Source organism: Oenanthe melanoleuca, chromosome 9 (genome assembly GCF_029582105.1).
Source record: "Oenanthe melanoleuca isolate GR-GAL-2019-014 chromosome 9, OMel1.0, whole genome shotgun sequence".
NCBI lineage: Eukaryota > Metazoa > Chordata > Aves > Passeriformes > Muscicapidae > Oenanthe > Oenanthe melanoleuca.
In genome coordinates this window covers 24,152,415-24,274,310 of record NC_079343.1, presented here as the reverse complement: position 1 = coordinate 24,274,310, position 121,896 = coordinate 24,152,415, and the positions used below count along the sequence as shown (strand labels likewise).

General features: G+C 46.6%; 6 protein-coding genes across 9 annotated transcripts; 5 read left to right on the top strand and 1 right to left on the bottom strand.

The window, feature by feature from the left end:
• The first annotated feature begins 270 nt into the window (after positions 1–270).
• Positions 271–56,867, top strand: ATP13A3 (ATPase 13A3). 4 transcript variants are annotated; one of them, XM_056498475.1, is made up of 34 exons: positions 271–428; positions 1,632–1,685; positions 20,678–20,771; positions 22,500–22,673; positions 23,183–23,353; positions 23,680–23,750; positions 26,719–26,799; positions 27,506–27,575; positions 28,361–28,495; positions 29,297–29,369; positions 30,137–30,268; positions 31,292–31,471; positions 34,181–34,338; positions 35,004–35,192; positions 36,095–36,156; positions 36,727–36,877; positions 36,968–37,084; positions 38,087–38,104; positions 38,191–38,344; positions 38,430–38,550; positions 39,703–39,827; positions 40,689–40,867; positions 41,320–41,442; positions 41,526–41,605; positions 42,285–42,327; positions 42,425–42,534; positions 43,349–43,445; positions 44,340–44,412; positions 45,209–45,386; positions 46,062–46,249; positions 46,681–46,769; positions 46,967–47,047; positions 50,747–50,836; positions 52,305–56,867. In XM_056498475.1, exons 2-34 carry the CDS (start codon positions 1,648–1,650, stop codon positions 52,503–52,505), a joined length of 3,846 nt encoding a protein of 1,281 aa, XP_056354450.1. In that variant the 5' UTR covers positions 271–428; positions 1,632–1,647; the 3' UTR covers positions 52,506–56,867. The 4 variants fall into 4 exon arrangements, with proteins under 4 accessions (XP_056354450.1, XP_056354451.1, XP_056354452.1 ...); XM_056498476.1 differs by having other exon boundaries at positions 271–471; XM_056498477.1 differs by lacking the exon at positions 1,632–1,685.
• Positions 56,868–56,950: 83 nt separating this feature from the next.
• Positions 56,951–63,348, top strand: LOC130256662 (platelet glycoprotein V-like). Its single transcript, XM_056498479.1, has 2 exons — positions 56,951–58,141; positions 60,708–63,348. The coding sequence occupies exon 2, from the start codon at positions 60,734–60,736 to the stop codon at positions 62,660–62,662; it is 1,929 nt and encodes a 642-aa protein (XP_056354454.1). The 5' UTR covers positions 56,951–58,141; positions 60,708–60,733; the 3' UTR covers positions 62,663–63,348.
• A 6,194-nt stretch (positions 63,349–69,542) lies between these two features.
• Positions 69,543–75,152, top strand: LOC130256658 (leucine-rich repeat-containing protein 15-like). The gene is made up of 3 exons (XM_056498473.1): positions 69,543–69,739; positions 70,449–70,493; positions 72,024–75,152. Exon 3 carries the CDS (start codon positions 72,028–72,030, stop codon positions 73,750–73,752), a length of 1,725 nt encoding a protein of 574 aa, XP_056354448.1. The 5' UTR covers positions 69,543–69,739; positions 70,449–70,493; positions 72,024–72,027; the 3' UTR covers positions 73,753–75,152.
• A 984-nt stretch (positions 75,153–76,136) lies between these two features.
• LOC130256659 (carboxypeptidase N subunit 2-like) lies at positions 76,137–78,997 on the top strand. The gene is made up of 2 exons (XM_056498474.1): positions 76,137–76,307; positions 77,171–78,997. Exons 1-2 carry the CDS (start codon positions 76,296–76,298, stop codon positions 78,797–78,799), a joined length of 1,641 nt encoding a protein of 546 aa, XP_056354449.1. The 5' UTR covers positions 76,137–76,295; the 3' UTR covers positions 78,800–78,997.
• Positions 78,998–79,944: 947 nt separating this feature from the next.
• LOC130256657 (platelet glycoprotein Ib alpha chain-like) lies at positions 79,945–85,470 on the top strand. The gene is made up of 2 exons (XM_056498472.1): positions 79,945–80,794; positions 82,280–85,470. The coding sequence occupies exon 2, from the start codon at positions 82,284–82,286 to the stop codon at positions 84,915–84,917; it is 2,634 nt and encodes an 877-aa protein (XP_056354447.1). The 5' UTR covers positions 79,945–80,794; positions 82,280–82,283; the 3' UTR covers positions 84,918–85,470.
• Positions 85,471–113,855: 28,385 nt separating this feature from the next.
• HES1 (hes family bHLH transcription factor 1) lies at positions 113,856–116,512 on the bottom strand. Its single transcript, XM_056498675.1, has 4 exons — positions 116,277–116,512; positions 116,102–116,197; positions 115,932–116,019; positions 113,856–115,189 (listed from the first exon to the last, which is right to left on the bottom strand). The coding sequence occupies exons 1-4, from the start codon at positions 116,382–116,384 to the stop codon at positions 114,705–114,707; spliced, it is 777 nt and encodes a 258-aa protein (XP_056354650.1). The 5' UTR covers positions 116,385–116,512; the 3' UTR covers positions 113,856–114,704.
• Between the last annotated feature and the right edge of the window lie 5,384 nt (positions 116,513–121,896).

The following is a 121,896-nucleotide window of genomic DNA, read 5'->3' as shown; positions in this document are numbered from 1 at the left end:
CTCCCCGCATAGCCATGTGTCCCCCCACAGCCATACTCCACCACAGCCATGTCCCCCCACAGCCATGTCCCCCCATATCCATATCCCCATACCCATATCCCCGCATCCCCGTCCCCTCACAGCCGTGTCCCCACGTGTCCCCGCCCCGCCCCTCCCGCCGAAGCCCCGCCCCCGGTCCCGCCCCCCGCGACACCCCTCTCTTCCGGCGCGGGCGGGTGGGCGCGTGCCGCGCCTTCGTCACTTCCGCTCCCGCCCCGCCCCGCCCCGCCCAGCGCGGCCGGCGCGTGCAGCCGGTTGGCGGCGGATCCGCTCGCGCCTCGCGAGGCAGCCGCAGCCGCGCGCGCGGCGGGCGGGGTGGGGGGGGAGCGCCGGTCCCGCGCCGGTCCCGCGCCCGCCCCGCCGGCGATGGGGCTGCGCTGAGGCCGCCGGTGAGTGGGGCCGCGGGGCCGCGGGCACGGCACGGCCCGGCAGGTGAGGGAGGGTCCGCGGGCCTCCAGCGGCGCTCGCAGACTCCGCCGCGCCGGGCGCGGGGCGGCCGCCCGCCCGCAGCGCCCTTACTCGCGCCGGGCGCTCCCCCGCCAGCAGCACCCCCCGCGGGCGGCCCGGCGCGGGCGCGGGGCTTGTGGCGGGGCCGGTGCGGTGCAGCGGGTCCCGCGGCCGGGGCGGCCTTGCTGCCGGGGAAGGAGTGCGCGTGGCCGGAGCGCGGGCGCCCGGCGTGTGGCGGCCGCCGGTGTCCGGACACGTGCGGCGCCGGCCCAGCCGCCGGGCCGCCCCCCCGCGCTGCCCGGGGGCCACCCTGGGCTACCGGGGCCCCTCGGCAGCTCGGGCAGCTCTCCCGTGCCGCTTCCTCCGTCCGCTCAGCCCGGCCCCCAGCTCTGCCGACGCTCCCGGTTGCCGAACACGGCGTGTTCCGCTGCCTGGGCACACGTCAGCGTGTTCTGCAGTGGCGGGGTCGGTGGGGAATGCTGGTGATCGTGTACGAAAGAGAAACTTTCGCAGCCCAAGATGAGGACTCAGTGCCTCTCATCCTTTTTTCAGCACATGAGTCAGTGCATTCTCCTGCTGCTGACAAAGGTTATGGAGCACTTTTCTATCAGCTGAGCTATGGAGACGGGGATCTCGCACTGCGAGCACCTCTGACAGCCACTGCGTCATCCCTAAGAGGAGGCCTGTTTGTGCCTGTTGAGGGATAAACAGCTACCAGGTGAATTAAACACTGAGAACCTTAACAGAATTGATACTTAAGGCAAAGAAAAACTTGCATATCTACAGTACTGGCTCTGAAAGCTTGCTGCTGCCATGAGTGCTCTGGCTTGCCTGCTGGGATCAGTGTATCCCTGCAGGTGCTGTAGTTGGAAGAGGCTTTTGGAGCCCTTCAAGAAGCTGAGATAGCATAGCCTCCAGCAGTGGGAGATGTTAACTAAACTGTTCTAACATGAGTGCTGATAGTTGTCTGGCCATGCTGTCTGACTGCTTCCTCTTCTGAGGTTGCTGAGTTAGAATTCGTTAATGTGTTTTCTTTGCAGTATGCACTCGCTGGAATTGTATTGTGTTTTCTTAGCAAGGGCAATCAAGATTATGTTTCATTTAGCCAATTTAGTACTCTGACTGGCTTTTTTTTTTTGTTGTAGGTGACTCAGCTGTTGTATGTATGAGATTTGTCCACACACTGGCTCTTCAGACAGGTTAGCAATATTTTTCAGCCATCAGTTCCATCATGTTTGAAAGAAATGCTACTTTTAGCTCTTTTTAAAATTTTGTACAACACTGTTACATCTTGTAGAACATTGATTTTCTTGATCTTTGAGAAACAGCTTTTTTGGCATTTAAATTTACTCTATAGTGTAAGTGTGGTCCTCATAAACTTAATGTCTATGTATCAGTGTCATGAGTGACAGCAGTGTATCTTTATTACACATCTACTGAGGAAACGTTTGTCTTTGTATTTGGCATGACACTGATGGCTATGTACTATTGCTTTTGTTAGCTTGTTGGCTAATTACTAGTGCAATTTAGCAAAGTTTAAAGAAAATACACTGTATAAACTTTGAACTGTATAGTTGACTTGGAAATTTATTGGTACTGATATAACCCTTCTGACTTCTAAGAAGCATATCATTAACATGACTTAGTGAAACAAAAATGTCATCTATTGTTGGTGTAGTCACTTGTGGGAAAGAACACTGGCTTCTGGCTATATCGAGTGTTCCAGTGTGAGCACCTAGGTCAGCTATGAAAAACTGATGTGCTCCAAGGTTATCAGTTTTTAAAGTGCTTCAGAAAATAAGTAAGAAAGAGATTTTTGTTAACTTTAGTGTTTGCCAGGGCTTACTGTCTGTGACACAAGGAGGTGTAAGTAGTGAAAGGGCTCTGAACAGTTCTGCAGACTCCAGCAGAGCTGCTGGACAGCAGCTGCTGCTTTCCCCAGTAACTCTCAGGAGCAGTGGGGCTGTTCCAAGTTCTGCTTGCTGTCTTTCTGAAGTGCTGTCTAGATTTTGAGTTCATTTTACTCTCCCTCCTTAAATTTTCTGTTAGTTGTCTTCTAGGATCAGGCATTTGTTGCTGTATTTCATTTTCATTTCTTTCTAGTGTGTGAAGGACCGAATGGCATTGGTAGGCACTAATTCATCCCTAACCTGGAGAGAGAGGTGAAAGGTCCCAGCTGCCTGGTCAGGAAGCTTGAAGTGCCTGCAAGGGAGTGTGGGGGCTGCCTAGCAGGAAGGGAAGTTGCATCATGATGTCTGAGTGATTGAGAAACTTTGTGATTCAGTCCTCTTCTGCTACCGTGCCATGTGACAGGCACTGTGCATCAGACAAGCTATTTTGCTGTATTCCTAATAAATTATTTTTAAAAGGAAATAAATTTCTGTATTGACATGGGACCCTCAGATTATTTTTTCCCATTTGCCTTGAGGAGGTACTATCCTACTGTGTTCTGTGTGGAATATAGAACAGCCTACAAGACATTGATTTTCTGTGGGATGAAACAAATTCTATTTAATCTGTGGAAGTAAAATACCTTTATATTGTTAAAGCCGGGTCCAAGTGGAGTGTCCAGGTCATAGAGGAAATCAGTAGTAGAACTGGGAACTGACATGGAAAGGTCAGGTTTTCATCAAGCATTTTGACAGTTGCACCCTTGTTCCTTTCTCTGGAAACCTTCAGATAGTTTGCTTTATTTCTGTAAACAACAGAAATCTGCAGCAGAGGATTACTTTGACCTAGCTTGTCCAAGGTCTGTTGTAGAAATTATTACTTCTACTGTGATAAATGTTTCTGTTGAGTGCTGTGCTCAAGCATCTTTAACTGCAGATCAGGAAGCATGGTTGTAGCCTTCCTTATTTAATGTCTGTGTGGCAGAGAGATGATGAGGGTAGCAGCATTATAAAGTCACCCCAGAATCTGATGGTATCTGGAGAGAAGATGTTTCATTCCTTTATTGTCTTGTGAAACAAGGACCTTTAGTTAAATCTTCTAAAACTCTTGAGTTTTGGAAATTAGAAAAAAAGGGTTTCCTTAGATTTAATTTACTCAGTGCCCAAACCTTATCACTGTAACGTGAAAATAAGTGGTTCTGGCTTTTGTGTTCAGGCTCATCTTTTGAATGTCTGCAAGAACTGCCTTGGAAAACAGAGTTTGTATTTAAGTGCAGGGTTTTTTTGGGCAGGGATTACTAGTCTCCACAGCATGACATCTACTGTGGCCAAACCTGCTTTGGGTCTGGAATCATGTTGTTGTGCAGATAAGTAGGTTTTTGGACTTTCAGTGAAAAAACTCCCAACATTCTGACTAATGCTTGGATTTGGTTATGATTAGCATTAGAAAGTTCAAGAGAAATCCTAGGTCAAAAGGCCTAATTTCACATTGAAACATTTTTTCAATGTTTTAAGTAACAGTAATGCTAAAATGTTTCCCTTTCACTGTTACACAATGAGCTAAAAATAGTTTTCATTCATAAAAAAAGCTGCTTCCTTTGTTAAATAATCTGTATCGCAGAGAACAAAAGTTAATTTTGCAGTAAACTGTAGCTGTATTACAGCTCCAAGTCTGACACCTTTATTCCTGATTGAAGTAAGACTGTAAACTTTAATTTTTGGTAGCTGAAAAGCAGACTTAAATAAAAAAGGATGGGTGATTCACAGTTTCTGTTAAGGAATTATGGATGTGATTGGCACAAAAAGCTGAAGTTCTGTGTCTTGCTGCTCCTTTTCTAAAATGTATAATTTCTACACCATGTTCGTGGAGTGCTGTGCACAGTTTGGGACTGGGAAGGGGTCTCCCTGGCCATGGAATCTTACTGATTGCTCTGAAGTGGTGCAGTGTCAATCACATTCATAATTCTATTCAATTTACGAGAATTAGTTGCATTTGCATTCATTCTGAATTTTCACTTTTTCATTGTGTGTTTTTCATTTGAAAGAATTTTACCTTTTTCTTTATGGTTCTGCTTTATGAGAATTGTGGCATTGCATTGTTCATCTTAAAACAGCTCTTTGGAAGAGGATGTGGTAGTAGAACTGGTAGCAAGTCCATTTACTTTTTAGTTGGATTGAGATTTTTTTATGTGGTATTTAAGACTAAAAGATCATCCTTCAAAATCAAAATACCCAACTCTTTCTTTTTTGACCTTTAGCAGAGTTGTATGGCAGTGATATTTTCAGTTTAAAGGGTCCATGCAGTAACAAAAATGGCAGCTCCTTCAGATTTTATTCTAGGTAGAAGATGTCAAAATGAAAGGTGATAAATGGCAATGGTTGGGGAAATCCCAGCTGATTCTTTTAAATGGTAGGAGAACAGTGTAATGAGAAGGTTTTTGAGAAACAGTATTAAGCACCTTAACTGACTTGGGATGCGAGAACAAAATATATGTAGAGTGTAAAACTGAGTCACATTGTGAAGAATATATGTAAGAGACGAGTAGGGGCAAATATCACAAAAGCTACGGTGCAAATGGAATGGCAAGCAGCATGAGACATCAAAGTCAGCTACCTGTAAAAGTATGTTAGTAGTAGGAGGAGGATTGGGAAATGCCTCACTTGATTTGGTGGGGAACACACGTGTCTGCAGAAGGTGCAGAACATCTGAAGGGCTTAGTGCCTGTTTTGCTTGTCTTTCACACAGTGTCACACAGGTGCTTAATCTTATGAATATTTGTGACAAGGTGGTATTTTACACTACAGTGTACTTCTACTAGATGTTTCTGTGTCAACTGGCCCTGATAAGTTTCACTGTACAATTCTCAAAACAGCTCAAAAATATTACCTAGAACTACTCAGAAGTACTAGAAGACTGCAAAGGATGAGTCTTCAGACAGTTACAAAGGAAGAGAGCTGAAGAATAGAGTTACACTCTGACAGTTCAGTTTGTCTCAGTTTTTTCCATTGGTTGAGATTAATAAGCAAACATTCTATTTTCAAGTGCTTGGAAGATACAGCAGCATGAACTGATTTGTAGGAAAAGTAATTGTGTCTGAAGTCTTGATACGTTTTTACTGCAGAGCAGAAAGCTCGGTGGCTATAGCAGAAGCAGTGGAGGTTTAGTCTCCTGAAGTAATTGCTTGATTTAAAAAGGTTTTCCTCGTTTTAATGGCCTCATAAGTAAATGGAGGCATGATCTGGGGGTAGATGATCCTATCTGGAGAACAGTAATTAACAGTTCACTGTTAAAATGAGAAGTTACGTTGAAGGATTTTGTCCTGGGTATGGTTGCCTTTAATGAGAATATTAGTCAACTGGCTGATTAAATGTGCTTATTAAATTCTTAGGGACTGTGTGTTGGAGGACATGATGGGAGTTCAAAATAACCTGAAAAATAGCATGACATTCAATAGGGACAAATGCAGAGTACTGCACTTAGGCAGGAATTGCCAGCTGCGGAAATGCAGGGTGAGGAGTAACTGGTTTGCTACTAGAAAAAGGAGCTGGGGGTGTACTGGATCACAAGTTAAATATGAGTCAGTGTCATGCTGTTTTGCAGAAAAGGCAAATATCTCACTAGGATGTTTAAACAGGAGTATTGTCTGAGAGACGTAAAGTTTAAATCCGTTGGCTTTGTTTGCTGTTGATGTACAGTCTGTGCAGACAGCATCTGTTTTGGGTGCCAAGATTCAAGAGGAATTTGGACCACTTGGAAGGAGTTGAGAGTAGAGAAATGCGAGTGATCAGAGTTCGAGGAAACAACTTCATAAATGTGGAAGAAAATCCAAGTTATTTTGGCAAGAGATGAGGAGTTTAGGGGGAATGTAAGAGATTTCAAGTATTTAAAAGATTTGTAAGAAGGAAATGCTATTTTCAGTGGCCATGATGTGCAGGTTGAAGTAGGATTAAGTTTCATCATGGAAAACACCAATTAAGTTTTTAACATTTCTCACAGTTAAAGCAGTACTTAAGGAAGTCTTTACATATGGCCATGAAGAACAAGTTTGTATGTTTAGAAAGAATGGTGTATGGTTTATGTTGCAGAATAGACTAAGCTCACTATTCATGTCCCTTTCATCTCATTTCATAAAATTCTAGTTTAAGTTAATGTCAAGTTTGAGCCAATGAGGAAGAAATCTACAGTATTCTTTTTGTCAATCTCTTGGTTGTATCGTGTGAGTTTAGATCTTGTACATATTTGAATGGTTGGAACTGTGGTGCTTGTATTTGTTTGGAAACATATGGTGTTCTGGATTACTTTCTTCTCTTGGATTCTGCCTCCTGCAAATGGAGTGAGTTTTCTTGTGCTCAGGATGTTCTAAACCTCCATGGTGTTAGCAATGTCTGTGTGAGTTAAGCCTAGCAGAGCACTGATGAATTTCTATTCATTTGAGTAGCCTTAGTAGCTTTCAGATTATTGCTTTAGATTCAGGTGATAATCCTATAATGTTTCTCATTCATTACAAAGGTCCACATTTGGCTTTGAGGATCTCTTTGCAGTTCCCATGCTGTGGTATATTCACCACTACAGGGAGCCTAAGTGAGGATGGACCCACTGCAAAGTGGAAAGTCCAAGTAGCCATGCTATTTTATGTATCATTGTTTTATGCACTGTTATAATTGCTTTTGCTTGTCTGCAGTAGATTGCATGGCAAAACAAAGGATCCAGCTAATCCTTCTAGTTCAGCAATTGATTTGTAATGTAACTGGAATGTGTGAAAACTCTTCAATTAACCCTATGCATTTTGCTGCCATATCATATCTCCAAGTCATTGAAGAAAAGTATAGTTACCCTTATGAACTCTGCCCTTAAGATCTGCTATGGTGTTTTACATCAACAAAGCAAGAGCTTATTTTCTGGAGGCTACATTTAATGCAGCAGTAGATAGCAGGAGCTGAAAGGTCAGTGACAGGGATAATGGTTGGCCTCCAATGGGGAGATTGTACAGTTAAGTTGTATTACCTGCTTTACTTTACCTTTACCCCATAATAATATTTATTGAACTGTATGACTTTTGGGTACAGGTTAATTTCCTGTAAAGTCCTATTACTGTTGGCTAGAGATTTTTTTTCTCTGAGCTGAGGGATAATTTGTCTTATCTCTGTTTCTCAAACAGGGGATCTATTTTTATCTTAGAGGCATGGAGGGTTCTTGACATATCTGCTGTTGTCACTGAGTTGTGAAGGCTTGATCCAAAGCCCAGTGAATTCAAAAGGTTGTTCCACTGGCTTGAGCAGTCTTTGGCTGAGGATGCTCTGTATGAAAGTGGTGCTTCTGTCACTAGAGCAGTACTTCAGATCTGACAAGCCAGCAAAAAGTTCTTTTCAGACCAACTGGTAATTCAAATGGAAACATAAAAGGGCTGTCAAATGTGCAGTCTTGTAGAGTGCTTTTTTTACATTATCCCTGTCTTTAGTTGCTCCATTTGGTGAGGACCTCAAAACCTTAAACAGTGCTTTGAGAGAGGGTCCTGACATTACTTCTTCTGCATCATAGCCATGCTTTATTGCTAGAGACAGCCTACTGAGCCTTAATACTGGCAATATCAAAGACTTGTGTTGTGGTGTTGAGTCCAGTTTGGACAGCCAGACTTTAAATCAACAGTGTATGGATGAAAAACAGCTTCTGCTATGTTACAGTTGTATTTCTGTGATGACTTTCTACTGCTTGGGTGAGATCAGCCTCTAGTGAAGGGCATGTGTCTGGAGCAGAGGCAGATTTAATGTGTCTGAGTGAACTGAAGCACTTGGAAAACTATTGTTGTACAGTCTAAGTTGGTTGAAAGTCTACTTGTGCTCCTGACTTCTTAATTTTCCTTAGCTAATCTACAAATTTCAATTTTTATTAGCAACATAATTTGCATTTTTTTATGAACTTGTCTTCTCCAGGAGCAGTAATTTTAGTAAAGAGCAGGTGAAAATACAGGGACACACAAATTTCACCACACATATTGCATGCCTTTTGTAGGGTGAGAGCACAATAAAAAATAACTTACAGAATTGTCAGCCTGACAGAGTTGTTACTCAGTAGTGTGCAGATGGGGTAGTCCTCATAGCACTCTTCCTTCTGCCACCCTTGCCAATATCCAGCAAAATCCCTTCCCCAGAGTGACACAAGTTTTTTCAGTAGGGAGACTGTTGGCATAATTGCATTTTGAGCATGTATTATGGAGGATTTTTATGCCTTAAGCTGGTACTGGTATGCTGGTAGCATTTGTAACTCCAGTTCTTAGCCTGTGGTCATTTCAGTAGTGACTGTCTGGTGTGTTAAATAGCAGCTGACTCTGCTGGAGATGCTGTTCCACAAAAGTCCATTGCTGGGACAGGTCATGGAAGCCTTTGACTTTGGTTTCAGAGCAAAGTATTTTGAATTAGTGTAGTGTGCACCTTGCATTTGGAACAAATGTATAGTCTGAGTTTCCTGCTTGCTGTGATCCTCTGCTGGTGTAAATGTCTGTGAAGAAATAGTATCTCAAATGCCAGAATTGTCTATGTAGCTGAAGTCTGATAACAGACATTATGTGACATTGATGGGTGTGGTAGCAGAACTTAAGCAGCCTTATAGTCAAGACAGCTGTGCTGGTTGATGAGGTAGTGTCAGCAGAAGAATGTAGGTTGGTGTGCACTCTCAGAAAATTTGGTTAGCCTAGCTTAATGAAATTAGCTCACCTTTTGTTAATCTCACTTTTTTGGGAGGCTGTAATTTTTGTTAGTGCAGACATTGAGCTATATACCCAGTTGAGTTTGCTAAATTTGTGGAGCAGCATTTTATGGTGAATCATCTGTGTAGTGTTTTGCTCTATCCTCCCCTCCTATCTTTATTGGATTCCTGAAGAGTGTGTTTTATATCTGTGTGTCCCTCTATCAGAAAATATCCTTGTTCTTTGGATACTAATTTTGATTTTGCTAGGTTAGTGTTTTTTAATTTTGAAAGTGTGGTAGTATGTACAGCTATGAGAAAGAGCTTGGTACCTATAACGTCAGCCTGAAAGATAGTAAAAACATAGTAAATGGTGGATGATTTCTTTTTTAAGGTCCCACAGAATTAGGGTAATGTTTAGAGCTTCAGTATTTTTCAAAATATTTTTGATTATTTTGCTTATATTCAGTAGTAAGTAGTTTGGCAATTTCCTTTTCTGAATGCTGTAGCCAAGGAGAAACCGAATTGCATGTTCATAAAGCTAATAGATTGAGGGTCAAAATAAGGGCAAAATGAATCCTTCTCTGTGAATTCAGGAGTTCTTTGCAGGATGTTGGCAAGCTTAAAATGTGCCACAAAATAATTTTAAAAACCTCAGGAAAAATCCACTTAGTAATAAAATGCTAGGGTATTTGGCTCATGAAACCCTTGAACTACAAGTCCCTGGGACTGGAGATTGTGCGCTGGGGAGCATCATTATGTGACTGTCTCTGTGCTGTCTCCTTTGCTGCAAGGGAAATGCACGTTTGATCTGACCTTTCTGGCCCTTTGTTTTGTTGCTCTATTAGCCTTCAGCCCGGCTTTCTGTTCTTCCATGGCACTGATACAAAGGGTATGGAGTTAAAGCTACTTGGGCATTTAATATAAGTGAAATTGTGACAGTCCTCAGTGGTGCTTTAGGAAGCTGACCTCTGTTTTCACCTAACATTTATGAAAAAGCAAGGCTGAAGGGGGAAAGTTGGGTCAAGCATCTGGACTGGAGCTATCTGGGAAGAGGCTAATTCTGAGTATTTCGCTCGACAGTGGTGGTATTTCAGTTTATGAGGTCAATGCTTGAGGAAAAAGTGCACCTTGATACACTTCACATACTTGAAATGTTTCAGTCTTGCTTTTAAGGAAACTTTCCTATTCACAGCAGAGAAGATGGATACAATTACACCTCTTAATACTGTTATAAAATTTTATAGGCTACAAAAGGAAGTAAAAAGGTATTTCAAACAGAGATAAAATGTTGCTCTAGACAAGATATGTTAAGGCAGAATTTTCCTTTAAGGTAGGTGCAGGATAAAAGCTGACTATAAATGGACTAATCAGCAAAAGCTGTTACTTATAGGAGAAGCAATACTGAAGATGTTTGCTGATGATCATTAGGACTGAGAAGATTGCAGCAGTTGAAGGGATATCCCTTGTCAGATTTTTGCAGTCTATTTCCATTATACAGGAGATGTCTCCCACTGCTGATGCTGTGGAAGTCATTCCCAAGGAGCACAGAAGCACTGAACAGTGTCATTTAAACTGAGCTGTTTAAGACAATTATGAAATGTATTGTAGTGGGGAAATGGAGTAAGATGTGGGGAGTTAATTTAATTTCATGGACTGTAGAAGTCCTTCTCTGAAATACAACTGTTTACTAAATCTCTGAAGCTCTTCTGGGTTTGTAGGACTGTTCTGAATGACTGGGACATAGTAGCTAGATGGAATTGGGCCAAGGTTTACATTGGAGGCATGGAGTTAAATGTTACAGTCCTGTAGGTCTGTTCTCTTCTTGTCTTTGTCAGTCCTCTTTTCATGGAAACAGAGAGTGCAACTTTTCCCCGTTGATTTTTTCATCTTGCCTCATATGGTAGTTCTGAGGGTAAATTAATCATTTTCAGGAGCTAAGCTGTTATGTCCTATAAATTCCTGTGCATGAAAAATTGTCCTGTACAGAGCTCAATCTTGGAATGGAACTTGTTTGCAGATTTTTCTGTTAATTATTTCATTTATTGTAATTTGAGATCAAAACAAATAAATTGTCATATGTGACATCTTAAATTGAATTAAGTTCTTTTATACAGTCTTTTAGCATTTATATTTAGTGTCATTATATGATATTTAGAGTTTTAACAGTTTCTGTCATGCATAGTATTTCTATTGATTGACAAGTTGTTTGCACACAAGAGCTTTTTCATTGAAATGTTTCTGATCTAAGTTAAGTGAATGTGCCACATACTTCAGACTTTGTGTCAATTTATTATGACTATTTTCAAAAATTGTGGTTTCAGTAAACATTAGAAACCTGTGGCTTAACGTATAGATTTTCTTACAGAATACATTTTTAGAATTTAGTACAATTTGGTGCTGTATCTGTTATTATGTAATATACTCTTGTGTACTTTTAGCAGTTCATAGTTGAACTTTAGAATATCTAAGTTTTACATTTTGACTTCAGGAAACTGAAGAAATACTGCTGCTTTGTCTGAGAATGCTTGGCTGAAAGCAGTGAAAGGTAGTAAGTCATAATTAGGATGGGAAAGGAAGACGTGAAAGCCAGTTGCTTGCTTGTAATGAATGTGACTGCTGTAGTCATAGCTGTATGCCACTATGTGTACTTCTGAGGAAACAAAAGTTAAATGTCTAAACTTTGGAGGAAAGTTCATCTCTTTTGTGATTAGTCTAGTTGTGCTTGATGATCTCCTTGCAGACGAAGAGAAATTTGATACAAATGTTCTTATGTTAACCTCAAAAATATTTTCCAAGAATTTAAGAGGAAGAGGAAAAAAAGTCATTACCTCCTTTTATTGAGCATCCATACCACAAAAGCAAATATATCCCAGGAAGCAGATACTCTACATTGCACAATAAGGCGGCAGCCACACAGGAAAGGTTGGGCTCTTGGCACAGCCCCTAAGGGGAAATGCTTCCTTGAAAGGACCCATTGTTGCTGGGTCTGGGTCTTCAGACTCCCAAGTCTCCTCTAGAATGGCTGCTGGTCTCTTGGTGCTGGGATGGGGCATCTTTGCCATCCCCATTATCTATCCATAATAGTCTTGGTTATTTAATCACATAGAAGGGCTGAGTAAAGTAGAAAGGAACGTTTCTTTGGAAACAGCCTCTGTGCTCTGCTATTGAGAGCTCAGCTGGGTGTAATGGCGCCATGCCTTGCCCAAGGTATTTGGAACAGTTTGACTTTCTCTTCCAAGAACAAATAAAACACAGTCTGTGAATTCTAACCCAAATGTCTGGTATACTCTTCCAAGAGACAAGAGAACTAATAAGCATCCAAAATAAATGTATGCTTTGTTGGATTCCCTGACTGTGTGACAGGTCTTCTTTCCCTCATGGCAGTTAGGTAAGAGATTCAGAAATCTGAAATGACATGGATAAAGATTCTATTTCTGTGAGCCTTAGAGTGGGAACAAGCTTTGGGTTTGTGATTTTTGGTGCTTGGTTTTTCAGTTTAAAATTTTCGTTAATGTGAATAGCTGCTGCATGAGGTAAGATAAATGAGATGCTGGGAAGGTTAGGTGGTAAAATGCTTGACTAATTGTCCTTGAGATGACCAACAGCTTTCCTAAATTCTCTTCCAACATATCTTCAACTTCTTCATTGCTGCTATATTTAATAACAAATTTCTAAGTGGTCTGAAAATAACAATCTGAAGACCAGTTAGAAAGTAAGTTTTGAGTCTGGTATTGGCTGTAGTACTTCGTTATCATGATGAATTGACATAGTGAGTTTATTGTTAGATGTAGAATTATCTTTCCTTAATGTGGCCTGTACTCTACTATAAACATTGCAATTGCTATTACAGCCTGCAAAAAGTATACTTTACAAAGAATACACTCCACAAATGTAAATACAGTTTTGGTTTGGTGATTGTTGGATACAATGGTCTTCCTTAAGCCTAAACACAGAAACAAAAGCTTGTATTATAACAGAAGGCCTAAGATGGGAAGTGATAAAATAGGTATTGAGTGGAGGGCTTTGTTAAAATTTAGCTCGTGTACTTGTAAAATTTCCATGTATTCATTAAACTATTATGTCATTCTTATTGTTAGAGCTTGGTTAGTTGACTAAAGTGTTAAGCTTTGTTTGTAGTACAAATTATAACCTTAATTCCTTTCAAAATGCAGTTGAAGGATTTTTGATCTTCCATAGTTATTTTAGTTTGTATGTCTTACCCGAGCGTCTGTTGTACATTATGTGGATAATTTAGTATTTAAGCTGCGAGTTACTGGAGATCTCTAAACTGCATCAACTGCCATTTTTGTCAGGTGCATTTCTTAGGGTGAGGTTGCCTCTCAAGTGGAGTATCTCTTGTGTTTGTAAACCACATGCTTCTAAAAATACAGATATGTTCAAATAATACTGAAAGCTTTACAAGTGTATTCCATGTGTAAGCTCATGGTAATAAACATTGAAGTAAAAGTCATTACCTTTTGGTTCTTACGGTCACAAAAGTGTGATATTCCCAGGCCTTTGAGTTTCAGGGTGGTCTTTGAGTGACATGGGTTTTATGTTTTGGGGACAGGCAGAGAGACTCTCACGTAATGTGGGGTTTGCCTGGTGGTGTGAGATGTCTCTGGCATTGTGCTGCTGCTCAGACATGGATCTTTCCAAGTCCAGGGCGTAGCAAAATCCATCTGGCACACACCATGGCTGTGGTCTGGGTACCTGCAACAGTGAAACAGAATCTGAGAAGCTGAAATGTGGAGTGCAGGCATATCTGTGTACAGAAGCTCCTTAGAGACTGAGAATCCAAAAAGAGCAGCTAAGAAACTCTTTCCTTTAAGGAGGTACAGAGACTAATGATGAATCCTGATTATTGACTGTTTGGCGACAAGAAGTCGTAAGGTGCATTTTAGTAGAACTTTCTTATAGCTGCTTAAGTAAATTTCAAGATTCGTAATTGCAAGTGTATTAAAATGGTCCTTGTTTTATTCTCAGTGGCTGCAGATTGTGCCCATCTTGTTTCAAAAGCTGCCAGTGGAGAAATTTTAGGAAATAATACACTATTTTTGTAGATGCTAAAGTCGAATATCTTAAGTTAAAGAGAAGGACTGAAAAGTAACTACAGAACTTACATCCAAGACATAATGTGGGCAGAAATTTTGATTCCATTCCTTGCAAGCTGGAAATGTTTGGTCCAAATTTGCTTTTTTGGTGATTGATTTTTAGTATGTGCAGTATATTATGAAATATATTTTAAGAAGAATGTGCTTGTGAGTATTTTATAATATTTTTTTTCTAATCCTTATATTTTCTTAGCCTTGTGTAAAAGAAAATATTTCATTGTGTCAAGGAAAAGATTTATTTCATTGTGTCAAGGAAAATGAACTGCCATCCTTTTCTGCTAATGATCAACTATTGACCAGGCTGAGTTTCCATCTTTCCTAAGAAGTCAAGTGTATTTCAGATGGAATATTTTCTTAGAAGGCATTCATTCCTCTTCCTGGCCTGTTATGACTCTTCCAGTTTGAGTATTTCTTCAGTTTTAATTTCATTACTGCCAGTATGGCAGAGATTGAGCTGGTGTTTTGTGTATGTGTAACAATTCTTTTACCTCCATTTCAGGCCCATTGCATGAATCCCAAAAATTTAACTATAATGTTTGGAAAAAATGGACTGTTTGGTAACTGATTTCAGTGTGTGGGAATCTCATGGTACTGTAACGAGAATAAGCCCTAGGGATAAACATTGCCTTTGTAAGGTCTGTTCCCTTCTAGGGTTGATTTCTTGTTGGTGTAAATTGTTGAATGTATGGCTCTAAAGTGCAGAAATTTTGAATTTGAGTGACTAAATAATGTTTGGCTTCCAAGTTGCAAAAAAACCCCCTTTTTTTTCCCTTGTGTTTTGGCAGCTAGCTGGGATACAGTTGAAGATGATGACTTCCAAGGTGTTTTTTATTCAAAAATATCAAAGGTTTTTCATGACATTGAGCTATTTAGAAACTTAATTTTTAACAACACAGTTGTAAGGTGCCTCTTACTGGAGGATGTACTTGTTGTAAATAAGTTCTGAAAAAGAAGATTTTGTCCTTTAGTAGCCTGTTTGGACCCAGGAGAGCCAGGCGAGTCACTTGCTAGGACAATAACTCAAATGTCAGGAATAGGAATTGTGTTTGATTGTTTTCTAGGCAGGTCAGTCAGGTTTTTTCTGTTCTTAATTTTCTTCCTGTATTAGTTTACTTTGTTTGATTTATTTATTGAGAGTGATTACGTAGGGTGCTGAGGAAGATTTACTTGTATTAATCTTGGCACAGAGGTGAATTTGAAATTTGGCCTCACTTGTGTGTCTCTTGCTTTTTCTGTCTGCCTTGCTACATCTCTTGGTTTGCTTTTTTGTGTTCTTACCAAAGCAGAGCTGATTGAGTCTTGTCTTGTACAGAAAAGCACCTTGTTTCTGTATTTTCAGGTAGTGACAAAGTTCACTTTCTTAGCTTTGTAGCACTCAGTGTCTGAAGATTGTCTGATCTGCTGTGTGTGATTGCTTCATTATGCTCTGTGATAAACTGCAAAATGCTGAGAGTGAGGAATGTGTGCATTTCTGACCTGCTGCCTTTAGCTCCTCAAAATGAATGTTGTTGTCTTCACTCACAACCGCTGTAAATACAAGGAAGGGTTTGGTCAGAAGCATAGATGCTTGTAGCGGGGCAGATAGTATCAGGGCTTGTGCATAGCCCTGCAAGTGTCTGCAGGCTCCTGGGGAGCATTTGTTGTTTGAATAGAAGGAGCTGGACCGGGCTGCTGATGCCTGGAAGTGCAGCCTCTGCGCCAGCCCGGCCACAGTCTTGCAATTGTTCGGCCACACTGGAGGGAAGAGGGAAAAAAAAAAAAAAAGGCATTCCAAGCAGTGCCAAATTTTCTTTGATATGTTAATCTTTTGATAACAGTTTGAAAAGCCCTTGGAGACTTTTTTTAGATTTTAGACAAAATAGTTCATTTGTCAGGACTTCCCTTGTAGATAGGGTCTCAGTTATTAAGAACTGCCTCACTAGCTCATGGTAACAAAAGCAAGTGCAGAGGACAGCTGCTGGACTGCTTGTTGGTAAGGGAAACTATTAGTTATCATAGGACTTTTTACAGAAATCTGAAAAGAATAAAGTAGGGAGTGTTTAAGATACAAATGTGTAAGTTTACTCACGTATTTTAAGCAGACAGATGATAAAAGCATAAGCAAAAGTAATAACTCAATGATTTTTATGTATAGCAATACATGGATTTTATTAAAGACTTCAGCTTTAAAAATTGCATTTTAATCTGAGAAATCTGGGATTTAAATTACCTAGTGATTATAAGAGATATCATAACTTTCTTCTTTTGGAGCTGTAATTTGTCCAGACTTTAAAAATTTTCTCTTGAAGATATGAAACTTCCACTTATATTGAAAAACTGGAAGAATGAACAGATGGGAAGCAATGTGTGTATTATTTCCTTTTTAAGGATTGTGGAATTGGGACTAACTTTGAGGGCAACAGAGGGAAGATTGTCTTTGCTTCCCACCCCAAAAATAGAACTCGAAGGGTAAAATTTGCACTGAAGTAGTTTACTGATTGTGTCAGCTTTTAGAAAACAGGTTTGAGGTAAGCCAGTAGTCCCCAAAAGTGTGGCTTGCAGAACTGTTCAGGTGTACTGATAGAGACTTACTCTGGTGCTTTTAGAACAGTTTCCTTAATAAATATGCCATGACTTCACTTGCACCTTTTCTACTGTTGCTAAAACTGTTTATTACTTACAAATATTTTGGTACAATTGCTGGGTATCCTGGTTGTTTAGTCAGAATAGATGAACAAATATGGAGTGGTATAGTAATTGAGAAAAAGTGCAGCATTTTCTTCATTGTGGGGGATGCATACAGTTTTAAGCTCTGTACACTGCTGTAATTTCTTCAGTGATCCAATTAATTTTAGCTTCAAAATAGTACCAACTTAAGTCTGATGCTGCAGGTGCTGTCCTGCTCACAGCTGCACACTCTTCAGGACAGTAACAAATTGGAAATGCTGTTCAACTTACTTTTGGTATACTGTGTTTTGCAAAGTTGCAGATTTACTGTTTAAGCTTGTGACTCAAATGTATGCTCTTAAAAGTACTTACAGTTCAGATGCTGTTCAGCTGATCTCTAGACCATTTGTTAAATTTATACCTACATTGTTACAAAATGTTGCAAGTGATTTCATTCTCTTAATCTCAGTGGCAAACAACATTTTTTAATAGACTTTTTTGATATTCTTACTACTCTGACTCTAGGATATTCTTATCTATACAATAACAACTCAATAAGTAAAAAATGTCAGTGGAGTGATATTAACTTTCACCATTTTCATTGGTTATAAGTTTTCTTTCTTTAAAAGGTTGCTATTTTCAATTTGTTAAAAGGGGGAGAGGATTTCTCTTGGCTATTTGCTCCGGGGCTGAAAAGAAGCTGAGTGGCAGCCTGTAATGTGCTTCAGAGGCACATTTTATTTGGATATTCCCATGTTTATATTATTGCAGGTGGATTTCCACCTCACTTCAATTTGAGTGCTAGTAAAATGTCATACTCTCTTATGGTCTGAAAAGTTCAAGGATTATATTTAAAGCTTTACTTAAAGGTTTAAAGTAGTGAAATGTTTAATTCCCCATCATATTATAGGAGGAAGGAAGTAGAACTCAAATGCAGATTGGTAAGGTTTTTTCAGTTTGACCCAGCAGCCTGAAGTCACCCAAGGAGGCAGCCCTGGGCAGTCCATGGTGGTGTTCAACCCCAGCTTTCAGCAGGGCAGTGGGAAATAAACCAGAGAACTTACCTATTTGAACTCTTGATGACATGCTTGGGCTGATGGTGTGCCAGAAGGGATATGATAGGAGGAAGAATGCAGTACTTTGTTGTGGAATAGGAATTATTTTCATGACCCATGAACAAAGAAAATGTATCTGTAATGCTTTTTAAACTTAGAGATTTGAATTGGAGTTTAATATGGAAAATTACCAGCAGTATGTGCCATGTTGAGAATGTGTGTTAGTTGAAGGTTGTTCAGTAAATGAGTCTGTTTAAAATAATGCAGATGGAGCTAATGATGTGAGTCAGAAATAGCCTCCTAATTCTGCTCGTGTATTCCCTGTCTGATTCTGCCCAGCTGTTGAAAGAGCTTGTGGAACTGCAGGAATTATTGCTAGTGCTGAGGTTTCCTTTCATATTCTTCAGACCTACAACTTGATATTCCTTCCCAGCAGTGGAACAACCCTAAATCAAGGCAGTTGCGCTTTTCTCATATTGCCATGATGTCCCATAAGGTCCCTGTGCTGACATATTGGCGATATGGAAATCTCAGTTGAGATCCACTGATTTGGAAGCTATTTGCATTTATTTTTCTGCCTGGTGCTTTCCTGTATCAAGTTCCTTGATATGTCCATCAAGGTTGGAGAGTTGCCTGCAGGCACCCTTTTTGATGTTACTGTATGTTATAGTGGGGAAGTGTGTGTTTGTTTAAGAGCAGACTAGTTCAAGTATGATTAACCTAATAATTCTTTCCTGGAGCTCTGAACTCTATTAGAAGTATAATTCTGTAAATACAGAACTTTTTCTGGCTGCATGACTTCTGGATTGAAAATGTGATTTGTGTGGTGTACATAAAGTTGTTTGATGTGATTAACTCAAATATTGTCCTCAGGAGCTTTCTTAGCAGTCCTGTGTAGATTTAGGACAGATTTTTAACTGGGTTTATGTATTATCTTTGTCTTTCCCAGGACAGAAAGCTCCTTAGTTAAGAAAAGTGGCAATTTAAACTAAAGTGTGTTTTAGAACTTCAATGACTTGTGTGGCTTAATTTCCAAATAAATCTGCAGAAAATTATAGTATAGCAATAGAAAATTTTCAGCTTAACAAGGCAAGGGAAGTGTGAGCTGATGTTCCAATCAAAGGAGGCAGTTATTGTCAAGTTAACTTCCTTCCATTCAGAGCAAAATGCCAACTGTATCAAGCACTCAATTTATGAAGTACTGAGCTTCTTCTCACCTGAGACTCAGCTTTGTGCTGTAATGCAATTTTCTCTTTTGAGTGTGTGTTTCTTCTACTAGGACCTTATTCAGCAGTAGGAATAGATTTCTGAGGACATCCAGTTTTGGGTAGCAAAAGAAACCTTTCCTGTTGGGTTCCTGCTTCATTTATTGGGTTAACTGGGAAGGAGGTGGTAGGTTGCAGAAAACACGTGTGGATGTGATGCTGTTGATAAGCTGCTGGAGATGGGAGGAGGGACCTTTAGAAGCTGGCATTGCTGGTGAATGTAAGTGCATGGATCCAGGGGCTGGCTTTGAGAGGAGCTGCCTTGGAGCTGGTGATTTGGTTTGTGAAAATGCTAGGGAGCTAATGACAGAGAAATTGGTAGTGATTGTACTTATTGTGCTACCTAATACTAATAACTGCCTGAAAAAGGACTATTTGAGTAGCTGCTTCTGCTGTGACTTAATACTTGAGGACTGGTTATAAGCTGTGGTAGTAAGTGCTGCCTCCTGAGAGATTTACGTATGTAAATAAATATTTATGCAGTAAATAAAATTGAAGGCTGTATCATGTCAGTGCAGAGAATTATAGTTAATATATGTCTTGACAGGTGAGCACTGGCTATTTAGTTATTTTAATTATGGTAGTTGTTTGTTCCTGTGCATTAATTATAAACTGTATACAATTAACATGTACAGGAGTGCCCAAATGAAGGTTAGATGCAGTTTTAATTTCAAAAATTTGGCTTTTTGACGTGGTGCTTATGATTTTACTTGCTTTTGTGGTGAGAGATATTCTGATAAGCCTCACAGTGTGTTCTAGCCTTTGTTTGTAGCTCTCCCCTTTTGGAGTATGGATCTGTGTGCACTCCGTTCATCCCGTAGACAGTGCCAGATTTTTTCCATGCCTTTTCTTATTGATGAAAATTGTGATCATAATCTGTCCTCAAAGCACCCCTCAAGATTAGCAACTGTGAGAGATTTTGATGCAAATTAAATAGTAGAGGAATTGGAAAGAAGGGGAAAGACTGGCCAAAAAGCATGTCGTGATTTAGAAATAGTAAACTGGGGACTAAAAGTTTTTAAGCATGTATTTATTCTTCTGCTCAGATGAGAAGTGTAGATCCCAGGAGTGCTGTGCCTTTCCTCTTTAAGGATAGCCTGACTTCTGAAGGCATCTCATTGGAGCTGTTACATATAGAGTGATACAAATGTGTAATATTGACCTACTTTTAAGCTTTTTTTTTTTTTTTTTAACAGGATTAATTTACATGTCCATCATGAAGCTTGTAGAATGTACCAAAAACTGCTTGCTGCATATAGAATGCAGCCAAGTTAAATTGCTCCAAGCTTCTTCCCTCTCTTTTAAAGCCTGGTTTCTACAGTATTTCACTTGTATTCATCTGATGTTCAATCATGAAGCTTTATAGACCTGCTTGGATAGTTACTTCTAGAAACTAGTGCAAATAGAAGATAAATATTAATATTTTGTCAGTGTAGTCTTGTATGTATGCACTTACCAAAAGTAACTTGAAATGACCTAGAACTTAGGTGTGAAATCAGTAATGTTGCTTCAATTTTTAATTCTTGTCTTGTTGAAGGTCTTCCATATCTCAAGTCGAGAAATTCCATATCATACTAAACATGGAGAAAGAAGAGAAGAAATATGTCAATAAAGCAGAGGAAGATGAGATGGTAATGAATTCTGTTAATCTATTTTTATACAATGACAGCAGCACATTTTTAGGGTTTTCTGTTTAAAGGGACATATTAGATCAGGAAGTGGATTGTCTCAGTTTAAATCAATTTAGCAATTCTATAAGGTTATCTTTGGCAATATTTTTTGGTATTAAGAAATTAGTCTTGGGATAGGAAAGGTTTTTGTTAGGTAGTCCAACAGATAACACATTTTTGTGCTTAACATTTTTACTTACACATGAAGATGGAAACAAAGTGGGTTGTGTTTTGGTTTTTTTTATTATTACTATTATTTTGTGTTTTCTTTGGTTAGTTGGTGTTTCTTCTCTCCACATCCTGGAGATTTTTTTGTTGTATTTTAAAACAGTTTAATGCTTCATTATATAAAAAAGCAGTAAGCTTTGATAGGAGAATACTGGCAGCTAATATTTCAATTTCTTGCCCACTTGGGGTTCATAGGGATTTTTCTAGTAGATTTGGTGTATATATAGGGATTTTTGTTTCAAAAAAATGATAGGTTTCTGTGACTTAAAGTTCTTGTTCTGTCCTTGTGCACATTACTAGGAAAAGTAGTTCTTCACTAGACAGCTCTAATACAGAAAGTAAGCAAATGCATCTTAGAACAGAGATGCTTATGGCCTGATCACTAAAATTAATTTTTTTTGAGGAAATAAATTTATTTTGTCCTAAAAAGAAGTATTGACTTCTCTCACTGTCTTTTGTTCTTATTTTTATTGCTAAAATAAATAGTGTTTTGGAGGTAAGAGAGAATGGACTTTATTTCTGCTTTTTGTCATCAGCAAAGGTGGCAAAACAAACTTTTGAAAAGCCTTTTCTTAGGCAAGAAGTTTAAACAATTTCTAACTCTGTTTAATGAAAAGTAAAAAAAAAAAAAAATCTACAAAGCTCATGTCAATATGAACAATGGGTGGGACTCAATGGGAAACTTCATTGCCCTTTTACAGCAGGAAATATAATCTAATGATGTAATGTGAAACTCAGGAATGTACCACAGTGTCCAGTGAATCACTAAATTATTTTCTGTTCCTGGCTGTCATCAAGTTAAGTTGGTGCTTGCACACTGAATACTTGGGGTTTTTTTCATGGGAAAAGGGTTTTTCTGACTGACACAAGTTACAAAACCTTTAACTGTGTCTTGGAGTTTATAAAGTAGCATTTCTTGTTAAATGGCAAGCAAAATAAGCAAAATTCTTTACTAAGAAGTGATGTTTGATATATTTTAGGGCTTTTTTAGAATGTATAAAATTCAGCCTGCAGTAATTCAAAACTGTGAATGCTAGCTAATCAAATGCTGTGTCATAAAATCAGCATTTGACAAAACCACATGCTTTTGCTCTTAAATGTTGAGCTGACTTGTGCTGTGTCATAGTCAAAAATGTTGTTCACTGGGAGTTAAGGCATTCCTTAGGGAGCAGTGCAGAGAGGACACAGTCTTGCTATGAAATGCTTTACACAGTGTGGAGGATCTGCCTGTCAGGCTTTTATTGATATATATATTTCTGACTAAGCAAAACAGTGTTCCTTTTAGCTTCCACTCCGTCATGTATTAAACGTTAATCTTTCCTTCCCCTAAAAAAGAAAAAAGAGGAAATGGCTTTGAAATTTTGTTTGCTTTAAATACTGCACGTTATGAAAAATTATTGTTGGCATCCTGAGCCACAGTAATGAAGAGAGTCATCATAACTTGTTTCTGCTTCCACACAGGAGATCTATGGCTACGATCTGTGTCGCTGGAAGTTGGTGCTAGTTGCTGTAGGAGTGATCTGTTCTGGTGGCTTTCTCCTCCTCCTGCTCTACTGGATGCCCCAGTGGCGTGTGAAAGCGACGTGCAAAAGGACTACGCTTAAAGACTGTGGGGTGGTTCTGCTGAGAACAACTGTAAGTGTACAGGGGATATGCTTCTCCCTGTTTGCAGTTCCTTCTGCTTGCTAGAATACACCAATCTTTGCCTTGCAGAATAGACATGACTGTGTTCTACAGCAGTGCTCCTGTGTAGCTTTGCTCTCTCTGGGAAGACTGGCAGCTGTTTGCAGTGGGCATAGTGAATAGTCTGTCTTTCAGTTTGAAGAATCAAACGCATGAGTGTTGTTGTCATCAACAGTTACAGAACAAATACCATTTTCATATAAGCTGAAACATGGTATCCCTTCCCTTGCTCAGCAAAGATAGATTTGTTGAAGTAAGGTGAAACTGCTGACCCAAGTGCAAAAATATGCTTTTAGAATTGTGAAAATCAATTTATTCTTAAGGTAGCTGATATTTATTTGGAGATATGTTCTGTAATTCTGTATTCTGCTAATCTATGAGCTGTGATTTTCCTACCGTTGTTGTACTAAAATGCTGTTTAAATGTTCTTTCAGCTAACTCATTTTCCCCCTCTTTTAAAGGATGAGTTCAAGATATGGTTTTGTGCAAAGGTTCGCATTATGCCTTCCTTGGGAGCCAGTCCTTTTCAGAATCCTAACCCTATCGTACACAAGGTTTCAAATGGCCATGCTGTTCATTTCTCTGAATCTGCTGCAGAAGAGAATAAAAACGATTCGAAAAAATATTTGCCTGTAAGTAAACTTGCAATACTATGCTGGCAATACTATAATTCTCGAGTATTTCAAGTACTATTGAGAATAAACACACACAGTATAGAATATGTGAGCTGCTGCTTTTGTTTGAAAGGCTAGCTCGTTTCTTGGGTGGAAAAGAAATCTCTTCAATAACCTGTTACTGGAAATTGTGGGAAGCTTGAAAGATTGTGTTGAAAGAAAAGTATTCATTTTTCAGTGAAGCTTTTCTAAATTCACTTTCTGTCACCTCTCAGAATAAGGCCAGTCAGAAGAGAGGTGTTAAGTGGTACCAGCTTAACATCTATGTGTTGTTGCCCTTACAGATTCGTTATTTCACGCATCACAGTGTGAAGTATTTTTGGAATGATTCAGTTCAAAGTTTTGATGTTGTACGGTAAGAATACTTTTTTTTTTATGTGTTGTACTTCAAACTGCATTTAAAAAAAAGTAAAATACCAGGCCTAAGAACATGCTGAAAATTAGTGTTATTTTCTGTCCAGCTGTTTGAGCTCACTGAGTCTTTGTTTGAACCAAACAGTGAATGCTGATTTAAGTTTAAAAGAGATCATATTTCTGATCTGAATTTATTATTTTAATGGGCAATTGCCAAAAATGGAGAAGCCTGTGCTCATTTAACTTGTGGCACTATGAGAAGGCCTTATCACAGAAAGAAAAACTTTCTTCTTCAACTCTTAACATCATGCAACAGGGCTGCTGGATAAAAGAAAATACAGTGCATCACAAGCTAGTGCTGCCCACTAAAAGACACTTTTTATCAGTGCAATAGACCAGTTTTTGTTACTGAAGAGTAAAAAAGGACAGATCAGATCCAGCTGAACTGCACCAAAATCTACACAAAGATGAGCAAAGAAGGCATTTGGTGAACTGCTCTTCTTCCTAGATACTCCTTTAGAGTCTAGCTCGGGAACAAAAAAAAAAAAAGAGGTTCCCACAGATGAGATTAAGAAACTATACTTGTATGTTAGGAACAGGTATTGGAAAAAAATCATATGACTCCATGTGTTTAGAAAAAAATGTTGTTCCTTAGCATTAAAGCAGTGACTTGAAACTTGGCATTTGTGGCTTTTAGACTGCCTTTTGATGTTCTTGTGATAACTCATGCAATTTATAAGCCCTGGAAAAATCTCAGATATGCCTGTGAAGTTATGTGAGCATTTATTCAATCACATTCTTGCTGATAAGCCAGACTTTCATTTGTTTAATGTATTAGCCATGACTGAGCCTGGCCACTTGTTTAGTCAGGTACAGTAGTTGAGCTGGACATTGTTATTTAGCTATTGAATAATAAAGAGGAGAAAGAACTGGATCTGAGACATATTGGATACTGTTAGAGTACTAAGTCAGTTTTCCTCAAGGTCAGATAAAAATGCCAGTTTGTTATAATTTTTCTCTAAAGTGTATGGTCGTGTAGTGAAGTACTAGATACTATGTGCAAAATAATATCTGAGATTGTGGATGATAAATATTCTGAAGTCTTGACAAATTTGTCCTTCTCCAAGATACATTTTCTTATTCAGCTCTTCAGTTTATATGTGTAAATCAAAAATTGATATTACCTAATAACATGGTAGAGAATCAAGTTAATATTTGCAGAGACAGTGTTTGAGACAGAGGTCTTTATAGTAAAACCCTTAAAGCAGGCAGCATGCTTGTAGTTGTGATCTAAGCACAGCACTGCATCGTGAAGAGCATTCACTTCGGGCTGCCGGTTACGCAAGTACTCAGGGACAGAACAGTTGGATCACATAAGGAAAGGCTTTGCACAACACAGAAGAGGGGCAAATTAAGATTTCTTGGGCGACTAATTGAGTTATGAGAGCTTGAGTTTCATATCCTTGTTCTTTTTATATTACCATAATATTAAGATCACTGTTTTAAACACAGGAAATGCAAGTGTAATTGTTCTTGGACTAAGTCAGACTTGGTCACATAGCCAAAGAGGATGCAACTCTGACCTTGGATGTCTCTTTTGTTTTAGCTACTGTCAACTGAATTTCTGAGCGGGTTGATGAGTGCTTTATATAATAAACTCTGCACACAGGGATTTTTTTTTAAATGCCATGGGAATTCAGTCTGTTGCAGTAGTGTAGAAAGCAGAGAATGTTGTGCTAGAAGCTCTGGGTTTGCATGGACATTGCACACATAGGTATGCATATTTGCATATAGAGCACTTAAATTTAGGGACCCTCCTTAGATCCACTGTTACATTTCTTTTCCTACAGGAAAAGAAAAATTACTCATGACAAAAGTGGGAGAAAAAACACAACTATTAACAGAGTTTTGCGTATTTTTAAATCTAAAATAGTATTTTTAAAATCCTTGAACTTAAAAAGGTTTAGAGAAACCTTGTAAACCTAGGGCTAGGTTAACACATAATTTTCATCTTCTGTTCTTGTACAAGCAGTTGGTGGAAACGTGATCCTAGGCTTTGCAGTAGTGAGGATATTTAAAGCTTTCCCTGTGTTCTAGAGAATGGAAGTAATTGTTACTAAATAAGCACAATAAAGAGTTGGGTTTTTTTCTTTTTTTCCACTGGGACAACTCTGAATCCTTTTTTATAGATAACTTAATAGATATCCAGTATAAAAAAACATTTGTGTGGAATGATGCTGGTTTTGTTGTGGCATCTGTGAAAGCCTTTTGGAAGGTGATATTTTCCTGTGCATCCAAAGTATATCCACAAGAAAATGCCTGGCTGTTGGGCAGCATACATCTGATTTACTGAGCAATCCCATAGCTGTAAACATAAACATGTTTTAGGTGTTTCTGCTGATCTCCTAAAGCCAGCATGTGCTTTCACAATATGAAAGGTCCTGTGAAAGTGGGTCTTCTGGTGATAAGAAAGAACTGAAAATGTAGAATGTCTTTTTCTAGTAATGGATGACATTTTGATAGTAAGATGATGTAAAATAGCTGTGGTATAGATTTATTTAATAAATTGATAAAGAATAATTTATAAAATACTTCCGTTTCTACTTAGACTCAAGAGACATAATTTGAAGAAATGTTAATCCACATTGATTTAATGTAATGTTTTATAAAACTTACTCACTTTTTAGAGGCCTTTGAATAATAGTTATGCTAGTATTCTACTTCATTTTTTAAGTGTCTCCATTTTGATTAGAATAGCTATGACTATCCTACAGAGTAAGATATTTCAACAAGGAGATTGCTTTTAATGTGGTTGTGATAAAACCAGCTAAGAGCACATTAATCCATAGATTTTGTTGTTTTAGAAAACGGTGTATGCCTCTTGGCAATGACCTAGCTCTTTTGAGTTTGAAGACTAAATTTTAAGTATCATTTTTCTTAAATAACTCATTGACTTTTCCTTTATTTAGAGGTCTTGATGAATCTACCTTCTGCTCTGCAATTCATAACGAACACAGCACAGGACTGACCAAGGGAATGCATGATTACAGGTAATGTTGCAGTAGTACCTGAGGGAAGAATTGTTGGTGCTTAGGGTGTTAAAAATCCCAGAAGACAATTAAGTAATCAGTGTGTAATTATTTTGAAAATGATACCTTCATGCAGGTTAAAATATGGGAGCATCTGCTTGCCTATCGATTAATCTTCTGGCATTTCATGTCTTTTTTTGAAATAAGAGCCTTTCTCCTCAGATCATTTTAAGGGCTTTTTCATGTCACTGTCATTTAACCAGCTCTGATCCCATCAGAGTTTGGTTACTTCCTCCCTCTTTCATGATTTGCCTTTCTTAGTTCTAAGAATAAAACTAAGATACAGGATCTTGAAAGCAGTGTCATACTGCAGGGTAAGAGTTAACACTTGTTTAAGCTTAATGTAATGACGATCACATACTGGCTTTCAGAATGACATATTTAATAACATTGGACCCATACACAGTTTATAGAGAAATCTAGTTATGAAAGAATCTAAAAAATAAGGTACAGTTTAAATTGAAGTATAAAATAATTATCTTTGTATTGGAACAGCTCACTAGGTAAATGTTTTCTGAAAAGCACTTTTTGAAACTATGATAAATTAGAAGAGAGTCACAGATTTAGGAACATGTTACACTTTATCCGATTAGTGGAATTACTTTGACATCAATAAGACTCTTAATAAAAATTTAACTTTTTTTTGTATTTTTCTTTTTTAATGCAGAAAAGCATTCTATGGAGTAAATGAAATTGCTGTGAAAGTGCCTTCCATTTTTAAGCTTCTAGTTAAGGAGGTAAAATCTTTTCTTTAACAAATTAAAAAAGGTGTATCATTGAAAGTTGTTTCAAGTGCAATGACTATTGACTGTTGGAAACCTTCCCCTAGAGCTCAGCATTGTAAAACAAAATCACATGGACAATTTTTTGAGCTATCCAGCTCTCCTTAGAGCTAAAGATCAAAGAGGCCTCAGCTATAAGCTCTCCAGAGTTCACAGCCTGGTGCATTAGTAAGGACATTAGAAAACATGTCAGAATTCTTTGAAATGGTCAGCATCTTATTTATTTTTTGTAGTTAATTTAAAACATAAATGACTTGTGTTCTCCGTGAGAATTTGTTCCATTTTCCTTGTATCAGGTGGATTTGAATAACTAGTTTGTTGTCTTGTGCTATAATAATCTGCAGTAGAACTTTTGAACAAAGAAACTCTCCAACCTGATCTAACAGAGTAAGAACTTAAGGCATCAGGGAATTTATTAAGAACAATTGAAAAGTAACATCCCATTTGGTTTAAGAATTATCACTTAAGGTACATCAGATATTCCCACTACCTTGTTCTGAGGTGTAGGGGAAAATGTATGCAGTCTTCAAAGTCTGTATTTGTATATTATTTGAGTGAGAACTGTGCTTCTGAGGGGCTGAGCAGGTAATGATAAATAGGATCATTTTGGCAAACCAAACAAAAATTATGTCTAAAGAACTGAAACTGTCTTCTCCCTGGAGGAGGATAATTTCAGCTTTGTTCTGATGGAGAACCTATTTGACCTTTTGGTGTAACTTGAATTTCTGTCACTCTTCTAGGTTCTCAACCCTTTTTACATTTTCCAGTTGTTCAGTGTAATATTGTGGATCACTGATGAATATCACTACTATGCATTAGCAATTGTGATTATGTCTGTAATATCCATTGTTAGCTCACTCTACACCATTAGAAAGGTAAGTTCAAAGAAAATGGATGCATCTTTTTGGCTTTTTACTGATTGCCTTATTTTGTTGTGAAATTGCCTACAAATCTTTAAGAATTTTTACAAGAGTAAAAATAAGAGTTATACAGGTAGAATATTGTATTTCCCCTCTTCGAGCTGAAAGAATTTGGATTTATAATTTTCTTTGAGACCTTTGTAGACTTTCCACACTAATGAATCAATAGATTGGCCTCTGATAACAGGAACACTACTTTGCTTAAATAAAACCTGGACAAAAATTTATGTACCAAGATTTATTGACAACAGTGATATTATCTTGGATTGTTTCCTTGTTTGAAAAAGCCCTACAGAACTGAGCACCAGTGAAACATATGGATTGTTAAACTAGTGATTCAGTTTTCTCTGTAGACTTAGCTGATGGAAATCACAGTGGTACTTATCCTTAAATTGCAATCTCTGAATTCAGACCAGAGATAACAAAAAACACCAAACAACTTCTACTCTAATTAAAGTTCATACCACTACTGCAGCTTTTACTTTGGTATGTTAATGATCAAATGATTTTATAATATTTTGTATGACAGTGTATGCTTGCTTCCAGAATGCTGTTAAAAATGAGCCTGTACAGGTTGATGCACTCAAACTTTACTTGCCCATAAGTTTTCTAAAGTATGTTCAAGAGAATGTTTTGAGAAGTGTTTTGTTTTTAAAGAATGTTAGTAGAGAATCTTTTCACTTCATCACTGTAGAATGTGCATTTAGAAGAAGACAAGCTGTACTTTTGAATAATGAACTTTTCTCCCCTTTGCAGCAATATGTTATGTTACATGACATGGTAGCAGCTCACAGCATTGTAAGGGTTTCTGTCTGCAGAGGAAACCAAGGTAAATTTCACAGGTGGCCTGGAAGGTTGAATTTGAATTGCTCATGAAGTGTGAGTGTAAAGTGGGTCTACATCTGTTCTTTCTTTGATCAGCTTGAAATGCTTGCATTCCTTAGCAAAATTGCATGGGAAAAAAGTTCAAAGAGGAATTTAGATTGTGTAATATGTTCAGGGTTAACCTTCTAGATGGTATTTTCAGTGAATATCAGGTTTGTTCTAGATTAGGTGCTTGTCCTATTGCTGTTCCTCATTCTCTAGCATTCCACTTATGTAATTGTCATTCTAGTTTCTTTTCTGACATAAAGATGCACATGTGTTGGGTCTCCATTACAATTTATTACTCAACAAAGGCTGCAACACGATATCTGAACTTCCCCTCATTTGGATGCCACAGCAGTTAAAGGTGTGGTATCCAAAAGGCTGTGATGCATGATTTTGAGACATACATTTGTGTTGGACTCTTGTCTTTATGCTGAAGTTATGCTGTAGCTAATCAATAATATCTTTTGTATACGCTTGATTCCTTTTATTTGTCAGAGGCACTCTATCCATGTGCTCTGGATTTTAATCTCTGGTGGAATTGGGGTTTATCAATGGCTTTTTCTGTATATTTTTAAAGTCTCTTCATGCCATTTATAAAAATTATAAAAAATTAAAATTATTAGTAGCTGTTACTTGTCACCACCTGGATCTTCATGTGAGGATCTTTATCACGTTTTGTAGATGGTGGCTATTTTCAAGTAAACCTGTTTGTGTTCCGTTATTCAGAAATAGAAGAAATCCTTTCCACTGACCTCGTGCCTGGAGATACCATGTTGATTCCATCCAATGGGACAATTATGCCATGTGATGCAGTACTGCTCAGTGGTACTTGCATTGTAAATGAAAGTATGCTAACAGGTAAGGTGAACTTGATACAGTGCTGCATGACTGAAAGTATTAGTTTATACCTGTGTGCATGCTTACTTGCAGTATGTTTTAGCAGAAGTGCATATGTTTGCATTGTTTGAAATGTGTATGTTCTTACAATTAGACATATTCTGAAGTACTTATGTACTTGTGTCCTGCTTATTTGCAACAGTTACCTGATAGTGCTTGGAAACTCCAAAAATGAGTGATGGTTTCTTGTTGGAAAGATTTCCTCTTGATAGTTTGTCTTCATGCCTCTTGGCTTGGTGTTCTCAGTGCAGATGGAGTACTGAAGCCTGCTTCTTTAGAAAATTTTTGCTCAAACTTTTTAGTTTCTTCCAAAAATGAAGGTAGTGAGTAGAATGTTTTACTGTATTTAAAACAACAAATTATCTCAAGTTGTGCCTGCATATGCTGAAACCAGGGATCCAATGTATTTAAAGGACAGCTTTAGTGACTAGGATGGACTTACTGTTATTCCTACGATAATTCCTACTGTCCAAATTGACAGTCTTTAGAAAACTGCAGTTTAGAGATTGTGTTCTATCATGTTCAGTTTTTCTGAATATGCTTGATCTTCTTGATGCTACTAGCAACTGATAAAATTGATTGTAGCACTAGCTTGAGTGCACTTGGTCACCAAAGGAGCTGAGAATAATTTTCTTCAGCTTCTAGTTTTTCTGGAGATGATGCTTTTCAGCAAGAGAAGGAAGCTTGTCCTGTTTTTTTGTTTTTTTAAATGAACCGTATTTTATCTCTATGAGATTGGAATTAAAGGGCACAGAAGCTCTATAAGGAGTAGAGTTAAATAGCATTTGGGTAAGGAATCTGCTGAGCTGAGGCTAATAGGTGAGAGGCTAATGAGAGACTACCTAATTACATGCTGAAAGGAAGATTACTTCCATAAGTCTACTGGTGTGCTGGTAAAGTGAGCTTATATTATTCTACTTGTAGTTGTGAATGAAAAAAATCTCTTCTTCTCTGATCTTGCTTAGAGTCTTTCTTTCCTTAAAGGTGAAAGTGTTCCTGTCACAAAGATTAATCTGCCAAATCCTTCGGAATATCCAAAAGCGGTGGGAGATGAGATCTACAGTCCTGAAGTGCACAAGCGGCACACGCTGTTCTGTGGAACCAATGTCATTCAGACCCGGTTCTACACTGGAGAGCTGGTCAAAGCTCTGGTAGTGAGAACAGGTACTGATTGCTAAGGTTATCCCTTGTTCATGTACTGCTCCTTTTTTGTAGCCATGTATCAACTGGCTGATACTGCTAAGCTTAGCTAAAGGAGTACACCCCAAATTGCTTGGTAACAGTCTTAATAATAAAACTAGATATTGGTCTGAAAATTAATAGTTGGCAAACAAGAAAGTGAATCAGTCTTCAGCATTAACTTAAAACTTACTTGAATATGTTTTTATGTCCTTTAGAGGTTTTTTGGTAATGTGTTGGCTGAACTGCATGTGCCTCTTAGAAAAGTTTTGGGTGGATAGTAGAGAACAGCTGATTTTAGCAGAGTCATTCACAATGCCAAATGTTTTTCTTTACCTGTAGTTGAGTTTGATCTATCTACAGAAATGCTAATTCTTATGTTAGAGATCTGGTGATAAATGATACAGGTAGTCTATGAAAACCGATTGCACAAACTAGTACAATTGTGGGACTCTGCTTTACAAAGATCTTCCTAAGAAAATTACCACAAAATAAATTAATGCAAGCTATAATCCAAGCTACAATAGAATTAGATAGAAGAAATTGGACTGCTTTGACTAGACTGCTACTTAAAGCAAGTTTTCCAACAAATAACTTCATCCTAATTAGCTCCTTCTTACTCTGGTGTATTCTTTTTACCATCTGTTAGTCTGCTTTAGCAGTAAAAGTTCTGGTTTTTTTTTGTTTTATTCTCTTTCTTGAGGTTTTTATTAGTCTTTTCTTTCAAAGAGATATTTGCCTTCCCTTAGACACATCTGCCCTTTGATAATATCCATCTCAACTTGTTTTGATTCTTAAATAAATTTTATGTGCCCTATTGGTGTGCAGGGTGAGCCAAGTAGTAACAGGAATGAACTGGTCAAGGCACGTTACTTCTGCTCTGCAGGAAGGACAGTACTTTTTGTTTTGAAGTGAGATACCATGGTCTGTAACTCTTACAAGGAGCATTGCAGTTGCTCCCAATGCGCTGAATCTTGCTGCCCTGACACTGGAAGTTGTGTTTAAAAATTTTTTTACCCATGACAGGTCTGAGTTAGATCCTGTTGTAAACAGGATGAATTCAGCTTTATGGGTTTAATTCAGGTTTTTGTATGGACAAATGTGGTTTTCTTGCTATGGTTATGTATAGAGAGAAGCAAAGTGATGCAAAATTATCTGTTCTCCTGTTGGTTCACAGGAACAGAGAGAATTTCGCTCTCCATAGAACAGGATAGATATCACAGCACTCTCAGCTTCTTGCTCCTAAGATGTTTGATAGTAAGAACTAAAGTAATTCTCACACAGTGAGATAAAAGTAAAAATCCCCTTATAGAAGGGAGAGAAATTCCACAAAATTGAAGGTACTTAAAAAGATGTAGAAGAACAGAACTCAATATGGTTGTATGCAAAGGCATGTAGTCCTAATCTTGTCATAAACCAGGATATAAGATTGATCTGCTGGGACTATACTCAAAGTACTCTTCAATTTAAACCTTTAACATGTTTGATGTTACAGCTGAAATACACATAAAATGTATTCCTTTCTTTCTTCCTAAAACTCAGGTAATGGATGTCATTGTGGCTCCTATTTGTAATTGAAAAGAATTCAAAACTGGTTATTTTGCTTTAGAGAACAGAATTGTCCACTAAAGTTATCTGTATATCCACTGTATTCTAGGGACACCCCATGAGGTTTTAATTTATTGTTTTGTGTAAAACCATGAAAAAAAAAGTAGAACGTAGTTCTGATTTTTTTTTGACCACTACATTGAATTACAAATCATTCCTTGCTAAATACTCAAGTACATACAGACATGGTGAACTTCTTTGAACAGGCTCATAGTTTGTCTTCTGCAGTAGCAAATTCAAAGCCTGGAGGCTTCATGGCTTTTCATCTTGTGATGAGCTCATCTGCTTTGAGTGATTCCATAGTTGCTCTGTTTTGGTAGAATCCTATATGCCAAATGTCAGAGTGGAGGTCTCAGCCTTTGCTGTGGTGGTGTGCAGATTGAGAAGCTGTCAGGGAGCTGTCACTAATGCCAGAGGACCTGACATTGATTTTGAGGCTGTAGTAATAGACTTTGAAGTCTAAGCAGATAGAAAATGTTTTGGGCACACAGAATTGGGCAGACAAAAGTTCAAGGAGGACCTTGGGATATCTGTTGGTTGTTCAACTGTAAGACCTTTAGAAGGATAGTCTCCTAGTTGTCAAAATGCCATCAGGAGGTGCCTTTCTCCAGAAGATGACACTCTGCACTGCAGTTTTTTTCTGCATCTTTCATTCTGGCTCTCAAGGGAACTTATGGAGACTTGCTATTTAAGTATTTAATGTTGGATTCTGAATATCTTCATCTTCTATTTTGCAAGGACTGGCTTTATTAGACAATAAATATACCCACTAGCTCTGCACTGCAAGGGACAAAATGCAGTACAACAAACTCTGCCAGGCCAAACCATGTGAGGATTTGCTGCTGCTGCAGAGGAGGGGTTTATTTGTATCACCTGCATGTCCTTGGCGTAGGAGAGAAGCCCTTAGTATGATGTGCACATATATTTTTAAAGCACCTTAATTACAGTGTTGCAAAACATATGCTATGGATATTAAGAAACAGTTGTAATGAAATTAGTAGCTTAACGGTTTTATTAAGATTTTTAATATATTTTAATAGCTTTGCTTTTGTTTGTATTTTTAATAACTTATTCCTTTACTTCTAGGCTTTAGTACTGCTAAAGGACAGCTTGTTCGTTCCATACTGTATCCAAAGCCAACTGATTTTAAGCTCTACAGAGATGCTTATTTGTTTCTCCTGTCTCTGGTGGTCGTGGCAGGCATTGGGTTTCTTTACACAATTGTCCATAGCATCTTAAATGAGGTATGTTTTAATTTCTAGTCCAGAACTGCCTTATTTTAGAAAAGGGGTGACCATGACTTCTGTTGCACTTCAGATGGTGTGAAATTATTTGATATAAAATGAAAAACCTTTTGCTCTATTTTGTGTCATTGAAATGAGACAAGGTTACTGAGAATAAAAAAATTCAGCGCAGAAGCAGAATTTAAATATCTTACAGAGAAATTTGAGTTTACTGTGGTTTCTCTTGACCCAATTACTAGATTTTTATCTTTGTTATATATAAGATTGCCATCTGACTTATATACAGTTGGAAGAAACAGGATGCAGCACATCTAAAACATGCTGCAGGCAAAAAAATCCTTATCCAGGAATAACCTGGTAACTGTTCAGTTTTTTTGTTTGGCTTTTTTTTCTCTCAAAAAATTTTGCATTATTCAGCTAATGTTTTAAAGTACTATATTTCCAGGGGGAAAAGTACAATTTTGAAGTTATGGGTTGTGGATAATTTAGGACTGTATTATTATGGTTGCTGATGGTGGGTGAAGATGGTGCTAAATTTCTGGGCAATCCAGAACACACTGTACTGGGGAAAACAATGTGTGGGTTTTGCTCTTGGTAACACATTAGTGGAATAGTGAATCTGTAAGCAGTGAGTTCTTGTTCATTAACTCTGACCTCTGTTGCAGGTTCCAGCTCGTACCATCATCATCGAGTCTCTTGACATCATCACTATCACGGTGCCTCCAGCACTCCCTGCTGCTATGACTGCTGGCATCGTTTATGCACAAAGAAGATTGAAAAAAATTGGCATCTTCTGCATCAGCCCACAAAGGATAAATATTTGTGGCCAGCTGAATCTTGTGTGTTTTGATAAGGTTAGGTGAATTTTGAAAGCTTGCTACCTGAGGGGTGTTTTTTCAGAAAAGTGAGGTTGTATAGACAAGAAGAAAAAAACTCATTATTTTTCATGTAAGCTAGCTCATTTATGGTCTGTTAGCTTCCAGTATTCAGTGTTTACCATCTGTTAACTCTCTTAATTTAATCTTCTCTAAAAAGTTGTTGTAATTGAGCTGCTTTCTTATCTCAAGACTCCCAAGTCCCAGCTTACTACTGGCACCTCAGAAATGTGAGAGTTGAGGCTTACTAAGAACTTTATTTAGCACACAAGCTGCTGAAAAACTCAAGTGTGAAGTCAGACTTTTTCTAATTTTCATTTGCTTCAATGAAAAGCTGAGTGAGAGTATTTTATTAATTGTTTACCAGACATGACTGAAAGACAGTGATGCTTCTAGCCAGAATTCTTTGCTGTTGCCTATTTCCTAGATAAAAATTATTTTCCTCCTTAGATTTTATCTCAAATAATAATAACTGTATTATTTCAACTGTAAGTATATTTCAGCTACTGTTTTAACTATGTAAGATAGTACTAATAGTTTAGTACTCATTTTCCATTATCCCCAGTCCCTGAATATTAAGATGATGTGCTATCATCTTTGGATTTTAAAGGTCTGTTTCATTTGTCCTGTCTCCAGTGAAGAGCATGACTGCTTTGAATGTTTTTCAAAGTTATTTAACAGATTTGGAACTTAATTACTACCAAAAAGCAAGAGAAATACTGTATTTTCTGTCCTGAAGTCTTGATTTGTATGTGAAAACAAAAGAAAATATATTGTTCAAATGTAATTTGCTTAAATAGCTGTTAATTTTTGCTTTGCCAGAAGATAATTAGTTTCTGAAGGCCTTTTCTTCATGCCATGCCCCTTGGTCTCTTTTGTAGACTGGCACGCTTACTGAGGATGGCTTGGATCTTTGGGGAATTCAGCGAGTGGAAAATGCTCGGTAAGGATGAGCTCAGAGCTGATGGCAAATATGATACTCAGCTTCAGCAGAATAGAACAGAAAATTGAGTGTGAGCTCATATATGTTTACATTTTTGTGATGTGCTATAGGAGTGCCACTTAAACTGTGGTTTAGGTATAGTTGAAGTTACAACTTCACAGGGAAGCTGAGGTATTTGTTAGAGTCTGAGACCTCATCACTGTCATACTGCAGAACTGTTGCAGATACTGTTTCATGTTTCTTTAATCCTGTCCTCCTAAGTGATGACTTTTCAGGTTGCTAAAATGAATTAGCTTAGCTAATTAAGTTAAGTACTAAGTGATAAGAGGGCTTTGTTAGAGATCAAACTAGACAGGGAAGGAAGGAGCACTGCGTGTTTGAAGGAGGAAAAAGTTGTGATAGTTTCTGAAGATTCCAGCCCAGAGTCTTAATTTGTTTTCTGTGATGTGTGAAAATACAAGTGAAAGGACTTGTGTAGTCAATTTTCTTCTGTTAATCTAAACAAACCTTTTGAAGTGCCTCATAATAAATAATTATAGTGCTAAGTATATTATTACTTCATTGTTTCAGTTTCCTTTTGCCGGAAGAGACGGCTTCTAGTGAGAGCTTGCTGAAGTCAGAGTTTGTTGCATGCATGGCAACTTGTCATTCCCTTACAAAAATTGAAGGGGTGCTTTCTGGGGATCCGCTTGATTTGAAGATGTTTGAAGCAATAGGATGGGTAAGTGCCATTTTTTCCCCTGAATATTGTATTATGAGCAAGTCAAAGTTAATGAATATATAAGTTAGTTGATTTTTTTTTTTAATACAGATTTTAGAAGAAGCAACTGAAGAGGAAACAGCCCTTCATAATCGAATCATGCCAACAGTGGTTCGACCTTCAAAACAGCTTTCTCCAGAATCCAAGCAAGCAACAGATCAAGAAATGGTATAAAAACTCAAAGCAATTGATTTGAATTAAACACATTTTACTGTGTACTGAGGTTCTGACTCATAAAATTGAAATGGGATCAGAACTGTGAGGGCTTTGATGGCAAAGACACAACAAACCTGTTTAAACTGTTGTTGAAGGTAGTGATTCAGTATATGCCACTTGCAAGGTGAGCAGACTGAGTGTCAGCATTATTACCTTTACAGATTGGTTATAAAGTACAGTAATGCTTTTTGAGCTTAAGCCCTTTAATATTGGTACTGTTACCAAATTCTTACTATTTTTATGAAGTGCTCACCTTGCAGCTCAGCTAAAGCGATCATTTGTTAATGTCACTTTGTGGCGTGGAATTTTTGCCACCCTTGTACCTTAGAGATAACATTAAGTGCTGAGTAAAAAAAAAAAAAACAACCAAATGTACTTAGCAGATTTACAAGTTTCTCCTAGTTCTAATTGGAAGTATTTTTAAATATTTCACAGAGGCAGATTTTAAGCATGTGAATATATATGCAGATTATCACAGAGTAGGGTAGTGGGAGAGTGTAACAAGTCAGTGCATTTGTATGAGCCGTATTTTGTAGTAAATAGAAGTGAACACAGCAGTAATTACTGTGCAATAGTTGACATCTGAACAGTCTTGAAACTTACTACATTATTTTTGGGAGGGATATACTTAGTAATTGTGACCTAATTCTGAAATACTATAGTACTTTAGTCATTTACGAAGGCTAAACAGACAGTTTAGACTGTGAAAGGTCTTGGAAATTCTTTTAAAGAAATCAAGGTCTACAGTTCTACTGTGTCTCACTTAAAGTAAAGGATGCTAAACAGATGCAGTATATTTATATTCAGCTTTTATGGAATCCATTGAAAATACAATATGACTTGATACCAAGGATGCTGTGCAGATTAATTTACTGATTTGTGTTGAAATAGTTTGTAGCTGAAGAAATACTTAAAATTGATATTTGGAGTGACTGTATTTTTTTTGTTTTTCAGGAATTGTTTGAACTGTCGGTAAGTATGCTTTTTCATTTGGCACATACCTGTTTTTCTTAAGATGTATGTGAATGTAACCTTTTCTTCCTTCCTGTATGACACAGACTGGGTATGAGATTGGGATCGTACGCCAGTTTCCATTTTCCTCAGTGTTGCAGCGCATGTGTGTGATAGCCAGAGTTCTGGGGGAAAAGAGAATGGATGCTTACATGAAAGGTGCCCCAGAAGTGATTGCCAGCTTGTGTAAACAGGAAACAGGTAAACGAGCAAATTATTTTTATTTCTTCTATAGCTCAGCTGATATATGAATATTTTATTAACTCAAAGCTTGATCTTTTCAAAGTTCCTGTTGACTTTGAGCGTGTCCTCGAAGAATACACTAAACAGGGCTTCCGAGTTATTGCTCTTGCTCACAGAAAACTGGAGTCTAAGCTTACGTGGCACAAAGTGCAGACTATTAGCAGGTAAGAGTGACTTCACTTTTTTAATAAGTAACAGACTTTAAAAGCTGCATGCTTCGAATTAATACATAGTGTGTATTTTTGCTTAAATCAATTACTACTCTTCTTCAGCTTTTTTCTGTCTTGACATACATAGTTCTGTGCATTCTTTCATTGTGCCCTGGACATACAAGGTAAGGAATTTTTTTTTCTGCAATGAAGTGAATTCAGAGGATGAGCTTTAAGCTGGAAATGAACTGGAATATTATTTTCATGATATCTAATTTTTACACAGTTTTGGCAGAAAACCTCGTCTGATTTCTTTAGTTGCATGTACTTATATCATCTGTGTTTATTAAGGATAATGGCAAGTAGGGGAAATTCTCCTATGCGTGTTTGATGCAGTTTCTTTGTCTCCTAAAGGCAGCATGCATTTTCTAATTGCAGAGGTTTGGAAAGTAGAAAGGTTTCTTCCTTCAAAGAGTAGTACCTCCTGTGAATTATTTTTCATCTGAGCCTGGTTTTGTGGATAGTGTCATCTTTCCCACAGTGCTTGAATGTGTAGCACACTATGAAAATGCCAGCTTTGACTGCGTTCTTTTGTATCAGCCCTGTGTCCAAGGTGAACATTTGGCAAAGCAGAGAAATGAGTTTTCTGGTTTCAGGTGTGAAAATCTACAGTAGCAGTAGAACACCCAAGACATGTAAATACACTGACTTTTTTATATAAAGGAAAGTGAATTCATTTCTCTACCAAATTAACTGGTGCCTATTAGTCTCACATGCCTTTGTAACAATGTAGTAGCTTTTATGTAAGGTTCAGCTTATTTGGAAAATAGAGATATGAACTCTAAACATATCTTAATATTTGGCTTGTGAATGCAGTTAGTTTTAGAGCATATTTTCTAGCTATAATTTAATTTAAAAACATTCTTGCAGAGGAAACTGAAAACTGTGCTTGAGAGGAAACATTTTCTCACACTGGTTTTCAATTAAAATAAGGGAAATAAGTATAAATTATTGTGATGGTATCTTTCGCGTCACTTTTTATAAAGCAAATTACTTAATGGTTAAAAATACACGTTTCTCTTTATTTTGATAAGCAGAAAATCAGGCTTTTAAAGTTACATCTAATAATTGTAAATCTTCATCTCTTCCTTGTCTCTTTTTCATCAGAGATGCTATTGAAAGCAACATGGATTTTATGGGGTTAATTATAATGCAAAACAAGTTAAAGCAAGAAACCCCTGCTGTACTTGAAGATTTGCATAAAGCCAACATTCGCACTGTCATGGTTACAGGTTTGTATGTAAACATTCATACTCAAAGATCCATCTCTTTTTGATCTTGTTTTAATTATGTGTATGAAGTCAAATTTTAGTGTCAGTGGGTTTACACTGTGTTTATAGCAACAGGGAAGTTCAGAAACTTGTGAGAATATTCGGACACCAATTTTTTTTGTTTTTGGGTGCAAGTTGCTTTGGTAAGCCAGAGAAACCAGAAAAGGCTTTAATTCCACTTCGTAGTTTTTTTCTCCCTGGCTCCAAGTATAAGCTACTTGGTACTGAATTGGACGATGAAAATCCTTAGAAACCTTCCAAATCAGGTGATGTGGATGTCCCAGTCTAATTTTATGATTGAACTTGCTTTGAGCAGGAAGTTGGACTGCATATCCTGAGAGTCCCTACCATTTTGATTTATACACTTTGTATTGGCTTTTTTCTGGGAGAATGTCTTAGGTCCTCGTAAGCATGCTAGATGTCTCTGCTCAGTGTTTTTCCATATAATATGTGTGTTTTAAATCACACATGTTGTGATTCTGGAATGTTTTGCTAGGCTAACAATACAGCTCTGTGTTTGCATGTTGTGATGGTGTAAAAAACAGTACTTTAAACGGCTGCCGACTTTCTGCCTGATTTTCCATATACACTAAGATTTGGTCAATAAGAGATCTCTATAGATCTCCTTCTAAGGAAGGAGGTTTACCTGGTGGGCTTTGGATGTTGTCTGTAGGCTTGGTTTGCTCTGAGGTTGGTAGTGATATGTGGGGCAGTCCTTCTAGTTCTATACAGGCTTTGTTAGCTTTTCTCTTACAGGGAATATCAGTGTATGATCTTGATTCTTTTTTGACTGAAACCCTTTTAAATGCAATTGTTTAACAGGGGATAACATGTTAACTGCTATCTCTGTGGCCAGAGACTGTGGAATGATTCTACCTCAGGATAAGGTCATTATTGCTGAAGCACTACCTCCAAAGGATGGGCAGGCTGCCAGGATCAACTGGCATTATGCAGATACCCTCACAAAATGCACTAGTTCATCACCAGCCATAAACTCAGAGGTAATATCACCATATTATGCCCTTAGTGTGTAAGCAGTTAGTTTTACTGTTCTTTTTATATTATTCCATTAAATAGTAAATCTGCTGCTAAGTGTCAGTTCAGAATTGATATACTAGTTAACTTTCAGATCTTCAAATACCAAGGACTAGTAAAGCAGCTGGGGGAGGTAGTTTTTCAACTGTGATATGACATTTGACATTTCACTTCGCAAGGTTTTTTTCCCAACATTTCAATCTATTAAAACTTCTCTAGCTGCTTGTAGTTGAAACATTAAACCACATTTTCTTAGTAATATGTGTTTTTATTGTATGAGTTGATTTTTTTCAAGTGATGTTTTTATAAACCTAGTCTTGTGTGGGATCTCTAGGAATACCCCGCTGAGTATTAGCTTGAAATGGCAAGGTGTCTGTGTAAATGCATTACAACTGGAGTATTAAATTACTTTTGATAGGATATTCCAGTTAAATTGGTCCATGAAAGCCTTGAGGATCTCCAGATGACAAAATACCATTTTGCAATGAATGGGAAGTCATTTGCAGTGATTTTGGAGCATTTTCAGGACCTGGTACCCAAGGTAAGCATTTTACTTGAGTATGGGTGCTTTCAATGGTGAACACACTTTGCCCTGTGAGCATTAAGAACTCTTCTGTCTTGCAGCTCGTGCTACACGGCACTGTGTTTGCTCGCATGGCACCTGATCAGAAAACTCAGTTGGTGGAAGCTTTACAAAATGTAGAGTAAGTATTTGCTTGAGCATAGAAAGTGAGAGGGCTGAATGTGTTTGGTGTGGTAAGACACAAAAAGTATGCATGTTGCTAGCTGTTTTATCTAAAGAAAAATGCTGGGCTCATAGAACTCCTTGTGTTGATAGATCAGCCTATTAGCTGATCTAATAGAATGAGAGTAGTACCATCTGCTGGCTAGTTGAGAAAGTTTCAGACTTTTCCTGAAGTTCTTAATAGGGAGTATGTGCATAAATTGACTAACATTTTATAAAAGCAGTTGCTTGGTTTATGAAACAAACTCATCAAATGTCTTCTGTGTATTACAGAAATATTATCAAGATGACTTCTGTTCACATTGGTCAATATGTGACTGTTGGTGTCAGGCCTTGCACCTCTACAAAACACTACATAAATGTCATTGCCTAGAGCAAAGATTCCTTAGACCACCTTGAGATGATAGAGAGCTAATTAACCATTGTTGCTTTGATTGACCTGTCATTGTCATGTTACTTTTCTGTCTATTTCCTTAAATGTATAACAGCAACAGTAATTGATTTCAGTATTAATGATCACCCATTGTTATGCAAACCTTGAATAACTCAAAGTAATATAGAAGTAATTAGTGATTTAAGCTAAGTGGACCATGGTTGGAGAATGATCCAGAATGCTGATGTCTGTTTGGTTTTTGTAGTTACTATGTGGGCATGTGTGGAGATGGAGCAAATGACTGTGGGGTAAGTATATTTTTATTTTCTGTACAGAACCATTCAGTTAAATTGTACAGCTGAAGGCAAGTTTTAAAATGGTCTCTATTTCAATGTTACCTGGCAGGCACTAAAGAGGGCACACGGTGGTATATCTCTGTCTGAACTTGAGGCTTCTGTGGCATCACCATTTACTTCCAGGACACCCAGTATTTCCTGTGTGCCAAAGCTGATCAGGTAATGCCACTCACTGTGGACTTAAATGTGTCTGTGTAACTCATTATGCATGCTCTGTTTTAGTATATATTTGATGCTGTAGGAAACCAGTGTGAGTAACAGAACAATCCGTGCATTTTAGTGGTTCTGTTTCTTTAATGAAATTACTCTGAGCAAACCTTGCCATAGCATGATTTACTATTTTGTTGTAAAATCCCTTGTCTGTGTAAAATTAATTTTTCAAATCATGGCCAAGCTTCTACACATTAGTCTTTAATCTTGTCTTAGTGACTTTGCTAGTGTCCATAAAGACTGTGTGTAATTGCAAGCAGTAAGAATCTTCAGATAATTGCTCAGCACCATACAAAGTAGAAGACAAATTTTCTAAATAGGGTTTGACCAATTTTTGACTCTAGTATTGGAAGTTAGGTCAGCCAAGGAGGAGTCTGTAGTGAACTAATGAAGTAATGCATTATCAGAAACATTTCTGAAGTCAGCAGTTCTGTGGCTGACTGTGTTCATTAAATCCATGCAGTAAACCAATACTTCATAAATGCTTGTGTAACAGGACTTTAATTCTAAAACCTCTGTTGAAAAACCACATGAAGTCCAAAGAGGACTGAAGTTAGGTTGTGGCTGAATTCAGAAGACATGACCACAACTTTTTTGTTGGGGGAAGTGTAGCATTCTGACTCCTGTTTCTCTGCATGTGTGTAGCTTGATGTCCCTCAAAGGATTTTCTGGTGTGTTTAATTGCTGCTAACATTTTGGTAGGCAGAACTTAACTGCTTGTACAGAAAGCTTTGTAGTTACATGATTGCATCTGTTTTCACAGGGAAGGCCGTGCTGCTTTAATAACTTCCTTCTGTGTGTTTAAATTCATGGCATTATACAGCATCATCCAGTACATCACTGTTACTTTGCTGTATTCTGTAAGTATTCTGTAAATACCTATGCAGTATCAGCATAATTCAGAGATTTGAAAGTGGATAGATATTAAATACAATTTATTGCAAGTCCTTTTGAGTACAGCACATGCATTCAAAAATACATTTAGACTAAAAGTATCGTTAGTTATTTGGTTTTGTTTTTGTTTTTTTTTTCCACATTAACTGTACAAAATCCATGATAGTATCTGTTTAGAAAAGGCAATGGCTGTGAAAAGAAAGTCTCTACAGTGTGAAAACCAAATAAGCATATATACAAAGCAAAAATACAGGTTTCAGTTATTTAAAAACCTTCAGTATTTTGAAATATCTTAACTATTTTTAAAGGGCAATGCATTCCTTTTATGTGAGAATTGAAAGAAACTGGAAGTACTGATTTGGTTTGGGGGAGGGGGAAGCAAAGTGGAATATTTCCTGTTCATATGATTGGTTTCACATTAGTGGCATGTGGTAGAAATCCTGTATTTTAATTTGTATTCTGGGCAAGTTAAAGGTGCAGAGTATTAAAGGACTTTTGAGGTGTAAATTTTGACAGCTGTATGAGTACATAGTTAGGCTATGGTGTTTAAAGAGCTGTAGGCCTAAGCTGTTATTGCATTAGCATGTAAGATTCAATAATATAATTTTGATTACAAACAAATTTCAATTACAAATAGCTTGTCCATCTTGAGAAGGCAATTGTTTCATACTGTGATACTTCAGGGATTGTTCTGTGAATTGTAGAGTATTCAGGACTCCTGCAGGTAAAGGAGGTCAGTTTGACAGGACACTGTCTTGTTTATAGAGTGAAATTCAAAGAATTAATTCTGTAAGAGTGTCAGTATAAATTTTTTGTGGTGTGAAGAAATTACCGATGTTTCATTTGTTGTTTCTCTCCAGATCCTGAGCAATTTGGGAGATTTCCAGTTTCTCTTCATTGATTTGGCAATCATTTTGGTGGTTGTCTTCACTAGTAAGTACTGTACTGAATTATCATTGTGGCTTCTGTGAACCACTTTTTGCTTGCTCAGATTTTCTTTAATTACATGTGGTTTTGAGAAAACACTGTGATATGCAGTGAAGATGTTATGACTATTACATCTATGCATTAAGAAACCCAAACCACCACTGTGTATTGAATTAGATTCATCTGAAATTTGTGAAATGTCCTTTTAGAAGAAGTAGGTTGTGGGCACGATCTTGGGGAACTAAGTCTTCACAGTACAGGAAGCTGGTTTTCAAGTCAAAACAGGAGTGTTGCAATATCATCTTGTTTAGATGTTTTGATTCCTTGTATTTTTACTTTGAACTTCTGTCCACAAAATGTTACACTCAAAGTATTTCCTAGTGCAGCATTTGATTCCACATGCAAGCCTAGCATTCAATTCACTGGCTAGCAGTAGAATTCCATTTTCAAATTTAGTAAAAATGTCTTAATTGAATCAATGGCAGTCCAGAAGTGAGGAGGCAAGCTGTAAGTCCTTGTGCCAGACAAAGGGATTTTGGCCAGACACTACTAATTCCTTAAGTCTCATGGCTGCTACTGTCCCCTGCCTTGCTGTGCTGCTGGGGAACCAGCCTGTAGAAGGCACTGTGGTGTTGTTCTAGGGCTCTGTGGTCTTTTCAAGGTGGTTTCACATTTGCAGTTCTGGACTAAATTTTAAAGTGATGTCATGAGCAAGCCATTCTAATCCCACAGAATGTGAACAGAATAACTCTTGAAAACCATAATGATGCAATGTGTCATTTGTTTTTTATTCTCTTTGCAGTGAGTCTGAACCCTGCTTGGACAGAGCTTGTTGCACGAAGGCCTCCATCAGGTCTTATCTCAGGTCCACTTCTGTGTTCCGTGTTGTCTCAGATCATCATCTGCCTTGCTTTCCAAACCTTGGGGTTCTTTTGGGTCAAGCAGCAGTCCTGGTATGAGCCTTGGACAGCAGACTCTGAGTAAGTGTTTCAGTGGCTCTGTGCAGGATACAGTAGTGATTGGAAAGCTATAGGCAATAATTGTTCTCTTCTTTCTTGACCCCCCACTTTGGGGAGTTTGAAATTAAAGCTTCTGTTATGGCAACTTGCTAGTCTGCTGATTTTTTCTGAAAAGTATACTAATGTATGAGAGCTACCCAGTCGCTGAAAAACAAAATTGGGTCAGAATCAGATTGCCTGGTCTAATGACTCTTCGACTTTGGGACAGTTGAGGTATAAAGTAGAAATTTATGGTTAACATCAGTTTTTTCTCTTTCATATTATAAAGCTTTTCTTTCCTGTTGGAGTTACAGTAAATCAAATTAATATTTTTGAAAATGAAGAGGTGTTTTAATTTTGGTTTTTAGATTGCAGTGTTTCTGTACCTGTCTCTGAAGTCTGTCTACAATGACAGTTTTTAAACAGTTTATATAGAAAATTTACAAACTGGCAGCATAAAAGAATATGAATCTCCAAATTCACAAAAATTGCTACAGTCTCTGCCACAGTTTGGAATTATTTCTTACTACCTGTAGTATCTTCTCAAGTTTAAGCTTTTTTACTACTGTAGCAGTTTATTCTGTCATTACTTTTGTAAATAAGTGGGCCCTATTTGCCTCTTCTCCATAACTCTGTTAATTGTTTTTTGTGTTGTAGTGCATGCAATGTGTTGGACGCCAAGAACAGCAGCTCTGCACACCATGGGAATGAGACTATTCATGATGAACATTACATAAAAAATTATGAAAACACAACTTTGTTTTTTATATCCAGCTTTCAGTACCTCATAGTGGCAATTGTCTTTTCTAAAGGAAAGCCCTTTAGACAACCATGCTACAAAAATTGTAAGTCCTTTCTTAGTATATAGAGTTCCAAATAAAACTCCCAACCAACTTGTTGACAATTCTGTTGTGCCACTTCGGAAGTAATAGTGTTGTTAGGAGATCATAGTGCAGTAATCCTCTCATAATTACAGCTAGAAATAAGGAAATATTAAACTATATGGAGAAATTTGTGTTAACAGTTGCTTAATTTGTAGAAGTATATGTGTATGTATATTTCAACTCCACAAGTGAGCCAGTGAGAAGGAGTCAGGCCTTCTCTCTCTCTCTCTTGGCTATCAGCACAACTAGTATTGCCCAAATTTGCCTGGAAGGGTTTTAGAGGGAGAAGAGAGTTTGTTTTCAGGCTGTAATGAACAGTTTTGTTAAAACTGTCTAAAACTCTTGATTGTGAGATGGTCCAATTAAAATATTTTTTTTTTCTTCTTTTACAGTTCTGTTCGTTTTATCTGTTATAGTTCTTTATGTTTTCATATTTTTCATCATGTTGCATCCTGTTGAGCCTATTGATGAATTTCTTGAGGTGAGAGTCAGCAGATCTGTGGGTGTGTCAGCTTCCTGGGGAAACTGATGGGCTGCCTTTAGGGCAAGCATGGCCCTTGCAGAGCTTTAGCTTCACATCACTGGCTGGGGAAGGGAGAATTTATAATGCTGAGTCTGTTTTGAATGTGTGTTTACTTCACATGTGTGTTTCTAACCTCTGGCAATTTGTTTCCACAGCTTGTGTGTGTGCCACCTGAGTGGCGCCTGAGAATTGTCATCATCGTTATTCTAAATGCAGTTGTATCTGTGCTGACTGAGGTAAGAAATTCACATGGAAAAAATGCTTCTCTTTTAAGTGTTTCTTTTTCAGGGTGCACTTTTGTCTTTTACTTAGAAGGTCACTCTTCACAGCATGCCAGTATGAGTGGCTGCTGTTTTCTTGTTAAGTGTGTATTTCTACAAATGTCCTTGTAAACTAGATTTAAGGTGATTTAAGACCTTCTGTATCTAAAGTGTAATTTTAAAATCTTTTTTATTAAAAAGTTGGGGCAGGGAGGAAGTTTGAAGACTTAATAATTCAACTATTTCATATTAAAATACTCCATTTTTATTTTCTGTGTTTCTTCAGAATAACAACATACTAGAGAACTATCTAAAATCCTTAGGGAAGCCCCTCTTCCTTCATTTGGATCATACTCATAATTTATTGTTCAGAATAATGCAGGTCCCTGTAACTCAATTGTCTGATATGATCAAAGTTGAGAAGTAGAGATGTTCATGCAAATCTGCTTTTTCCATCACTGGGCTGCTCTGAAGTCAATCACACTGGATGTTGACCTCTTCTGCTGTAATTCCAGAGTTAGTGTGTGCAGAAACATGCCCTACCTTTTGTCCAGGTGCCTTGTTTTTGTTTCCAAGAATCAAAGTTGGACAGATAAATCTTCCAGAAGTCTGGATTCACAGTCAGTTATTTATACCTGTGGTTAGTTCTGCTGCCTGTTAACTGACGTGTCATTTCCAACCTGAATATATTAGGGTTTCGGTCATGAGTCACTTTTTTTCCTGCAAGATGAAAAAGCCTTCCAACATTATCTAGTGCTTGCACACTACAATTATCTGTTTTTACTGTGTAACATTTTCTACAGCTTCTAATCAGTATTTCCATTGCAATGTGAGGGATTCCTATCAATGTAACCAGCATAATACTTGCTTGGATCATATAATTTTGGCCTTCAAAGAATACTATAGCATTAACAGTCTGTCCAATTGACATGGTTTTTCCCTTTATTTGTGACCTAATAAAAATTAACTGAAACAAAGATTTTTTTTCAGATACTTGAAACAAAATTATCAAGTTTTACGTTTAAAATGTTATTCCAAATAGAATTTGCAAAATACCCTCTTATGTTGCTGCCTATTGGAACATGTTTTTGTGTTTTCATATGGCAGGTGATAACTTGTCTTTTCCAAAACATGTCAGTGGACACTAATTTTCTTGGCCTCTTGTCTAGTTGTTAACAAGTTTATCCACTATTGAAGCTCCTGTGCCTTTCTTAAGTTGTCCTTTTTGTACTCTAACTCTTCCTGTGATGATTTTCCTTTATGCCCTTGAATTATTTCTCTCTTTTTTGTATTAGTGAGTTGTTAATAGGTTTTTTTACTTCCTTTTATTTGTGAAAAGTAAAATTTTATGTATATTGCTGTCTTTACCACTGAAAGAAAATAGCTATTCTGAAGCTTCAGAATCATGGCTTTTTTTGCCTTCTGATAAATTTAAAACAAACATCCTAGACAGAAATATTTTTTCCTATTCAATTTCAATTTTCAGTCCAGTGATAAAGGTTATTGAGAGAAATAAATTTACCATCTGCTTGAAAACTCCTTTGTTCTGCAGGTGATCTTGTAACTTTTATAGAATCTGGTGTTGTTTCTGTTCTGGATGTATAAGAGCTGCAGTAGAAAGTCTGTGCAGTGTGCCAATCCACATGTCAGCAATGGCTCTCGAAGACAAATGTTTCTCCTCTAGTTTAAATATGTGTTTATAAAGTTACCCTTCTGGACCTTGTTGGTTGTCACATCAGCCTGAAAACTTGTGAATTGCTACTAAGCATTACCTAAGCAATGTTATTACCTGCAGACTGTGTTCTTTCACCCACTGTTGCAAACCTCACTCTTTTTCCTATGCAGGTTTGAGTTAGCATCTTTCTACACTTCAGTCATTCAACTTTCATTAACAAAACTGCAGGGATGATTTGGCACATTTCTTTTAGGCAGACTTCCCTATTTATCTTGTTACCTGTACTCTAGTAATAAAACAGAAGTACTTACTTCTTGGAACTAATTGTTTGGGCTGTTATGCTTTGTCTTAAACCAAGTTTCTTCCACTTTCTAAGTGTAAGTCAAATGCTTTTTTATGGCACATAAGTTGTTTTACTGTTCAGCAGGTGTCCCAACAGAACTGTTGTCTAGCAATCCTCAAATCCCAAACCATGTTTTACAATGCACACTTCACTTTCTGTAACCCACCTCTTGAACTGCATTTGCCCGATTCCAGCAGTGCTGGTCTACACTCCCTAAAGCTTTGTCATGTGGTGCAAGCTCCTTGGATCCAGTGTGTTGTTTAGAAATCCCAGGCTATATCTTTCCTTCACTTCCAGTATAGCTCACTGTCTTTCTCTCCTTGTGTGCCTGGCTGGATTTTCTGCTCCCTACACTTTTCACTACAGACGTAGTGGGTGCCACAGGTCACATTCTGAGTATCTGGAAGAGGCTACTGGTGGCAGGTCCTTCCATCTTTTTAACAAGGTACCCTGTATTTCACCTAGAGTTTGTTCTGCTATTCCTCAGGAATTGTCTCTTTAAGTGTCTCATAATTATATGATACATGAGGAATTGGATCTTCTTTAGTCACACCTGCCAGTGTGACACTTCTGTGTCACACTATGATCATCTGTAGCTTTGTCATTGCTTCCACAACAGGAATAGTTTCTGACTGTGGTTGTTTTCTGTTCGTTTTCTGAAATGCTCTGAAAAGCTTTTGCTCCTTCCTTGTGGGTGCCAGACATGGTTCACAAAGCATGCAGATTCTTTCTACCAGATGATAGAAAATATTGCACAACAAAGGCAGATCCTACCAGCTGTTCCTCCTTACCCCTGATGCCTGGTATAGACATGCTTAAACCAGACTGGCTTCAAAAATGAACATCTAACAAGCTGAAGATTTGTTGGCTGATGCTTTAAAAATGCACTATCAAATTCTGGTATATTATAAAATCATAAACATTATGAAAATGTGTTACAAAAGTCTGACTAATCAGCTCCCCATTTTCAATGGCAGAGGTTAGTCAGATGTTAGAATTGGAATCTGTCCAAGGATCAGAGTTGTAGGCTCAAGGCCATGGAAGGTACAGGTTCACACCTGTGTTGTCAGATTTGCTCAAAGCTCCTGAGTCTGCCCACACAGCTTATGAGGATAACCAGATATGCTCAACATCCTGTTCAAGTTCTGCCCTCTTTTAAAAACCTGAAATTATACCTACCAAATTCCTTCATTCCTGCTGGTGGCTCAGCTTTGCCACCCCACTCCTGCTTTTCTGAGAATGTCAAACAGACTGTGTAAAAAGCGTAGCTCCAAAATGAAATGCACTGTAATATGAAAGATGGTTTATGGGGAAGCTGCTCTAAGCACTCGTGTCTTGATGTGGTGCTTCACAGGTTTTTAGAGTATTGAAGCGTATGTGTATTTATGTTTTTTACCCATATCGTTGGATGCAGTTTTGGTCATTGTTGCCATTGATTTTAGAGTACAGATTCATAGTCTTAAATTTTGAGTGAGCACTTTAATAATGAAAATGTTTATCACAAAAGTACCAACAAGTAGCATAAGCTCTCCATTTTGCTTGCCACTGAATTAGTTATGCCTAACACACTGTTTCAGGTTTTATTTGTAATGTGCACACTAACAACAAATGATCATTAGTTTCTTTAACTCTTCCCGCTCACTGTAATGTCTCACAGAATGTCCTCCTTGATATGATCCTTTGGAAGGTTGTGTTCAATCGAGACAAACAAGGAGAATCTCGCCTCACCATACCCCAGCCGCCTCAGGTTGGAGACGAGTATTTTGCTGTCCTCATTTGAGTGCATGTGGATTAATTTGGTTTTGTCTCTTATCTATAAGTGTCTGTTGCCTTACCTTTAGCTTAAGTCTACTTAAATTAGATTTCTGTAACTGGAATATTGAAAGCAAAGGCTTCTGGGTTTATATTTTTTTCTGTATTGACGCTTTTAAGAGTTTAGTGTGTGTGCAAGAACTGTGAAACAAACCTAGAGTATTGCTTTAAGACTTTTCTCACTTCATCTGTAGTTTCCACATTAGCAAATTTTATTTGTGGTGTCACAAGTTAGCATGCTAGGACTGGGAACATCTTGATTTGCTTAGAAGCAATTAAAATAATTTGGTTTAGACTTTTAGGTCATTGTCTGAGAGCAGTAATTTTCAGCATGTACAAATGAAACAAAACAAGATGGCAAATACAAATACACTGTTACTACTTCAGATAGTCTAGGACACTGAAAGATTCTTCAGGTGACCATGAATTTTGGTCTGGTCTGCCCCTCTGATGTTAATACATGAAGGAAATCTATGTGAATACCATAAAAACCAGCTTTACTTTAAGCCTATTGGCTTATTACTTTTGGCTGATTATTATCCATTTGTGCTTGCTAGAATTACAGTGGTTTATATCTCAGCACTAAATTTTATTAAATGTATTCACTTCAGATTTACATTTGTCCTTTTGAGGCTGCTGTAGAACAAATTGTTTTGTGTTCACTGAAGACTGAAAACTGTGCTCACAGCTCACATTTGGTTCAGTTCAGCAACTGATAGACATTTAGAGCTTGATGAAAACTATAGAATATATTACCGTTAAAATGTCAGCCCTGCAGACTATTGGTGCTGTCTGAGACATGAGAGGGATTCAGTCTCAAGAATGAAGAATGGTATTTCTCCTCCCCAGCTAATTAAATGATATGCATTTAAGACTGGGAGAGGAAACACAGGAAGGAGGACTTAAGTTTAATAATTTGTGTCTTTTTAAATAACTACTAATACCTGCACTATTTAGATTTTACATACCAGTGAGTTAAATTCTGCTACTTTTGTCTGACTGGCTGCCTTCAGTTTAACAATTATAAAGTGTTTTGGGAATTTGCTTTTTCTAGATCAGGCTTTTATTCTCCAAGAAATAATCTATTGTTCCCTGTTCTATCTGTGATTATTGAAATGATTTTAAAATATGCATAAAAACTGTTGGTGGTCTTAGATGTTACAATAATGTGAAATACTTGTTTTTTTCTTAATGTTTTTTGAATGTCATCACTACCATAGTATAGAAGGGATGACACAAGAGAAGAATTACTGTACCACAGGTCCAATCCAATGTGATAATGAAATAAGAAATTAAAGACTGAAATAATAGTCTTTCTTCTACTGATTTACTGTATTGTTGCTGACTTTTTTTTGTTGTTGTTGTTATGGTAATCCAATTTTCAAATCTATTCATTTCTGCAGGAGGCTGGGGACCGCTGTGGAGTCTGTTTCCTTTCTTCCCTGTTTGGTTGTAGAGAGAAGACACCAAAAGCCAAGTATATGCACCTAGCTCAGGAACTGCTGGTTGATCCAGAATGGCCACCAAAACCCAGGACAACAACAGAAGCAAAAGTACCATCATCCCAAGAAAATGGTTCATATCAAATCATCACTGTAACGTAGCAGTGGATCTTGGTGGCATGTATCTTTAGTAGTATTCAGAAGAATGTAATTTTAAGGCTTTATTTGAAACTGCAGTGTGCTAAATGTCAAATTCTAATGCAGATATTTCCAACTGTTTTGTCTCTCTGAAAACAAAATTCAGAGCCAGGTGTCTGATGGCTGTACATTTTAAAAATGTAAGTTACCTTAGGCAGAACAAAAATGATTGTGTTTCCTACCACCTTCTTTCAGATTTCATTGTTCCTAAATGAGATGCATTTGAAGGTTTAAACTGCAGGGCAGTTAAAACAGGTTCACATTATTTGCCTGGAGTATCTTAATAGTTGTTCTAACTTGCTTATCTGGGCATGTGTTCATGTAAACCCTATGATGTGATGGTTTCATGGCTGTGCTAGAGGTGCATAATAACCTTGTCATGGTTTTGGGGGTTTGTGTGTTTGGTTTTTTTGTTGTTGTTGTTGATTTGGGTTATTTTGTTTGTTTAGTTGTTTTTTATTTGACTGATGAAAAGCTTTGTGCCTCAGAACGGTTCTGAAGTTTATGTGTGTACCTCTAAGTTTTTCCCTATTAGTAAGGAGTGTTTCCATGTGTAATGTTTGGGTTCTAAGTTCAATTCTTTAGTCTGCCACAGCAAGAATTGGGAATGCTGTAGAAGCAATATGCTCTGTCTTTAAGAAATAAGCACATTGCTTTCATGTGGATTCTTGACTTCTTTTCTAGCTAACCACAGGGAAGGGCTTAGGTGGCCTCCAGGGGAGGAGCCATTTGGCTACACTCTGAAGTTTCTGGACAAAGAAGGATGGAGAATCTAAACACTTTCTTCTATGTCATGTCTTATTACATTTAGCTATGCATTTCTCCATAGACCTTGCTTTTTCCGGCAGAAGGGTTGGATTATCCCTTTGTGGACCATGTTTTATTTGTAAATTTAAAGATAATTTTCTTATATGCCTTGAAGTAATAAGGCTAGAGTTACTGCTGCAAGGGATATGGGAGTGGAAGGGAGGTTTATTGTCACATGCCCACACGTGGGATTTGTGCACGTTAAGAGCAGAGGCATTTCAAAGAGTCTGCCCATGTCGTAAGCGCTACATGTAGCTGTATGAAACAAAATTAAGAGAAAATGGAGCTGAAGTCTGTCTTGCTGCAGAACTATAAAGCTTATGCAGATTTTATTTATTAAGAAAAAAAAAAGAAGAAAAAAATAAAAGCTTGTATCACCACTAATGCTGCTTAAGCACTAGGGGTAGCCATACATCATTTTGCCATGAGGCAGTATCAGAACACAAGACCACTAGAAAAATAGGTCTACAAAGAGGTAGAGGCAGACAGCACTTTGACTTGCAAATTTGAAAACTTTTTTTTTTCTTCTTTTATTCTTTTGTAACCACAAATTGCTTATCTCCAAACCATTGTCAACTTCATAAATATTTGGAAATGTCTTCCTCGATGTCTTTGGGAAGATGATAAATATTGAGTCTTGATCAGTCTATTTTTGACCAGGGGCAACTAGCTGGTCCAGACACCTCCAAGCATTGGGAGGGGATCTGGGGTCTGAAGAAGTCATGATTCTGTAGAGATCCTTTAGAGAAGGAAGTCAGGTCCTTTAGAGTACTTGTGGAATGAGGGCCTCAAACTCACTGGCTGGCTGGGATTGTTTTAAAGTGTGCATGTTCTGATGATGGAATTTGAGGTTTTGATGTTAGGGATTTTTTTCTTTCTTTTTTTACTTTTTTTTTTTTTAATTTTCTGAGTTGTCTGGTTTTGTTCTTTTAAATTCCTGTGGATACAATTCCATTCCAGCCTTGTTTTAATAAGCAGAATTTTTCAGATCAGGCCTAATTCCCTTGTGCTGTTCTGTAAGGCAGTATGGATGGGGTGCCCTGCTGCTTATAGAATCATTAAGGCTGGAACAGACCTTCAGGATCATCAAGTCAAACCATTAACCATGTTAATGTCAATCATGTTGTGGCTTCTGCAGTGTTGAATATACTGTGCCAACAGGGAATTTAAAAGTGGTGCTAAATGGTTTGGAAGACCTTTTCCTAGAACTTGGTTGTTGAAGTTATTGCTCCTCCTAAATAGTATGCATATGGTGTACTATCTTCCAGTCCAGCTGTCAACTCTTTTCCTGATTTCTGTTGTTGTTGTTGTTTGTTTTTGAGGAGTGGAGCAGGGAGAAAGGGGGAAGTGGTTTTCTTAGCATTCATTCAATAGAGCAATGTTCTTATTATCCTGGCTTCATAAGGTCATAAACATCGAACAACACTGGTAGCTTTTAAAGGGTCTGCAAACATTGGATGCATTAATTAGTCATGAACCTGAGTCAGTTGGCTAATTTCTGCCAATGTTGATTTTACAAAACCTTTGTAGCATGGAATAACTGATGAAGAATAATTCTTAGCTGCGTAAGTAGTATTCAAATCTAAACAAAAATAATATTTTATTTGAAAAATATTGTGAAGCTATGCATCTTGGACCTGGGAGCTGTGACTTATCCTTAAACGCATAAGCTTCTGCTTTCCTTTTCATTGACCATTTTAGATTTGCTGTTTCATGAGAACTGAAAGAAAATATTTGTGTCTTTCCCTTTTATAGGCTTTTCTTAATACTCTCCTAAACTGATAATTTTTCTCAGCTTGTTTGGTTTCTGAAGCTAGTTTTTCAGTCTTAATCTAGTTTATTAGACTTACTTAGAAAGTGAGGAGGAAACAGCTGTATTAAGGTGGACTTGTCTTTGGAGAACATTTTAGGGAACAATTACTAAAACAGAAATTGCCAAGTGTCTCCACTTAACTGAGTGACAAATGACTCATGAGCATAGTAAACTTGAATGTTTTACAAATGGGAGCGTGTTTCCTCCAGGTCTGCATTCAGGGTTGGTAAAAGTTCCTGAGGTTGCATGCTTGAGCTCTGACGCTTTGTCAAGAATAATAAATCAGCTTTTCGGAGAATCTGTCTTGTTATTGCAAGTTCAGCCACAAAATAAGCTTTTGCATTTTCTGCAATTATTGGGATTTATGCCTTCCTGCCCAAGATCTGAATTTGACCACCTATAATTTTTCTCATTTTCAGCAGTTTAGTTTTTCTGGTTTTCAGAAATGCAGCAAACTAGATCTGCACTAGTGTATTCAGTTTCTGTTTTGAAGTAAGATGAAATTCATTTTGTAGTGAAAAAAAATCTCTTTCAGTGTTCATCTTGGAAATCTAAATTCAGGTGAACAGACCAAGTTAGTGAGCTCCACTAGATACTGGGTAGACATTTTCTTCCTGCTGTATATTTTGGCCTTATGTTGAGGAGTTTGATTTATTATTAAATTATTTGTGTATGCAGACTTCAATCTGTATGTATTTTATTTTGATGTATTAGGATTTGTAAATATTACTGATTTTTAAATATTATTTATGCACATACTTAAAGGACTGGTCTATCCAGAAAAGCAGTTGCTAAATAATAAATGTTACTTTTTAGAAATAAATTACAAGATCATGAAATTGTATATCCCTCAGGGTTATTTTTAAAGTTGTTTTCTTCCTTTCCCTTCAGATTCAATTAGCAGTAACTCTAGTTTCATGTACTATAGAACTAAATCTACTGTAAAAAGAAAATGCTGCAAATAATGCTTGAATAGAAGCGGCTGAAAAAACCCACAGAACTGACTGTCCATATTCATCGTAACTTTAAATTGGAAACTCTTACTGTTGCACTTTTTAAAAAGCTGTTGGATTTTAAATTATATTTATTTTTTTCTTTCTTCATGAAGGTTGTGCTGAACAGTCATCCCAGATTGGGTTAATAATCCTGTACTGTATATGTGTATATGCAGTATAATACTAAGCAGATGTGGAGTCCTTTTTATGCTGCAAATTTTTAATGCTTATGTTGGTCATCACAAAATGAGAGAGCTCAAGTCCTGTAGGATTTCTCCCATGAAATTCTGAATTGTAAACTTAGGGTTTTGTATGTCTAAGGGAAAGCTGTGGGTTTTTGACAATTTTTAGAGTCTTGAATATGTTGATTTTATATACAGTAAAGCTTCAGGTTTTTAAAACTATTTTCAACAAACTGCAACTTGTTTAATAATTATGTGAACCAGAAACTACTTAGTTTGTCATTAATTCCTCAAGCCTAACACAGATTAAAATGTTCATCATTACAGCGCTCTCTAGAAGCTCAGCTACCTTTTATTTTTAAATCTGAAATGATACTACATCTTTGTATTTAAAATATGTATTGCTGCTCTAGAATGGTACCCTGTTGTCAAGAGGCATACATAAATAACTGTACAATAGAATTGTAAATAGACTTGTAAATCATTTTTGTGACTGAAGCTCTTTGAAAATAAAATTTAAATGAACGGATTTTTTAACTCTTCTCATTAGTTTCATGAAATTGTTTTGATTATTCTTTATAGAATTAGATCCAAAGCTTGTTGAAGAGCACAGGCTTAGTCCCTCTGATGTCATGGGTCTGTTGTTCAGCACCTCTATTTTTGCAGGTGAGGGTGGGAAGGGTGCCTGCTGTGTTGGTGTTCTGCAAGGGGATCACACTGACTGAGCCTCACCTGGTGGCTTATGAGAGCCATTCTAAAGCCAGACCTTGTACATGGGATAGCAACTTGTTTCCACCTTCAGTTATTCAGATGTTCCTTCTGTTTGGACACGTGGGAGGCATGATCTGAGCTGTCACCATTGTCACAGTTATCTTCAGAAAAATCTTGTGGAAATGAGGGCATCTTTTCTACCCTGTGTCTCACCTTCCATTGAAGCAGTCATTGGCAGAGCACATTATTTTAAACTTGAAGACAACATACTTAAAATACCCTTTTACTTAATGACAAAAACTTAGTCTTTCAATTTCAAGCTTCTGTGATTAAAACTTAGCTTTTCCCTTTCAGAATCTTACAGGTCTGTGTTAGGTTTTGTTGGCCTGTCACTCCAGAAGACTTTGAGGAAAAACAGAAACTAAATGTGTCAACCTTGGAATGCTTAGCCAAAGCATTAAGTAAAAAGCCCCTTTCATTCCTTACTGAAACTGCTTTGACTCAAATCCTGCAAGAAATTAAAACTCAGAGCAGCTTTGTAAAGGTATGAGCACTTGGCTTTAAATGGATGTGTCCACTCCTTCAAAACCTATGTAGCAGACCAGTGACAAATTTGAAATTTCTGTTCACATTTCACATTGAAATGTACATTTCTGACTTCACTCAGATTTGCTTTGGGTTGTCTGAAGCACATACTCAAATATCACTGCCAAAGAAGCAACAAGGGGGTTTTCTGCCATTGTGACTTAAAACTTTCTCTTGTTATGGCTTCAAGCCCTACTTTTGGAGTGATGTACAACCTGTGGAAGTTGATTGCTTGAACAATTGTATGCAAAAATCTGCTCTGAAGCTTCAAATATTGCTTGGCCTTTGTCCTGTCTCAGTAACTGGGCAAATACGGGTGAAAGTGTTATCTAGAGGATGCGTTTTGCTGTTGTACTTCCCATTTAAAGTGCAGTGTCATGGTGAAGCCTGATTGCCTGCTCTGCTCCTAGTAAGTTCCTTTAAAAGGCAGATAAGTTTCTAAGGTACAGCTCAAAATTCCTTTTTCATGCTTGTATGAGTTTAGGAACTTGCAAGACAATAAAAGAGGTAAGCACCACTCTAAGCAATAGATGTGCTCAGTGTTGTATAAAACTTAGTTCAAAACTGATTTGAGACTTCTAATATAGTAACAGTATTAATGTATTGCCTCTGGCATCCTTTTGTAGTCTTGAGAAATATTGAGAGGGCTGAAAGGGAAAGAGGCTGTAGACCAGACTTTGGTAAATTAACAGCCAGGTTGGTATCTTTTCTAGAATGCCAGGTGTCTCATGTGAGGGAGGGTTTGAGAGAATTTTGATGCATGGGAATGTATAATTATGATCTTTATTGTAGGTATTACTGTATTCTGTACTGTTAAAATCTTTAAATGTTCCTTCAAAAAATACTGTTAGCTCTACATGTTTGAGACCCATAGGCTTGTCCAGTTCTCGTGGCAGCGCTTACAACCTTCATATCTTGCAAAGAATTTCTACCATTTTGCTGTTTGCTTGTCAAAGCTAGTGCTTTCTAGCATTTCTGAGCATCTAAAATCTTCTTCTTGTATACTGTCTTATCTTTTGCTATAACACCAGGAAAACAGACATCACAAACCTACAGTCTAGTGTTAGACTGTTTCTGATTTTACAGAGAGGCTTGTAGTCATACCTTCCAAGGGACCTGTATTTGCAGTTTCTAACATAAACAAATTGGGGGTTTTCCCCTCCCTTTGGTTCTCTAGATCCTTGCTTCTCTCATCTAACTGAATCCTGTATTTCTTCTGTGGCTGTTGAGTTAAGTTTGTGCAGGTTGAGATGCCAGTCAGGGCTTGAAACAGAAATTTCTTAGTGTGTTTCTGGGTGTCGGGTTCTGCTTGTGGGGCTAGGTAGGATGAGGGACAGGCTGAGTTACAAATTTATTGGGGTAAAAGCATCACTGCTTATGAGAGTTTTGGGGTGGGGAGGATTGCTAGGAGGATGAGAATCTCTGAAAGATTCTTGTTTGACGTGTGAAAGACCTTTTGAAGATTGAAATGTGCTGTTTTTTGGTGAAGCATATGTCTCATTCAATGAGTTGTGAAAAGCCCTGAGATCTTGCTTTGTGGCACCATGTTTCTGGTCGTTGATAGCACTAAATGCCATGTCCTTCCCTTCCTGAGGGAGAGTTAGAGATTTTACCAGACTTCAATAATCTGAACCTAAATAAAATCTTATTTTTTTTAAGCACTCCCTTTTGCTCTTCTGTTTTTATTTTTGGTTTTTTTGGGTTTTTTTTTAATGCAGTAGCTGGTTTGGACATGTAGCTGTTTTGGGTCCACTGTGGTATGTTCTTGTCAGCAGTTTGGGTGCTGGAGAAGCTCTGCTGTCCTTCCTGATTTATCTTTAAGTGATGGGGGTTGTATCCACACTCTGTCTGTGGGGTTGGTATGGGAGAGCTTCATCCTTGCCCCTGAGAAAGCCTGTGGGGATGGAGCCTTCCTTTCCTCCATGTTCCTGCCAGAAGACTGGCATTGTGTCAGCTATCCCAGTATGTCTGTGGAAGTTGTGTCTGTGTAGCTATTCCAGCTGTCCCAGCTGCTGCTTTTTCTACTGCTCAGCCAGGTGCTTGACATCCAGGTTTCTGATATACTTGGACTTGTTGATTTCATTGAGGAAGTATTTCTAGACTGTGGTTTCTGTTTGACTTGCTCTTTTAAATATTACCATTTATACCTACAATGATTGCTTTCCTGTTTGTTTGGCAATGTATGCAACTTTCCAGCTTTGTGGTGTATTTCATGCAGATGTACCTTTATTGCTACAGCTTCCTATCTAATTTAATGCAATTCTTTCCTCTCATTTCACTCTACTTTTAATACCACTGGTATTGTGCTCAACTGTTGAAATGAGACTTGTTGGTTATCAGAGGCTCACTACTGTCTTGTGCCACATAGGGTCTTCTGTGTTATTTCAGGCTGTGTCAAAAATAGCCTGTTCCTTCTTGTGTGTTCCTGGGCTGTTCCAAGAAACCATCACTTGAAAATGCTGAAACAGGATTTAACTGGATGGTGCTGTTTTGCTTTTCACCACTTAAAGTACAGGACAACCTTTTTACCTCCATTGTGTATTTTTGCAGGCTAAACTTTATTTTTAAACCTCAGATAACTTACAATGGAAAAACACAGTGAGTGCAGGACCTTTTGATAATTTTTTAAAATATTTTTGGCATGTAATTTGGTATAATATACAAAACCTTGTCTAGTGGAAGATGTCCCTATCAGTTGGAAATAGATGATCCTTAAGGTCCCTTCCAACCCAAACCCTTCTGTGATTCTGTAATGCTTTTCTGTTCAAATAAATACATGTCTTTTGACTACTTAAGCATTTTATCATGATTTTTGTATACTTTGATTGTAGTTAACTGGTACAAATACAAACAAGGAGTACTTGATTTACAAAAGTTAATTTATCTGTACTTCTCAGTGTAAGTTGAGCACTTCAGAAATACTGGCAGGCAACAATAAAAGAGGTTTTGAAGTTTGCTTTCAAGCCAAGGGAAATTTTGCAATATTTGCGGGTTTCCAATATAATCACACAGCTTTGTGAGCTGCTAAGTTACCTGTGATCAAATCCTGATTCTCTCTTATCTCTTGTAACAGCTAATGTTTCTGGCACTTCAACAAGGATGTTGGTGTTCCGTTTGTCAGTGATGATCAAGCTTTTCTTCCAGTTGGATGCATCTATTTGTCCTGAGAATTGTGACTGCTCTTCAAAAAATGCCATTTATTGCTCTGGCCCCCACATAAGAGACCTGAAATTGTTAAATCTGCCTTGCAACATGACAGAAATTTACATAACAAATGCTAACATATCGTACCTGCAGGATGTGTTTGCTAGGATGGTGGAACTGCAGCATCTCATCCTGACTTCAAACAACATCGCTGTGGTTTCACCAATGGCTTTTAAAGGCTTGGGAAGGCTAAAAGTCCTCAAACTGCTAAATAATAAGCTGGTTGAGCTTCCTCCAGAAGCATTTGATGACATGGTGCAGCTTCAGCAACTGATCATTGAAAGTAACAGGTTGAAATCTATCGAGGAAAATCTGTTTGACAAGCTAGCTAGTTTGCAGGAGCTTTACTTGAACAAAAACCAACTAACAGCACTTCCCAATGATGTGATGAAGAAACTCACCAAACTCAGAGTACTGAATTTGTCAAGAAATTACTTAGCAGCACTGCCTAGAAATATATTTAGTGCATTAACCAGGCTTGAGAGGCTGATGCTGTATATTAATAGGCTGTCTTCAATAGAGTCTGGTATGTTTGATAGCCTGAAGGAGCTGCAGGAGCTTTTTCTGCATTCCAATAACATCCATTCCATTGCCCCCGATGCATTTCATTGTCTTCGTAAACTAAGAACCCTGACACTCTCCAGAAACAGGCTTCAAGTTTTGCCTTCTGGTCTTTTTTTGCACTTGCATGACCTGTCTAAACTGACCTTGTACAGGAACCCACTGAAGTCTCTTCCAGAAGTGTTGTTTGGAGAGATGAGGCATCTTGGTAGCCTATGGCTGTATCACACCAAGCTCTCAACAATACCAGACTTTGTGTTCAGTAACTTGACAAATTTAGAGCTTCTTGTGCTGAGTTTTAACCCAGAGCTTACAGTTCTTCCTAGGAATGTATTCAGTGGCCTGAATGAACTGCGGGGCCTTTCTCTCCATACAAGTAATATTTCCAATTTGCCAGAGGGAATCTTTCTGAGCCTTCAGAAACTGCAGAACATTTCCCTCTTTGATACAAGGCTTGAAGCTCTTCCTAGAAACCTCTTTAAAAATCTCAAGCACCTCCAGAAAGTTTACCTGAATAGTACTAACCTGCAGTCTCTTCCTGCAGACTTCTTTACTGCTTTACCTGAGCTGGAAGAAGTTGTCCTTGACAACAACCCTTGGAAATGCGATTGCCAAATTCTTGGCTTCCAAGAATGGCTCCAAAAGAGCACAACAATAGTTAAAAATGTGCAATCTCTAATGTGCCACAGCCCAATGGCACTGCAGAATATTTCTCTTGTGTCTCTAAGCATCGATGACCCAGAGTGCCTGCCAACCACAGCTATGACACACCAGACATTCAGCTCAACTTATTCCCAGACTTTGACATCTCCTGTGATGGAGCACTTCACATCATCTGGGGACAGTGCTGTAACAATGCTGTCCAACGTGGAAACCATCAGCACACCCACATCAATTCCTCCTGCAGCTCCAGGTTTTTCCTACTCCCATGTTGAAGATGTTGGACAACCTGGGTTACATTTCTCAGATGTTCCAGTTCAAACTTCTCCCAGCATCATAGCACGAACCAACAGTGTCAGAGGGACAGATTTAACTACTCTTGTCTGGTGGGATGAGTTTCCAGCCCGCAGCAGTGCTAAACCCTATTTTATTACCAGAGTTACTTATTGCCAACTACTCTTGTGTGTTCACAGTTTGATTTTAACACTCCAGACTGTAGTCATTGTGCTCAGTCTATATGTGATGGGTAACACCAGGCAACTCTTGCACTCCAGGAATTTTCCTGCTCAGCCTGTAGTTTTGATAAGAATATTAAGGAGATAGAGAAATCCAGCCCAAGAAAGAGCTGGAAGTATTTCTTTGGATGCTTTTTGAACATTTGAACAGTTAATATTTGATTCAGATCTGGATTACAAATCTTCATAGCAAAGACCATAAGGACCTTGTCTTTATAACATAATGGAAATGAGTTTTATGCACCCCACAGCATTTCCCAAGAGTGGCTGTAATCACTTGGTACAGCATGAACCCAGGGGGTGAGATGAAAGTATTTGTGGTCACCTCTACCTACATGTGTGTTGTGGGTTTCCTGCCTTGGAGTGCAGCCCTGTCCCTGCCAGAGTGTTCAATGCTCAGATGGAGTGCCATCAATAAAGGAACATGGCTTCTACTGTGCTTTAGAGACTGCCCAAAGCACTCCAAGACTATTATGCCCTGTACTGCCTGCAATCTTTTGTCCTCCTACGGAGAAAACAAGTGGTGTTTTTGGGAGGAGTTGCTGGGAAACAATGGGGATGTGTGCAGAATGGTGTGGTGTAAGTGTCTTAATTTTTGCTTTCTGTCCTCAGCCACTTTCCAGGACGTGGCATGAAGAAGGGGCACCAATTAAAGTAAACAGCGGAGGAAGATTCTGAGCTAGGAAGTATAATCTTGATGTATTTTATTGTTTGCTTGGAGGTTTTCTGGAAACTTGGTAAAGTTCAAGTAAACACTTTCATCCTTAAACTTTGGCCAGTGGTCTGACAAACAAGGTATTCCTGGCTGCATGATGCAGGGAATCTTGAAACCAGAGTACCAGGAGGATGCCCAGGACTGAGGATGGGCTCCACAGGAGTGGACTGGTTTGAGAGCTGGTCTTGGCTGAGCTGGGAGAGAGAAAAATGGTCTGTCCTGGGCTTGGCTAGCAAAACAGCAGCTTGCAGCTGAGGGGCAGGGAGCCTGCCTGAACTTAGAGCCACGAAGTGTCACCTCCATTTCAAAGTTGGCTGGGGAACGTACACAGCTTCAACTTGGAGTGTTCAGTCGCATATTCAGTCTTGCTATTTTTTACCTTATTATATACTGCTATTCCCTGACTTCAGTCCTTTCAAGTGTTGATGTGTAAAGGTGACTATTAGGCAATAGTGTGAGTTTTGGTCTTCATGCTAACATTGTATTAATATTATGAATTGTATGAATATTTTAGTTCATAAGTAGACTGGTGGCTGTCAGACTGCCTGTGCTTTAGTAGCTCTTGGCTTTAGCAATCAGTTCTCATCTACATTATGGGACTTTGTCCTTAAAACCTCTGATCGCCTAAAAACCTCTGGGTGTGGTTCCCTGGCTCCTTGGACCAGGGGCTCTCTACTCCAGGAGTAATTTTGTAACCTTACTGACTGTCACTGTTAGAGACTTTCCTGAATGGCCTTTAAATGTGCATAACAGACTTGAGGTAAAGAAAACATGCATTTCCTGCAGGTTTATGGTTGGTTCCCTGCTGTGTGTTACTCTAGGTAGTGAGGATAAATTGTGACTGCTCTATTTCAGGGTGCTCTGCTACTGGGCCTAAACTCTTCTTCCAGGCTGTGAAAAGAGAGAATGTGCTTCTATAGTGTTAAATGATCATTGTCTTGCCGGTGAGGTTTAACAAAATTTAGCAAACCTGGCTAAATGGGAGTTAGAGCCATTTCAGAAATGCAAATCACTGCAAGTGGAGCAAAGCAAACTGTGCCTGGAATCATAAACAGATGCTCCAGAATATTTATTGCAATATATTTGAGAGAAGCACAAAACCAACAGTGAGCTTTCTCAGTGGTGGTTCTGGGTGTTTGCATGTAGTGTTTAAGAACAGAGAGCTGTTACAAATTTAGGTTCTGTAATGACCACTTAGTGCTGTACCAGCTCCAGCGCTGTCACACGGTGCCACGCAGGCAGTGCTCGCAGCAGGAGATCACTATAGTCAGGACTGGGGAGGAAACGGCTCTACAAACCATGCTGGTGGCTGTTACCTCAGTGAAGGAAGTGTGCTCGGGCAGTTGGATGCACAGTGTCTGATTTCTAAGGAAAAGCACCTGTTTGCTCATGGTATGTGTCTGACACCTCGCTGTCCAACCCGCGGGCAGCAGGGCAGCACCACTGCCACCTTTCTGAGCCCTGCTCTGGCTGCCCCAGCCCTGCAGAGCAGCCAGCTGGGCCCCCACGCTGCTCCTTGGCTCCCAGTGCAGTCACTGAGCTCCAGCTCTGGCACAGGGCTCTGTACAGTCAAGTGCTGAGACGAGGATGATTCCTCTTCCCAGGATGATTCCACTTCACATGCTGTCATCGGGCTTTCCCCACGCTTGAGCCAGACGGGGGAAGTGAAGTCATCAGACAACAAAAGGCTGGAGCAATGAGTGCCTGGGGTGGTTTACTAACTTTTCCTCTGAGGTGTACTGTTTTGATCTGTCTCTGATTCATTGTTTCTTGCCCAGTGAAGCTCAGCCCTTCCTGAAAAACTCCCTGGCCCGATAAATCTAAGGATATCCTTACATATGCCCCATTTCTGTTTTTCCTGGAGAAGTGATAGTTGTCCAGGTCAGCATGATGCAGCTGTGGCATGCAGGAAGGCAACAGGCTGGTCCCCAGACCCTCTCTGGGCAGCCCTGCCTTGCTGCTGCATCAAAGCACCATTTATTTGTGTGCAAGGATTTTCTTCATCCCTGCAGTCCACACTCACATTATCTACTGCTCAGCCTTTGCCACCAGGCTGGGTGAGAACATGGTGGGCCGGAAGAACCTGGATGTATCCCTGATCCAGCGGGTCCCTGATATTGGGGAACAGGTGAATGCAAAGCACACCTGCATACAGTGGCTGAAGGGTTGGTTCCACTCTCTGGGCTCCTGATTGGAGTGCAGAGTTCTAGTTTACAGCCCTGCGTGTTATCCGGACCTCCAAGTCAAGGACCTGCTTCCAGGACCACATCCTGGCTGGGAGTTTTTGGGTATCACACCACTAGGTGCAGCTCTCTCCCTCCCTTCAAATGCTTGTTGCTGTAGTAGTTGCTCCTGTTCTCTCTGTTTAAGAAATCCTGGAGCAGTGGGAGCTGTGACCTACCCTGTGCCAAGCCAAGGGAGTATTCATTGTGTTTCCAGCTTGATGTCAGTACAAATGCCATTCTCCTTTGCTTGTTGGGATTTGAATCCAGAGAGTCCCCAAAGCACAGGGTGCTGGGGGGGAATTGAATGAGCTGCTGCCACAAACACTGACAGGTCTGCCTGTTCACAGCCACTGCAGCAAGCACTTCCAAGCCACCAGCACACACATCCTTTCCTTTTGTCCCTGGTATCCTGGTCCTTTCCATCCCTCCACCTCTGCCCTGTGAGATCAGGAACTGCAGGAGGGCCCTTGTTATTGCTTGAAGAGGGCAGTGAGCTTGGGCAGCTGCCTGTGAATTGTAATTCAGTCCTCCAATGCACAGCAGATTTTCCATGTTCTGATGTCAAAGAGAAGATGGGTGATGGCAGATGTGCCCCCAGCAGTGCTGCATGGTTCAGGAGTGCGTGCAGCTGCTGGCTGTGGGACAGGAGCCCTGGGAGCCTCTGCCTGACATTATGGAGCATTGGCTGTGTCTCCTCTAGGCCTCCAACCAGCATGGCTTGCCTGGGGCTGCTGATTTGGCAGCCCTGATATGGAGCATTTCCTAGGGATGTCAGAAGAGCAGGGAGGAGATGCAGCCCAAGGCACATTCCCACCAGATGAGGCTGGGGCCATGAGTGTTTACAGACTCATGGTGAGCAGAACACCTGGAGCTCCTGCTTTGTCCCAGCTGGGGAGTGGCAAACTAGGGAGGTGTTATGCCTCCATTTTTGTAGCCAAAATCTGGGTTTATACTCACCTGGGGGTGCTCGTGGGTGGATAAGCCCTGGTATAGTCTCTTACTTGGGCCAAGGGGGATGAGTCCCACTTCACTACAGGCTGGGAGCTTCTGTTCCAGCAGCACCCAGACCTATCCACCACTGGGCTCAGCCCTTGTGCAATTGCTGCTGTAGGACTGACATGCCAGGCTTCCAGCTGTGCCTTTCTGCATGGAAAAAGCTCAGGGCAGAGAGCCAGCGAAGGCTGGCAGCAGCTCTGCAGTTTGCTGTTCCCTCCTCTGCTGGCTTGTCCTGGGAAGAAATGAGGCCCCTTCCCCCTTGGTGTGTTGGGAAGAGGTCCCTGGGGCACTGCCAGAGGTAGCTTTACAGAGATGAAGCTGATCCAGGAAACATTTCTCAGTGTAGGAGCTCCATGCCATCACCTCCTGCTCCAGCTGCTCCTTCTCCCGTTCAGAGCGCGCATCGGACGAGCTCTTTCCGCTCCGGATTATCTCTGCAGGACTTGGCTGTGGCCCCACATTCCTTCCAGCCTAGCACTGCCCTGAGCCCGGGCCAAGCCCTGCTGCTGCTGCTCTCAGCCAGGGCTGAGCCTGGAGGAGACAGTTCTGCTGCTGGGCTGAACCCCACCAGAGCCTGAGACCCTGAATGCCATTCCTTGAGCTCCAGGAGGGCTGTGGTGGCCTGGTGCTGGGGCTTGGATGGAGGTTAGCCTGGTGGCCATCCCTGCTAACCATCCTCGATGGACCAAAGCTGTGCTGCTCCCTCCCTCAGCTCCCACTTTGCAGAAGCACTTTCCCAGGGAAGGCAGGGCATGTCCCCATCCCTTGGGGCAGATGACAGCATCATCTAGCCATGAGCAGTGAGGCCCTGGCCCTGCATTCCACAAACTGGGAGGGAAAATGTCACTATGGCTGGATCACTGGCCCTGTGGAGGAGTTCTCTCATTTGGGCTCCTCAAAGGATTAGGGTGGGTTGTGCTGAGGCAGGGGCTGCTGGTGCTTCTCTAAGGGTGGAGGTGCCCCCAGCACCAGTCCTTGAGGGACTAATTCCTCTTCCTTCACCCCTCAGCTATGGCTAGAACCTGTGGGTCCTGCTGCAGGGCTCAGGCCCAGAGGTGTTTCCCTGTGCTGGAACACGGGGAGGACTCCCTCTGTGGCCCCTAGCCCAGCCCTCCACCCTCCTCCTCTGCTTCAGCAGTGCTTGGCCTGGTGCCTGGGACCAGCTGGTCTCTGTGCTCACCAGGGGAGGGGGTTTTCATAGCAGGGTGGGCACTTTGCAGCAGGGCAGAGTAACTGGGGGTCCCAGCACTGCACTGTGGGGAGCAGCAGGCCATGGGCAGGTCCCATCCTGCCCAGGTGCCAGCTCAGGCAGGAGCTGGAGGTGTGCAGAGAGCAGGGGCTGAGGGGGGAGCTCAGCTGCATGGCGTGGGTGAGCATGCTCAGCTGCTTGGCAGATGAACAATGTGCTCTCCCAGCCAAGCCCACAAGCTGCTAATTTTAGCGATTACATGGATTTTTCCAAGCAGTCTCGAGTCCCTTGGTGATTCAGAGGCACTCAGCTTTGCTGCATCCGCCACCCTGGCCGTGGGGATGTGCTGGAGGTGTGCCAGCATGGACAGACAGACACGGGACTGTGCTGCTATCCTGTAGCAAGGCAGACAGCTCCAGCAACAAGTGACGCTGCTCCTCTGGGGCTCCACTGTCCCCTTGAAGGTGCAGGGATTCAATAGTGATTCCACACTGGCCAGGGCTTGGTCAGGGAGACTTCAGCCTCTGGCTGATGCAGCTGGAGGTGGGAAAGGTCCACCAGGCACTGCTGAACCTGGGGCTTTCCTGCAGCATGAGACCCACTCCACTCCATCCAGTGCCTTTTGAGTTCCTGGCTGTGTGGAGCAGCCTCTCCCTGCAAAATGCTCTTCTCACCCTCAGCCATATCCATTTGCCATCTCAGGAGCTGCCTCTCCCCTCCAGGTCTGTGGGGTGGGTACATGCTGCAGTCCCAAGCTCCCACATCCTCTGTTTCTCTCCCTTGTGAGTGGCCTGGGGCAGCCTCCCATGTGCTCACCTCCGGGAGTGGCTGCGGAAGTGGTTCAGGGGCGGGTGCCATTTGTTATTCAGTTCTGCTTTATTTTTAGCAATGTCTTGAAAATAATCATCTTTTCCGGCCAGAAGCCAGAGGCAGTTTCCTGAGGCCTGGGCAGAGGCAGATGAGTTTTTGTCAGGGCTGTTACCTGGACTGCTCTGAAACTTTGCATTGTGGTAGGGACAATAATCTGATGAGCCTCCTGTTGGGCCAGGGTGTTTGAGGTACCCACCATGGCATCCCTGTCTGCCTGGCCTGGGGCAGCACTGCTTGGCAAGAGGCGAGTCCAGCATTCCTCTGATGAGCTGGGCTGGGGCAGTGCTTTATCAGAAGTGCTGAGGTTTAGTTTCTGTGTTGCCTGGCTGAAAAGCTGTGAGCTTCTGGATGAGTCAGAGTGGGCAGAAGCCCAGCAGCACTGGCAGTGGGCAGACAGAGCCACGATAAGGCTGTGAAAAGGCTGTGAGAGCCCTGCTCTTGTGCCAGGGCTGCAGGGAGCAGGCAGCTCCCATGCCCAGTGCCTGACCTCCAGCTCCAGTGGTTCTGGGAAACTGCTGTGTCACTAGAGTGAACTAGGACACTTGGTGGGTGGTGTTTTCAAAATGCCCATCCTCTGTGCCCAAATGCCTGGATGTTGCCCCAGAAGCATGGCCAGGGGTAGTTTCAGGTTCTGCACTCACTTTCCAGCCAGAGAGGGGTCCGTGGCCATCCAGCATGTCCTGTGGCAGACGGGCCTCACATGAGATCTGACGCTGTGACGGCTGTGGCCTCAGCTGAGGTCCCACTCCCTACCATGTTCCCACGATCCCTGTCTCCCTCCTTTGAGACTCTCTGGGAACTCTGCTCTCCGTCTCTGCAGTTTGCTGTTTGTCCTGCTCTGGTCCCTTCTCTGAAGAGAGCAGCTGTCCCTTCCACTGCCCTGCACACTCCCACCCCTCACAGCATGACACATTTCCTCCCCCTTCTGCAGCAGCAGCCCCACGCTGCTCCCATCCTGAGCCCTCGTCAGTGCCACCCGGAACCCGAGCAGAGGCTGTGGCTGGGACGGGATTAGGGGCAGTCAGGGAAGTCCCAGCTGCCCTGTGCTTAGCCAGGGACTGCAGTGGCTCTCCAGGAAGCCCAAAGGGGCCACACACGCTGACTCTCCTCAGCTGCTTCCTCTGGAATATCCGTTCCCGGTAGCTCCTGGACTGGGACTGCCCGGAGGAGGTGGGCGAGGTGGGGAGACCTGGGCTGGGTGATGGGACCCAAGGCACCCCAGAGCACTGGAGGGGGCAGGGGAGGGGTGGCAGCAGGTGCCCCTGAACAAGTCAATGGATGCTTTCCAAACACCCCTGGGTACCAGGCTCCATCACCTGTGTGCCAGAGCTGCTGAGGGGGCAGAGCAGGGGCAGCCACTGGGAGACAGCTGTTGTGCTGCTTTGGGGTTGCAGGGATGCCTGCAGCGGGGGTTCCTCAGTGCCAAGGTGTTCCTCATGGCTCGTGGGCAATGCTCTGGCTTACTGGGAGCTCTCTGAAGCAGCCTGGCCCTTGGCTGGCACCCACACAGCTGCTGACTTGGCACGGTGCTCCCTTCCTGGTGGTGCTGGTTGTGGTGCCCCCAGGTGCTCGTGGGTTTGTGGCCCGTTGGCATCTGTGGCTGTGGGGGCAATGAGAGCTGTGACTTGGGCAGGGTCAGTGTGCCAGGGGTCTGTTCACAGGGCCCTCTGCTTGTCTCCTTACAAGAGAACTGGGGTTCAGGAGGGGGAAACCCAAAATTCCATCCTTGAGATGCGTGCTCTGCTGAGGAAATGGGAGTTGGAAGCACTCTGCTCCAGTGCTTTCCCTAACCCCGCCACTGCCCCTGTGCTGATTCATTGATTTGGACGGGTTATATACTGGGAGGGGAAGAATGAACCACACTCTGCTCTCTCGCCAGCACGGAGCTGTGCTCGCTCGGTGCTCGTGGCTGCAGGACACTCGGGTAAGTCTCCTTCTCCTGCTGCCCCTGTGAGTGGACACAGATTCCAGGGACTCCCAGGGCAGCTCTGAGGGTTGGTGGTGGAGTGGTGGGATCTGCATGTTCAGCACCTTTTTATTTGATGGAGATGTTTATCTTGCAAGGGTTCTCTGAAAAAGTGAGACCACTTAGATGCTGTGGGAGCTGAAAGAGTTTCATAGGCAATGTATCCGGGACAATGATCAACAGAGAAAATTAAGGGGGGCAAAGTAATATTTTGGGGGGAGCAGTGGGATGCTGAGGGGCTGAGCAGCAGAGAATGTTCAGCCTCTTTGTCTGTAAGACTTTTGTCCCTAGAAGAAAAAGAGAGATCAATAGTTTCCAGCTGCCTTTCCTGAAGGTTGCTCCAGTGTGGGTGCTCTCACTGCTGCCTTAGCAGGGAGTGACATGAGCAGGGCTTTTGATGTGCCGAGCTTTTGGGGAAGTTTATAAATGTCTTGCTATAAACAAAGCTGTTCTTGGATGCAGATTGTTTCCACATGTGAAACATAAACTATGCTGGCTTATGGAGGGTTCCTCCCTCCCTGCCTGAGCTCAAGAGTGTTCCCTGGGGGCTGGGCAGGGAGGAGGGCAGGGCTGTGCCCCAGCAGCCTGGGTGCCAGCTGGGCCACTGGCAGCCCTGTGCTGCCTGACTCTCCTGTCTGGCTGAGCTGTGCTCAGAGCAGGAGGAGTTGCTGGTTTTCTCTGTCACTTGTGCCACATGAAGCTGTTAATGGGGGCCTGCTCCATGCCAGCCTGGCACAAGGCTGCTTCTTTATTTGAGGGAGGGAGGAGAGGGTGTCTGTGTATCTGTGCTCATGGGGTAATGGAGAACTTTGCTGGGCACCACTGCTGGAACCAGCCTGTATACACGTGCCCACACCAGACACCCCACTCATGGCAAAAATAGGCCAGGCTGAGACTCCTGCTGGGGATGGGGGGAGCACAGGGCCAGCCTGTGCCCAGCCCGTGCTGGAGAGTGGGCAAGGGTCCTGTTGACCCAGGCTCCTGAGGATGCTAAAGCATCCCTAGGCTCTGCTCTTGGCTTTCCAACAGGAGCTCAGAGCCAGGAGAGTGCTTGGGGTGCTGGGGCAATGCTGGGACCCACTGCAGGTGCTGTGAGCCAACTCTGGTGAAGGTCTGGGCTCTTTGGTGGTGCTGGGGGGCCAGTGCTGCTGGTAGCAGCTCGCCACACTCTGTAAAAGAGGAAACCACACTCCAGGCTGCCAGAGGAGCCAAGAGAGCTGGGACGCCAGGGATGCCACTAATAGCTGTGGTGTGGCAGCCAGGCACTGTGGCCTCCAGCTCTGTCTTGTTCTGAGCTCCTGCCTAGGCTGAGCCAAACCTTGCCTGCCCCAAGCCTTCCTTGCCTATCCTTCTCTGCCTCATTGCCATGCCGGGAGCAGGATGGCCACAGCCTCAGTGGCTTTTTCCAGGGGGAAAGCAGCACCCATCCCTGACAGTGGCTCTGGGAAATCGCAGGGGTTGAACCCCCTTCCTATGTTTTTTCTGCAGGCCAATGGAGCAGGGAGGCTGGCAGCGGTGGCTGCTGCTGCTTGTGGGCATCCAGCTGGCCAGTAGCCAGTGCCCAGAGCAGTGCAAGTGCGTCCGCAGCGCCCAGGTGGAGTGCTCTGGCGCCAACATCACCGCGGTCCCCAGCCCCATCCCTGCCAACGCCATGACCCTGCAGATCATCAACACGCGCATCGCCGAGCTGGGCGCCGCCGCCTTCGGCAACGCCTCCCTGCTGATCGGGCTGCGCGTGGAGAAGAACGCCCTGTCACGCATCAGCCCCGCGGCCTTCCAGAACCTGCCCGACCTGCGCTACCTCAGCCTGGCCAGCAACAGGCTGCAGGAGCTCCCTGTGCAGGTCTTCGAGCCTCTGGACAAGCTGGAGTCTCTGCTCCTCTCCAGCAACCAGATCCTCCAGGTTGAGCCTTCCCACTTCGCCCATCTGAGCAACCTCAAGGAGCTGCAGCTGCACGGGAACGACCTGAAGGAGCTGCAGGAGGGGGTGTTTGACCAGCTGACCAGCCTCACCAAGCTCAACCTGGCCAGGAACAACATCGACCGCCTGCCGCCCCGGGCCTTCGAGCGGCTGGCGCGGCTGCAGGTGCTGCGGCTCTACGAGAACCGGCTCCGGCACATCCCGGCGGGCGCCTTTGATGGGCTGCCGGAGCTGCAGGAGCTGGGGCTGCACCAGAACCAGCTGGAGACGCTGTCCCCGGAGCTCTTTGTGCACAACACCAACCTGCAGAAGCTCTACCTTTCCAACAACCTCCTCACCACTCTGCCGAGCGGCGTCTTCTTGCCCCTGCACGCTCTCGCCAAGATCACCCTGCACGCCAACCGCCTGCGGGACATCTCCCCCGGCGCCTTTGGGCCCATGCCCAACCTGCAGGAGCTCTGGCTTTACGACAACGAGCTTTCCACCCTCCCCACTGCCGTCTTCAGCAACCTCACCCAGCTGCAGCTCCTGGTTCTCAGCAAGAACCGGCTGCGGTCGGTGGCACCGGGGGCGTTCCAGGGCTTGGGGGAGCTGCTGGAGCTGTCGCTGCACTTCAACGCCCTGCGCCGCCTGGATGCCCGGGCGCTGGAGGGGCTGCCCAAGCTGCAGAACATCTCTCTGCACCACAACCAGCTGCAGGCGCTGCCACGGGGCCTGTTTGGATCCACCCCTGGGCTGCAGCACCTGCAGCTGCACTCCAACGCCCTGGAGTACCTGCCTGCCGGCATCTTCTCCCCGCTGACGGTCCTGCGAGAGGTGAGGCTGCACAACAACTCCTGGCGCTGTGACAAGGGCATCCTGCCCCTGCAGGGCTGGCTGGAGAAGAACCCTCACAAGGTGGGTGAGATACCCCCGCTGTGTGCCCAGCCTCCCGCCCTGCAGGGCGTCCCCATCGCCGGGCTGCCGAAGGACCAATTCCTCAACCCCCAGCCCCCCACTGCTGCTTCCCATCCCAGCACCCTGCTCCCTGCTGACACCTCTGAGGCAGCATCACCAGAAGATGCCTGGAAGGAGCCCTCCACGGGGCTGCCAGCCTCCCCACAGGAGGAGGAGAAGAAGGAGGAGGAGGAGAGGGGGCAGTGGGGGCTGACACGCCTGCAGAGTGGGGTGGTGATAGCAGTCATCGTGCTGGTGTGTGCGGCCCTGCTGGCTGCTCTGGTGGCACTGGTGGTCTATGGCTGTAGGAAGAAGAGCCATGTTGAGCTCATGAGGATGAAGGCTCCAAATGAAGCCTGAGTATCTGGCAGACCCTGAGGGCAGAGGTTCTTGTGGGGTCAAAGGACATGACAGTGGCTCTGCATCAGCTGCCCTTGCTGACTGGGATGGGACAACATCACTGTATGTGCTGTGTGTACCACTGTCCTGCTCTGCTTTGCCCTGCCCCTGCTCTGCAGCAGAGCCTCCCCACCGAGTCACCTCCCATGGCTCCCCACTATCCCCAGCCCTTCCTGCCCCCAGTGCAGCCTCTGTGCTCCTTCTCTGCCCTGTCCAGCAGCTGAGGTGTGGGATGCAGAAAGGGACCCTCGAGCCAGGAGCCACGGCCTGGCCATGATGGTGCTTTACCCCAAATAAGAGGAATTCCCCATCCTTCACCTTGCATCGTTCCCTGCAGTGCTGCTGCCCTCACCACCTTCCCCACCTCCTGCCCCACGTGCCTCCCCCCTGCCCCTGCCTGGGCAGGCAGTGTGGGCTGGGCCAGGAGCCGAGCGAGCACCTTCGCCCCGGGAGAGCTGCATGTCCTCAGCTGCTCCATCACTCACCAGTGCCTGGGCAGGGCTCCCTGCAGGGCTGGGTTGTGCCAGGCTGGCACACCCCAAGTGTCTCAGCTGCGTCCCAGTTGCCCTCCCTGCCTGCAGGCAGGGCAGGCCAGAGCACAGCCAGCACCGTCTGCTGCTCCCTGCATCTGCCTGCTTCCCTTCTCCAGCTAGCAGAGCCATGGGACAGTGTGCTGGCACTGGGGATGGGCAGGAGCAGCCCCCCAGCCCTCTCTGCATGCTGCTGCTGACCCTGCTGGTGCTGTGCCCCTGCCTAAGCCCCACAGAGTGCCAGGGACTTGCACTGGCCCCACTGTGAGGGTAGAGAAGTGGGGCACTCATTTCCTCAGCACCCTCCACCAGCTAGTGAGAACCCTGGTACTGCACTGCTTGACAAAGCTTCTTCATCCTTTTCTTATTCCCTTGAGTGCCTTCCTGTGTGTGCCTGGTGCCCCTGCCTGGTGGCAGCCCTTGCCTGGGGGGATGCTGGCAGCACAGAGTGCAGGGGTCAGCGAGTGCTGGCTGCTCTGCAGTTTGCAGATGGGTGTCATGCCATCCCCCCCAGCACCTGTATCCAGCTCCTTCTCCAGCTGCAGTGTGACCATGGGGGGGTCAGCTCACCTCCCTGTGTGCTGCAGTGGCACCAGGCTGCCTGAGGACTGCTGCTGTGGGACAAGGTGTGTGTTTGGTGTCTACCCTGTAGTGCTGGCTGCTCACAGCACCTCAGTAGCCAGTGCTGGCACAAGCAGCTCCAGGCTGGTGCACGTGATGGGTCACTCCTCTGGGCCGAGTCCTGCATGGTAACAGGAGACACAGGACTGTCACGGGGCTGTTGGGTGCTGATGTGTGACCTTTTCATTAAAGTGCCATTGTCCACTCCAAGTGCCAAGAGCTGTTTATTCAATCCTTTGTGGTGAGCAGCAGGGGTATGGCCCAGCAGGGACAGGGGCTGCACTTGATTTCCACTGCTCAGAGATTTTTACAGTGTTGAGGAAATGGGTTGGTGAGGCTGGGAGAGGATTAGTGGGCTGTGTTTGCAGAGCCCTTGCTGGTCCCTGGACTCCAGCCTGGGATGATGGACCCAGGAGAGCTAAGCCATACAACAGCAGTGGGTGGGCTTTTGGAGAGTGAGACCTCAGCGAGCTGCTCGATGGAGATGCTGACTGTCTCCTGCACAGTCCACTGCTGGTGTGGTGGGGAGCTTGCTTGGCTTCCTTCAGAGCTGGCAGCCACTGGATTTTGTGAGTTGTGTTTTTCCATGTGTCACCATCTGCTTCATTAGACTGACTGAGTACAGTGAAGTACAGTGAGTACAGGCTCCTCTTGCCCCTGGGGGTGCCTCCATGGCTGCTGCCAGCCCAGCCTGTGCCAACTCAGGCCCTTGCAATGCAGCTTTTATGGTAGTGTGTTCTGCTCCTCTGGGCAGGTTGAAACTCCTTAGGAGTTCAGCTGATTCATGGGTCCCTCGCCATCCCACTGCTGGCTGGGATGCAAAACCCCTGGTGACCAGCATGGTGATCCCACAGTGGTCCCCTTCCCATTGAATCATAAGGTTGGAAAAAACCTCTAACATCATGTTCAACCTTCATCTGCCTTGCTGTGCTGCACCTGGTTTCTTCTCTTATAGCAGAGATATTTTGAGCACCATTTCCCAGTGAGATTTAATAAAGTCCTGGGGTTCTCTTAGGGGGCTTCTGGAAGCAATATGCTGACCTTGGTGTGGGACTGGAGCCACCACAGCAGCAGCCTGCCACCATCCCTGCAGAACCAGAAGCCCACTTCCTTGCCAGGATGCTCACAGGCAGCTGCCTCTGGCCTCACCTCAGTTCCTCCGAGGCCGGGTTATTTTTCAGAGTGCTCCAAGGACACGGGTTGTTGTTGCCGATAAGCAGCGAGGGGCAGCTCCGCCCCAGCAGGAACAGCTTGTCCCTGCCTTCGGCTGCCTTCCCATCCGCCCAGAAAACACTGCCCCATCTCGGCAAGCGGCACTCCCGCAAACCTGCCGGGTCTGGCCACCATCCCGTGATGCCACACTTGGTAAGTGGTGCCCACACTGCTTGGGTAGTTTGGGGGCCTGGGACGGGTGGGAGCCGCTGCTGGCTCTGGTGAACACAAGCGAGATGGAGGAAAGGAAATGCCAAGCCCAGCGCTGCTCTCAAGTGCCGGTGTGAGTCCAGGAGAGCTCCACTGATGTGGGGAGTCTGTAGGGGGGCATTGTTGTGGGGTGGGCAGTATCCCCCACCACAAGTATCCCAACTAGGGAGGGACTGGCAGAGGTCTGGAGGCCACCGCCCCAAAAAGTGCTTCTGCGGGCTGGGAATAGACATTTGATCAGGCTGAATATTCCTCAGCAAGTTGGGTGCTCCTCTGATTCCTTGTGAGAGGCAACTAGAAATATGAGTGGTGGAGGCCACTCCTATTGCCAGTAAGCTCAGAGCAGCCCTGCAGGGTTGTCCCCATCACCCAGTGTGTGCAGCACAGCCCTGTATTTCACATATTCTCCTGCCCTAGAACCTAGCTTTGTGCCTGTGGAGACATCTGATGAGGGTACAGGCTCCCCCAAGACTTCCATGGACCCACACAGGTCCCACCTCAGCAGCAGAATGTGGTTGCTTGCCATCTTTGGTGAGGGTGGCATCACCCCACTTGTCACAGGGTGGGCTGGGGCACAGAGCAAAAACCCTGGGGAGACACTGGGGAGGGAAGTGCTCCCTGTTCCAGCAGTGGGTGTGCTGGGGAGGTGCTGGCAGCAGGGCTGGAGGGATGCCCCATGGCCAGGGCAGCTGCCTGTGCTGGTGGTGTCTCAGAGATTGATCCTGCTGCATTTCTGGCTGCAGAACCCCCATCCCCAGCAGTGCCTGTCTGTGGGTGCATGGGGTGAGGCTTGGTTCCTTCTCCAGTGCAGGCTGGTGATCTACGTGTTGCTGGGGCTGGGGTCCCTGCTGGTGGGGGCACTGTCCCCATCCTGCCCCCCTACCTGCCAGTGCTATGACACCTCAAAAGTCTTCTGCTCAAGTGAAAGAATGCGGGAGATCCCGGAGGGCCTGCCAGGAAGTGCCACCCACCTATTCTTCGTGGAGACAGCCCTGAGCAGCATCCACAGAGGGAACTTGAGTCCCAGCACCACCCTCACCAAGCTGGTCTTCATCAATAACAACATCCAGGAGCTGGAGGCTGGTGCCTTTCAGGGGCTGCCCAGCCTGACCGAGCTGGAGGTGTCAGGCAGCCCCTTGCTAGCCATCAGCCTTGGGGTGCTGGCAGGGCTGACCAGCCTCAGCAAGCTCTCCCTCAATACCAACGCCATCCGCACCCTGCAGCCAGGGCTCTTCACCGGCTCTTGCAGCCTGCAGGACCTGAGCTTGTCGGGGAACAGGATCGAGGCACTGCCCCCCGGCATTTTCCGCCCGCTGCGGCGGCTCCAGGCTCTGGACCTCTCACAGAATGCTCTGGCTGAGCTGCCCGATGGGCTGCTGGCCCCACTTGTCGCCCTTCGTGTCCTCAAGCTCAGTGACAACCTGCTGGCACAGGTGCCTTCTGGTGCTTTCAGGGCACTTGGCCAGCTAACTGAGCTGCACCTGGATGGCAACCGGCTGGAGGAGCTGCCCTCCGGCATCTTCTCCGGGCTGGGCGGGCTGCGGCGGCTGCAGCTGCAGCACAACTCCCTGGCCAGCCTGGCCCCCGACATCTTCACAGGCCTCCTCAACCTCACTGTCCTCAGCCTGGAGGGCAACAGCCTGGCCACCGTGCCTGCCATCCTGTTCGCTGGCACCCCTGTCCTCCTCCACCTCTCGCTGGCTCGCAACCAGCTGGAGACGCTGCCGCAGGAGCTCTTCGCTAACCTGTCAGTGCTGGAAACCCTGGCGCTCTCACACAATGCCATGGGTCACCTGCCCGCTGGGGTTTTCCAGGGGCTGGCAGGGCTGACAGAGCTGCAGCTGAGCCACAACAACCTGTCCAGCCTGCCGGCGGGGCTGCTGGCCGAGCTGCCCCTCCTCACCGCCCTGCTGCTGGACCACAACCGCCTGCCCCGCCTGCCCCCGGGGCTCTTCGATGACAACGAGGAGCTGGTGCGTGTGGGGCTGTCTGACAACCCCTGGCTCTGTGACTGCCGCCTCTCCTACCTCCTGAACTGGCTCCAGAGCTTTGCCGAGCCCCTCATCCACGGCCAAGCCTTCTGTGCCGGTCCAGCTGCTCTCCAGGGCCAACCCCTGCTGGATGTGTCCCGCGGGCAGCTGCAGTGCCCGGGAGCGCACGGTGTGCCCCCAGAGAAAGGCTGGGACACAGATGCTCCGGGGCAGTGCACCTACACCAGCCCCGAGGGCGCCGTGAGCGTGGCCTGCAATGCCACGTCGTGCCAGCGGCTCAGCCTCCGCCTGCCTGCCCCGGGGCAGCAGCGGGGCTCGGGGCCGGCCGGGTACCGGGGCGCCTGGGTGCTGCGCTCCCGCTGCGGCACCCTGCGGGTCAGTGTCCTCGTCACAGCACAGAGCGGCAACGACACCATGTCACCAGCTGTCCCCACGGTGCCCTAGAGCTTGGGCAGGCATCTGCTTCTGCTCTGGCAACCTCTGAACCAGCCTGGGAAACAAACAGCTCTCCTCCTCGCTCTGCTACCGCTGCCATGGTCACCAGCTGTCTCCGAGCTCTCCGCAGCAGCTGGCCTGGCGGTATTTATCCTCTCAGCTATGTGTTTTCTGTGTATTTCAAATATAATTAAAATTTATCTATTATTTCTGTGCTACTAGTTCCCATGGCAGAGAGAGGAATCATTCTGTTGCCCCCAGCACTGTCTGTGTGTCTGGGAGAGGCAGTGAAGGTCGATGTGGTACACTGCGATCTTGTCAGGAGCTGTGCATGGTGTGGCACAGGTGGGTGCCTGGTGGTGAGTAGGTGCCACTCTGTCATGTTCACGGGTGTGCTCATGTCTGCCTGCTGCAGCCACCTTCCCTTGGAGGGAAGAGAGGCCCAGCTGCAGCCTGGCAAAACCTCAGGACACGCATTTGTGTTGCCAAGGGAGGCTTGGGTGATTGCTGCTGATTGCCCAGCAAGGGGCATGAGTTGCCTGGCTGCAGGGTGAGCTCCAGCCCAGGTGTGCACAGGCAGGTTCCCCCCACCCTGTCAGGGCTTGGTCTGCAGCCCTGCAGCCTGAAAACTGAACGTGGCAAGTTTCACATAAACAAGAGGAAGAAGAGTGAGTGGAACATGTTGCCCAGTGAGGTTGTAGTCTCCTTCTCCAAATATGCTCAAAACCCATCTGAACAGAGCTGTGGGTACCCTGGGAACCCTACTTCAGTGGGGAGGTTGGGCTAGATAACTTCCACTGGTCCTTTCCAACTTCTTCCGTCCTGGGATTCTGATTCTGTGACCTGTGCAGACGAGGCATGAAGCCCCAGCAGCGCTGCCCACAGTGGGTGACAGGTAAGGCATGAGCTCCCCTGGGAGGCGCACACAGGGGGGTGTCAGCACATGTCAGCGCGGGTCCGTGTGTGTCTGTCCGTGTCCCTGGCTGTCCCTGAGTGTCCCCGAGTGTCCCTGTGTCTGTCGTGTCCGTGCACGCCGAGCTGCGGTGCTGCGGCACCATCTCGTGGTCATCGGGACTGGGCTCCGCGGGCCCGGCAGAGCCGGGGCAGCGCCCCTGGGGACACGGGGGACACGGGGGACACGGGGGACACGGATCCGTGCGGCGTTGACGTTGGAAAGGGGTAAAGCTGCTGAAAATGTGCAGTAGCTTGTTTTTTAATTTGCCAGGAAAAGTGCAATGAAACCCAGCAAGCAGAAGCTGAGCTTGTACAGGAGCAGGTGAAAATGGAAGAAATTTAAATGCAATCAGTGCATTTGCCAATAGGGAAGCGATGGATATCCTGTCAGTTTGATGCAAAATGAGCATCCCACAGGATGCCCTGCACTAGCCAGGGGCTCTGGGTGCCACCGTGGGAGGGTCTTTGGCTTGCACTGGGGTGCAGCACACAAGACTAGGGCCAGCAAGGTGTGGAGCTGTGGGGCTGAGCACAGAGCCCAGGTGTTGTTGCATCTGTCCAGCCACAGATGTTTCACTGTTTATCAGCATTTAAAAATGGCTTCAGAACTGCACTGTTAGCTGCATACGGCAAATGCTGAGGAATGAAACAGCTGTCTGTTGTGTCAGTGGGGGTGGTGTTTGTGAACCTGGTGAGTTATCCTGGTGGAGATATGGGACCACAGAGACCATTGCCTGCACACAGGCTGGCCTGGAGATCTTCAGCTTTCCCTGGATGTGACGAGCCAAGTGGTGCCAGCAGATAAGGCAAGGGGAGTACGTGACTGTGTCCTGTCCGAGGGGTTTCTGCCGTGGCCTCCTGCCCTGGGGCACAGCTCCTTTGCCGGCCCTTATCTCCCCACACAGACCTGTGTCCTGACCTCACGTGAAACCGAGCCCTGTGCTGGGATGTGGATAAAGAGCTGGCCAGGTGATGAGACCCCCATCCGGTGTCCTGGCTCCTCGCATGGCTCACTCCGGGGGCTGAACTCGTTTGCAAGTGCTCAGCCAAGTAAGTGATGCAAAATGCTTTTTCTGCTCTTCAAAATGTGCTGGGAGGGGCAGTGGGGAAGGCTGTTGGTCATTTCCTTGCAGCAAGCAACAGGGGAGGCTTCAGTGCTATGACCTGGGACCATCTCTCCAAGATTCTGCCTGGCTGGGGTGGGGGACAAGCACAGGACCACAGTGAGGGTTTTAAAAGGGCTTTGTGGTTCAAAACTGTCTATTTTCATCCCCACACACTCAGACATTTCCACATTTCAATCCCTGCACTGCCCCTGCAGCAAAAATAAGGCAGGCACTTCTACAGCCACAGCTCCAGCTCCTCCACCTGGGTCTCCCTGGGGACAGGATGGGCAGGGATCAGCAGTGGCTTCTGCCCTGGGAGCCCTGGGGGGCAGCCTACACAACCAATGTCACCTCCCATCCATTTCTATTGAAACCCAGTGGCTTTCAGTCTCCTGTATTTGCTGATGTCCTAACATTCTTTAAAAAAATAACTGTTCCTAGCAGATATACCCTCCCAGAGTAAGTTTTTTTTGCCAGCTTTGATGGTGACCCAAGAAGAAACCTGTACCTCTTTTCCCTGCTCCCACCCAGGGCTGTGAATTAAAAGTTGGAAATATGGTCCCAGTAAGGTGTTCCTGGCACTTAAACCCCAGTTAATATATTAACTGAGTGTTTCCAAATGCTTCCATGGAAGAAGTGGGCTACTAGTAGGTGTGCATCAGTGATTTCACTTCCCACCTGCAAGGTCAGACCCCAAATGTTAGGTGTTAAAGAGTTCATCTGTGGACATTCCAAGGTTTTAATGAGCCTTGCTGTAAAGCTGGGTTGCTATTCACAGGTTAACTATTTCTGTCTGTCAGAGCTGCATAACCAAGGCCAAAATATGGTGCAATTAGCAAGAATCCTGAAAAAGAGATGCTTAGAAACCGTGTTTTAAATCAGCCCCCTGAACTGAGAGAAGCAGCTATGAAATAACAAGTCTACCCATCACAGTGCGGAAATTCTAAGCACACAAGGTCCTCTGGTCTTGGCTGGCTCCTGGGAGCCTTGCTGATCCCTCATTAGCAAGTGCAGGGCTGACTGCTTCTGTTGTTGCATGAATGGGCTGCTGCCCTGCTGACTAACTGGACCCACTGGGGCAGCACTAATGGGCAGCAGCACTTTGCCTTCTTCACCCAGTTCAAACCTGTGAGAGGAAGGGCCAGAGAACAGACTGTCCAGCCCTTGTCCCTCCTGCAGCATCTCCCACTGCAAGCCATGAGCTGGCTTGCTTTCCCTCTCCATCCCTTGGTACCAACAGCAGTGAACTTGTGTAAATGCAGGATATGTTTCCTTGTCTCTCTTTCTCATGAAATGAGTCATGGCATGTGAATAGAAGTGTCCTGAGACCTGGGCAACAGTGTGATACCACAGTTCATGAGCTATGGACAGAGATTTCTTGTTCTTCATAACTGATTTTTGAAACTTTTTTTTTTTTTTTTTTTCCCAGGACAATGTACCAGCATTTCATTTTCCTTTTCTTCCTCTCCTTCAATCCCTATAAATGCCAAGGTCAAATCCTGGGTGAAGATCCATATGAAATGCCCAAAGACTACCAGGAGGTCTACAGAGGGACAAAAAATGATGTCAAAGAGATCCCAAAGATTGCAAAGCCCTTTGTTTCTGAGATGATCTTTGTGCAAACCAGCATCACTGCTATAAGGAAAGGTGCCTTCAGGTATATGCCCAACCTGATCAAGATTTTGTTCATTGGCAACAAGATCAAGACTGTTGAACCTGGAGCCTTTGATAATTTGGACAAGTTGAGGGACTTGGACATCTCTGGTGCCTCATTAGAAAAACTATCTGTGGGCACTTTCCAAAACCTCCCAAGTTTACAGAGGCTGGAGTTGAGAGACAGCCAGCTCAGATCCATCCCCAAAGGCCTGTTTGATGGGCTGGAAAGTTTGGGAGAGCTCTCCCTGCAAATCAATGCAATTCCTTCTCTTCCAGAAGGCATCTTTGATTCTCTTGTCAATCTAACTTTTTTGGATCTGTCTAGAAACAGGATCACAATTCTTCCTGTGAATGCCTTTAGCAAACTGACCCAGCTGCAAGTCCTCAGGCTGTATGAGAATGAGTTGCAGGACCTGCCAGAGGGACTGCTAGACAGTCAGCTGGAGCTGCAGGAGCTCAGCCTCCAGAGCAACAGGCTCAGGGCACTGCCACCTATGCTTCTGAGGAACCTGCCTCACCTGGAGAAGCTCCTCTTGGACAACAACCTCATCAGTGTTCTCCCACCTCAGGGCTTTTTTGGTTTAAACAAACTGAAGTTGCTGACTCTGGGCTCAAACCATATTGTGGAGCTGCCCTGCTGTCTTTTTGACACCATGCCCAACTTGCGGGAGCTGGATCTGGGCAGGAACAGTTTGGCCACCCTTCCAGATGGCATCTTTGTCAACCTCACATCCCTTGGCAAACTCATCTTGTCCCACAACCACCTATCAGCCTTGCCAAGTGGAGTCTTCACTGGGCTCAGCAAGCTCTTGGACCTCCAGCTGGACACAAATCAACTCTCTGCTCTGGATGAAGAGGTCTTTGCTTCTCTCCCAAATCTGAAAACCCTCAACCTTCGAAAGAATCAGCTGGAGAGTGTTCCTCAAGGGCTCCTAGACCCTCTGAAGAAGCTCAGCTCAGTGTTTCTTAGTGGTAACCCATGGAGATGTGACTGCAACCTCTGCTACCTGCACCGCTGGATCCTGGGCAATAGGGAGAAGGTCAAATTGTCCAGCCAAGTCTCCTGCAAGAGCCCACCCCATATGGCAGGGCAAGCAGTAACATTGCTGAGGGATGAACACCTGATTTGCCCAGGAACTCTGCCATTTAACTCCACACCATCAAAAAGGACATCAACATTCCTGTCACGTGGAGTCGTGTCCACAGCAGCACCAACCTTGCTGTCATTGGCATCCCTTCCCATCAGGACACTGCCAACCACTCCTTCACCTGTGATCACCTCTGCTGTGTTGCCAACCATGCCAGTGGAGGCTGCCTTCACCACCCTGTCACCAACCAAGCCATCTAAAGACTTTGTCACCATCCCACCCCCAGCTGTGCTGCAGAAGGCCTTCAGTGTCAGCCCATCAACAGCCAATAGGCCCAAGACCTCCATCACCACACTGTCAACAAGCACTGTGCCCAGGTCCTTCATCACCACACCATCAACAACCACTGTGCCCAGGTCCTTCATCACTACACCATCAACAACCACTGTGCCCAGGTCCTTCATCACTACACCATCACCAACTGTGCTGCCAAAAGCCTTCATCAGCACCTCATCACCAGCTGTGCTGTCAGAGACCTCCATTACCACCTCATCACCAACTGTGCTGCCAAAGGCCTCCCCTGCCACACCACCATCATCAGCTGAGATGCCCAAGGCTTCCATCACCACCCCATCATCAGCTGTTTCAACTTCAGCCATAGTAAGGCTAAAATCTCCTGGGGCCACCCACCCAGAACGTGTGCCACCCACTCTAGCTTCTGCCACCACGCTGGTGCCAACAAGGCCAGTGGCAGCCACCAGCAGGCAAGAGACTCCTGCCCTCTCAGTGCCCAGGGAGAGGCCAGCCACCACCCCCCAGGGGACAGCCACAGCCCCTGCTGTCTCTGCTCCCTCCGTGGCTCTGCAGCCATTCCCCAGCGCTGCTGCTCTGGGCACAGCCCCGCTGGCCTCGCGTTCACCATCGCACCACGCTCCTGCACCCGGCAGGGAATGGGGCTTGTCCCCAGCTGGTGCCCAGCCCACCCCCACCGCCCCCCAGCACGCTGCTGCCCCGGCAGGCACCGTCCCGCTCCCAGCACCTCCCATCCCCGCCCCATCAGCCAGCCCGAGCCCCTGGCCAGCCGCCCCCGCTCATCGTGCCTGGGGCTCGTCCCTGCGGACCAGCCCGTGGCAGTGCCAGCTGTCCCTGGCCCTGGGGCTGGCCGTGCTGGCACTGCAGGCAGTCTGCACACTGCTGGGAGGGGTGGTGGCTCTCCTCCTTCACCAGGACACCCGCCACCACCCCGGGCCACCCGTGAGGCTGCTGAGCCTTCAGACCCTGGCTGCTCCGGTCACCCTTGAGCCAGCCGTGGCACCACCTTGAGCTTGGCTGCCCTTGTCCGATCTCCTTTGGGATCTGCAGCCGCGCTGGCCCTGGGATGGGGGTCCCGGCACGCAGGCGGATCCAGGGAAGGGGTCCCAGCAGCCAGGCTGTTTTGGGATGGCTCCCGGCGATGCTGGGAGCCTGCCAGCCCACGCGCCCTGACGGCCCTTCTGCCGAGGGACACTAGATGGCATCCCGACACAGGCAGTGTCACCTGCCGCCGACACGCCGCAGCCCCGCAGCCGCCGGCCGGGACCCGCCGCGCCCGGGACACGGCCGCTCTTCGCTCGCAGGGTCGGGAGCCCCTGCCCGAATCTCCTCCCATCACTGGAAGGTGCTTGCAGTCCTTGAGGAAAGATAATCACAAGGCTTCCTGCCCTGCGCCCTGTCTTCCCTGTGCCACGTTACAGGATGTGTCGGTGCCTGCACCACCATCGTACACAGACCTCCTCCACTGTCCCTCTCCCTCTTCTCCTCCCTGACATTAAAGGCTCCCCTGCAGGTGTGATGGGCTGGTGAGAAGACTGTTTTCATGCTGGGGGTTTTCTTGGCACGCTGCTGTGGGGGATTCCTGTTGCATGCTGGAGTGTGGGGTCCCAGTCAGTGCTGGGGTCGGACCAGGGCTGACCCTCCACAGGCAGTGGCACTGTGAGACAATAGGTAAGCTTTTCTTCCCACTCTGAGATCTCATGACCCCCAAAACCCCTTTGTGATGCTGCCTTGCCAGCCCCTCTGAAAGAGTGATGTTTCAGCATGGCTGGCCGTGTGCTTTTTTATCATAGCCTCACCTGGGGCTGAGCCCTGGCTGCAGGATGGGAGCAGGTCTGTCGGGAAACTTGGGAGGAAGAGCCTTCACCTCTGCAGTCCTGGGTTCTTGCCAGGCCCGGGGAAGTGCCAAACTTAAACAAAAGTGACTGTTCCTCTGTGGTTTCTGCCGTCACAGAAAGTGTTGAAACCTTTCCTGGGAAGATTTATTCCAGGAGAATTTGAGCTGATGAACACAGGATTGCTCCCTTGATTTGGGTCTCTAGGTACCTTTTTTTTTACTCTAGGTTCAGTGTTGATTTTGCCCTGTGCAAGGTAAGCTGCTCCCAAATTTGATCACAGTTTCTACAAGGTTGTAGGTGTCTGTCTTTAACTTCTAGCCATTGCTGCTGGTGTCTGATCCATCTTGTCCTGCCTTTGGGTGGCCTTCCCCAGTTGTGTGGTGTGGGGGCTGCCTGGCTTGGAGGTGTCCCAGTGAAAGCATCCCCGAAAAGCAATAGTCTGGACGTGTGTTTAACAGGGTAAAGTGGAACAGCAACTCAGAAACCTCCTGGCCAGCAAGCCCTGAGCTCCCCAGTTCCCCTGCCTGGTGCAAGACCAGAGAGGGGGAAGGGGCTTTGTTCCAGAGCGCGTGCCTGCAGCTGTGCATTAGGGACCTGGATATTCATCCTTGCTAAGAACCTGTGCAGTGTTACAGCCCTTCAGCTACTCCTTCAAGTCCTGCTGACGGCTGTGAAATACGGGAGGCGAGCGAGGGGCAGCACATCTGGGCGGGATGGAGCTGGAGCGAGCGGCTCCGGGGCCAGGGCTGGCACAGCAGGTAATGAGATACAGATGAGGGGGAGGGAGTGGTGTTTTTTCTGGCAATCCAGATGGACTCGGCTTAATACTTGATTTAGAGGGTTTGAAAGTGGGGGCTGGCTGCTGGGGAACAGACCCCAAGCACTTCCCGAGGTGATGAGGGGGGGTCTCTGCTGGCTTTTCAGATATTTAATGGCCCAGCACAGTCTAAACAGGGAAGTACTTCGGGGTGAGATTAGCACAACATAATCACATCTTAAAAGGTCTTCAGAGACACAAGGCATGTCCGCTCTCATATTAATTACTGGTTATTAATAAAGCTGGGGTCAGGCACGAGGTGTTCGCTCTGGAGTGTGCTGGTTCCCTCTTTGCAGGGAGGTGCTGTATCCGAAAACAGCACAAAGCCCTGCAGCCTCCACCTGTGCCCATCCGGCTCTGGAAGCCAAATGGCCAACATTCCTACAGCTGCTTTTAAAACTAATTTGCCCCATAATACACGGAAAGGGCCACATCTTTCTGAGTGCCCAGAACACCTCTAAGTGCTTCAGAGTGCTGTAAAATAATAACAGCCAAGGGTGTTCTCAGCACGCGAATTTCCTGCTATGATCGATTTGTAATTTGCAATGAAAATTCGGCGTGCGTGTTCCCGGGGCCAGGCTGGTGCAGCCGGCTCACAGGCAAGAGTCAGCTCCCTCCACCACTTAAGGGCAATCCTTGGAGGGTTATGGCTGGGCTGGGCTGGACTGGGAGGAATTAGCAGCTGTTCCCGTTTTCCCCTGTTGGCCCCAGTGTACTCCAGAAGGGAAGGAGTTTAAAGGGATGCAGTGTGTCCTGGTGGTGATGTGCCTGAGCAGCCTGTGGGGCAGCACCCTGCTTGTGGAGCAAGAGCAGCCAGAGAGCAGATGGAGGTGGGGCAGAGCATGGGGTTCTGCACCAGGGAGATCAGTGTTTGCTGCTTCAGGGCTACAGCTCACTGCAATGAAGGTGCATGGCTGGGGCAGGTGCTGTGCAGAGTCCCCAGCACACCCTCTCCACTCTGCTGTGGGCAGCCCAGGCATCCTTTTGCAGCATGCCACTGCACTGGGAAGTGGCTGCTAGATTTTTAATCTGTGGATTTCTCTTAACTCAGGTAAGATTCACAGCACCATGTGGTGAGGAGTGCCCAGGATTGCTCATGCACCTCACTTTGCTTTTCCTCTGCTTGCTGCTTCTTGCACAGGATGCCCCTGGCCCTTGCTTTGGAAAAAAAAAAGTTGAGCACCTCTGTGTGGCATCTCCAGGCTGCTGGTGACACTCTACACCTCTTCCCAGTTGCTGTGACTGCCTGAGGTCCTCACAGCCACATGTGACCAACTGCTGGAAGCAGAGACAGGACACCATACATGTGTGTCCTTGAGCAGTGCTGGGACTGGGGTTCTCCAGCATGGCCTGGGAGTCCTACAGCTGTTGCTGGCTCTCTTCCTTGCCCTGTGCAGGTGAGAGTTTGTTCCCACAGCACTGTCACTCATGCTGCAGCACTGTCACTCATGCTGCAGCACTGACCTGTAACCCTCTGCATGTCAGCCCTGTCAGGAGCCACCCATGCTGAGGGTGTGGTGGCCTGTCCCTGCCACCTGTCTCAGTTCCCTTTCCTGTCACTGGGGCACCCCATGGGCAGGAAGGAGGCTTGCAATAAAAACTGTTTCTTGTGGCTGCAATGTTCATGCAATGAACACCTGCATGAGGGGATTTGCACAATAACCCACACGAGGAGCAAGCCTGGGCCTCTGATGGGCAAGTCTCGCTGCTGGCTTGTGATGGGAACCTGTCCCAGCTCGTGGCCACGCTGCCACAGCTTCCTCCCTGCATGCCTGCCTCGTGTGCCGGCCCCAGACATGTGCTGAGCAGTGTCTCAAAAGCTGCTGCTGTGGTTTGAAAGGCATTGGGGGCTGGGGCTGGCTTCTCTGTGTGCTCTGGGCAGAGCAAGAAGGAGCTGGTTTGGCACCTGGTCCTATCGGAGCAGGGAGATGCTGGCAATGCCACTGGAGAGGTGGGATGGGCAACACAGGTTGAGGATGAGTTGGGGCAGCTCCCAGGCAGAGGAGGCAGGGCTGGGATCAGCCTCAGGTCTGGCTGCACAGGCATGTGCAGGACTCATCCATCCCCTATTGCAGTCAGCAGAGATGGCTTGTGGGCTGCAGTCATTGCTCAGTGTGCTGCTATGCCTCCTCTTTGAACACCAGCACCACTCCTGTGTGTCTCCTTTGGATGGTTTGTCTCCCCCTCTCCATCCTTCACATTCAGCATCCCTCTCCACACCCACTCACAGGACCCATCCACATCAGGCTGCCTCTTGCAAGGAGTCCTGTGAGACACCTGGGGCAAGAGCTGAACTGGGACATTCCTTCATTTGCTTTGCCCTTGGCATCTCACAGCCCTACTGCAGCAGGGGCCTGACTTCCCCAGGGCAGTAAGAGGACACACAGCTTGAGGGATGAGGCTCAAGCAGATAGGAGCAAACACCCCTGGCATTTTCATCCTGTCTGCCTCATGCCTTGGGCTGTCCAGGCTTTTATCCAGGGTTTGGGCAGGGCATGAGAGCAAGGGCAAGAAAAACAAGCTGGTGCATCCTGCCTTGGGCAGTGAGAGAGCCTGGAGGGGCGGAAGTTCCTGTTTGTTTAAGGTGCAAACAAGTGCTGTTAATCTGCTGCCTGTTTGTATTTCTTTAGAGCCCCTGAGTGTGGGGGGAGCGGAGATGGGGTCTCCCCTTTGTGCAGGGGCAGGGTCAGGCTATTGGAAGTGGAGGTGAGAAAACACAGAGGGGCAGCTGGAACCTGCTTTGGGAGGGAAAGATTTTTTTCGGCTATTTATGATAATTAGTGGGAAACGTTCCTCAAGCGTTTCAGATGATTCTGTAATGAAGTTGGGTCGAATGTTTCTGCTTTGTTCTCCTGGAACCATTAAAAATTCCCCTTCTTTGGCTGCCTTAATGCAATGCTGAAAAGGCACAATGGCATAAAAGTGGCTCTGGGCAGGGCGGCACGCCTCTCTCCCCACCAGATAGAGCCCTTCAGAGCCCAGATTTTCTGGGTTATAAACCTCAGCACTTGTGATGTTCATGCAGAAACTGCTGTGGATCCCGTGCCCAGGGCTCCTTCGTATCCCTGACACAGGTCAGTGTGTGTGAGCACCACTGAGATTGGTGTGCTCAGGGGGAGAAATGGCCAGCACAAACACAGCAGGGTGACAAAGGACAGGCACAGCCAGAGATGCCAACACTCCACTGTTGCAGAAAAGCTCCTTTCTGCCCGTGGTTGTGCTGGGCATTTGTTGGGGTGAAATGCTGCACTGGGAGAGGACCAGTCTCCATTCAGGGGAACACAGGGGCTCCAGCTCAAAGGAAAATCCTTCTGAGTTAGTGCTGCTCTAGGCCAGATCCTGCCCTGCCTGCTGGGCCAGAGCAGAGCAAGGAGCCTGAAATCCAGCCATGACCCTCCAGGTGAATCATTAGCAGTCTGCAAGAGCTGGCTCAGTCTCCTGCTTTTAGCAGGGGAAGGCTTTTCCAGCATATGTGATGAAAAGAAAATCCACCTGCCTGATCTTGCACATCTATCAGCACCATTTCCCCAGGGATGATGTGCAAAGCTAATGGGAGCTCTCCTGCTAAAGCTGTGATAAAAAGAGAAAATGGCAAGAGCTTTTAGCATACTGGTGGGGGCTGATTGTGTTGGATTTTGGCCTCCCCATCAATATTCTCATGTGGACTCCAGTTGAGCTCAGTGTCCTAGGCTGAGCACAGGACTGCAGCAGGCAGGGGGGAGCTGCTCCCCTCCTGCTCCTCTTTTGGCTGGGCAAGGGCAGCTGGGGAGTGCTTGGGCACTCAGTATGGGTACCCAGCATTGGCACAGTCCTGCAGCTACGAGGGGCAGGAGGGAGCCATGCCTGCTCTCCTTCCCTCCCCAACCACAGTTCAGATAGTGACTGCTAACTGGGACCACATCACCATTAATGCCCATTCCCTGACCCATGGCTGGAGCCAACACACCCCACTAAGGTACTAAATCATCCAGCTGTGGAGGAGAGGTTAAGGACTGGAAGCTCCCCAGGAGCTGCCTCATCCCTCTTCTTTGCCAGCCCCTCCCATAATCAAGCAGTCATATCAGACCCTTCACTTCTTTCAATGGGGGAAAATTTGCAAACAAATTCCTGCCAGCAGGACTTTCGAGCTCTCCTGCATGGTGGGATAAAGACACCTGTCACCTCTGCCCTGTCCCCAACACCAGCTCCTGCTGGGAGCACGGCTGGGGAGCTCCATGCTTGCCACAGGGCTGGTGACTCCAGGCAGTGTGGGAATGGGCTGGGAGGGCTCTCAGGAAGAGCAGAAGGGCTTTAGTTTTCCCTGAGATAATGCATGACCCGCAGTGATGGGGTGACACAATGAGCCCTGCTGGATTAGCTGGAGTCCTTACCTCGGGTTTCTGTTACAGCAGGTCCTGAAGCACCACTCGAATTATGATGCCTTTGCCAGTCCCCGTGTCCATCCTGCCAATCTTTTTTGTGGAAAAATCTCAAGATACACAGTAAATTTTCTGTGGGAGCTGAGGTAGAGGTACTGGCACTGGGATGAGTATTTGGATGGTGTATGTCTGCAGGCAAGGGTAACGGGTCCTGGGGATGGGGATTTCAGTGCAGGTTGCTGCCTGCACCATGCATTAAGCCTCCACACACGAATGGCTCTCCTGGCAAAGTTTGCAGTGGGAAACCAGCTATCTTGGTGTATAGAAGTGATGATATGAAGCCTTATGGAATGCGGCAGGCCCGTGGCTTCCTGAGCACACCGCAGCTCTGGCCAAGACTCTGGCAAGAGTGTTTGACGGATCAGGTACCTCTGGTACCACCCTGCCCGCACATCTCCACCCCTTCCCTCTGCTCCCCCTCCTTGCCCGGCGATTGCTTTCCAATGAATTATTTACATAAGTTCTCAGCAGCGGCTGGAGACAAAACCTCAGGTACGGGGCAGCAGCGTGCTGCTGACCTTTCCCACCGCCGCGCAAACGGAGGCAGCAGCACGAGGCGGGCGCACAAAGGCGCGGAGCCGGCCGGAGCGCTGACCCCGCTGTGCCACAGCTACCTGCTGCTCTGCCACAATGGCCCCGCGGCCCCGGCCGGCCTGACGGGGCCAGGAAAAAGGGCCCGAGATAATAATGAGCCTGACTACCACTGCTCTCTTCAGAGAACTGAGTCAACTCCTTGGGAAGAAAGGAAAAAAAAAAAAAAAAAAAAAAAAAAAAAAGAAGCGGAAAAAAAAAAAAAAAGAAAAACCCCTCTTGGATAATAAAGAAGTAACAAATGAAGACTGAAAGCCTATAGAAGGCGTCTTAACCCAGTGAAGAAAAAAAATGTCAACATCTGTGGAGCTGTCTGCAAAAACAGACCAAACCCCTAATGAATACCCTCTAGAAAAGACATTCACTCGAGGAAAGGCAAAAGGCTACATTTTTCTATGGAGGTATAAAGATTTTGATGAATCTGCCCTTTCCCTTTCCAGTGCAGTTGAACCAAGCACTAATGTTCATCTTCAGCTGTATTAAAGAGTGTGGAGGGGGGCAGAGGGGGGAAGAGTCTTGATCTGAAAGCTTATGGGGAGGGTGGATTTAGGGAGCCTGGATAGACGTCTGAGCACTAAAGCAAGGAAGAAAAGCAACAGGCATTAGAGAAAATACTGTTTAACAAGAGTTTCCTTAGTCAACCCATTTGAGCAGAGATTGGTGCACCATAAACGTAATCCTCTTAGTGCTGACTTAAACGTGTTTGTACAAAACAGGGAAATATAATATGAATGTAATAGTCACGTTTGCTAAAATGCTTAATAAAAAGACAAAAGTCCTTTATTTTGATCTTTAGATCTGGTGTGGGCTTGGGGCACAGCAGATGTTTTCTCAGAAATCTGTTGGAAAAAAAGAAAGAAATAGAGAATATGGTTGTGTCCCAGCTGGCTGAGTCACACGGCACCTCAGCAACTTCCTGGGCTGGTCTCTGGAGAAGGCAGCCCTTGCCTAAGGAGCCCCCAGGCTCTCCAGAGTGCAAGGGGAACCACTGGGGCTTGAACCTGAAAACACTTGGTGGGGAGCACCTGGTAAGACAGGTTTCAGGTGAGGGGGCACAGAAAATTTTCTTTGCAAAGAAGCTTTGTTGAGGGAAAGAGAGCTAAGGAGTAGTCCCCAGCTGGAAATATTGCAGACAGAGTCAAACTTAGACCCAGTCAGAGCTGTTGTGGAGGGATCATAATAGTTGTCCTCAGGTGCATCCCATCTTGTGCTACTGAGGCAGTGGAAAAAACAATGGCTGGAGTTGTTGTAGTCACCATCCTAACATCTACATTAATCACAGCTGAATTTGAAAGACATGAACAAAGGGTTACATGTTTTTTATTTTCTATTTGTTTTTCTGTTCCATAGAATAATCATAGAAAATACTAAACTGAAATGACCATATTTGATTTTGCTTGATAAACATCTATTTACCATTAGCCAGTACGACTGTACAACATCAACACTAATTGAAAGCCAGAAACCAGTAAAATAATGTGTTTTCTTCAGTGTTTCTCACACAGATATCATCTTGCCCCAGGAAACTATGGTTCCCCCTTGGGACAGCCTGGGTGAGTGCTGGTGGTTGGTGCTTGGTGGCTTACAGGACTTGGGCCAAATCTGGAATCAATGCCAGGGTTTGTGCTGCAGGTTTCAGTCATGCCACGATGCCCCTGTGATGCTGCCTCCTGGAGATGAGGGGGTGAGATGGGGACAGGGCTGCTTGCTTTCTGCTGCAGCAAATGTCAGTGCAAACTAGGTAAAACTTGTTTCCTGAAGAAAATTTCCACTCTAATAAGAAAAGAAATGCCCTGGCGGTTTTGGAAGCACATCAGATGTTTTCTGGTATGGTCCACAATGTGTACAGCGAATGCAAGGCATTTTCTGTGGAGAGCAAATATTTTCCACAATAACAACATATTTTTGTTAAAAAAAAAAAAAATCATCCATTCCCCCAAATTAGAAGAAAGGAAAAAAGGCTTTGAAAGCAGATAGTTTCTGACTGCCAGGGTCCTGTGCTTGGGCACTGCAGCAGTGAGCAGGGATGGAGCACAGCAGTGGAGGGATCCTGGGGGTAGGAGCATGAGGTGGGTTGGTAGCTGTGCCTGACTCCTGTGAGTGGGAATGTGCAGAGGTTTGATGCCATGGGGTTGAGGTCCCTGGCATTCATCACCCTCTCTGTCACCAGGTGGGGAGTATAACAGGTTCTCTGTTTCCCACCAGGCACCTGCTTGGGAAGGTCTGCCAGGGCCACCAAGACAGGTGGCAGCTTCAGGGAGAGAACAGGGGCATTTGGAGCCAGACTAGTGGGAACATGCCTATAATGCAGTTCATCCAGGTCTGTGGAGCCAGACGGTGATGGCTGGTAAGCTCTGGTCTTCAAAAATCAGTCCTGGTTTAGGTGTGAACCAGTGAAAAAAGATTTAAACCAGCCAACCTGCTGACTGCAGAGCATGGATACATTTTTGATAATGGGAAAATAGGAAATGTGTTGATTGTCATGGTCCACTATCACTTTTCCTTTGGAGGCTGCTTCTGTGACTAAGGGAAAATTAAACATGGGTGGCTTTTCCACAGGGCAAGGAAGCTCTTGGTGCTCAGGGCTGCTCCTTCGGGCAACAGCGCCCTTGCTCTGCTCTGGGCAGCAAACCCCATGTATCCCACAGGAGGCAGAGGAAGTGCTGGAGCAAGGCAGAGCAAAGTCCATCAAAACAGAGCCAAGAAGGCAGCAGCCACTTGCTGTTTCCCTGCCACCCCTTGCAGCCGGGTCTGAACTTCCCGGGCGGAGGGCAGGTGTGCAGCCCCACGGCAGGGAGCAGGGCCGAGCACCGGCCAGCCGGCTGTGGGGCAGATAAATGCAAAGGGCTGAAAAGCACAGCAGCCCTGGGGGCAGGGGCAGCATATCCTTGGTGCTGCCCCTGCTTCCTCCCACGTCTGCTTTGTTTCTCTATTATCCCACTGGTGACAGCAGAGCCTCCAAACCCTGCCCGGTTTCCTTCCGGCACACCTGGTTCCTGAGCCTCCTGTGCTAAGGGCACATCTCTCCACCAGCAACGTCGTTACTGTAACGGGAACAACGCAGTTTACAGCCCAATAAACCCCAAGTCCTTCTGTGCAGGCTCCCCTTACGTGATGCTAATGCTTACAAGATGTGCAGCGCTGCGGGACAGCCCCGGGAACCAACGCCCAGCGAACGGCTCGTGTTTTACATCGCTCTGCAGCCGCAGCTTCGCTAATTAATCCCAGGGACAAACCTCCTGCTCTGGGCTCTGTTCTGCCTGGAATGGGCGTCCCCGGCCGCAGCCCACCCTCGGTGCCCGCTGTGGCCCGCAGCTCTGGGATGTTGGGGATGCTGGGGATGTTAGGGATGCTGCAGATGTTGGGGATGCTGGGGATGTTGGGGATGCTGGGGCTGCTGGGGATGTTGGGAATGTTGGGGATGTTGGGGATGCTGGGGCTGCTGGGGATGTTGGGGCTGCTGGGGATGTTGGGGATGCTGGGGATGTTGGGGATGCTGGGGATGCTGCAGATGTTGGGGATGCTGGGGATGTTGGGGATGCTGGGGATGCTGCAGATGTTGGGGATGCTGGGGATGTTGGGGATGCTGGGGCTGCTGGGGATGTTGGGGATGTTGGGGATGTTGGGGATGCTGGGGATGCTGGGGATGTTGGGGATGTTGGGGATGTTGGGGATGCTGGGGATGTTGGGAATGTTGGGGATGTTGGGGATGTTTGGGATGTTGGGGATGCTGGGGATATTGGGGATGTTGGGGATGCTGGGGATGCTGGGGATGTTGGGGATGTTTATAGCCCGGGGCCGGCCGCGGCTCGGCGGGATGCCGGGGCGCCGGGGGAAGCTCGGCATTGTCTCGCAGCGGCGTTGTGATCACACACTGCGGCTAACGTGATTTACATCCCATATTCGACCTCTGGCGACTTCAAAGCCTGGGCGAGAGGGGGATTAAGTGGAGGAGCTGGGGCCAGGGGAGCCGGGGGTGGGGGCCTGGCTCACCTTTGAGCTCCCGTCATCCCCTCCCCAGCAGACCCGGGATAATCATCTCCCTTTGTGCTGCCGGGGAAAGCCGGGGTGCAAACACAGGAACCTTGTCAATATTGGTTTTTGAGAAGACTTTTTTTCTATTCTCCCATGTCTGGAGTTTTTGTACCCAAATCCCTCCGGGGCTTCCCAGTCTTCCCCTGGGAAATCGTGATCCCAGGGGTCCCTGCTAAAACCAGCCATTGATTGAAATTTCACACCCACCTGTTTGCACACAAGATTTAATTTGGTTGATTCTTCATGCCCTTTTCCTGCTTAATCGTCAACCTATTGACCTTAATATTAAAAGGGGCTAAGGGCGAGGAAGAGAGAGACTGCATTTCTGTAAGGGAACAAAAGCTGCCAGAGAATAAAGTAGGCACAGCCAGCCCTGAGCTAATGAGTCCCTGCTGCACGCAGGAGCAGGAAGCCCTGTGTGCTGCCCTTGGCTGGTGCCGTGCTCCTGTGAGACAGGACACGTCTCACTGACCATCCCTTTCCTCACTGCCCTTTATAGGACACACAAGTTTAATGTCATGAGGGATGGGAGACCACCCCAGCTGAGCCTGGGCACCTACCAGCCTGTGCATGGTGAATGCATCTTGCTGAAATATTCCCTGTTCAATGGAAGATGCCATAGGATGGAGGAAACTTGGCTCCAGCACTGCAGCAAAAGCGGCAGCAGTGGACACAGGTCAGGAGTATCCTGTACAGCTGCACGGTGTGTGCTGGTCCGTGCCTTATCTGGGTGCTGTGGTGTGGCTCTAAAACACACGTCAAAGCAATTTAGTGCCACAGCCTGCCCCAGGGATAATGCTGACCTCAGGGTAATGCTGCACCCAGGTCCTGCTCTAGAACCAGCCCTGCAAGCTGGGGCTGGGCCGGTAGCCTGTGCCTGGCTCCAGGCAGGCTGTGGGGCAGAGCTGCTCTGTCCTGTGAACTAATCACGGGCTCGCTCAGCCCCCGGGCTGGCAGCCACCGGAGCAGCCCTGCAGCACGTATCTGTCACAGCGCAGTGGCCTCCCTGCTCTCTGGGGGTCAGGCTGCTCCCCTGCTTGCTCTTCCTCAGAGCACAGGCAGGAAAAGGCAGGAGAAAAGACTTTGGGTGCTCAGAAGTTGGAGCGAGGGAAAAACAGCCTTTCACAGCCCGGTGGAAGCAAGGGTGGGACTGTCCATTCCCGCTGGCTGGACCGACAGGATGCACAGAGACCTGTGGGATGCCGGGCTGTGCCAGGACTCTGGGGGCAGCAGGAGGGGCTGGGTGCACCAGCAAAGGCAGGACACAGCCCGCACAGCCCACCCTTGGGGACTGGCATGCAGCTGCCCTTTGCCAGAGGTGGGACCCCAAGCAGCAACTTGTATGGGGAACAGCAGCCAGCCCAGTCCCCGGAGGGCTCTGACCACCTTCCACACATCCCCCTCTTTCATGGGGTAGAGTTTCTGGCGGTTTCTGCACTTGCAGATAATCCGCCTGCTGGAAAACCAGAAAGGAAAAGGAGGACTATTTTTTACGCGGCTCTGCCTTTGCTGACATGAAACCGGAGCTGTGTGGGAGCGGGCGAGCGTGTGGCTGCGCTCACACGTGTGTGTGGTGAGCCGCCTGTGCGCCGGCCCGCCTGGGGCCGTGCCGGGGAGCGTGCGGGTGCGGGGGCATGTGCGCCCTCCCCAGGAGACCGCCTCGGTCTGCAGAGTGCGGCCGTGTTTATTTAATATCTGACGTCCCTTCTGTCTTCGGCGCTGACATCAATTAATGAGTGTCTGAGCACTCATTGCTCAGACAATGAGCAATGGAGCCCAGATGTTCCCTGGCGGTGGCCTCCCTTCCTTCACCAGTGTTATGTGTGTGATAAAAAAATCCAAGGGGGAGTTGCATTTTGGCCAGTGTAGTTCCAGGGCCATTCTAGGAGCACGTGGGGGGCTTGCAGGTCAGCTAACCCAGCAGGGATGCACACACACAGGCAGCTCCTGCCCCAGCCCCTCTGAACCAGGAGCTGGGCACATGCAACGTGGGTGTCAGGGAGCAGGGGCTGTGCAAAGTGCAGGAGGTGAAAGCAACTGGCCGATGGGCTGATGTCCAGAACCTCCCCGAGCACCTCCCTGCCCCAGCTGCAGAAAAGGCTTTTGCCGGCTGTGCCTGGCTGCCACACTGCTGGCATGCTCCCTTGCCAACCAGAGATTAACACTGCAGCCTGTCATTTCATAAATACCCTCACCCGTGAAACAAGAGACAGACATGGCCTTATCTGAGAGCCACAGTGCTGCTGGGGCCCACACACACCCAGCTGAGCACTGTGCTGTGACTCTGCCGCTGCACAGGGACTCTGGGTGCCCCCAGGATTTGCCCAGAGAGGTGGAGCAGTGTCAGTGGAATACTCCTGACTGGTTTGTGAAGGCTGAAATGGCTCAGCTGGGCACAGGAAGGCAGCGTCCCCTCTGTGTTTTCTGCCATCAGTAGGACATGCCACCAAGGAAGATGCTCAGGTGGCTTCAGCCCAACTTCTTGCTCTGGCAGGGGCTTAGTATGCACCCAGTGCTAATGATTAGACATTATTCTTTAGCTGGGAACGAATAATTAGAACAAACGGTGCTAGAGACTAATGTGTGGGATGGTGTTATTTTTAGAAATTATGTCTGTCGTGGTGGCATCACTTCCTAAAGGGATGCGCGTGACAGGGAGCATAACCAGCAGATCGGCCTGACCAGCAAATAACCCCTTGCACGGTTCCCATATTGCCTTTTTAAACAGGAAGGGAACATGATACAAACGCTATGCGAATTACGATCTGAAAAGTTTTCCTGGCAGGTTGTCACACGAGTTGTTAGTGTCATTCTTTGACATGCACACTCAAAGCCTTTCTGCACCAATGCCTTAACCCTCTCCCCCCTCGACAGGGCTGCCAGGTGGAGCTTTTCTTCCCCGCCTTTTGGATCTTGCTCTTTTCTCAGGTACCCTGAGATGTGATTTCACAACAATGCCTGAGCAAGAGCTCCCCATCTGCTTAATTTTGGGTGCAGCTTGAGGAGCTGGTGAGCCAGGGCAGGCAGTGAGATATGATGCTCACCCTGGGGCTGCCAGGCTGGGAAGTGGCCAAATAATCCCTCCTGTTCACCACCACCGCCTTGCCCCAGAGCATCCTCAGCCCCTGAAACCTTCCCAGCCCAGGCCAGGAGCATGTGGGGGCCCAGCTGAGCCAGCAGGGCTCTGTGTGTGGGCGGGGGTCCCTGCCTGCGCGTGTGCTCATCTCCTTCTGGGCTGCCTTGGCTACAGCTCTGCGCAGAGCCCAGCTGCACTCCGGCCAGGGAACATCCGCTGTGGAAACCTGGGAGGAGCTGACAATCCCCAAAGATTGGCTGCACACCCAGCCAAGCAAGAGCTGCTGGCTTCCAGCCTAATTCATTGCAAATGTGCTTCCATGTGGTTCCAATCTGGAGCCCCTGCTCCCCCCGTGCTGCCCCCCAGGGTTCAGCAGGGGCCGGGAGCAGCCGCGCAGGGCAGAGCCGGGAGCAGCCCAGTGCTGGCCCAGGCACACAGCAGCCTCCTTGGCTCTCTGGCCCCAAGATGTGTCCCCCAGCCAGTTCTCTCCTGGGGGTCACAGGGAACCTCCACCAGGGTGTGAGAGAAGTTCACGGAAAATTCCTGCTGGGGACACAATGTCCGGAATGGTCCTCACTAGCCTGCACCATGTGGAGGGACTAACATCACTCCTGGGCCCTTAGCCCAGCCCCAGGCATCATCTTCCCACTGGGACTGGATTTTCATCTGCCAAAGGGCTTTTGGCAGGCAGCACTGGGCTGGCAGCCAGCAGTGCCCACCATTCTAATTTAGCCTTCACTTCACCTCCCCAGCTGTCGTTCTGTCGTTCATGGCTGTCGCTGCCCATTGCTGTCCTTGGGCACAGGTGGGCTCTGCGGGCCCTCCCAGGGAGGCAGGGCTTGGGGCAGTGGAAAGATAAGCTGGGTCCTGCTGGCTGCTGCCAGGGCTGACCCCTGTCCCTGCTCTGTCCTGGCTCTGCTGTGCTGTGCCCATCAGCCCTTGGCAGTGCCACCCTGCCCACACCTCTCACAATGGCTCCAGCAGAGAAGTCCCAGGGCAGTGATGGGCTCCTGAGCCCCCCGCTCCTGCAGTTCCTTGCTGGACTTTGTTTTCCCCAGAAATATCTCCTGCTCCTGCAGCTCTCTCAGCCCCCCAGCACAGGTGTTGTGGGGACTCAGGATCAGGGAGGTCCCAGCTGACACCCTGGTGCACAGTTCCAGCACCAGCATTTCCAGGCAGGCCTTCTCCTTGTCCCATGCATGTACCTTTAACATCTCAAACTAGTACAAACAACATATATTCATTTCAGTTCTTCTCCCTGAGGGTCCTTCCTTACCTTGACTATGTCCTGCAATGCCCCTTCAGTGCTGCCAAGCAACTTAAAGCTCAGTTTAAATGAGCCCAGACTCAAACACCCTCTCCCCACGAGCTCATGCATTCAAAAGGGGATTGCATCAAAGCTGCAAAACAGACAGTAAAAAAATTGCTCATTAAGCAAAGTTGTGGGCCCTCTCCTCTCTGTGTTTATCACAGAACTAAAAATGCCTGGCACAAAGTTAACCCTCAAAGCATTGAAATAAAATGGCATAAAATTAGTTCAGCTCTCCTCAGGTTTCAGGAGAAGTGGAGTGAAGCATGTGAGGGAGTGAGCAGCTCTGGGGTCAGCACCTGGAATAACATTTTTGGTGTTGGTGCAGGAGCGGAAAAGGAAATGAGCAGTCAAAGAGCTGGGAGCAGCACGGTGGCGGCCGGGGAGGCTGGGCTGTGATGGTCCTTACATCACCCCTCACCAAATTCAGAGCCCCCTGCAGGCAGTGCTGGGCTAAGAGGGCCAGCTAGGGCCAGCACTGCTAAGAGTCACCTGCACATGTGGCTGTTGTGGTGGAGATGAGGACATGGGGTCATTCTGTCACCCTTCACCTCCAGCTACTGGGTGGGTCCAGCTGCCAATAAAGGGGAAATCTCCCTGCCAGTGCTTTTGGACCCTGGGAAATGAACATTTCAGCTGAAATACAGCAGCATCTGGGAGGACTGGGGAGACTGTAGAGTGATCACTGGGGTGATCACTGCCAAGGCTTTTGTCATTTGCTGTCACAGCAAGGTGATGCTGGGATGAGCTTGGGTGGACCTTGCAGAGCATGAGGTGCATGGGAAGCTCCAAATCTGTAAGGCTGGATGCCTTACTTCCACAAAAAGCCAGGTTAATCTCTTTGATGGCACTCAGGGCTGCCATCAGCCTTTCAGGGCAGTGCCAGCGTCTGCACTGGGGCAGTGCTTTGTCCTTTTAAGATCAGAAAGGTTTTTGAGCTGACATTAGCTTTGGTACGTGGAGGAAAATGTACAGCAGGGTAATTAAAGTGTAAGAGCGAGGCTGGGTTTGCCTTTAATGGCTTGCAGCTGCAAATATTTTTGTCTTCCCAAGTCCACTTGTAAGCTGTCTAGCTGTATTTCTCATCCTGGCCAATTAGATTCCCATGTGTGCTGCAGAAGTGGAAATATAGAAAGTGAATAATCCTCCAATTCTGCTCTTTGCTGCAGAGGCCTTTGAACCTCTGGCTGCCAGGGCTCCCTTCCACCCCAGCCCCATCACCACTCCTGCCACCCCTCTCTGCACCAGACCTGGCTCCCCTCTTTGCAATCAAACTTCAGCAAATCTGCTTTGGGCATCACCATGATTCATCTTCAAGCTTTTCTGATCAAAGCTACAGGCTGTTTCTCCTCCCTCCCCACCCCCTTTTTGCCGAGCTTTGCAGCAATTTTCCCTTTTGCATGCTGGTTTTCTGCCAAAAGTTCCACTCTAAAATCAAAAGGGGCAGTCCATTAATACTGGGCAGCTGTAACAAGTACACTATTGTGTCGTCTCTTCCAAGGTACCCAGGACTTTTAATAAACTGTGGGGTGTGGAGAGCTGGTTGCCTGCAAGAAAGGGGAGGCAAAAGAGGAGGAAGAGGGAGCTGGCAGAAGCTGTGGTACCATGAAATGCAGCCCAGAGGTGCAGAGCCCATGGTGTTCTTGGTGCTGTGTGGTGGTGGGAATAGTGAAGGAGGCACTCAGCAGTCCCCTGGCTCCCTTCCAGCACCAGGATCAGGTATTGGTCAGGAAACACTGCTCACTTTGATCTCTGTGGGCTGACAAGGCTGTGTGCCAGGACCCAGGCTGTGGAAACAGGCTGCCTGCCCCGGCTGTCCTGCTGCTGGGGCGGCTCACTCCAGGGCACCCACGCACCAGCTGGGAAGCTGCTGGGGAGCTCTGACAAGTGCAATGGGGTGTAAACCTGAAACAGCCATAGCCAGGAAGAGCCCACACCCTCGTTCAGTCAGGTTTGGGTCTCTCTGGGAAACATCTGTGTTATTCTCAGCCCAGCTGGGGAAGGTGTCCAAGACCTTCCCTGTCTCATTTCCCACAGGGGACATCAGCCAGCACACAGGGGGGCCACATGCAAACTGCCTTGTGCAGTCAGGAAGTGTGAATGATGCCCCTCAAGCTCCCAGCAACCATAGCCAAGCTGCTGGAGACAGGTAGACAGAGCAAACCCCAGGCAGGGTTGCCACAGCAGCCAATTCAGTTGAGCACCCCTTTCTGCAAATGCCTGGAGATCCTGCCCTCTGCTCCTGTGGTAGGGGAGTGAGGGCAGGGAGGCAGGTTTGTGCACCAGAGTTTGTGAGCAGTGGGGCAGAGGGGCCGACCCTATGGGCTCACCACTGCAAGTCAAGGTGAGGCTGGGCTGGGAGCAGATGGGACCTGCTCTGCTGGTGAAAGAGCGTTTCTGCTATTTATGCTAAGCGGTGGGAATGCTTCTCAAGCATTTCGGATGGCTCTGTAATGAGGCCGGCCTAAATATGCCAGCATTGTTTGTGCTGGACAATTAAAAGCTCCCCCTTGCCACATGAACGGTGTCTCTGGTGGCGGAAGGGCCCGGGAAGGCGCGGGCGAGGGCAGCCACAAAGCCCGCCTTTTGTTCCGTGCTCCTTTGAACCCGCTCAAAGCCCCCGTTTCAAGGGGTGGCTTTTGTTTCCTTTTCAGCGGGCCTGAACCCAGAGCCGCCTGTTGTTTAGCAACACAGAAATGTGACCTTAATTGACTCTGCTCTCGGGTGCACTGTGTAAATCACTTCTGGCACCCAGGGGAGTGCGTGACGTGCCCCCCTCCCTCCCCAGTCCCAGCACACCCGGGGAGCATCCTCCCTCCAGCCGCTCCTGGTCCGACACACAGGACCCTGCTCAGCGCATCCCTATGCCGCAAGCTGGCAGGGGAGTGGGATGGGAAATAGGGCTGGGAATATTCCTGTCTCCTTGGCAAAGGGTTTCCCATTTTCACGGGAGAACTGATAAAACTGTTTCCCTCTGTTCTTCAAACTCTCTTTGCGATCCAATGCCTCCTGCTTGTGTTTACAGTCCAGCTGGGCTGGTAAGCCCCTTCACTTACCTTCCCCGGGACTCACTGGGTTAAAGCTTATTGCAAGATAAATTAAAAGATGATGATGAAAATGATTAAACGATGAAAAAGGTAGCAACTCCTCCTGTGAACGTCTGACACGCACTTAGCCAGACGACTTATTTGTAGGATACCAGGGGGCTGATACATTAACAGATATAATTTGCGATCTCCCGAGGAGAGGTTAAGGACTGGGAGCACGGCTCCCTGGGAGCTGCCCCGTCTCTCCACCTCGCCTGCCCTGGCCTTAATCAAGCGATCATCTCAGCCCGTGCCTCGCTGGCCCCCTCTCTTCTTTCAATGGGGGAAAATTTGCAGACAAATTCCTGCCAGCGGGACGTTGGAGCTCTCCTGCGTGGTGGGATAAAGATACCTGTCACCTCCACCCGGCCCCGCCGCCGGCTCACGCTGGGAGCGCCGTTCAAGGAGCACCACGCTGATACCCTTATTTGATTACGCCTCTTCATGCCTTCCTCTGTGCGGGAAGAGCTATTCAACAGCGGCACCGCTGCGTTCCCAGCATGGGCTGGCCCTGCTGCTGGCCTTTTGTTAGCCCCACTGGCAGCACGCCGGGCATCAGGGCTGCACGCAGGGTCCCCACGCCACCGCCTCGGGTCAGGGCTCTTCCCGATGCTTTGCAACAAGGCCTTGGCCAGGCTGTTGATTTTTAACCAGAAAAATTGCAAAAATTTTATAATAGGACTTAACTAGAAATATCAATGAGATAAGGACTCTGTTCCTCCTGCTTCACCATGATTATGTCATGATGGAGATGGGGCTGCTCAGCACCTGTTATCTGTGTCCACTGGGAGATCCCAGGGGCATATTATCAGGAACTGCTCTGGGTATTGCTGGTTGCTGGGTGATCCAGCTCCTCAGTGGCCTCAGGAGCTTTTAGTCAGATTTGTGAGCCTGCAGAGAGGAGATCAATTGTCCCTCTGCTCAGGAGTTGGAAGATCGGCACCTGGAGATTCCCTGGGCACCAAGAACTGCATTCTCAATGGAAACACCATTTTGCAGATTCCCTGGCCAAAACCATGCACCCCATGTCACCCTATCCACTGCTCCTGAACAGTGCCACATGTTCTCTGCCTTGTCCCAAGGACCAGTGGTGACCACCTCACCAGATGAGATGTGCCCTTTGTAGCCCAAGCAGAGGGGACCCAATGCTGTCCCAGCTCTGAACCTTTCTGTCATCCCCAAAAGTTTCTTGCAGCTTATGTTAAGGTAAAACATGTTGCTCCAGGTGATACTGAGGTGTGAGTTCCCAGTCAGCCCTGCAGCAACCTGGGGAGTCAGCCTGTGTTCCTGCCTCTCCTTCTGGAGTTAATCACCTGGAAATGTGGAGCAATTGGCCCTTCTTTTGCGTTTCCTTGCTAGATTAAAGAGCTCTTAAGTACCTGGTTTGTTATTTCTGCCAGGATACTTACGAACCAAGGTCCTTGTGACTGTAATCAAGCCACCTCTTGATCTTCTTCCTGATAAACTAAGTAGGCTGAGTGTCCTGTCTGTCTCCATCGGAAATGTCCTCAGTCCTTGTCTCGCTCTCCCGGGGTTTCTCTGCAGGCTCTCCATCTTGGGCACAGCCTGCTTTGGCGATGGCTTCAAGTGTGTCAGGATTGGACCTGTTGGTGCAAAGTCACTCTCCTGTGTCAGCTCCTCCAAAACAGCCCTTAAGTCTTGCAAAGCCAACAGTGGAAGAAACAGACAAAAGGCTGCAGAAATCTCCCTGCCTGTACAGCTGCAAATCCCCCCACGAAGCCTGAAGAATTTGGGCATCTGCCCCTTTTCCCCTTCCCCACACCAGTTTACTCTGACCATAATCCCTCCCCAAATCTGCCTTCACTGAGTTCTGCCCTGCAGGCAGGAGGAAGGCTCTGGGGAGCTGTGCTGCAATGAGCACGGTTGGGGCTGAGCATCTCAGGAAGTGAGGGGCCTCTCCAAGCTGTCAGGGAGGGACCAGTGCAGGCCAGCCCTTACCCAGGTACCACATCCATCCCGTGATCCTCAACACCAGCTCCAGGCTCTCAGAGAACCCCAATGGTTCTGGGTGCCGATTGCTGCATGTTTCTTCACCTTAGAAGCTGATAAACCTACACATGGCTGGCTGGAGAGTGGTGACCTGGTTGGCCAGTGCAGTGAGAATGACATCAAGGTGTCACCTGCAGGAGCCCAGTCCCTTGAGCCACAGTGCCTGGGGTCTTTGCAACTTCACAGTCACTGTGCAGAGAAGTGCTGCATGGACCAAATAACCACTGTGATTTGAAACAGATAAAATGACAGTCTGGCACTTAATTAATCTTCAGTATCTTACTTTTGACTGAACACCCTGCAATACATATTGCAGGTGTTATGCAGACTGGGGCTAGCTCTTGTTATCAAGTGCTTCCTGCCCTGCAGGGAGCAACTCCCAATCCCTGGTGCTGAGCTGGCCCTGCCACCCTGTGCATGCTACTGCCCTGGCCAAAAAGTGGCATTGGCAGGACTCAGGTCACTGCCCCCCAGCAAAGGAGCTTTCGGCCGAGCCCCAGCAGCATGTCCAGCCACCGGCACCTCCTGAAAGGGACCTTCCGCTGCAGCCCCGGCCCATTGTCCACAGGGATAATTGGAGGGAGAAGTGAAACGGGGCTGTAATGAATTCTGCAGCTATTCAACTGGGCCGGGAGGCAGAAAGCTCACTGCTCCTGACAAAGTGCTGAGGCTGCTACTTCCATTCTGTGTCCAGAGGGGAGGTCTCCGGAGGGCAGCTCACTATTGAGGAGGCTCTGGGGTTGAAACAACACCCGCCATCTGAAGTTTTACTCTTCTGTGCGAACGTGCTCTGACGTGGCTGTGCACAGGGTCCTTCCCTGCGGGCTTGGCAGGGCTGCAGCCGTTGGTACTTCCCAGCTCACACACTGAGGTGTCAGGGTGTCCCTATCACTGTATCCTGCTGACCCCAGCCTCAGCTCTGCTGTCCTTCTCCCCAGGCTGCCCTTATGGGCTCTGCCTGGCCAAGTATTCATTCACTCATCCCTGGGGTCCCATGCAAAACTTCCTCAGCCACAATGACCCCAGAGACCAATAAATACTTTACCCACCCCAGCAGCCAGCAGCACACACACAGCTCCCCCAGACCCCTGCCAGTGGCTAGATTGCCCCCTTCCTGTATTTTTTGGGGGGTATGGAGCAGCTCTGGAGGGGGTACCAGTTTGGGGGTGGATGGAAAATTTGTGCTCCTCTTTCCAGGCATGCTGAGGCTGTGAAGGGCTGGATGGAGAAGCGTCTGTGTGGTCCCTCCCGCGCAGGCAGGGCCCCGAGGAGGGCAGCTCCTCTCCCACACACTCCTGCCGGTAGCTGGCTGTCTCCAGACATCTTGCATCGCTTTGCTCAGCCCTGCTGCAGCTGCAGCCGAGCTCCTGCTGGGATCTCACACTCAGGGTGGGGCTCCCCCTTCCCGAAATCCTCCTGGCAGCATCCGGCTGGAGGCAGGGACACTGTCAGGAGCAGTCCCTTGGGATGCTGGGCTGGCTCCGAAACAGAAGCCGGGTCTGTGGTGCCTGAGCCCTTGGGGAAAGCTTCCTGTCAGTTTGCCAGGGCTGCAGAGGGATTGGTGGCAGAAGATCTGGAAGCCTGTGCAGGGGTTAGCCTCCTGCACATGAAGCCTGGAGGGGATGAGGGAGCGCCTGGCTGCCTTCCTGGTGCAGACAGACACATGGGGGCAGTGAGCCTGTGTCACAGGGCAGTCCCCATGGATGCTGGCGTTGCCCTTGCCCTGAGGTGCATCTGTCTTGTTTTACATCCAGATGCTCCTTAAGTAAATGCATAAGTTAACCCCTTCTCCTTCTTGCCAATTGGGAGACACAGTTTCAAATCTTGGAAGGGGATTTTACTCTTTTGTCTCCAGCCCAGTAAACCAGGTGAACGTGCAATCAGAAAATCACTGGCAATTACAGTCATCACAATTTTCTACATCACTGACATAAACAAGTGGGAGGGGGAACCCAGAGCACAGCACCCTGAAGAGCAAGAGGAGACAAACAGGACTATGTTCCAAGGTTTAGAGCAGGCTGCAGGCATTCCTAGGGTCTAGTGCTGTTCTTCCCAGCCCATGGTGCTATCGTAACACCTTTGCCCAGTGAAGCTTAGCAGGCTGTCTCAAGCCCCAAGGAAAACCCTCCTGACCTTCCTGAGAAATTACTCCAGCAAGCAATAAACTGGCTTGTGTTTACTTTGAGAGGGGTGTCTTGTCGGGTTTTAACAAAACAGGGACAGCTCTGAGCTGTGAAATGTGGCTGACACCAGAGGCACGGCCGGAGGAACCCGCAATGGGATCAGCTGGGTCTGAGCCTTCCCTGTGAAGGATGGGAGGCCATGGACAGTCCATCCTGGCAGACCTTTTCCTGTCCTTTTTCACATGGATGATGGTTAACCAGCTGCAACTACAGCGCGCCCCTCCAGACTGGCAAAAACTGAGTGATAAGAGCCCATCACCCCATGCAAGATCTGCAGTGGGGGTGAGGATGAGAGAAGAGGGAGTGGTGACTGTGCTGTGAGCTGACCCAGCCTGGGAGGAGCTTCCCAAGAAGTTCTCTGTGACCCTCGTGCTCACCGTGACACTGGCTGAGCAAGCACAATGCAGCTCTCAACCATGCCCCTCTCCCCTTTGCCTGTTTTTGGGCCCTCATCCCACAGCCCTCATCCATTACTTCAGCCGTGGGTGGCCATGGTGGTCCCACTCCTCATCCCTCTGAGCAGACATGACCCCACTCAGCCTGTGCCCAGCACCAGACCCGCTCTCAAATCTCTGGGGGCAGCTGCCCCAAGATGCAGCACTGCAGGCAGGGGGTGCCCACAGGCTCTGCCTGCAGCCTGCCTGCACACAGCTGAGCCCAGCGGGAAAGGCAGTGAGCGCCAGCCCTTTCTGTGAGCACAAACATCTGCTTGGATCCTGCTCAGAAACACCAGCCCAGGCTGTCCAGCTGCCAGCCTCTCTGTTTGGAAGCACAATAAAAGCTGAAGGATGGCTGAAAGCAAATGCCCCGTGGGAAGGGAAGCGCAGAGCTCTGTACTGTGGGACACACCAGAACTGATCCCACAGTGAGAACCAAGGCTTGGCTGCAGGGAGATAGGAAGCACCCATCAGGCCTGTTGGAGTCTTTGCTGTAAGACCCTCGTGCAGCTGATGACCAACCAGATGCAGAGCTAGGGATAAGTGCTCTGATTTCCCTGTCCATTCACCATGTAGGGGACTGGTTTGGTTGGAAACACTGCTTACTGGAGGGATTTGTCCTGATGCATCATCATCCCAAAGCTCCCCCTTCCCTTCCAGGCTCATCATCTCCTCCAGTACCCACTGTGATGCAGCCCCGAAGGATGTCCTGGCCCCTCTTTCACAGCCATGCAGGTCTCCTGTATTGCTTTGCATTTACATGTTGCTGTCAGATGCCTGAGTGCAATGGACCATTTGCTCTCCCCTGCCATAAACAGGATTCATTTCACTGCTAGAACAAAGGCAGGTTGTCTTCCAGGTGCAGACACGAGCCTGCTGCTGATGGAGGCAGGGATGAGGCTCAGCCTTATACTGGAGATGCAAAAAAGCCAAATTTTTCCCAAGTCTGGCAGGATCAGCCTTTATTGGTCTTGGTTTATACCAGTTATAGCATCAGTGAGGATGCTGCTGGGCTGAGGGGGCTAAGTAGTACCAATTCCTTTGTTTGGCAGATGCCCCATGTGTGTCCACACCACCAAATGAGGCGGGGGTTTATCTGTGGGCTACAGCAGGGCTGTGAGGGTCAGAGCCAGGCAAGATATGTAACTGAGGTTCGGCATGTGTCTATATCCTGCTCCCTCTCTTGCTACAAACACTGTCCAGATTTCCAGCGTCAGAGGGAGAAACACCAGCCAGATTGTTTTACTGTTTCGAGAACTCATAATGTTTTCCAGAGAACAGAGCTACAGCCCATCTTCTGCAGTGGGACAAGCTGTGGGAGCCTCCAGTCATTGCTGACAGCCTTCTTTTTAAAGGGATATTCCTGTCTGAGCATTGAGGAGCCACTCTGGGGGTCACACTCACAGCACCCTGCACTTTCACTTCTGGGACCAAAGCCCCTTCACAGTGGGTGGCTCCAGTGAGCTGCCGGGTGCCCCCTTTGACTCCGTGCACATCCCACACACACAGTCAGACAAGTTTCACTCCCTGAGTCAACTCCATGTTTACCAAAACAGAGTCATGGTGCAGTGACATGACAACAGGTCAAGCTCTGTGTTCCCAGGGAGGGACCTGAACACAACAATCCCTGGGGTTTTACACCCTCATAGTCTGTGCTTTATGTGCCTCTTGGTCCAATGGTGATATTTAGCCTGGGGTCTCCTCACTCTTCATCGGGTCCTGCAGAGTCTCTGGGTGATCAGCCACCTTCCTGCCGTGCTGTGCCACAGGTCGTCACATCCTTTGGTAGGCAAACTATTAGTGCCAGTTCACAGCTCCTGTTCTGCAGCTCCAGCCATTTCCCCTTGTCCAGGGAACAACCGGCAGCTTGCACACCAAGGTACCTGCACTAAGTATATTCCTCAACACCTCTGACCTCCTCAGCAGCAAGAAAAAGCTGACAAAACAACAGAAACAAAAAGGTCACCATTGGAAAGGCTCTTGTGAGGCATCCCAGTGCACCCACATCCAGAGCAGTGTGTGCCATCCCAGCCCCGAGCAGGGAGCAGCCTCCTCCTGGCACAGCCTGGGATATGTCCATGTCCCCCTTGCAGGGCAGGCACAATTGCTGCTTGTCCTGGTACCAGCAGGGCTGGGCAGTGTGATGGGAGCCAACAGCCCAGGGATGGTGCATGACCTCACCTGGGGGAAAGAACCCAGCAGAGGCCCCACTCCAGGAGCAGTTTTAGGGATGAATTTTGTTGAGGTGCTAGGTAACAGCAGGCTGGATCAGACAAGCTGTGTTTTCTTGGCAGGGCTGGGAGGACACAGAGAAAGACATGGCTTTGCAGGCAGTCATAGGGTGACCCAGCCCTGGCTCACAGCCCCATCTCGCAGCCCGTGAGCCACCTCATGTCTCAGTCCTGCAGTGAGGCTGAGTCCCAGCCTCTGTTCTAGCAGCACTGCCCGAGCCACGCTGTTGTGCTGGCAGGCTCATTACAGCAGGTCTGCTTTTAATTAAGCAGGATACTGCTTTTGTACAGCTGAACCCCTCGGGAGTTTGGGTACAGAGCTTTCACCCATGCGGCTCCTGCTGCTCACCCCTGTGTGCAGGGCAGCAGGCGGGGGAAGCCGGGGCCAGGGGCTTTGGGAGCACGTGCTGGGACAGCACGTCCCACCCACACAGGATGTTGGCTGTGTCCCCAGGGTGACAGGGCATGGTGCAGTCTGTACCATGCCCTGTGGCTGGTGTTTGCTCTCTTGGGGCCGGAAGGCAAAGCCCAGGGCTCTTATCGCGCCAGGCAGATAAGGGTTAATGCCCCAGCAGTTGTGCTGAGCTGGCTTTATTGGCAATAAACCCCTTCTGGGAGCAGCTTCCTAATCATTACAGATTGCAGGTAGCCCTACCTCCAAGGCTGTCCTTCAGCAACAGCACCTCTGCCCTGCCCTGCTGCCCCTGCACTCCCCTTGGCAAACACACCAGGAGCAGCCCCCCCCCCCACCCCGCACCCCTTCAGTGCCACACAGCCCCCTTGAACCCTCATATGGTGCTGGCACAAGGGACATGTGCTCCCAGCCTGTTCCCAGTGCTTAGTGTGGATGCTGGTGAAGGGCTGAGCAGGAAAATGGTCCAGAGGCTATGGCCTGTGTGGATCATGTCACTGTCCTTGGATACCTGAAAGGAACTGGAATGGGGAGCGGGTACCCCCGGGGCACAGCTCTGCTTGTCCAGAGATGTCCGGAGAAATCATTCCTGCTGCAGAGGCTGGGAAGGGAAGACTGTCCCAGCCGTTCCCAGCACCAGCTGATCGCAGGGCCACAAATGTTTAATAAATGGGAGTGGAGTCATTTGTCTGGGCTGATCCCCCCAGGAAGTCTGTGCTCCGCAAAACAAATCGGGCTTTTGTTTGACTTGTTTTAAGTAAAACACGTCACCCTTGTAAATCACAGGTCCCCTTCCCTGCCCCAGGGGCAGCGGCAGAGCAAAGGGGGCTGCTGGCCTAGAGGTGCTGGTGCAAGCCAGAGCCACGGGCTGGCAAGTCCGGTCCCACCATCGGGCTGTGTGTCGCAACTGGAAGCCATGGGGCTGGAGCACAGCCACCCCAAACCGCTCTCACGCCCCGCTGCACGCAGCCCCCAGGCAGGTTCGCAGTGCTGCTCCCGAGGGGACTCTCGTCCCGGCTCCCCCAAACGCCAACACGGCTGCCAGGCTGCTTTTCCAGCACCCCACGGTCGCTGCGGGCCGGACGCCTGGATGGCAGCCCAAGGTCAGCCGCCGGCCGCGGGCCCTTGGCAGGAGCGCGGTTGGTTGGGGACGGGCGGCCGGGGGCTGTGCCGCAGCGGGGCCGGGGCTCGGAGCGGCGTGCGGGCGGCGTGCGGCCGCGGGCTGCCGGCCTCCGGCCCCGCCGCCTGCCAGCGGGGGCCGGGCGCGCTCGTGTGCGGCGGCAGCGGCGCGCTCCCGCCCGCGCTCCCCACGCCGCTGGCAGCCCGCCACCGCGCCGGGGGTTCGCTCCTTTCTCACGACCTCTCAGGTTCCTGAGCTCATCTGGGAGCTATTCATTTCCTGCCAGAAAACAGCCTTGCCTGCTAAAAAAACCACCTTGGCCGCAGAGCGGCCCAGGGCTTGGTACGAGGGCTCTCCCGGCTTAAATCATAAAGCTCCGGCTGTCTGGCTGGAATCAAAGGCAGGGCGGGCGTGGGGGGACGCGGGGGCCTGTGCCATATGGTAGCACTTAAGAGCCAAGGAGGAAGCAAGGAGGGGCTTTTGCACCGCTCACGAGGAGTGTGGGAAAAGTTAATTGACTTTAATGACAGGTTTCCCGGGACGGCAGCAGCAGCAGATGGAAGGGAGCTGCGGGGATGCGAGGAGCAGCCGGGGCTGTAAGCTCCGTGGTGGGTGGGGGCCAAGGTGCTGGGAAGGCAGGAAAAGCCCCCTGTTCACGGACCCCCGAGCAGGTGCGCTGCAGGCAGAGATTGGAGCACTGCTCCTTCCAGCTCAGCACCCTCCGGTCTGCAGATGCACCCACAGGATTGTGGCAAAGTGCTGACCAACCCAAGAGTGGCCATGAGAAAAACAGACATGCCTCTAGCCCTTCCCAGCATCCCCTCCATTAGCAGACAGGGCTCAGGAAAGCCAACAGAAGCAGCATCCCCATCTGGCAGCACTAAGTCCAGTCCCTTTTCCTACCTGTCCTGCTCAGTCCCCATGCAGGGTCATAGTGAGCTATGCCCTGTACCTCCCTGACACTCCCCAGCCCTGCCTTACCCTTGCCTGCTCATCCCACAGCATCAGTTTAAAGGCATTTGCTGCACCTGAAGGAGAATTCCCACACACAATGATCCTCAGACCCACAGCCTGCATTTGTCATCCCAATTTGTCACGGGCTCAGTGAACTGGCACCAAGAGCACAGCTCTTGGGAATTGCTCTGATCCCCTTAAAGCTCACAAACTCAAGCAGATCTCTCATGTCAACAGGCTGTGGGATAGAGTAAACAGAGTAAGCTTTAGAGAAACCGGTCCAAGCATGCCATATCTGCTTTATACTAGGCTATTTAAACTCCATTAGCAAATAGGTTCATCTTGTCTTTCACTCTGGGATCTGCTGTATGTTCTCCATTAGCCTACAGCAAAGTCTCCTTTTTCTAATGTGCTTTCCAAACCAACTGCTTCAGCAGAAACGGAAGACTCTGCTCAGATGGTTACAGCATTCACTCTTACACTGATGCATTACTGGTCTACATCAGCTCCACACACACCATCCAGCAACAGGAGTTGGTCTGATACAATTGTGAGACGGGTCCTGCGAGCACTTCTCTGAACACAAGGTGGGCTCAGTCCTACCCTCACTACCTCCACTGCAGAAAGGTGACATTCTGGCTGGTGGAAGGGAAGCTCAGCCTGCACAGCTACACACCTGCCTTGGGACAGCAAATCTGATATTCCCAAGCCTTGCACACAAAACCTGGTTGTGAGATGCCTCTGTGAGGGTGGCAATGCAGGCAGCCCAGCAAGGTGTTGGAGGAGAGAAGGAAAAGCTCATCCCAGGGAAATCGGCTCCTTAAAAAAAAAAAAAAAAAAAAAAAAAAAAAAAAGCTGCCACTGCCCCCAGGCTCATCAGTACACTCTGCAGAGAGAGATCCCAGGCACATACCATCCCCCCCACTTCCCAGGATATATTTTCAGATCAGATGAATATGTTTCTTTACCAGGAGCAAAGCTGGGGAGTCAAACCCCAGCAGATTTAATCTATCTGGTCTCAATCTCCCCAGCTTTCATTTCCTCAGCACCTGGATACATCCAAGCATCTGGCTGATCCAGACAAAATCTAACAAGCTTTTGCAGCAGGATTTGGACGGAAACCCCAGTGGATCCTGGCACATCTTAAAGCTGTCCGCTCTGAGTTAGGACTTGTTAAGAAGGGCCATGCAAGCTGTAACCTGAGACTGCTGCTCACCACTATCTATGGCTTGCATCTTGCCTGGAAACAGGGCATCCCCAAGTCACAGGGGTCAGCTGCAGCTCAGGATTACAGAGTCCTTGCAGCCCCACATCACTCCCTCTACCACGTGTTTTCCATATAACAGCAGAGGAAATGCCCAACTCTATCAAAACCACATGCAAATCATTAATCATCGAGCAGAGCTTGGCTGGTGCTCAGGGTTGGGAACAGCTCTATGCTTTTAAGTCCAGGTGGAGGTGGTGCCCAGCGCCTGCTGCAGCCCGTCAGCCAGGAGACAGGAGCACTCGTGTCAGGCTTGCTCTGCGGAGAGCCACTGCTTTTGTAACACGAGAAGCTGGCAGGCACCGCTCTCTCAATCAACTGACTGGAGTCACTTGCAATTTACACTACAGCCTGGGAAGCAGGCTCCTCCGGGTCCAGGGCAGGAGGCTCACCCGGGCAGCTCAGTGTCTTGCTTTACCACGGCTACACCAACTCCATCAGCCCGAGGTGCCAGAACAGAGCAGAGGTGCCTCCCACAGCACATTCACAAGCTCTGCAAATACAAGCTCCTTTTAACAAGTCTGATTAATTGAGCTGCTCCCAAAGAAGCAGTAACTACATCTGCCCCAGGGCAGGGAGAGGGGCCAGGTGATTTCACAAGACAGAGGGGACAGAGGGTCTGAGTGACAGCTCCAGCCTGGCGAGCAGGAAAAGGCAGCCCTGGAGCAGCAAGATCCACAGGCAGCCAGGAACTGGGCTCCCTCCTATGCACACATGCCAGAGCTCCAATTTTCTCCAAAGGCCTTCCAAAATGGAAGGGAAACTTTTATTTTAAGAGCATTCAAAAAAAAAAAAAGAAAAAAAAAATCCCAACCAAAAAACAAACCCCCAATCTTTGGTGTCACATAAGGAAGGGAAGGAAAGGAAGAAAAAAAAAAAAATCTCGTGTAAAACACGAAACACTGTCAAGGGAGTGCTATGGTACAAAGGCACAATCCAATATGAACATATAATCTATGTACAGCCGTGCCAGCAGCACGGGGTGCGGTGCCAAGTCCAGTCCGGTGCCCGCCACCCTCACCAGGGTCTCCAGACTGAGTCGGCTGTGCCAGGTGGCGGGCCTGGCGGCGAGGCAGCAGTGGCAGCCGTGGGTGGGCCACCATACAGAGGCAGCACAGCTCCACCAGGAGCAAAGGCAGTGCTGGGGATGAGGAAGGCAAACTGCCCATCGGAGGCTGGCAGCAGCTGGAAGCCACCGTACACCTTAGCTGCATCGGCACCTGGCTTGCAGGGCATGCCAGGGAGCGGCCCCACACCGCTGCCTGGGGGAACCAGGGGTGGCCCAAAGGCTGCAGCTGGTGGCAACGGGGGCGGCGGGGGGGGCGCAGGGTAGTTCATGGTGTTGATCTGGGTCATGCAGCTGGCCAGGTGGCCCAGGAGCCGGGTGCGCACCTCAGTGTTGACGCCCTCGCAGGTGGAGAGGAATCGCGTCACCTCGTTCATGCACTCGCTGAAGCCAGCTCGGTACTTGCCCAGTACTGTGGGGTCTGTGCTCAGGGCAGCTGTGGGAGGAGAAAGGCACACAGCAGTCAGCAGGCTCCACAAGGAAGAGAGATGCACAGCCCACCAGCACTGCATCCCAGGTCCCCTAGCTAGGAATCCAGACTGGGAAAGCAGCCCCTCTGGTCGTATGTCTTATGTGCCCAAGTGCCAAGAATTCAGATGGAAAGCACAGCCCCTCTGCTACCAAGCTCACCAGCACCAGGGACCCAGGTGGAGAAACAGAAAAGTCGCAAAGATCTCCTTATGTCCCCATATACTAGGAACCCAGTTGGAAATGCAGTTCCTTCCAGTGGTTCTTGTGCTGCTCACACCCCCAAAACAGATCCATGTGTGGAGCACAGCTCTGCTAGCAGAGGGAACTCAAGCTGGGACCGCAGCCCTCCCAGTGACCTCCAGCACCAGAAATGCACAAACATAGTGACCTTCCCAGCATCTCCTTACTGGGGATACTAGCGCAAAGCATGCTGCCCCTCACCACCCCCCAGCAGCAGGGATGGAGCACTGTGTCCCCCATGACTCCAGTACACAGGATTCAGGTGCAGAGCCACTGGCACCAGGAATATAGGTATAGAACACAGTACTCCCCCTCCATCACTCTCTGAGGATGCAGGTGCAGAGCCTGGTGCTCCTGCTCGCCTTTCCACCGAGCAGGCAGGCAGTGTGTGTGTGTGATGCCCCCAGCCTCCGGGTTGCAGGCAGCGCCACCCCAGCTCCCTCTCTCCGGCTCCCCTCGGGACTCACCAGTCATCTGGGCTCGCTGGAGGCTCCGCAGGTGCTTGACGGTCATCTCCAGAATGTCGGCCTTCTCCAGCTTAGAATGCCGGGAGCTCTGCGGGAACAGGCAGGGCTCAGACCGGCCCGGCAACGCGGTTTGCCCCCGCACCGCCCCGTCCCGACCACCCTCCGCTTACATCCTTCTTCAGCGCGTCCAGGATCAGCGTCTTGAGCTGCCCCAGGCTCTCGTTGATGCGCGCCCGCCGCCGCTTCTCCATTATGGGCTTGGAGGACTGCAAGAAAGGCGACAGTCAGTGTCCGCCGCGGCCCCGCCCGGCGCTGGCCGTCCCGTCCCGTCCCAGCCGCCCTTACCTTGCGGTGCTCCGCCGCCGTCTTCGGCTTGTCGGGCGTCGCATTGACGCTGGCGGGGGTGGCGGCCACCGGCGAGGCGCTGCTCTTCTCCATCAGGTCGGCCGGCATGGTGCGCGGCCGGGGAGAGGCGCCGCGGCGGCGGCGGTGGGGGGGCCGTGAGGGCCGGGCCGGGCCGTGAGGGAGCGCTCGGGGCGGCGGCAGCGCGGCCGGCGGGGCGCGGGTGCCGCGCGCCCTTGGCCGCCCCTACTTATATAGCGCGCGCCGCACGCGCGCGGCTCGTGTGAAACGTCCCCCGCCGCCGTTCCCACACTCGCGCCCAGCCAATGGGCGCCGCCCGCACGCGGCCCCGCTCGTGGACGGCGCCCGCCCATTGGCTGCGCGCCGCGCGGCGGCCGCCGGCCAATGGCGCGGGGCGGGCGGCCGCGGTTTAACCCCTTGGGCACCGCCCGCGGCGGGGGGGGCGCGGGGAGCGCCGCGCTAATTACCGGGTTAATTGGCGCCCGTGGCAGGCGCGGCCCCGCCCGCTCCCCTCGAGGACCGCCGGCCCCGGGGCGGGCTGCGCCGTGGGGGGCCGCGGCCCTCCGGGGTGATGGCCGGGACGCGGCGGGCTCGGCCCAGCTGTGGTGGCCGGAGCGCAGTTACCGTGTGCGGGGGCTGCGGCGAACCGCGGGCGCGCCGCGGTGGCTGCGTCCTCCCACGGTGCCCGCAGCATTGCAGCGGTCGCCAGGGCAGCCCCAGGGCTCCCCATAGCAGAGCGGGTCTCCCCCGGTCGCCCCGGTGTCCCCACGCCACGTGGTGCTGCCCCTGTCCCCGCAGGTGTGCCCGGGCGGGCACGGGCAGGTGCGCGGTGGCACACTGGGGGCGGAGGGCGGTGGCCGCCGCGCTTCTGGTGCCCGGCTCGCACGCCAGGCTGGCGGCGCGGGCACAGGGGCGGCGGTGCGTGCGCTGACATCGCGGGGCACAGGCGAAACCGCAGCGAGGGAGGGAGGGAGGGAGGGAGGTGCCTGCCCCTCGGCCCTGGCCCAGCCGCCCTGCTGCCACCTCCGGCTGGTTTGGACAGTTTGTGGATTACTTAAAAAAAAAAAAAAAAAAAAAAAAAAAAAAAAAAAAAAAAAGTATTTTGCCTGGGGCCTTGAATCCCTTTTTTCTCCCCTCCGCTTGACTGACTTTCTCACACTCCTATTCCCATAGTCTGCCAGCTAGGCCTGAGTCATCCTGCCAAGAACTAGACCTGGCCTATTCAAAAATGTGCTCACTCGCTCTTTCTCTGTCTCTCTTTTTTTTTTTTTTTCTTGAGTATACACAGTAATGTTTTTCCACCTCCTCTTGTACCTGATCTGCACCTGTACAGAGCCAATCCCACACGTATCACCCGATCTTGCCTTTTCAGAGACCGTGAGAAAAATAAAGTTCAAGAAAGAAGAGACATGTTTGCAGATCTCACCGGTGCAAAGCCCTTGTCCCTGCAGAGGCTTGCCTGCTGAGCCTTCAGAGTTTAAAAAAAGAAAAATAAATAAAAGGGAGAGTGTCATGTTTTAAACTGCGGAAAAGTACAAATCCAGGCTTTCTTTTAGCTCCTTGATGGAGCCACAAGCCTTTTGATTTAAAAAAAAAAAAAAAAAAAAAAAAAAAAAAGGCAGCCTTCAGCGTGTAAGTTTTAACTTCAGATGAACAATATTTGACGTAAGTTTCAATTATCTAGGCAGCTGGACAAACTCGAGTGAGGAAAAGACCGAGACTGGGAAGTCAGTGCCGACAAACACTTTCAGTTACCTTCCTGGGGAAATCGGAGACAACAGATTAGCCTGAAAACTGTACTTTGTTTTTGAAGAGCTTAGAAAGTTCTCCGCTGGATCAATATTTCTTCTATTGCTGATATTTGCATATATTGGTGGGGAAGAAAGTTAACACAATTACTGAGCTGGTGTTCTCTCTCCCTCCTGCGGGGATTTGCAAAGGGCTGAGGAAATGCGGCAGCCCGGTCCCTCCCGGCCGGAGTGAGAACAGGCTGCAATTATGTCTGTGTTTGTGGTAGCCGAGGAGCTGCAAACCGCCTGTAATTGCCGGCAACAGGTCGGTGTCTCTGTGGGACGAGAGAGGGGCAGGCAGCAAGGACAGGCTGTCATTAGGGGCTGCCAGCCCTCGCCCACCCCGGCGACCTGGGCACTGCCGGCAGCAGCTCCCACCCTGGCCAGTGCAGAGCCCGCCGGGTGCCTTTCGCTTCTGGGGTGTGTGAGGAGCCGGGCTGGGGGGGACTGGGCACTAAAAGCCTCTGCTTCACTGGAGGCTTCTTAGATGCAGCAGCGAGCGCTGCGCGGGGCGGTGGGAGCAGCAACGCTGGCGCGTCCCTGCTCCACATCTCCTCCGCCTGCCTGCTGCTGTGAAATGCCTTCATGTGCAAGGGTTGTGATCTCCGAGCGGAAGCACGTATACTTGTGAATTCCCCAGGGATCAGGAGAGGAAGGGGAGGATTTGCATGGAAGGATGTCTCTGGAAATGAAATGGTTGAGGCCAAGTTTAGGCTGGAAGGCGGTAGGGAAAAGGTTTTTAACCACTGAGGGGATCTGGGCATCTCTAGCCCCGCCTTCTCTTGTGAAAGAGGTGTCAAGGGGGAGGTGAAACCCTGAGATAAGGGACTGCCCCAGGGACTGGGATGTTCCCTGTCCCACAGTCCTCCCAAAATGTTTTCTTGCTTTGCTCCGGCAGTCATCTTGGATTACAAATTGGGAATTGTCCAAAACAGATTTGGGAAGAACCTTTAGCCAATGCATCAGGGCTTTACTGACTGGCAGAACATCTTGGAGGAAAAATGTGTTGGCAAGAAAATTTAGACTAGTCCTGGGCACGGGCCCAGGGGTGGGAAGGAATAAAATAGGATGCTGCTGCTGGTGCAGCACGCAGGAGGTGAGGAGGTGGCAGGGTTGGCCATGCCTGCTCTCCGGTCCTTTAGAAAGCAGCCAAGATGAGCAAAATGTGCTTCTAGAGATCCAAGTGTTTTAATATCCAAAGTTTGAAGGATCCTAGGAAATACAGAAAATAGAAATGAAGTTGCTTGTAAGAACTGGATTGCAAGCTGGATCCTAGGAATGGCACAGCAAGCATTTACTCTTTGGGCCACAGGCTGAAAACCTAGCCTGGCCACAGCTCAAAGTTGTCACCACCCTGAAGGCTGGAAAACAAGTGCTGTGTCTCAGGGACACGTCCCTGGCACAGGTGTCTCCTCTGGACAGCCCTGCACACTTGCCTCTGCTCATAGTTCCCATCCCAGAAACTGTTGTGCAATCCATACCAAACCGGCTCCCCTGGGAGGGGTGAGCTCAGAAGGTTTGGGCGCAGGTTTCAGGACTTATTTCCCCTCTGTAAACGTTTGCCAGGTCTTTGGAACAAGGTAACTTTCAAACTCACTTCCTGACATGGCTCCCTAGATGAAGGGGAGCTTTCATGGATGTTGCTCCCCTACACACCAGGTCTTTGCAGTAAAGAGGGCAGCTTTTGTGCAGCAGTGTCACTGCCTGGCCCTCTCGATGGCAGGAGCACCTCATTTTAAGGCAGCAGCCTGGTTTTATGGCAGGTCCTGCCCTGTTGTTCCACTGGGAACACATTTCCCAAAGACCTGCTGAGACCTGGGATCCCAGCTCTGTCAGACAAACCTCGGGGTGGGTGCTTGTGTAGCAGCTGCTCCCCAGAAACCTTTCAGCCCTCACCAGGGCTCCTTCAGCTGCCCCTGGCTGCTACTGCAGAAGTGTTTATTCATTATACTCCTCACTGTGTGAGTCAGGCTGGGTGTGTTTGGGGCAGCTCTGGCCATTCTGCAGTGACACCCCCTTGTGTGGAGGGAGCATCTCGGCCTCCAGGAACTAGTGCCCTTCATTCTGTTGCCCACACAACCAGGGAGGCATCCCTGGGAATGGTGCAGGAAACTGTGGGATGAAGAGGCCAAGGCTTTGCTTGAGTAGCAAAGTGCCAGTCTGAGAAACTCCAGAGTCACTAAGGACGGACAATGAAGAACCATTTTCATCTCCCCCGCCCATCCCAGCCCAGGCTGGAGCATGGCTCTGTGCTGAGAAAGGCTCTGGGACAAGAGCCAGGATACCTGGATCTCTTGCTAAGCTGATTCCTCTTGGCAGGCTTCTATCCTGCTGAACCAAGGAAACGCTGCCGGGGAGCGGGCGGGGAGGGCATTTTGGCAGCTGTGAAATGCCACCCATGTGGATGGGAATTCCCTTCCTGATACCCATGGCCTTACTTCAGAGGTTGCTGGTTTGGCTAGAGCAGCCACAATGTGCTAATGGGCATGACATGGTGCAGCCCCAGCTTTCCCCTCTGTGCCTTTCCAGAGCCCCAGCTCCAGCCTGGTCCTCTGCTGGCAACCAAGACTGGGTGTTGGCAGGCATCACAGCTGGGAACAAGCTCTGGGAACATCCTTAAATTTCCTGTGGAGCTTGGACTGGTATCTTGCACTGCTGTACCAGCCAAAGGCGATGAGCTGCCTTATTGTCAGAGAGATGCTCTTTTCATGCAACGTGCTTGGAGTTCACCAGAGCACTGGTTTGCAGTCTGCTGACCATGATAGGGCAGTGCCACTACACTACAACAGCCAGTATCCTTGGTAAGATATGGGAGCTCTAGGCAGGGGGACAGACAGCTGAGCCTGCATCCCTCTGAGAACCAGAAATAAATGCACAGTCACTGCCACACTCCAGAGGGGAGAAGGAGCATCTCAGCTCTGGTTCACTCCCTCTGTGGTGGGAGGTGTTGGCAGTGAGAGCTGAGTTATTTATTTATTAAGATCCCACTTGTGTTGCTGCCTGAGGCTGCTGGTCTCTGCTGGAGATGTGGTGCTTGCGTGCTTGCAGGGAATGGAAAGACTGCAAGCTATGAGGCAGGAGTACATATATGAAAATACTGTGAATTTGGTAGTGGTGGGACTGGAGAGGGCATAAGGATGGCACAGAAGATGTCCCTGTCCCAAACCCTCTTGAGGGCCAGATGAAGGTGGATGTGCATCAGCTTCACATCCTGAGCCCAGTCTCCAGCTGTGTTGCTGCAGCACTAGTGTGCTGAGCTGTCTGTGATCCCTGACATGCTGTGGCTGCAGGAAACCCCGCAGGCTTTTCCAGAGCACGGCTTTTAAGTCAGATCAGACCAGCGGTGCGGTTTGCAGCCCAGCTGTGCGCAGCTGGCCGGCACAGCCAGGGGATGGGGAGCCGTGGGCGGGAGCGTGGCGAGGTGGGAGCCTCGCCAGCCGTCCTCGGCACAGGGAGCCTGTGGCTGGGTGCGTCAGCCTGCCCTCAAATTCCCAGCACACAAACCCTTCTCTGTGCCCCCTCTGCCCTCTTCCCCTGGCCCTGCCGGCGCCTGTGGCCAAGGGCAGGTGGGAGCCTTGGCATGTGGCTCCCTGGGGACTCAACCTTCACCGACTGCAGACTCATGAATCCCACAGGGACAGCCCTTGGCCATAGTGTCTGTGCTCTTCTGCAGAGCCATCAATCATATTTTCCAACAGTTCCTTCTCCTTGGTATTAATCAGTCCAAGAAAGCAGCCTAGACTGATCACTGCCATTGAGCTTTCTGCTAAATTTACCAGCTGATCACCATCTCTTCTCTTCGTGCCATGAAT

What these genes read in the sequence shown, in the direction of transcription:
- LOC130256658 (XM_056498473.1), top strand. Translation starts at nt 72,028, where the DNA reads ATGGAGCAGGGAGGCTGGCAGCGGTGGCTGCTGCTGCTTGTGGGCATC.
- LOC130256657 (XM_056498472.1), top strand. Translation starts at nt 82,284, where the DNA reads ATGTACCAGCATTTCATTTTCCTTTTCTTCCTCTCCTTCAATCCCTAT.
- ATP13A3 (XM_056498475.1), top strand. Translation starts at nt 1,648, where the DNA reads ATGTATGAGATTTGTCCACACACTGGCTCTTCAGACAG. An exon ending in AAGGGAATGCATGATTACAG is followed by an intron (nt 26,800 to 27,505) that starts GTAATGTTGCAG and finishes TTTTTAATGCAG; the next exon opens with AAAAGCATTCTATGGAGTAA. An exon ending in TTTGGTGGTTGTCTTCACTA is followed by an intron (nt 44,413 to 45,208) that starts GTAAGTACTGTA and finishes TTCTCTTTGCAG; the next exon opens with TGAGTCTGAACCCTGCTTGG.
- HES1 (XM_056498675.1), bottom strand. Translation starts at nt 116,384, where the DNA reads ATGCCGGCCGACCTGATGGAGAAGAGCAGCGCCTCGCCGGTGGCCGCC. An exon ending in CGGCGGCGGAGCACCGCAAG is followed by an intron (nt 116,198 to 116,276) that starts GTAAGGGCGGCT and finishes CCTTTCTTGCAG; the next exon opens with TCCTCCAAGCCCATAATGGA. An exon ending in TGGACGCGCTGAAGAAGGAT is followed by an intron (nt 116,020 to 116,101) that starts GTAAGCGGAGGG and finishes CTGTTCCCGCAG; the next exon opens with AGCTCCCGGCATTCTAAGCT.
- LOC130256662 (XM_056498479.1), top strand. Translation starts at nt 60,734, where the DNA reads ATGTTGGTGTTCCGTTTGTCAGTGATGATCAAGCTTTTCTTCCAGTTG.